This window comes from Diabrotica undecimpunctata, chromosome 5, assembly GCF_040954645.1.
Source record: "Diabrotica undecimpunctata isolate CICGRU chromosome 5, icDiaUnde3, whole genome shotgun sequence".
NCBI classification, from domain to species: Eukaryota; Metazoa; Arthropoda; class Insecta; order Coleoptera; family Chrysomelidae; genus Diabrotica; species Diabrotica undecimpunctata.
The window spans coordinates 22,745,385-22,860,927 of NC_092807.1; the positions used below are offsets into that span (position 1 = coordinate 22,745,385).

At 33.9% G+C, this 115,543-nt stretch overlaps 2 protein-coding genes across 2 annotated transcripts; both read left to right on the forward strand.

Annotated features, from left to right (window-relative positions):
* Positions 1-6,555: 6,555 nt before the first annotated feature.
* On the forward strand, positions 6,556-104,111 carry LOC140441174 (uncharacterized). Its single transcript, XM_072531655.1, has 12 exons — positions 6,556-6,797; positions 67,031-67,065; positions 79,460-79,512; positions 83,393-83,642; positions 86,016-86,252; positions 86,710-87,069; positions 88,832-89,092; positions 91,823-92,270; positions 92,467-92,756; positions 93,167-93,504; positions 97,537-97,838; positions 101,553-104,111. Exons 2-12 carry the CDS (start codon positions 67,035-67,037, stop codon positions 102,199-102,201), a joined length of 3,219 nt encoding a protein of 1,072 aa, XP_072387756.1. The 5' UTR covers positions 6,556-6,797; positions 67,031-67,034; the 3' UTR covers positions 102,202-104,111.
* Positions 104,112-105,054: 943 nt separating this feature from the next.
* On the forward strand, positions 105,055-106,401 carry LOC140442116 (uncharacterized). The gene has a single exon (XM_072533195.1). It carries the CDS (start codon positions 105,055-105,057, stop codon positions 106,399-106,401), a length of 1,347 nt encoding a protein of 448 aa, XP_072389296.1.
* Positions 106,402-115,543: the final 9,142 nt, after the last annotated feature.

A 115,543-nucleotide genomic window follows, 5' to 3' on the forward strand; every position in this document is an offset into this window, starting at 1 on the left:
CACTAAAATACAATAGCTTGCGAAAGAAAAAGTAAATACTTACAGAAATACTACCAATAATTATTTTATTTTTCCAATTTTTCAGGCTGCGACATTTACGATTGAATAAAGTGTATTAAAAATTAATTTTAAATAGCCATTAATAGCGAGAATAATTTTTACAATTCAATATCGCCTGGACTAGATAATCAACATGCTGAGTTCATTAAAGCTGTTGATGACAAAACGGTTTAGTATTTACTATACTTGTTTTAATAAGAATTGAAATAATACAACTAAGGGGGTTCTACCAAGAATATTCTTTTACAAAATTCGTAATATCAAATTTGTATCATTTTACCATTGTATTAATAACTTCCATTTGCACACGGAAGGTAGAGAAATAGCCAATACTCACAAAAATAACCGTAGACTAACGAATAGCATGGAAAGAATAATAGTCGATAAAATTCAGTAGTTCAAAACGGGGAAAGATTTTTAGAAGGAGCTGTTTTATGTTGACGAAAGACCAACGCAACAACCAAACCATCCAAACAAAATTGGCTGCTATTTTAAACTAAAATTGTGGACAACTCGCAATAAAAATAGTAAATTGTATTAAAATATCACCAGAAATAGCTTCAGAAATATATTGAGGTAATAAATGGTTAACAAAAATTTTAAATGTGTTTATCAGACAGGGGGAGTGTAACATAGACGTATATATTAACATAACAACTGAGCAGTCTGTAGAGCTAATCCTTAAAGCAATCTTATTTTGTTGTTGTTCTTTCTCACTCTTATCACCCTAGGTATATTCATAGATATTGAGAGAGCGTTCGATAAACAATATTCCCAACCATTACCCAACAGCTCAATGTTAGGAATGTCCCCCTGATCGTGAGCGAATAGATATTCAGTATGCTCAATAATAAGCATAATTGTAGAAGACGTTTCTGTTGGACGCATGGGTATAAGAGGTGGCCACAGGGAGGGGTGTTATCACCACTCCTCTGGAACATATTTCTAGTAACTCTGGTTGACCAACTTAGCAGCAACTGGTTCTACACAATAGCTTATGCAGACGACATTGCTGTCCTGCAAAATGGTAAGTTTGGGAACACACTATGTGAGAGATTATAAGTTGCTCTCAGACTAACACAAATATGGTGTAAGGAACACTCACTATCTATAAATCCTAAGAATATATAGTCCTCTTCACCAAAAAAAGAAGGAACACGAGCTTAATACCCCCAATGATCCTAAACTGTAGTTTAAACTTTTCTGAAGAGGTGAAATACCTTGGTATTACACTTGACAGGAAATTAGCATGGAACTCCCACTTAGATGGTAGAGCTAAAAGATCATATATTGCCCATGAACAATATCGAAGAACGTTCGAACGCATCTGGTGCCTTTCGGCCAAGGTGATCATCTAGATCTACACTGCTGTCATTAGGCCAATGCTAACTTACGGAGCTATTGTTTGGGTACCAAAAGTGCTACAGACAACAGCGATCAACAAACCAAACCATATTCAATGGATGGCCTAAATATGCCTAACAGGTGCCATGAAAACAACACCACCTGCTGCCAAGCTCATTGGCATTATACATTATACATACCTCTAGACATATATGTCAAAGAGGTGGCGCTGGTGACAATGATGCGATTGCGAACAGCAGGTGCAAAACTTAATGTAGAAATGGGATAATTAAGATGTCGTTACTTGCGGGATGATCTGGATACGCTACCTCTACTACAGGCAGCCATGCGTCTAGCAGAAACGACTTCTACATTTATGCTTATTGCTCTATTAGAGAGCAAACTGAATATCTATTCGCTCACGATCAGGGGGACATTCCTTACATTGAGCTGTTGGGTGATGGTTGGGAATGTTGTTTTATCAAACGCTCACTCAATATCTATGAATATACCTAGGGTCGATATTTTATTATCCAATTCTTCAATCTTCAACTGCAATTCTTCCCACTACTTCATGAAGTGCAGAATCGGTAGATCTTCTCGAAGTATATGCATGTTGATTTTGGTGAAGTGAGTTATGACGCAGAACTTAATTCCTTATGTACCTCTCACGTACCCTTTCCATCGTTTGTAGGTTGTAGCCCATCCTACCTGGTTTTGGTATGAAGACCACACGTACCTCTCCACACTTCCTAGAAATATATCTCAGAGTCAAGGAGGCTCTGAACATTCCCACAAGGTGCGACAGAAGAATATATAGTCCCCACCATAGTAGGCCTGGAAATATACCGTCAGGCTTTGGGGACTTGAAAGGGGTGAAGCACGATATGGCCCATCTTACCTTTGTGAAAGTGTGTTTTTATCAGGATATCAGCACTTTTGCAAAGGTTGGAAGTAGTGCTTCCATATTTCTTCGTTAGTACGCCGATAGGCCTATGCGGGTCTTTTAAACTTGCTTTTTGTAGGCTGGAAGCCTGCGAGAAATTTTTAATTTCCTCACATTAGGCTCTCCAAGCAGCTCTTTGTTTTTGTCTGCTGACTTTCTTAAACTCTCTGAGATTTGATTATTATAAATTACAATCCTCTTTGAGTTTGCGTTTTGCTTTATTAAAAGCTGTTCTTGCTGTCTTTCTGAGTTGTGCCAATTCAGTGAACCACCCAGGGTTGGTTTTACGACTTTTCTGAACCATCCTTATCGGACAGGATTTTTATAAGCATTGCTTATTTTGTTTTGAATAGATACCGTATATTTTCCAATTCTGTATAAGTTCCTGGAGTTAAAGCATTTTCATTCTGCAGAGCATCTTAATAGAGTCGGTTGTAGAGTTCTACATCCATCCTCTTAGGATCGCGAGATTTGATAAGGCTCTTTTCCAGACTAATATTATAGGTCAGCTAGCGGTGGCCAGACATAGAGATGTCCTCCGATACCTGCCAGTTCTGAATTCTTGATCTCATCAAATGATAATCTGATCCACAGGTGGCTCCTCTATATACTCTCGTTTCTTCGTCCTTGATAATTGATTCTTTTGATTGAGAACTAGTTTGTATATGTATTTTTATGTATCTACTCTCTACTCTCTCTACTTTTAAAAAAACCATTTTATATTTTTAACGAAAACTGGTCACTTAGGTCAATCAGTCTCGCTTCATTTTCATTTAAGACATTTTCTTCATATAGGCCTACTATTTTGCCACTTTTTGCTTCTTTCAGTTTTTGGATTAAGATCTCCCATCAATATAATTTCTTTCCACTGTTTAAGTTTTTTTAGTTTTTTTTTAGAATTTCTTCAAACTGATCTTTTTCTTCTCTTTTACTGTCGTTGGTGGAGGCATATACTCCTAATTATGATTATACCTCTTCCTTTTGTTTTCATGTCTACGTTGATTATTCTTTCATTTATGGCTGACCAATCGTTGACATATTTATTTTATTTTTTTCTTATTGCTACAAACACCCCCTTTGTACTCTTTGGTCTTTATTTATTCCGCTGTAGTTGATGAACATATTTAATGAACATAATTAATTAACATATTCTTCTATTGTGGCAAAATAACATATCTTAGTTCGTTTTTGTTTATTTTTGTCCAGTATCCAAGGTTTTTTATTGGGATTGTTAGCTTATATTTTTGTTTTCCGGGTGTTGGAGAGCTGACACGACGACTTAACCGCCTTAACCCTCCTTTCTCAACCGGGCTTGAGACCGGCTACGGTCCCATGCTAACGTACTTTTAAGCAATCATATTTTTAGGCTAAACAAAAATTCTATTGACTAAAAAGTACATATCGTCGGCTATATGCAATAGTGGCTTAACTCAAAAATTGACAACATGGACTTAACATCACCAGAGTGTTTGAAAAAGCCTTATTTATGACCTACAAAACTAGCACAATAATATCAAAAATGCCTGCTAGAAGTCACTAGTGTCGCTATGACATGTTGTCGGCTTAGATAAATTGTTTCTTGTAGTACCCGCCCTTTTTAGTTGTGTAATCGAAGTGGAACCGTGTCGATATCAAGTTTATATGCAGTACCGGCACTTTTGAGTTGTGCCACTATAGCAGACAATTTTAGATATTTTCAAACTGCATCAGTAAGAATTTTATAGTCGTGTCACATTAAATAAAAGGAATAAATTTATTATTTTAAAAATAAACCCATTTTAGTTCACACCAACCGGTTTGCAAAGAGAGGATCATCTATTTTAGGGCATTTTAGGTGATAACTCTAACAATAACAAGAGTAATTATAAAGGCTATTTTACAGGTATCAATGTAAGCATGCGGCAACAGGTTAAATATTTTAAAAAATGGCCAAAATTAATTTTAGCACATACGATATGCCCTACTTTAACGGTATATAAATATTCAAGTAAAAAATAAATATTTTTAATTACATATTTAATTATGTACCAGAAAAAACTAGCCTCCGCACTATAGCTTAAAGCAGAACTAACTAACCCCTACAAATCTGAGCATTCCTATTAAATCATTTACTTAAACTTTTTATAATAAGTACAATGAATTCGTTGTTTTGGGTTAAAAATGTCCCTTATTATGGTAGTTAATGGAAAGTAGAGCTCCTTCCCCATAATAAAAATGTCCCTAACAATGAGAATGGTGATGGTTAGTCCAATATGGAGAATGTTACTTCTGAATGCACGGATTGCATCGATGCAGAGGAGCAAATAGGTACGAAATTGCTCTTTTTACAATGCAAGAAATTTATTTGTTTTCTTCTTAGCTATTGGTCAATTTACTAAGTTCATGACAATCTGATTTCTTCTCAATATTTGTCTTTTTTGTTTGTTTTAGGTAGCAGTTCTAAATTAGTACGCACCTCTTCTGGAAGTTCGTTTAGCTCCCAATCTTCTAATGTTGATGATTCTGATGCGGACCCTCATTACGTGAATGATGATGATGTATCGTGTACATTTACCGAGGTCTCTGATGAAAATGGGGAGACTGAATTACCAGAAGACTTAACGATTAATAAACCTAAAAGTAGGAAAAGGAAGGCTTATCTGGACCAATGAAAAAGAAATGTCAGAAAGAAATGTTTATTAGACATTCAGGCCAAAAATACAGGACAGATAGACAACAAAACACAAGACGTTCAAAATGAAACTGATGACTGTAAAGTTGATTATATAGCCAACCTAGCCAATCACTTATCAGTAGAACAAACAATCGGAAACCAAGACATCATCGATTGGATGAGTCTAGATGAAGAAATGGAACTGACAGATGATGCAATTGCCAATCTAGTTCTAAACGTTACCCATGAAGAAGAATAAGAAGCTGCAGATGAGATACCTCAAAAGATTTCTCATTCCGATGGACTGAAGTCCCTTGAAGCAGCTCTCGCATATATCGAGCAACAAGAATAATCAACACCAATAGACGTCCTCCATTTTCAACGTTGGCGCAACATCGCCCCTCAAAAAGAGGAATGAAGTTGAAACAAAAATCAATCAAAGACTTTATTAAACAGTAACATTTATAAGGTATTTTTTTTTATTTTTTATACTACTTTTTAGTTATTAAAATAAACACATTAATCATTATTTACGTAGGTACACATTTTTCTATCAGTATAACCATCTCAGTGTTAACCAAGTTTTTTCGGTATCCGAGGTAGTTACGGTCCCAATCACCTCGGATAATCGCGAGTCTACTGTATATACTTTTTTTATTTCTTTCTTCTTATAATTGTTAATAAACACATTTTCCCATTCAAGTAATTTGTAGTATTCTTTATTGAACCTTTATTTCAGTGGATAGGAATAACAAAAAAAATGCCAATTTCGTCTTTGGCTTAATTAGTCTTGAAATACAAAATGTTGATGTGCACTAGTTGGACAACTCCAAATAAGGGTTGAATTTAAAAGTCTGTGTTAGAATTCATTAAAGGCTACCTAACGCTCTCCCAAATACTCCAACATTTATTTTTTCCAAAAATCCCAATGCATGTAGTAAAACAAATAAGACACAGTAGCGCACCTAGAATTTGCCTCTGGGGGGGGGGGGTTTGGTTGGTCACCAAATTTTTTTTTATGATGTTACCTCCATTTTGAGTCCTTAAAATGTGTAAGTAACAGTGTCGGAATAGGGTCCTGGGGGGGGGGGTTTAACCCCCAAAACCCCCCCTCGCTGCGCCACTGATAAGACATAATTATTGGCACACAAAATTTAAACCCCTGTTTTGAAAAATTACCAGTTTTTGTGTTATGCCACTACTGCATACAGCCGACGTATACTATCTCTTGAATCGAGAAGACTTAAATTCTTTGACATGTGGCCATATAGATATAGAAGAATTCTGAAGATCTCATGGATGGATCACGTTGCGAATGTTGATTGTCTCTAGAAATACTATTTAGTTTACCTTTACCTTATTTTATACCAACTTCTTAATATTTATATATTTAAATATATTTATATATCGTCCATTTTCCATAACAAGAGTTACAATATCAATATACATATCAACGATCGACGATATCACTTTGCTCCATTTTCAACGATCACCTGCAATAACTCTCTAGTGGGTCGCGTGCCTAAATCCGAATGGGAGGGATTTCGCCGGACCTACTATCTCTCTTCGAGAGCTTCTGTACAAACAGATTACAAGAAGTTGATGACAGTTTGAAGAAACAGTTCGACGCGCACCTTCTCATATTTCATTATTAACGCACTCATTGACGGATTCAGTCTCGTAAATTCTCGAGATAGTGTCGTTAAACGCTATGTGCTGTTGTTGCTAATAATTCGCAAGTTGTAGTTTCGTAAAGAGGATTTTTTTGGAGATTTAGTTTGTAAAATAATAAAGGTAAGTTTAAGTTTTATGCAAATCATGATCAATAATTAAGAAACAAACTAGAATTTTTAATTAATAATGTAAACAGTTAAATACGACGACTGAACTAAATCAGGACATTTGAATTTGTGTGTTTGCATGAAGTCTTAAGGATACAGCAGTAGCATTTTTGCTAAAACAATTCAAAAAGCAAAACGTAAATATATTTATTTACAGAAAATATAACTTTTGTGACAAAATATGCGAAACTGTAAAAAAATAATGAAAACAAATAAAAATCACAATTCGACATTAATAATTTTCTGCACTCTTAAGTTGTATATTAGGAGTGTGGATAACCTGATATCATGATCATACTAGCTTTACAATCCTGGGTCTATCAAGGAGCTTTTTTCTAGCTGGGTCATTTTGTTCTATCCGCATTACATGTTCTATCCTACGCACCTCAGACGTCAAATTTTAGTATATTTTACATAATTTTAACAAATTATCAAAGAAGATTAATTACACCTCCTTACAGTAAGTCCCCACATTTTTATGGAGTACCGAAAGTTCATAAAACGAATATACTACTTAGACATATTTGTAGTGCCATAAATTCTCCTTGTAGTAAACTGTCAAAATGTTTATTAAATATTATACAACCATTTGCAAATAAAAAAGACACATTTATAAAAAATACACAACATTTTTTAAATAAATTATCGAATATTGAATTTATTTCAAATAATATTTTAGTAAGTTTTGACATAAATAGTTTATTTACAAATGCGCCATTAGATAAGACTTTGAATTTAATCAAGACAAAATTAGAGAGTGATGATACATTGGCAACTATAAATAGAACAGAACTATATTCTTCTTCTGTCAGTACCCTGTCCGATTATCGAACGTTGGCGATCATATTGGCAATAATAACTTTGTTTACGGCGGCTCTAAATAAATTAGCGGTTGTCTCTTGATACCATTCTCGGAGATTTCGGAGCCAGGATGTTCTTCTTCGGCCTGAGCCTCTCCTTCCGGCGATCTTAGTCTGTATTATGAGGTGTAGAAGGTTATACCTCTCTGGATGTCTCATGACATGACCGAAATATTGTAACTTTCGAATTTTTATCGTTTTTGTTATTTTTGTGCTCTTTTTCATTCGATGTAAAACTATTTCATTTCTTATTCGATCTACCCAACTTATCCGCAATACTCAACATTAATGTCATCTCAACATTAATGTCTCTCTAAGGGTCCAGCTCTCCATACCATACAGCAAGGTGGAGAATATGTAACATCTGATTTTAAGGTTTAACGTAATATCTCTATTAATTAGAATTTTCTTTAATTGATAGAAGGTGGCTCTGGCTTTTTCAATGCGTATTCCTATTTCTTTGTTCTTCTTATTTCAAATAGGTAATATTGTGGACTCTTTCTAACTCTATTCCATACAGTCTGATGTTCGTTGGTTTTAACTCCGTTTTTCTGACAACCATAAGTTTTGTCTTAGAAGTATTAAGTTTTAGCCCATATTCATCACATGCTTCGGTTACCCTGTTTATAAGTCGTTGCAGGTCTTCTTCATTGGACGCAATAAGTACTGTGTCGTCTGCATATCTGAGGTTGTTGACATTCATTCCGTTGATTTTAATGCCTTTATCTTCAACTAAGGCTTCTTTGAAAATAAATTCGGAGTAGATATTAAAAAGTAAAGGCGATAGAATACATCCTTGCCTCACTCCACGTCGTATTTCCACTGCTTCCGTCGTATTGTGTCCAATTCGTATGTTTGCACATTGATGATAATACCAATTTTTGATAATACAAACGTCTCGGTCATTAATTCCCATATGTTGCAAGACACCTATAAGTTTGTCTTAGTTTACTCAGTCAAATACCTTTTCGAAGTCGATAAAACACATACACCGATTGTTCGATATCCCTACATCTTTGAACCATGACCTGCAAAGTGAAGAGTGCTTTAGGAATAATACGAGGAATAATTTAGGAAGAGGAATAATACGAGGAAAATAACAATACCATACATAACAGAATTGTCAGAAAAACTTAAAAAGATTGGAAATAAATTCAACAACATTCAAAACCACAAACACATTGAGATATATTTTATCTTAAACTAAACCTAACAATGAACAAGCAAGAACAAATAATTGTATTTATAAAATACCTTGTAAATGGTATTAGTTTTATTTAGGTGAAACATCATAGAATAGAATAGAAATATGCTTTATTGTCACTGAAAATTATACAATTTTATGGACAAAGCTTACAAAACGTAAACAAAAAATAACAATAACAATTAAAATTTACTAAAATTACATAAATTGTTAATATCACAAAATAAAAGATAATAAAATATTATAATCCATTGCAAAATTTAACAAAACTGCAAATTGCATAATAAAACCTTACGAACTAGTTTACGAATAAATTTAAGTTGCTGCATGTGATATAGCCCAGTCTGGTTCAAAATAAAGGTCGAAAAATTTTTCGCAGATATCTGAAGTTTTAAGACATAGGTGGGGGTTACTAGATGACGAATAGATGAAAAAGTACTCTTATTTTTACCTTGCGTTTTTTTAACAATAATTTATGGTCGCAATTTCATTTTTTGTCTATAAGTTTTTTCCCTTCTATTTTACATAAACAATATTTATATCATTTTTTTATATCAAGAATATCTTTGGTTTCCCGTTTTTTAAATTAAAATTAATAAATCATTTACGGAGATATTTGCAAAAAAGCAGTTTTTTGCGTTAATTTATAAATTTTATTAATTTTTTTATCAACAAAATAAAATGCTATTAATACATTTGAACATCGAGAAATTACCGTCTTTTAAATTTGTGCGAAATTTCCCCCCTATCGGTCAAATAGTTTAAAAGTTATTTAATTTGTTTATTCCTGAGGCTAAATATTTAAACTATTAAACTTGCTCTATTAATGATGCTAGACACATTTAGCAAATTTCATAGGATTCTTTAAGACTTAAACTATCTCAGAAGTTATATGCATATTGCGTTTTCATCGAAATTATTTACAAAATAAACGTCTGAAAAAGGGGTATGTTTTTTACTTATAAACAATTATAATAACTTCTATATTTTTTAAGCTACAGACTTATACGTACAACCATTGGATAGCTGGTAACAAAAATCCACATTTTATAAAAAACCTTCTATGACCAATAGGAACGAAGTTAGGGACTATTTTTTAAAAAATCATGTCTCCATTGTTTATAAACATTAAGAAGTAAAATTTGCAAATTATATTTAAGGTCCACAGATTGATTAGAACAGGATTGAAAAAGGCTAATAAATGAATGTTTACAAAAGAACATATACAGGGTGTTTCAAAAAAAGGTAACCACGTCTCTAGAGTAGGTAAAAAACTGAAATATAATTGGGGTTTGCTTAGTAAAAAATTTTTGTAACGCCATCCGTTTTCAAGATACAGGGCGTTAAAGAAAAAAAAATTTTCAAAAAAAAACGCATTTTTTTGCGATTTTGTCGAAACTACTGGCAACATTGTAATGAAATTTTATACGAATATGTTTTGGAAGCTGATACATCCCATGAATTTGTTTTTATATCTGATTCTCATAGAGGGCGCTAGTTAAACGGATCGTACTAAGTATTAGTCAATATAACTTTTTTAAGAGTATAATTATTAATCAAAATTTCAAGTAAACTTAAACATCATTCAATTTTACACGAAAAAGGTACTCTTGGTAAAACTCGATACTGTGTACCGTTTTCGGAATATTTTGATTTGAAAATTATGAAGTAATAAAGGTAAAAGAAATAATAAATTAGACTTACTCACATTTTTTTTTTACCTTTTGAAATGGACTCACACAAGCAACACATTCATGATATGAAGTAATAATTGATGCTCAGATAATAGTCAGATTGTAAACAGAAAGCTTTCTACGGTAATACAACTGAGATACATCTAAATGGGGAGTTTGAAGAACTTGTTGCATATCAAAAACTGCTGCAAAATAGGTGTCATCATTTTCACATCCCTTCTTTGATTTTTATAGGTCACACAAATCTTTTTTTGGATTGAAGAATCCAAGATTCAAATTTGTGTTGAATAAAGATCTATACATTAACAACTTCGCGAATTGTTGAATATTTTTATTCATAGTCTTCTTTATATAAATCATACATTATTGTAATATTTGGATTTGAATCTAAATATTGCCTCTGAGTATCTTTTTGGCAATAATGGCTTTCTACCCTTGTAAACATATTGACATGATCCATCACTGACTGTTTTATTTGTCAGATAATTTTGTAGCACAGACATTTTTTCCTCTTTGATCTTCTCCAGCTGTATTCAGTATTTTATCTCTTTTGGAAAATGCAGTTTTTATCATTTGATGTGAAAGACACAATGTATTCAGGAAAAACATTTTACAAACTCTTTCCTTCTTGCAGAAGTACAAAGATAATAGAAATAAGACATAGACCTGTTTGACTGTTTTCTACTACTACCTGTCGAGGTTACTTCTACATCCTTATCGTCAAAATTATTAGTGTTGTCATCAATTTTATAAATCCTTACTCTCCTTACTAATACTCGTTCTTACCTTGTTGTGACAGTGGCACCATATACTTCTCACGACTTAACATACTAATTTGAATTCTCAAACAGGAAAAATATTGTTTTTATAGTACAATTTTTAGTGTTGATTTTGAGATACAAATAACACAAACTAACCTATGTTTATAAAACTAAACTAGTGCTGCCACGATCTAGTGAGTGCAGAACTAGTCTATCTCCAGATAGGCTAGTTCTGCACGCAGTATATTTGATTTAAATCAACTCAGATGAGAAGAGAACTAATGAATGTTGACATACACTACTTCTGCACCAACAAAATTAAGATAATGGACATAGACTACTTCAGTATTATTTGAAATGCTTAAATAATTTCAAACCTGGACTTATAATATTTCTGCTGTAAGCACCCACTGTAACAAGGAAAGTTTTGGTCAAAAAAACAGCAAACAGCAAATTTTGGACATAGATTAGTTCTGTTCTAAGGCAGCGATATTATTTAGTAGTCATTCTGCTTGCGTACTGTTTTTGCTTCTTCTTCTTCTTCTTCTTCGGCTTTTCCCATTATGAGTTCGCCGTTTTCGTCCTCCACAGCACCCTATCCTCCCAGTCACCTTCTCTGAGGTCTCTATCTATCATAGCATTTCCGACGTATGTTTTCCATCTTGTAGCAGGTCTTCCTCTCCGTATTCTTCCCGGCGGGTCCCAGTTTAATATTCTTTTCGGCCACCTGTGCTCTGGCATTCTTTGTACATGCCCGTACCACTGCAGGGCTCTGTTTTCCAACTTTTTTGTAATTGAGCATTTTACTTCCATTCTGTTCCATATTTCCTCCGTTCTTATTCTATCCGCTCTTGTGATTTGTAGACATCTTCTCATAAAGTCCAGTTCAACTGTTCTTATTTTATTTCGTATTGTTGTTGTCATTGGCCATACTTCCGCTCCATATAGGGTAATATTCATCACTATGCTTTGAAAGATCCTCTTTTTCTTTATTTTGGTTAGAGTAGTCTCTTCTTCTAAACTTAAGTTCAAATCTGCAACCTCGGGTCCAATACATAAGTATTCGGTCTTGCACATATTTATCTTGAGTCCCCAAAGTTGTAATATATTCTCTTGTACTGGTATGCCCATTGTTCCGCATTTTCTATACCATCTTTTAAAAGCCTGATCTATATATATATGTTAAAAAGTGTAGGCGAGAGACCACATCCCTGTTTGAGGCCTTTTGTTGCGGTGATTGTTTTTGTTATTTCATTACCTAACGTTATTTGCACTTGTGTTTCTTTATACAGTCTTTGTGTTATATTCACCCATTTCTCTCTAACGCGCATTCTTCTCATTGCTTCCCGTAGTTGTTTCCTGGGCACGCTATCGTATGCTCTCTCTAAGTCGATAAAGGTCATATGTGTTTCAATGTTTTTTTCTTTGTTCTTTTCAATCACCTATCTCATAATGAATATATTATCTAAACATGATCTGGCTTTTCGGAATCCGGCTTGTTCTTCGCTATAATGGTCCATGTGTCGTTCTAGTTTTTCTTTTATAACTGATGAAAAGATTCTTGCTATTGAAGGCATTACACTGATCCCCCTGTAGTTATTTGGTGACCTTTTGTCACCTTTTTTGAAAATGGAGGACATGTATGATAAATTCCACTCATCAGGAATCTTCTCTTCTGCTTCGATTTTATTGAACAACATTCGTATAAAGGATACTATCCTTGCGCCTCCATATTTCAGCAGTTCCATTTTTATGTTCCCTGGTCCTGGTGCTTTATTGTTTTTGAATTTCTTTAGTGCTTTATTTATATCTTCCTCTGTGATTTCTGCTTCCTCAGTTATTATTGTCACAGGGTTGTATGAGATATACTCCGGCCTATTCTCCTGCAATAATTTTGTGTAATGCTTTGTCCACGCTTTTGATGTAATTATCTGTATAGTATTTTTACTTCATTTATTACTTCTGATGTTTTTTATTTTTTTTTTCCATACTTCCGTTGATCTGTTATACCCTATCGTGTTGTCTATGTCTCTGCACATTCTCTCCCAGTATTCGTTTTTCTCGAGCTTTATTCTTTGTTTAACTTGTTGTCTGAGGGTAACATATTCTCCCCGTGTTCCTGGGGTTCTGTTGTTTAGCCATTTATGAAATGCACTTTTTTTCTTTTAATCATCTCTTCTAAGTCGTCGCTGTATTTCGCCAAATATGTATTCTTATGTTGTTCAATACCCAGCACTTCGTTTGCCGCTTTGTTTATTTTTTCCTTTAGGTGTTGATACATTTCTGTTGGGGTCCATTCTTCGTTCATCTGTAGCATATTCTGTAGCCTATTCTGATATAGTGTTCGAGTACTAAATTGTTGTAGAAGTTCTACTTTATACCTCGTATTTGCGATTTTTTGCATCTCCTCATCTTTCTGGATATTGTCTTCTTATCGTCTTCTGTAGCCCGTGTATATGAATTTTCCTAGCACTAATCGGTGGTTACTTGCACATTCTGCTTGTCTGTATACTCTTACATCTTGTATTAATATTTTGCTGGCTTTTCTTACTATTATTAAATCAATAATTGATCTTTAGTTTCTACTAGGTTCTTCCCATGTGTATTTATGTATGTGTTTATGCTGGAATCTTGTGTTGGTTATGGCTAAATCGTATTCTCGACATATTTCGATTAACCGACTTTCATTGTCGTTTCTAATTTCGTCTTCTCCGAATGGTCCCACTATATCTTCATCATCCTTTTCTATGTGGCTGTTAAAATCTCCAATTAGTAGAATATCTTCTTTTTCCTTTGTCCTGTCTAATATATCTTTTAGTGCATATACTCCAACAATTATTATTGGTTGTCCAAATATGTTCATCCTAATTTCCATTATTCGTTCATTTACTTGCTGGTAATCTTGTATGTATTTTCTCTTTACTGTTTTTGCTTGCAGAAATATTAGTACAGTACACATTTTTAAATGGTAAATTTTATAAGCCATGAAAACAGTTTCTATGAAAACAGAAAGGAATATAATCGACCATAACCTTGTAACCAGTTGCATGAACCACTTTCTTGAAATCGTGTTAGCGCATCATGTATAGTACTTTTTATTAAATTTAACGTACATATTAGCATATCACATACGCTACGCCTATCGTGAAAAGCTATTACTTTTGCTACTTGTTCATGTCTCATCTTACATACGCAAAATACAGCACGCAATCACAAAAGTCACAGCTGTCAGTATTTATCTTTGTACATTCAAAAGTTAAAAACCGTTTTAGTAAATTTCTGTGGTGAAGGTATATAAAAATATTTAAGAATGAATATTAAGTTTATTTATTTATTTAATTATTTCAACGGTAGAACTATTTACAGTAAAATACAACAAATAGTAAAAAGTAAAGATAATGTAAAATAAACATTAAAACAATAACAAAGAAATAATTAGAAAACAGTAAAAATGTGTACATTAAAAAAGTATATCAAATCACAAAAGTTAAAAAAATATCACATATCTAGATTCATAATTAGATTAATTAAGTTGCCTTTTGAAAACATTAATGTTTGGGCAGAAAGGATCCAATAGGAGGTCATTGCAAGAGCTCAGCATTCTCGAGAAGGGAAAATGACGAGTTATGTAATGATTTTAAAATTTTATGATGATCTTATAGTTTTCTGTACATTAAAACCCCTCTTAAAGGTCTCATTTTTCTTCAAGACCATTTCACTAATAGTATAGTTTCCCTGTTATCTGCTTCAACAGGAATGAGATTAAGTAAGGACTAAACTCTGGGTCCTGAAGCAATTCTACTTTTATATGAAATTTATCAGTCTTTACTACATCTATCCTATTACTTATTGATACTCTCTCATATATCTCACAATTATTTTCATATACTCACCGAGGGACTCCTTTCTTATTGAACGCCCACCACAGAACCTCTCCAGAAACTTTATCACATACTTTCTTAAGAGTACAGCATACCATATGAGTTTATATCTTATCCTGTATTTTTTCGTCAGCTGCCTTATAATGAAAATTGCACCTGCTGTTGATCTGTCTTGCATAAATCCAAACTGTTTTTACATAGAATATATTGTACGTGACTGCATAGAATTGTTCTGAAAACGGCTGAAGACTGTTTACTCTTAAAGCCTTGGAAATAAGAAATTTGATAAGAATACTGATCAACTTCGCCAGAAGTATTGGCATTCTAGAGTTTAAATATATTAGGGTTATGTATAAAAGATCTTGTTAGGTACAGATGCAGAGGAAAATAGTCTATCTAAAATCTAGGGTGCCATCTTTTAAGAACTAGGTCATTTAGAAGTATATTTGAATAAAGTGATATTTTCGTCAAATCAACCTAAAAAGAAATTTTCATTACCACAGAGTTTCTATGATAATACGAATATTATTATAAGTTAACTTATATTAATTTATTACCATAAGTACAGTAAGTAGAATAAAATAGCCAGTACATTTGGGTCAAAGTAATCGATGATAATTAAAGTGATTTTTATAATGAACTAACCTTAGATATTATACTTATATTTAGTAATCATAATTATTAATTGAAGTAACTGCAAAATAACATTGTAATTTAAAAATATAATTTAATATAGAAAATGCTTGGAGAAAATAGTTTTGTCCAGCTTTGTTTTTCATTCTCTATTCAAAGTTTGTCAATATACTTTTAATTATGTACTAGTAAAACTCAAGCATTAGTTAAAAATTAGAGATGTATGGATTTCGTTATATTTGTCATAAAGGAGGCAGATTGTTGTTGTGAAGACAGGTAATATGGAGTATCTTTCAGATGGGGGTCAAATCACCAGAGGTATTTCGTTAAGTTGTGTTTTAGTTCCAACCCTCTTGCTAGTTTATATAAATGACCTTGTTTTTGCTGATACTTCAAATATATTAATAATATCTTTTTCTTTTGATCAATTTTGCTTGAAGCAATAGAATTACTGATATTGGAACTGAAGATACTGAGAATTATCTTTGGATCTTGAGACAAGGCAATAGGGAAATGTAAAAGAAGACATAATCATGAACTCAAGACAATATACGGAGATAAAAACAGTACGCTACGTTAAGGCAAACCGAATAAGATGGGCGAGATATGTACTAAGATTGAGTGATGAATGTTTAGAGGGTTAGTAGTTCTACTAATCTTGTCAGTGTCACCTTTAACAAAAGGTAGAAAGATTTTAGGTTGATAAGGCGGCAAGGTTTTTTTTTGGATGAAATGGGGTTTAGATGTTCCTATTGATTTGGGTTTTGTGATAGCCATTTTGTAAGAGTGTTTGCCTTATTGAATTGATTTCGGATGATCTGTGATTGTCGGCGCTGTCTTATGGAACGGGAAACAAGAGTGTTGATAACTAAATTGAGTTGGGCGGGATGATGATGTGACTGGACATTGAGATAACAGTTTGTATGGGTGGGTTTCTAATACACGGAATAGGAAAAACTGTGAGATGGGTGTTTCTGAATAAGAATATTAAGGAATGGCAAAGACGCTCCAGACTTAACTTTCACCGTGAATTGAATACTGAGATGTATTCCATTTAGGTAGAAGAGGAAGAGATCTAATGTGTCTCTACCATGGAGCCAAATGACAAAGGTGTCATCAACGTACCCTAACCAGTGGGTGGCTTTGAGATTTGATGAGTACATGGCTGTTGTTTCGAAATGTTCCATGTAGATATCAGCTATGACGGGAGGGAGGGGGATCCCATTGGGGCACCTTTGATTTGACGATAGAAATAATTTTGGAATGAACAGTGTGTATTAGGCATGCAGTGTTTTATAAGAGAAAATATGTCTTGTGGGATTTGATGTTAAGAGTCCAAGATGGAAAAGATTTTATCAATAGGAGTGTTGGTGAATAAAAAAACAATGTCAAGACTAACTAGTATATCTGAGGGTGAAATACAAATGTTTTTCAGAAGATCAATCAAATGGAAAGAATTTTTAACAAAGGACGAGTCGTTTTCGCCTAATGGTTGTAAGGATAAGGCGAGATGTTTTGCCAATTTCTGAGTGTGGCAGTTGTATGCACTGACGATGGGTCTTAGGGGGACTTTGGGCTTACGAATACTTCTCAGGCAGCATATTCTTGAAAATCGGGATGATTTATTTCTGTGTATAAGAGATTTTTTGATGTCTGGAGGTAGAGTGGACTTATTCATGAAGGATTTGGCCGTTTTTTCTAGATATGTGGTGGGATCGTTTAGGGCGCATTTGTATTCTGTAGAATTGAGAAGTTCGAACATTTTGTCGAAATAATTAAGAGTTGCGGATGTCGGTGGCATTACCTTTGTCGGCCGGAAGGATGACAATGACACGTCTTTCTGAAAGACTGATATTTGACGGTGGAGGTTTGAAAGTACGGAGAATTCTGGTGACAACTTGGCCTTGGTCAGAAGAAGGATGAGCAATAGCTTGTTTAGTTTGACAAATAATTTTTTCAGTTGCAATGAAAAGAGGAATGACAGAAAAATAAAGTCTTTTGACAGACCTTTGGTAGCTGAATCGGGTATATGAATATCTGAGAAATTGCGTACAACAGTAGAAAGTTGTTGATTCGAAAGGAGCTGTGGATTTTGCTGACAGATAAGTTGGACCAGTTTGCGTTTCAAAGTTTGGGTTTTGTTGTCAGAAAGACGAGAGCGTTTTTGGAGAACAAGATACTGGTACGTCACGAGTGAAAGCAGTAGGCAGATTGAGACCTCGAACTCGAACAAAACTCATTGATTTTCATATATATCGATATATATATATATATATATATATATATATATATATATATATATATATATATATAATTTATAATTAATATATATATATATATATAATTTTTCATTAATATTAGTTTGATAATGTTCACGTTAATTTCCTTCATTTTTATTAAATTTTCCTTAACCTTGATAAACTATAAATCCATCATACTTGTCACATATTGGTTTCATCCAATTGTAATGTCCGTCGGTCATTCTCTAAGTGCATCACAAGATTTTTTTTCAATTATTCAATTGTCACTAACGTTTCTTCGTTTAACAGTTTAGTTAATATTATACTTTCTTGAAATATATCAGTTTTTTCCTAAGTACTATATTTGAAACAAGAAAATGGTTATGTGCTTATAACAAATGAACATATTATATAAAAGACGCCCTCGTATTAGACGATTAAATAATAATTTTAAATGTAACACATACTGCAAGATCGCAAAGAAACTGTTATCTCGACTGCGATAGTTTAACAGAAGCAGTAAATCAGTTCTCTACTGCAACTTTCATATTTGGCCTTCTGCACGCATAACATAATTATGTATTTACTATATAATTGTTATAACAACTAAATGGGGTTGGTAAAAATTGTCGTTTATATATATATATATATATATATATAGATTTAAAAAATAAATCATTATTTTCTCTACGCATAATCCGACAAGCATGAATACCCACACGTTACATAGAATTTTTCTGCGGTGGGGGGGTTAGTTGGGCACGTTTTTTATGCTACCTCCATTTTGAGTCCTTAAAATTTTGGTTTTAGTTTAATTTAAAGTACTAAAGATAGCAGTGCCAAAGATTCAGGTATCTGTTATCCTGACTACCAACTAAAACCACCTTCTCCTGCTTGTGCGCAGTTGACTGTCACACGTACCGTACTCCAAAAGTAAGATAGCCTCTGTAAGGCTGACGACATTTTTGGAACACTCACTTCTCTAATCTAGATCTCCAGATATCTAGATAACTAGATCTCTATCGTTGGTCCGGTTGGTGTTTCTCTTTTTCTTCTTTCTTTTTAATTAATGTTCGGATGTAATTGTGAACACTATTTCATCCCTCCTTACTTCCAGTTATCTTCACGATCATCTCTCGCAGTCTCAGGGTTCATACCTATTTCTCTATTTCTCTTCACTGCACATCTATTAAACTCCAGCACTGAGTGAGTAACAGTGTCGGTATATTCGCAGTATCGGAGTAAGCCCAAAACTGAGGCAGTGCTTATTACTAGTTGGAAACAGATGGAAACCGTAACACTGAGCATTGGAGAACATGAAATCACATCGCAACTATTCCTTCCGTACTTGGAAGTACTGATTGATGCCAGACTTAGCTTCAAGCAGCAAGTAGAGCATGTCAGTGCTAAAGCGTCAGTAGTAAGAGCAGCCTTGTCACGGCTAATGCCGAATGTGGGTGGCCCAAAAAAACAAAACAGGAGGACGTTATTGTTATCAGTATTAACATACGGAATATCAATTTAGACTGACACCCTCGGAACCCAGGAATAACAGAGGAAGGTAGCATCAGTATATCGTCTGAGCGCTTTGGGAGTTGAACCAATGCAATATACGTTATAGCCGGGATGTTAACCACTCGACTGCTAGCTGAAGGAAGGAAGAACCTTTATCGGCAAAGATAGTCAACTACAAGAAGAAAACGACAAAACAGCATTGATCGATGGCAGTTACAGTGGGATTCCGAGCTAGTGGACGCATTGTCTTATACCACAGGTAAATGTTTGGCTGAACCCCAAACATGGCGAGGTCAACTATTATCTGACGCAGATACTCTTAGGACATGGCTGTTTTCGAGCATATCTTTATCGACTTAAACATGACGATTCTCCAAAGTGCCCATCCTGTCTCGGGGTCAGTGAAGATGCGGAGCACGTGTTTCTCGTGTGTCTTCGTTTAAATTTGCTGCGTAAGACTCTACGAGCAGGTATCAAACAAAAAATTTGTCCAGAGACCATAGTAGAAGAAACGCTTTCATTAAAGGCAACGTGGGATGCAATTAGCACATTCGCGATGGAAGTCCTCCAGGATCTTCGCCACATTGAAATGAGACGAGCTGAAAATAGAGACGGTTAGAAGGAGGCAACAATGACTTTAACAACAGGAAGGAAGAGCAATAGCCAAAATCCTCCTCCATAAAGTAATACCTTACGGTAGTACCGTGGGGGAAACAGAGGAAGAAGAAGGGGGCGGGTTTTGGTCAGTATTGTATTGTAATATACGAGTCCGACATACTAGGCAGTACATCTAGTCCTGATAATATGTTAAAAAAACAGACACACAAACACACACATACATGCACACACATTTAGTAAATTACAGATCCTACATAGTAACATGAGATTCCTCGCAGTAAGTAATTCTCCTGTCCGTAACTCAAAAGGGTCACGTCCCATTGGAGACGATACCCCCGAACCCCAAGCTATCGCACCAATCGCGTGACATAAGGTCGGGGAGGCTCGTCGTGTTTTTAACTTAAATACTGTCCGGAACCAATCGGTTTGTAAATAATCCTAGGTGGATATAAGCCAGGAATTGTCAGAGAAACTCTGACAGAAAATAAAGACGATTGTTAATTTAGAATATAAGTTAGAAAAAGTTTAGTATAAAAGCTATTTGGAAGCTATGAACGCAAGGTAGGTTAATACTGGTGTAGTATGTAGTATGATCAAAGATAGAAATAATTAAAGAATTAAAGAATAAATCTCTATTAAACTGTTTTATACTTAAAATTGTTCTGAAACTATTTTCTTGTGGCACTTTTTTACTATTTTTATTGTAAATTAACCACAATTTCAGTTTCAAATACATTTATTTTGACGGTTCGATTTCCACTTTTCCACACGAAGAAGAAGAAGAAGATTTCCACTTTGAAAGTTGTTTGTATTTTCACAATGATTTCCGAAGTAGAAATTGTAATGTCAACATAAATGTATTTTAAATTGTAATTATTGTTAATTCCCAATAAAAATAGTAAATAATGGTTTTAAACTGACACTAAAATTTTGTAATATTTGTTTTAACTTCTAAAAACAACGTAATATCTACAAATTTATAGTTTATTCCAATACCATCTCCATAAAGTTTAAATACCGTATAAAACAAAATTAAGGTAACCAGTCTGACAGACATTATAAGAATCAACGGTTATTGGAAGTCTGATTTCTTTTTGAGAATTTCTATTACCTTGTTTATGTAGAGAGTTTACCAATGATAGGAAAATGGAATCTGCAATAATGATTAGTCGGGTATTTCTATGGCGACCATTACCAATTTTCATTTAATAAAAGTTCAAGTTTTACATCATTTACTTAGGTGTTTTCATGTAATAAACAAACATAATTACTTTGTTGTTGACGAATAGATGACCATTTATTTCGCAGTCGTTGGATTACACTAGATGAAATTGAAAGCAGGTTAAAGACACGTATTGCTTACTGGAAACTGGAAGGCGCAGCTTGTAAGAGTAAGTGCATTAGATAGACGAAAATAGTGGTGGAATACTTAATCGGATTTTATGAAAATACCTCCAAATATATATCAATTGATATTTATTTATTTATTAAATAAAAAATCGCCATTATAAAATAAAAAGCTTACTATACGTAGATATTAGGGGCAGCAGTACACATTAGGCTTAAAGACTTAGTTGCTCAGTACGGATAGATCATGGGTGGAGTCGTTCTTAGAGGTGAGAAACTTAAGAAAGAATAGATACAAAATAGAATAAAACAAAAAAGAAATAGGGAAGACAACAACTATTCAGAAGAAAAAGGGCGCCACTGTTTTGTTTGAATGTTTGAATCCCAAAAAAGTAAATGGGATATTTATAATACAAAGATAAAAACAAATATCATTAAATAAAAGATTGTAATATTCACTAAATCAACACATATTCACAAATATTAAATATCACACATTCTACAGAATAATCAAATAACATAACCAGACAACACGATCAAATAAAATAGTCGAATACCATATCAAATATATCTAGAGTAGTTAAATATCATATCAATTATATCAAGTATCATAACTATACAAAAAAATCAGCAAGCAAACAATAGTTTAACCCCAGCTTGAGAGCGCCATAGAGGCTCCCTTATCAGCAAAGTGCTTGTCATGTGGGAGACCTGGGTACAAAGCCTTTTACACGAAATCATACCCCTAACAATGCAGGCCAGCATAAGGCGCTCTATTTTCGCTATCTACAGTGACTTATCATCATCGATCTGTATTGCTTGCTCGGGCTTCGAGTCCCTGCTCTCCCAACGTTAGTAAATACAGTGCCATGCCAAAGGTGAACACGTTTTCTTCTTTGGATAGAGCTACAATTAACTAGACTTTATTATATGTTTGCTGTTTGGAGCTTCTGTGTTTCCGTCTATGGTTTAATCATACCTTAGTATCTTTCGCAGGATCCGGTTTGGGTGGTCCCCTAACTCAGCGCATTTTATTTTTGCTTTTTCCCCCATCATATCCAGTACCCTTATTTGTTTTAGGTCTCTAAATATGAACCGTTCAGCGACGTATCTGGACACGTTTGTAGCTTGTCTAAAGCAGTTATTGTGTGCTGCTTGAATCTTCTTTTTGTTACTGTGGTAATTATTGGTAGTATGATGCTCTTTATCTATCTTAATTTTGTTTTCATAGCTAATTTTCTTTTCTTCCTATGAGTCCTCTTATTGCGGCTCTGGCTATTGCTATTTTCTGGACTGTCGCGTTAACATGTGGTGTGAATATTAGACCTTGGTCCATTGTGACTCCTAGTCATTTAGCTTCGTTTTACAATTCGATGGGTCTATCGTGCACTATTAACTGTCCTTCTGGGTTAGCTCTTCTGTTTTTGAAGATAACCGCTTGGTTTTGTTTTTGGATTTATTGCTATTCACCACTGGATACTCTATTCTTCTATCGTACTGCAGTGTCACCTACATAAAGGCTGATTAGTGTTCCGAGTGTTCTCAGAACGTCTGCTGTGTATATGCTATAAATGAGGGGTGATAAGACTGTCCCCTGTGGTACTACAGCTTCCGGGATTCCGTGTTCAGATAGAACTGGTCCTATCTGGAACCTCAATCCCCTGTTGCTTTAGTACGAGAAGATAAGTTTCGTCATAGCTCCGCTGTATCCATAATCTCTCATTTTGTATGTCAGTCCTTCATGCCAGACTCTGTCGAAGGCTTTGCTTACATCCAGGAAGGCTGCTCCTGTATATTGCTTGTCATCGAATTCAGCGGCTATGTATTCTGTAAGTCTGAATATTTGTTGTTCGCTGGAATGTTGAGCTCTGAATCTAAATTGTGCTTCTGGGATTAACCCTAGTCTGTCTGTCTCTGATTGGAGTCTGGTTTAGATGACTTGCTCTAGTATTTTACTGACTGCTGGAAGTAAGCTAATCGGCCTGTTATTTTACGGAAATATGTGATTCTTTTCTGGTTTTGGCATACTGGACAATCTCATGCCAATCAGACACCAGCATCTTTAATTCTAAGTCGCAGAACGAAATGAAGGAGAGCAATAACCAGAACAAAATGGATAACGACAGTAGAGGTGAGCAAAAATAAATTGGTTTATTGCTATGGGTAAAACTCGAGTATAGAAAGACAGCTCGCACTAATTTATTTAACATCAAGAAAATCGTGATCATACAGAAAAGTTGATTTCATTCCTTACATTTTTTTATCGGGAAAAAAATTTAAATAGAAATATTAATAAAGTCAATGAAAACGAATGTTCCCCAAAGGAAAGTGTTCTTTTTTTTTAAGAAAAGAAATTAAAGAAAGTGATATTTAGACAAACCAATGAACAGTAAAAGTAGATGCATGCCTCAACGTGGATTTATTCCTCAACAATATTCACCACACGTTACCGTAACTTAAAATTTAAACAGACAATTAGATTCTGTTTAGCATCCCAATTAGTTTTCGTTCGGTTTCTCTTGCTAGTACAATAATTATTGTTACATGTTATAGATCATTAACGACAGTATTGTAGTCAAATGAAACGTATGGTTAGGTATAAAGTGTAACAAATTAGGTAAAGCAATTAATTTAAAAACAATTAATTTTTCAATTACTGTTTCGATTTTCTGGAAGTAACACTAAAAGAATTATTATTCTTTCAATATTTATATCTTTCAATGTTTACGATGACAATTACGATCATGTCATTTGATTCACTCTATTTCATGTTTTTGGCTTCGAAAAATTATCCATGGAAAAAGACAATACCAGGGTTGAAAAATTGTAAAGCTTGACTACACTACTACAAACCTAGGCGCCTTCTGAAGAAAAAGCGGTATTTTTTATTGATTAGCAATTTAGTGAGAAAAATGAGATTTTTTCAAATTTTCGCTTACCATTAGGATGGTATCTATTTATCCTTACATACAGTGAACGGCTACATTATGGAATATTATCATTATTTCGAGAACCGCCGAGTTTTGAGGGAAATCCCGAAACAGGTCGATTTTTGTTATAAAATACCCATGTTATAACGTACATTGAGTAGGGATGATGTCACCGGTGTAGGTGTAGTGATGTAATCGTTAATTTTTTTAAATAGAAATCGGCATAATGCGACACCTCATTTAAACGAGAATTTAATTCTCGATTTAACGACATTACATTTTTAACTAAAATATTTTTTTAAGGGTACAAAAACAAATTTTTTTTAATTTAAATTCAACTAAATTACAACTGATTTAATTAATAACGTACTTTAAAGTAACCAAATTAAGCATAATAATTATTTTAAATTAAATGTTCGAAATGCCATCCATCGGTTTCTTGACAATATGCGAATCTACGGACACATTCATCAAATACATTGCGGATGACTTCTGGAGTAATTAGACTTATTCCATGCCTAATTCTATCTTTTAAGTCCTGTAAGCTTTGGGGTCTGACATAAACTTTTGATTTTATGTAATCCCACAAGAAAAAGTCTAGAGGTGTTAGATCTGGCGACCTTGCTGGCCACTCTATAAAACCTCGTCTTCCGATCCACCTCCTGGGAAAGCAATGATTTAAAAATTGACGTACTTCAAGTGCGTAATACGAAGGGGCTCCATCTTGTTGAAACCAGATATTTTCACTAGGTAAATTTGGATTATTGGCATTTGGATACATGTTAGCAAGGACAGGTATAAGTTGATTTCTCAAAAAAGTTAAATAACGTTCTCCTGTTAGATTTTGTTCAAAGAAAAAAGGGCCAATGATTCTGTCATTAATCATCCCTGCCCATACATTTACTTTCTGAGGATATTGCGTGTGTGACTCAGTCATCCAATGTGGGTTTTCTTGACTGCAATATCAGCAATTTTGATGATTCACGGTACCATGTATAAAAAATGTGGCTTCATCGGAAAAAAGGATTTGATTGATGAAATGTGGATTGCGGATACATAAATCCTGCATAATTTCAGAAAATTGAAGCCGGCGATCGGGATCGTCGTCGTTTAATTCCTGATGTAGTTGAATTTTGTAGGGATGGTATTTTTCTCTTTTTAAAATACGTAATACCGGTCGTTAGAAACTCGAGCATATTCACCCATTTGTGTTGAACTACTGTGAGGATTGTCATGTACATTTAATAAAATATCAAGTTTCACATTGTCTTCAATTTTAGGACGCCCAGCGTTTGGAATATGTTTAACGTGCCCAGTTTCTCCAAATTTTCGGACTATTTTACTTACTGTTGATTTGCTGATGGGTCTGTCTGGATATTTTGCGTTGAATAAATTGCATACCTCGTTCTGAGTTTTTTTTTATCTCCGCATCCGCTAATAATTAATATTTCTATGCGTTGTGTTTCATTTAGGCGAGCCATAATTTAGTATTCAAAAGTAAAAATTACAATTGACAACTGATGACAATTCACAAAATCAAAACATTTACGTCAATAAATATTACAGTAACTATGCCACTATCACCTGCTTGATTTAACATTTGACAAAAAGTTTCAGTGTTTATGAGATAACTTTCTGTGTCCATTATTATTTTTACTTATTTTTGCTGTTTTAAGTATTTACTTCAGAAAGTCATGGCAGGAACCGATGGATGGCATTTCGAACATTTAATTTAAAATAATTGTTATGCATAATTGGGTTACTTTAAAGTACATTATGAATTAAATCATTAGTTGTAATTTAGTTGAATTTAAATTAAAAAAATATTGTTTTTATACCCTTAAAAAAATATTTTAGTTAAAAATGTAATGTCGTTAAATAGAGAATTAAATTCTCCTTCAAATGAGATGTCGCATTATACCAATTTCTATTTAAAAAAATTAACGGTTATGTCACTACACCCACACCGGTGACGTCATCCCTACTCCATGTACGTTATAAGATGGGTATTTTATAACAAAAATCGATCTGTTTCAGGATTTCCCTCAAAACTCGATGGTTCTCGAAATAATGATAATATTCCATAATTTAGAACTTCACTGTATAAACATTTTATCTGGTAAGATATAGAAAAACCTTCAAAATGGAGTACTCCAAAATTTGTTACTCCAATTATTTATACTTTTTTAAAAATTAACTTAAACTTTTATAATTGCTCAAAGGAGGGTCTGGTACTACTTAAATTTCAGCTCGATTTTCGCAAACTTTGAAAGTTATTCAAATTGATTTTTCTAGAGGTAATTTTTTTTATAATAAGATATAAAATAAAGCATATACGGTAATTCTACGCATACTATATAAAAGGTTTACTTTTGGCATTCAGCAAAAAAAGTTAAAAAAATAGTTATTTACGTAACAAGTTCCGAAAGTGATATTTTACGGGTGAGTAGGAATCCTGCGAATCCTTTAAAATGACTTTTGGATCGTTCTACCTACAATATTTTTTTCTGCAGGCATTTATTATGTTAAAAAGAATCTGAATGGACTGATGAACTTTTCATTGTAAATTACATATAACATAAAAATTGCACTCGTGCATACATTACTTATGAATATTAATTAAACAATTATAACAATTACTTATTTATATAAAAAAGAGGTTTAATTCTTTGTAAGTAGGTATATTTAAAAAACCCTTAAAAGGGCTACATCAAAAAAACAAACGTTTTCGGAATAATAATTCCATCATCAGTTTAACATGCCTGAGCCACCAAAATATTAGGGTAAAACCCTTTACAGAAGTTAAAGTTGCCAAAAATGTACATATTGTTGTTAAAAATGAAGGATGTTTAAGATTTTATTAGATTTAACTTCAGGCAACATATAACCATGCCTCACGTGAGTACCAGCGTCCGGAGGGTAGACCTCTTAAAACGGACTTCAGCTGGCAAATTATTTATATATTCCTAATAATAAGTAATTAACAATTACTTATTATTAGGGATATTAACAAAAGCGGCAGCATTGAAATTACTATTATTAGGCCTACCAGTATTTGTACTAGTTTTCGAAATATTATTTACATAATTAATTAATTTAATTCATTCCTCTCTCTCGACTTTAGCGGCAATAATTCATAAGTAGCCGTTTTAGCAGCTTCACTAATCTCATGTAGAATCAATTCGGTGTCACTTTCACTACTGATTTCCATTGTCCAGAAAAACATACTTCGGCAAAAAAAGCGCAACTGAAAAATAAAATCGATGAGTCTGAGCTTTTTTTACACAATGGTTAAATCAAGCGTTTAACGAATTTATTCCAACCTTCACGTGCTCACTGTATATAATTTATAAGTACAAACAAAATTAAACTACAAATTCATAATTAATAATTTCTACTATTACCAACAGTCTCATAAAGTTCATAAAAATCTATGTGAAAGACTGTGTTAAGTAAAACAACAAACCAATGAAAAAACTTAACTTTCTAAAGTCAGATGGCTTCCAAGATGACCACTTCATACAAGCAATCACAGATAATAAAACTGTTAACGACCGTTATTATTACATACAATACCGGTAATCAATAAATAAAAATGAAAGTACCGGCAGGTAAATAATAATAAAGTTATACCAGGATATAAACCACGATCTTGCAGAATCGATGTTTGTATCCGGATGATACTATATAAAATAAAAATAAAATATATTTGTATTTACTGTATAGATAATCAAAATTATTAATCTTATATTCATGAATTAGTACTAGTATAATAGTCAAAAACCTTGATCCTTACAAATTTTCTTTATAGGTATAAAGTTCATGAAAAACTGATTGTTTAAAATTGTTTATCGAGAATTTACACTTTTAGGTTTTTTAATATCAATAAAAAGAAATTGATGGTTCAAAACTATTTGTCGAGAATCTATGATGTTTAAGGTTTTTAAGATAAAATGAGACTACGAGAGAAAAAGTTTTTGAAGCTACACTGTTATACAAAGACAAAAGATGTAAGATGTATATAATATATATATATATATATATATATATATATATATATATATATATATATATATATATATATATATATATATATATAAGAGTAATGTTATACTCTTACTCTTACGCAGAGATCACCTTGGTGCTACAGCCCTTAGAGGGCCCTGACCTTCTCAAGCTTTCTACGCCATTCTGTTGTGTCCCTTGCTTGCATTTTCCAGTTGCCGACTCCGATCTTCTCGGCATCTTGTGTTACCCCGTCCATCCATCTCAGCTTTGGTCTACTCCGTCTTCTCATTCCCATGGGTTGCGCTGTTAGAATCTTTTTTATCACGTTCGATTCAGGGGCCCTTGCTACATGTCCTGGGCGTTCTGTACAGCCTTATACGAGTGTTTTGAGACAGACGTTTGTTAGCTAAGTACTTTGATAGTCCATGATAACACCTGTTTGCAATTATTATTCGCCTTTTTATTTCCTCAGATGTGTTATTATTGGGGTTAACCGATGTTACTAGATATATAAACTCTTTGACTGCTTCGAAGTTTTGGTCATTGATGAATAAATCTGAGTCATTTCACATTTCCAGCTCTTGTCTTTGTGTTAGTCGCCATGAATTTGGTTTTATTTTGATTTATATGTAACCCCATTCGTTCTGTTGCTGCTACTAGCTCGGTTAGGATTTCCGCAGTTCTCGCTCTGGATTTTGTTATAATGTCCACGTCGTCTGCATATGCTAGAATTTGGACTGATCTATTAAATATTGATCACCTGCTATCTAAATTAGCGTCTCGTACAACTTTTTCTAAGGTGACATTAAAAAGGTGTCTCGCCAGGGCACCTCCCTGCCTTAACCCCCTATGTATTTCAAATGGGGTTGACGAGTCGTTTTGAATTTTTACTGCTGATAGCATCTTCGCCATTGCCACTTTTATCAAACATATGAGTTTTTTTTGGAATTCCTAACTCATTCATAGCGTTGTAAAGACTTGGTCTTAAGACACTGTCATATGACGCTTTAAAATCGACAAAAATATGATACATATCTATGTTAAACTATTGGTTTGTCGTAGTGTAAAGATCTGGTTATAGGTTGAACGTCCACGCGTTAATCCTGCCTGATATTCTCCTAGAAACGTTTCGGTATAAGGCTTTAATCTCTCGTGCAAAATGTTTGACAATGTTTAACATATCTATGTTAAACTATTGCACTTTTTCGAGGATTTGTCGTAGTGTAAAGATCTGGTTAATGGTTGAACGTCCACGCCTTAATCCTGCCTGATATTCTCCTAGAAACGTTTCGGTATAAGGCTTTAATCTCTCGTGCAAAATGTTTGACAATATCTTGTATGCTGTATTTAGGAGAGTTATTCCGCGGTAATTATTGCATTCCAGTTGGTTTCCCTTTTTATGTAACGGGCAAATTAAGCCTAAGCTCAATTTATCAGGCATTTGCTCCTCAGACCAAATTTTACAAACAATTTCTCGCATCACCTTGGTGAGCTGCTCTCCACCGTGCTTAAATAACTCTGCTGGGATGCCATCGCTGCCTGGGGATTTGTGGTTCCTTAATTTTTCTATAGATACTTAGGCAGAGATAACAGTTTGAATTTATCTAAAAAGAGTTTATTATCGTAAAAATTACAATAAAGACAAATATCCAACCCTAAAAAAATCAAGAACAATGCTGTTTCTTACACAGTATTACTTGTTTTACAATTGTGTCATATATAATTTCTAAATAATGTCAACGATACTTCACTCCAAACAATTATGCTACCTAAACCTATTAGTCCATTGAAATGTTATATTTTTTATGCATTAGCCTTCATTTCTTAGAGGATACAATTTAATTTTTTTGATGTGTTGCGGTGAAGTGGAGAGTGTTTCCAAAGAAGTCACCGACAACTGGTTGTCATGATCTACAATAAGACAAAATTACAGTGATAATGTTTTCAATGCCGACGAACTGAGACTTTTTTAAACTTAATCCAGAGAAGACTCTCAAATTCAAAAATGAACTTTGTATAGGTGGTAAGTTATCAAAAGAAAGGGTAACTGTACTCGCGTGTGCCAACATGTCCGGTTCCGAAAAAAGGAAGTTAGTCTTTATCAAAGACCACGATGTTTCAGAGGTGTGAATCAGCTTCCTGCAGTAGCGCACCTAGAATTTGCCTCTGGGGGGGGGGGTGTTTTGGTTGGTCACCGAAATTTTTTTTATGATGTTACCTCCATTTTTAGTAGTTAAAATGTGTGAGTAACAGTGTCGGAATAGGGTCCTGGGGGGGTTTTAACCCCCAAAACCGCCACTGGCTTCCTGTCACATATAAATTTAATAAAAAATCGTGGATGACAGCAGAGATTTTTAGTGGAGAACTTTTGAAGTGGGACAGAGAGTTGGGACATCGAAAGATTGTTTTAATTGTTAAAAATTGTACAGCCCATCCGAAAGTTAACGGTTTAAAAAACCTTCAACTTCTTTTTTACCCCCAAATTGCACGTCTGTCTACAACCGATGAATCAGGGCATCATAAGGTCCCTTAAAGTTCACTACAGAAAACTTTTAGTTAAGCGGATCCTGAATAACGTGGAAAACCGTAGTGAATCTCCTGTCACTTTATTAGATGCCATAAATTTCATCCCCAAAGCATGGACACTCGTAGATAAAAAACCATCAGAAAATATTTCGGTCATGCGGGGTGGACAGAGACTAGAGTAGAAAACGACGAAGATGAACATCCTGTAGCAGAGTGGTTGAGGTTACGAAGGTCAAGAGCTAACCCAGCTGAACAATGATGACGAGTTTGCTGAATTTATTGCCATTGACGATGACGTCATTGTTTGTGATCTTCCGACGGATAGTGAAATTATCGCGGAAGTAATAAATCCGCCGGAGGAGCGCGTTATCGTCATTGACGAAAGTGATGAAGATGGAAAAGACAATCGCGGTGAATCTACGCAAGAAGGTCCTAATGGACAAGATGTGGAAAGTGCTTTAGACGTTGTTAGAAACTTTATCCAAAGACAAAAGGCAAATGAAGAAGCATACAACTGTTCCACATCTTTAGAAAATATGATAGATAAAATGATACTGGATAATTTAAAGCAGTCAAAAATGACAAACTTCTTCCAATTGCAGAACCAATAGTTTATGTTATCCTTGAAAATACGCTTTATACATTATGTAGTTGGAAAAAAATGTAAGTACAGATTTTTTGTTTTAACGTATATCATTGACAATAAAAGTAAACAACTCTTGAAAAAGACAGAAGATTTATTTTCACGTTCAGAGCGACTGCAAAAGCCGTTATGATGAGGCCTATTAGGCCGAAATACGTATAAGCGGATGCACAGGCGCCCTGTACGTGAAATCAAATCTTAACTGACTTTTCCTTTTTAAACAACTCTTTTTTGTTTTAATGTATTTCATTGACAATAAAAGTAAACAACTTTTTTTCAATAACCCCATTTAAACAATATTTAGCATCTTATATTGCTCCGAATAGCTTCACTATAAGAAGGTAATGATTTAGAAAACTACATATTCATTGTATGCACAGTATTATTGCTTTCTGATATAACGAGATCGGCTTATAACGAGGTAATTAGTTTGCCATATCAGTTCTCGTTATAAAGGGAGTCTACGATATATATATATATATATATATATATATATATATATATATATATATATATACCTATATATATATATATATATATATATATATATATATATATATATATATATAGATAGATATATAATTTGAAATAATCAGTTTTTTACTTGTTTTGCATTTATATTATTAAAAAAACCTACACATTCATTATTTAATTAAACTCAACACCTTCTTTAGCTGAATTGTATAAAAAGTGACTATTTAAACAGTGAAAGTACAGTTTCTACATGTTTTTTACTAATCTGCTGTAAGATCATCACACCTGAGTTGTAACTTGATTTCCGGTCCGGTTCTGCGTAAAACCAGAGCATCAGGTTAATATTAAATTTCGTTCTGTTGGTGTTTCTTATGTAACTTTGTATCTCGTGCATAGCAATTAGCATTTTTTTTAATTATACTGTAAGTGGGGCATCAGTAGTCTCGGAGTATATTATACTCTAAGTATATTATTGCATAAAATTCTTACTAGTACAGTCTAGTAGAACTGATTAATTTATGCATAATACTATTTGACTAATACTACCACTACTACAACTATTACTACTACTACTACTAATACTAATTATATAGGTAGAGTGTGTCCCAGTGGCGGCTGGTGTGGTAAAATTTTGGGTAGGCCAAGCCAGCAAATTACATATAGCTATGTGTAATCAGTGGCGGATCCAGAGGGAGGAGTCACGGGGTGGGTCATGACCCCCACTTAAAAATATTTGAAAACCCACTTATCCTATTGGTGGTAAGACTAAAGGTGACCTTGCATCAGAGAAAAGTAATCACCCTCAAGATCCGTGACCTCCCCAAAAAAATTTCTGTAGACGCCATGTGTCTAATGCATATATTTTTTTTGTGAGAGTAGGAATCTTTTTTTTTTCAAATTTTACGAATTTTTTAAAATTTATTTGAGCAACCGTGCACTTGTTTGCAATTGTGTTGTTTGTTTACGATTACAGATTATGTTACCTATTTTTTTATCATAATTTAAAAGAAAATTTATATTATAATTCGATAATTACGTTGCAAGTGATAACGATGGTCGGGTTAGGCCCGATCGTCTGGTGCCTAAACAGCAAGCATAAACACGACAATATAAATCGTTGTCCGGCAAGCTGCTTAACTTCAAACGCTTTTTGTACGGGGATCTTATGTGAGCTGGATCGGCCAGTTCCGATCGGGCCCATTAGTGATATTTACAATGCCTGAATACGATTCGATGCTTTATGTGGTAATATAATAACATAGTTGTTTTAACGGACGCTAATGTATTGAGTGATTTAGTACATTTAAAAGTTATTTATATGCATTAACATAATTTTTGAATATATGGGCCTATCCTGCCTACTCCCAAAAGCCGCCACTGGTGTGTCCGTAAAATAAATGGAATAAATTCGATATTTTCTAAATTAAAAGCCTTTTTAAAAAAATCTAAAACACGTCGATCTACAACAAAATTTCATTATAAAAGATGAAACACATTAAGGTGATAACTCATCGGCTCTTTTTTTAAATGTAATACCCTATATTTTATGACAGTTTTAGATCCATAAAAATGAGCTGATTCCAAAAAAAGTATAATAATCGGAGTCTAATGGATATAATTTGAAAGATATGAGCTTAGAAAATAAATTATTTATTATCAATTGCAAAAAAGTAGCCTACTACTAGTTTTTAGTGAAATGTAATTATTTTTAGGAACGTTCAATAACAATTAAGTAGTACAATAATTGTATTAATTCGTGAATGTTCTGTATTATTGCTTAGAATTTGCTTAGAAAAAAAAACTGAAGTAGAAATGAATTTGAGTTTAAAGCACATAATTGAAATACTCATGATGATTAGGTATAGAGACAAATCGTGAACTCAGATGGAAGTGTGTAATTTATTTATTGATAAATATCCAGAAAGCCCCATAACGCAGTCAACAGTAAGTAAGATTGAAAAGAAATTTCGAGAAACTGGTACGGTTGAAAATACACGCAAATCAGGTCGTCCCTCGGTACATTATAACACAACATTAGATGTTCTACTTGCTTTTGAAGAAGATGCGCACACTTCTGTTCGTAAGGTTAGTCGTGATCTCGATGTTTACAAAACAGCGGCCCACAAAGTAATAAAACTTGGAAAATGGCATCCCTTTAGATGTACACTTGTACAGGAATTAAACGAGGATGATCCAGATAAAAGAATACAATTTTGCGAAACAATGATGGATAACTGCCACCGAAACCCTCTCTTGGTTCAAAATATTATTTTTTCTGATGAGGCTACAATCATATTAAATAGCGAGATCAACCGTCAGAATTGTAGATACTGGGCAAAAGAAAACCCCAAGTGGATGCGGGAACATCATACACAATACCCGCAAAAGTTAAACGTATGGGCTGGCATTGTAAGAAATATAATCATCAGACCCTACTTTTTCGAAGGTAATTTAAACGGGCCAGCATACCTTCAGTTTTTAAGGGCATATCTCGTACCTACTTTAATCGTTACTTTATTCCTCAGTAGAATTAATCTTGGAGGTTTTGATGAAAGTTTATGGTTTCAACAGGATGGTGCGCCTCCGCATTATGCTGTAGATGTTCGAAGGTAACTAAACGAAATTTTTCCGAATAGGTTGATTGAAAGACATATTGAATGGCCAGCGAGGTCGCCAGACTTCAATCCTTTGGATTATTTTATATAGGGCCGTTTGAAGAATGTTGTTTATGAAACAAAACCTGCAAATATTGTAGACTTAAAAACAAGGATTCGTAAAGAAACAAACAATATTTCCCACGAAAGCATAAACAAGGTTCTACAAGAATTTGTACAACGTTTGGGTTACTGTCAAATACAACAAGGGTTACAATTCGAACATTTAAGATAAAGTCGTGTATTAATTACTGGATAACTTTCAAGTTATTTATTATAATTTATTAATATTAAAAATCAATAAAAATTAATTTTGTAAGTGCATATCTTTTAAATTATATCACTTAGCAGTATTATACATTTTTGGAATTAGCTCATTTTTATGGATCTAAAAAAAGATAGGGTGTTACGTTTAAAAAAGAGCCGATGACGTCATCACCTTAACGTGCATCACCTTGTATAATGACATTTTATTGTAAAATGTAGAACATTTAACTTAAAAATAGACGTGTTTTAGATTTTTTTACAAAGGCTTTTCATTTAGGAAATATCGAATTTATTCCATACTTTACAGACACACTGTATATTTATATATAATGTGATCCGAAAAAACAAAGCTGATCTCTGGTTAACTTTCGCTACAATAACTAAAAAAATAATAAAACTGTCCATTTAAATAAACAAAAGTTTTTATGAATAAACTCTTATCTGATATAATTGCATTAATTTGTTATAAGTATATAAATTTTTACAAAGGTGAAAGTGTTTTATCAAAAAATTACAGTTTAATCCGTCAATTAATTATCAGTATTACGACCACAAATTTATTAAAATTATAGGTTTGTTATACCAAAACAGCCAACAGCACAACACCAGATTGTTTATGTTTATGAATATAAAAGGAATGAACTATATTTGTGTGTGTATATTTTAAAAGAAAAAGTGATGGAATATTTCAATTTCTGCACAAGGATCATTAAATTAAATATTGAAGTATAAGCATAATGTAAAACTAGTTTTTCTTTGATTTCTTCTTTTTTTTTATTTGCTAACCTGACACAGACGACTAACAAAAAATGGGCTCAACTGTTCAAACATTGTAAGATCCAAGACAGTCGAATTACTTACTACAACATATGTCCAAGTAGAGAGATGGAAAGAGCATTTTCAGGAGATGCTAGGCAAGCCCGGGGAAAACGCAGATGAAGTTGTCGAAAACCCGCAGATTGTAGACTTGCGTATATCTTGCGAGGCCTCTTCCAAAACGGAGATAATAATAGCTATCAAATCTCTGAGAAATAAGAAATCTCCGGAAATTGATAACATTGCTGCCGAAATACTTAAAACTGATCCGCATCTAGCTGCTGAACTTTTGCTCCCCATAATCCAAGAGGTGAGTGAAACAAACCGCATTCCAGCGGGCTGGAAAAGGGGTAACATTATTAAGCTTTCAAAAATGGTCAACTTTACACTGTGCAAAAATTGGAGAGGAATAAACCTTGCTTACCGCAATAAATAAAATCTTCACGACCATCATACTTAAAAGATTAACAAACAAGATTGAATTTCGAGCTGGTCAAGCAGGCTTTAGACCAGAATCCTCCTGCATAGACCACATTAATACTCTGAGGGTAATATTGGAACAATCGATTGAATGGAACACACCCCTATACATGGTTTTTGTTGACTTCGAGCGTGCCTTTGACAGCTTATCTCAAGCTGCTTTATGGAAAGTTTTAGAGCTAACAAACATCCCGCATAAAATAATTTTCATTATAAAGTAACTGTACACGAGGGTGAAATGCAGTGTGACACACAATGGAATCAACAGCGACGAATTTGACATACTTGCTGGAGTCAGACAGGGATGCGTGCTTTCTCCGTTTCTTTTTAACATAGCAGTAGACTATGTTCTCTCCAAACTAGACTTCGACACAAGAGAAATACAATGGACGTTAACCACACGCCTAAGCGATCTGGAATACTCTGACGATATCTGCCTGTTAGGACAAAAGTTCCAAGATGTGGCTGATCAATTGGAAACACTTTCCACTGAAGCCAATAAAGCAGGTTTAAAAATCAATATTAGTAAAACCAAATCCATGAGAGTGAATGCAAGAAACAACACGTTATTTACTATCAACAACATGCAGATTGAAAATGTGGAAAACTTTACGTATCTTGGAAGTATCATAACAGAAAGCGGAGGTACAGAGGACGATATTCGTATGAGGATACGAAAAGCTCAACAAGCATTCAGCATGCTCAACCCTGTTTGGAGATCTGGCGAGTATACTATAAGGAAAAAGATCCGCATATTCCAGTCAAATGTCATGTCTGTTCTACTCTACGGATGTGAAACTTGGAAAGTGACAAAAACCCTTACAGATAAACTGCAGGTCTTTATTAATAAATGTCTACGACGAATTGTTCGTATAACCGGCCTAACATCATCACAAACGAAGATCTACTACACCTGGCCGAACAAAAAAGGGTAGAACATCAAATAAAGTCCAGAAAGTGGGGTTGGATTGGTCACACACTCAGAAAAAATAATATTGCAAAGATTGTCGTAGAGTGGAATCCCTAAAGATGAAGACAAAGAGGTCGCCCAGTACAAACTTGGAGAAGATCCATCATGGACGAGATAGGAAAGTCTTGGAATAGGGTAAAGGCCTTAGCGCAAAATAGAACCCGATGGCGCGTTTTCACTGAAGCTCTATGCTCCACTTATGAGTTCAAGAACCTTATATAACCTGATACATGTATCATGTTATGATACACGTAAGTTGGTCTTATGTTCTCCCATTTCTGCGATTATTCTCTTAAAAATCAGTCTAGGCAATATTTATTTTTTCTATTTTATACGAATTTTATTATGGGTATTACTACAGCTTGACACCGGTGTAAAAACGTGAGCATTTGACATCATAGAAGGATAGGACTAAATTGTAAACGTTCTCACACGATGATTCTTTATTTTTGAGACTAAACAACAAAATAACAGAGTGCCGATTAATTTCTTTTGACTTTCTGATGGAGCATTATCATGTATTACCATCCATTTTATTGCAGCCCAATATTATTCTTTTACTGTTAATGTTACTGCTATTGATTTTAGAAAAGAATTAGATCTATTGTAAGTATAATAATTTTCAAATTTCAACCTTAATGTGTGAGTGGCCATCATTTTTATACTTTTAAATAAAAAATGTGCTTGTTGATTGGAGGATTGATACCTCTATGCAAGGTTAGCACTCCATCTTTTGAGCGGTCCTTCGATACTTCTACCGATTGGTGATTTAGATCTTGCTATTTTGACCACGCAAGTTTCCTCCTTCTAATTATTTAGTTATTCAATTCTTTTTTCTGTTTAGTGCCCATTCGTTGATACACTGTATGTTACATTTTCTTCTAATGTCTTCACTTCTCAGTACTCTCATCTCTGCCGTTTCCAGTAGCCTTGATGTTGTGGCTGTGTCGGGTAGTTTTATGCATATGTCAATATTGTTCCTACATGCATATGTTATTAAGGCATTGTGCCAGTCTATTTACTTTTTGGTTAGACAGTGTAATTTCATTAAATTATGTTAAATCTGCGAACTAGTTATTGAAGATTATCTTTATATTGGGCTATCAATATTCCGCCGTCTTTGTAACAAAGTATTTTTACTTCTTTGTTTCCCATTCTGTATCCTCTTTCTTTGTTAACACGTTTGATGATTTCATTTATGATTAAATTGAGGAGCATAGGGCTCCATGAGTCCCCCAGTCTTATTCCACTTCCTATATTTATATGTTCTGTAAGTTGTCCATCAATTCTGACTTATATTTTATTGTTTGTTTGAGATAGATTACATCTTTGAGTCTTACTCTGTCAAATACTTTCTTCAAGTCAATCAGACATAGAAATGCTGGTCTATTATACTCTCTTGATTTCTCAGTTTTTTGCTTTATGACGAATATTGCATTAGTACACGATCTTCCAGTACGAAAATCTTGTTGTTCATCTGCTAAACTTATCCTCTGATTTATTAGTACTTGTAAAATTTTAGTTGTAAGTTTAAGGGTAGCATTTAACAAGTTTATACCCCTATAGTTTTCTGGTTGTTTTTTATATCATCCCAAGCATCTTTTGGCTTGATAGATGCTTAGAATATTGTCAGGATTTCTGAGTGATTTTCTGAGTAAGGAATGATAATATTTCCTGTGGATTAAAAATGATTAATACAAGAACAAAAAACCAACACTCAAGAACACTCCAAAACTTCTTTAGCCAGAAGTTTCGAACATACTCTTGAACAGAGCTTTTACGACATAAATGAGTGGGACTTCAGTGTTTACAATTTTTGACAGCGCACCTATTTTCTGGGAAGAGTTTATTTTTGGTTGTGGTGATCTTTGAAGTGAGTTGTGCCATTTTTATGTATTTCATTTCATTGGACTATCGTGCTACTCGTTATGTTGCTGTGCATTATCAGGTTGAGATTTTTGTATGACAAGCTCAGGAATCTGCTCGTGTATTTCATTAGGGACTTGATCTACAACTGCCTCTTGATGATATCCCGCCTAGTCTCTGGGATAAAATTATTTCTAATAATTACCCGTATTGATCTGTTATTCGATGTTCAGTACTTGAATCTTTGGGTACTTCCTGCAAAACTCGGCATGCAGATGTTGTCGATAGCCGATCTTTTCTTGATCGAGACACAGAATAAGAAAGCAATTGTTATTAATTATTGTTATATGGCCGATGTTTGTCAACTTGTAATAGAAGCGCAAAATGTTTTTGTTTATGGATACAGTCCATTTCGCCAGCAGCACCAGCGCAGCACCTTCAGCGGTGTACCAGACGTGCCCTGGCGATCCCCATGCAGCGACTTTAAACATAAATTATTTTTCATCATTTTCATGGGTATGTATTTTAAATCTTTTAAATTTAAATAGGTAATAGTACTACCAGGTAGATCAGTTTCTGTTCTTCGGCAGGTATCCCGCTACCCTCTGGGTATTGGTGCCACCCTCTTATTACTATAAGAAGGTAGTGCCAGAATTCGGGCAACTACCTAACGTGGGTTGCTAGCATCGGTTATGAGAACTGTATTGCGCACACACTTGCCAGATTTCATATTATTTATGTAGATATAAAGAAATATACACAAAATAGTTCAATAGGTATTAAGATGTTTTAAAGATAAATACGTTTCTGCATAGTTAGCAAGATAGTGCAATGACTCTATGGCACTACGTCACGGCCACGGGCCGCCACTGATTGGTGCTAAGACTACCCAGAGAGCAACCTCCATTCACAGAAAGCCGTGCCTTAGAGAAGAGCTAACAAAACTCACAATTATTATAATTACTTATTAATATATTATTATTATTAATAATTTTGTTACTAGTGGCTCCAACGAAGGTGTCAAAATACTTGGTACTTTTTTTTTCACTAGTTCTCATTGCAAAAATCTAAAACTATCGTGACAAAAAATAAATTATACTTAAAAATAATTATACATCTTAGTACGCCGACAAGGAAATATGATATAAGATTTAAGACTAGACTAAATTAAATGGTGTTGCATAAGCTGTATTAATATTTCTTCTTGTTTGATCGTTATTATATTGGGTAATACGGGTATTACAAAACGTGGGAAATATCCAATGTTCTCTGATGTGCACTTACTTGATGGTGTTACTTTATAAGAAAACGGTTAATGTGAATGATTTTCTATTGCTACCCATTTTGTAACAAGGTATTTACTCTCTGTTCAGTCGTTACAAATCAGATAAGACTGAGAAATATTTTTGATGAACCAATAATGGATAAGAATTAAATTGTTTTGAACTACATTTTAAATTTCATCTGTAACAAGCTTTTCAAAAATCATTTATGATTGCATCGATTACAAGAGTTAGAGTCTATTTCTGGGACTTTCACTTAGTGCTTATCTCTTTTTCCTATAATTTACCCTACACAAAATCGTCTTTATAGAACTACACAATTTTATTGAGTAAACAGTTCTATTTAAATAAGAGAAAGACTGTCACATTAAAAGTCGCAATCATTCTCAGTTGCCCGTCCTACTGCCAGTAGGATTCGCGATTGCGGGCTTTTTTTATATATTTATTTTATTATTTGAATGTTATGCTGGAACAACGCTGTAACCGCTAATACTTTCATACATGAGTTTTCCATGAAACAACTTTCTATATGTGCAAAATAATGTACTGCTGACTGTGGGGAATATTATGAGACTTAACTTGCCTGTTTTGGTAGTTTGAAAATTAGTCAACCTTCAACTTTTGGTGTAACAATATTGTATGTGTTAAAGTGGGTCGTGTTTCGCGCCAAATTTGCTGCACGTGTTTTGTAAGTCAACATTTTCAATCGGGTAATTTGTCATTTCGAGCTAAAATGGATGTTAGTATAACCAAGTCACTGATTACCCAAATTAACAGAGGGAAAATACTAAAGCTTAACATTGATAAGTGGAAGCAGAATATTAGAAAACGTCGCGGTGATTTGTACGTTTCGTTTATAGAAGTACCCAAAGAAGCTCTTGGTTGTCCAGATGAAGTAAGTTAAAGTAATCTAAACTAGTTTCATGTTTTAAAACAATATTCATTTTAGGGGCGTATTTGTAAATGTAAGCAGTCTGCTACGGGTTGTTCTGCTGAGTTATTTGTGTGCAATCACGCAAAACTATTCAAAACGTTTAGACAACTGAGTTACAATGGCCAATCAAATTTTTTATCTCAGTCTCTTTCGCTGCAAGAGCCAAAAGAAGAAGGGTTGGGGAAGCAACATCTCGTCGTCGGTGTACAGTGAAATATACAGTAGAAAACATAAGTGTATGTAAAGCAACGGTATGTTATATATTTTCAATAACCGTTAGAAGACTCCAGTACCTTGTTGATAAAATGAAAGCAGGAGTAAATCTAAATGATCAACGTGGCAAACATACTAATCGTCCCAAAAAACTCATGATAACAGATGCAGAGAAAATACGGGAACGTATTAGGTAATTTCCGCAGTAAGAAAATCATTATAGCAGAAATGCTTCTTCTATTCATATTGTGACAAGCTCTTTACCAAACTTTCTTCTGCTAGCGATGAATGTGAAAGAAAGAAAATAGAAATTGAAAGTAAAATTCATCATATGCGAGCGGAAGCAGGTTACCTAACATTAAAGCAAGATACTGAAATTACAGAAGTAAATGCTAATATGTCGTTTTATGTACTGATTTGCAACAAGTTCTGTTTTGCCCTAATCTAAATCACTCATCAATCTTCTACCAGCGACAACTTTCTTCGTATAACTACGCTGTTCATAATATGGGGAGTAATACTGCTACAATGATGCTGTGGAACGAAGTAATGGCGCATCAATGCTCCACCGAGATAGCATCAGCATTGCTGCTTTATATAACTGAAAACTTCAATCGTCTTGATCCAGGCCAAAAAAGAAAAGTTATTATTTGGTCAGATAGATGTGTCGGTCAAAATAACAATTGTAAAGTCATAACATTACTTCGACTACTACTGTTAGAAAAATAGTTCACCCTAATTGAGCAACAGTTTCTAACTAGTGGGCACAGCTTTTTGCCCTTTGATAGAGACTTTGCCCTCATAGAACGCAACAAGAAACGGTTTATATACCGTTTCAGTGGAAAGGTGTAATTGCAAAAGCTAGACTTAAAAACCCATTTAAAGTTATCTACATGCATCAAACATTTATTAAAAAATTTATCAACGCAGAAAATGTAGTATAGAAAGATCCAAAGTGCAAAATAACTCAGTCAGTGTGGATACAAATTAGCTCAGATGATCCAAATACTATACGGTTAAGAAAATCCCACAACACTATTCAACCATGGTCAACTTATTCTTTAAAGTCAACTAAAGTGCTTCAGCTCGGTACAAGTTTTGAGTATTCCAAGTTCCCAATCTCAGTTCCATTTTTCGTTTGCAGAGTCGTAGTCGTAAGTTGACAGAAGGAACAACAGGAACAGGTTATTGGCTTCTAGCCCAACCTCTAACCTGAAGGGACAGTGTTCAGGAACCCGTGAACTCGAAAACTCACGGGAGATATTTTATTTCTCATCTAGCCTGTCTTAAGACCGGTTAGGGCATTCCCCTATACACCAACTGAAAACGCGACCGACGATAGACACAACATCCACACGGACGTCTTACTGCCTTCTTCTTCTTAACATGCCATACACCAAAGTGCGTAGGCGACTATCTCATTACTAGAATTCTGTGCTTGGCGGCGTGACACACCTCGCCTGTATTGTGTATTCCTGTCCATTCTTTAATATTCCTTAACCAGGAAATTGTTTGCAGCCGGCTCCTCTCCTACCTTCGATCTTCCCTTGTAGGATTAACTGTGGTATTTCATATTTTGCTCCTCTCAATATGTGCCCAAGGTAACCAATCTTGCGTTTTTTAATTAATTCAAAGAGTTCTCTTTCCACGCCGGCTCTCTTAAGGTCGTCATCGTTTCGAACTCTATCCACCCAAGGTATGCGCATCATTCTTCTCAATGACCACATTTCAAATGCTTCAAGTTTGTTGATAGATGTTTTTTCAAAGTCCACGTTTCCATGCCATAAAGCAAGATGGACCATATGTAGCACTTGACCATTCTGTAGCGTATTTCGAAATTTAGGTTTTGATTACATAGGAGAGGTCTGAATTTCACAAAAGCTTCTCTTGCCATTTGTATTCTGGTTTTTATCTCTGTGGATCCGATTGGTCATTGATTGTGGTGCCAAGGTATTTAAAAGTTTTCACGCGTTTTATGCGATCGTCACCTATGCATATTATCGGGTTTTCTGGAGGGTTTCTGCTAATGACCATATATTTCGTTTTCAAAATGTTGATTTTGAGGCCATATTTGTTACCTATGCTATTCACCCTATCAAGTAATAACTGCTGATATTCCAAATTATCAGTTATAATCACTGTGTCGTCCGCATAGCGTAGGTTGCTAATTGGTATGCCGTTCACCTTAATGCCTAATTCCGTGTCTTCTAATGCTTCCGCAAATATATTTTCAACATATAAATTCCTAAATAAAGCATCGGAGAGAGTATGCAGCCTTGGCAGACACCTTTCCGGATTTCAAATTCATCCGTATATTATCCGTATATTGGTCTTGATCAATCCTCACCTTTACCATTTGGTTCCAGTATAGATTCTGAATAATTCTGATCTCCTTCTGGTCAATGTTGGCCCTATGTAGTAGTTCCATCATGATATCATGTTTAACATTGTCAAATGCCTTCTCGTAGTCGATGAAGGTGAGGTAGACATCTTTTCGTTGATCTAAACAGTTTTGTAAAGGTGTTCAAACATAAAATTGCCTCTCTTGTTCCTAGTCCTCCCTTAAAACCGAATTGTGTTGACCCGCTAAGTTCTTCTAGTATCTTGTACATTCTTGAGTGTAATATCCTATGGAAGAGTTTCAGCAAGTGACTCATTAAACTGATTAAGCGGTGTTCATTGCATTTTGTGGCATTAGCTGTTTTTGGGATCATCACAAAGGATGACTGCTCTTACTGCCTATCCTTATGTTATATTACCCCTGTATTCGTTGTGCGTTTTTTATATTAAAACTTACTTTACTTTATCCTGTCCGGACATGTCATTCATAAAATTTCGGCCCAGTATCGGGCTACGTCGGTACCGTCTTTGTTGGCGAGCCACAAATCTTCGAGGGTACATCGATGAGGACAGTTTCTGCATGTAAGATGTTCCATATTCTGTGTTTCTCCACAGTCACAGTTCGCATCATTTATATATATTTTTCCCCATTTTGCCATGTTTGATTTTACTGGAGCGACCCCCGTTCTTATCCTATTCATAGTTTTCCATGTTTTATAGATTATAAAAAGAAAGATGCCTGAACATTTTTCGACATTGTGCTAATAATTTTATGAAATTTTTGAAAACAGTAATTCCAGTATTTTACTTAAAAAATAAACATTTCTGTATATGGTTCGAAATGATCAAATAAATGACGAATTACTACAAGATCGATTATCGCTTTACAAAAACTTCGAAAATCATCCAAATGTAACTTTCTTAAACAAAAGAAATTCGGTCAAATGGATCTTACTAGAGTCTGATATCGAGAATTTTATTAATTTCACGGAAATTTAATAACAGTGATTAAATTCGAGATGCTCCAATACTACGCATCGATTGCCAATAAGAATGTAATGCGGTTCTATTCGAATCAATTACAATTAGGCCAAACAGAAATTTTTCTTTTCTTTCCTTTCATAACTTTCATCAGATATAATCAAGTCTAGACCGTGTTTAGTCAACTTACTATAACAATAACAAGCTAATCCGTTTATATTTTAAAAATCATAAATATTCCTTTATTTTTTTTTTTCGTTTTCTTTTAGTAAAAAGAAGTATATGTTATTAAATCTTCTATTTTTAATAGCTTTAGATTTCTTTAGCTTTTTAGTTATGTAAAAAGTAAGAAGACTGCATACTTGGGACACATATTACGAGGAGAAAGATATACTTATCAGCAACTGATACTCGAAGGGAAGATAGAGGGTAGGAGAGGTCTGGGACGTAAAAAAATGTCATGGCTGCGCAATATTCGACAATGGACAGGAATCCATAGCTATGAAATGCTTCGCAATGCTGCTAAAAACAGAATTATTTAATCCTGACTATTTAACATCTCACCTGACAAGACGAGGTACGGTGGACGCCTACGCAAAAATGCACGGTACCTTAAGAAGAAGAAGATTTCTTGATCCATTCTGCCACGATAAATTAGTAACTTGTACTGTTTGGTACAATACGAAATATATAATTAAAAAATACATTAGAGGTGTACACATTAAATTAACAATTGAATATACTCTTTACTCAAGGCAATTACTATTTTCGTTGGGAATAAGCCAAAATATAAGTTTATAAAAAAAATAAAAAATAAATTAAGATCCCACAAGAAAATAGCTTCACAGTATTCGCTCACGGCCCTAATCAAAAAATTTTTGGTTACTCCGTCATCGCCAGGGGATTTGTTATTTTTAATTTCTAAAAGTGCCGTTTTGATTTCGTATGGAGTTATTTCTGGTATTAATTCTGATCTTTGGTTTGTAATTTTGGGCGGGGGCTGATCTTGCATTTCGTCGGTGCTTTCATACATTTCGCGATAAAGGGATTCGACAACCTCAAGCATTTTGCTTCTATCAGTAGTAATGTTTTCATGTCTGTTTTTTATTTTGTACATATTTTTGTTGTCTATGTTGTTCGTATTTCGCCTCAAAACTTTTAAACTTTTGTTTTCTTGAATTATTTTAGTTATTTCTCTTGTATTGTTTTCTCTTACATCTTTTCGGATTGACCGGTGGATATCTTTATTTAATTTCTTCATTGTTGTGTAGTTGGAGCCGTATTTTTCCATCAGCTGTCTTCTTTTATCTATTAGCTCTTTGGTATTTTGGCTTAGTTCTTCTTTATGGATCAGAACGGTTGGGCAGCACTCCCTTTCCGTTTCTTTTAGAGCATTCATTATGACATCATTTGCTTGATCTACATCTTATATTTCATCTTGCAAGTCTTGTATATATCTGGTTAGTGTATCTTCATACAGGTCGTTGTTATATGGAGGAATCCATTTCTTTTTTCTTGTTTTTAGGATCATCTTTCTTCTTTCCAATTTGAGATTTAATAGTAACTTAGCTCGGATTAATCTATGGTCGCTTTCTATTGAAAATTTGTTGAGTACTTCGATGTCTTTGATTATTTCTTTTCTGTTTGTAATATAATATACTAAGTGACATAGAAATCCGAACATCCAGTTTAAATGATTTTATTTTAATAAAATTTTGTATAAGTACTTAATGAAGCATAATAAGTAAATGATTAAAATTTCAAAATGATTGCATTGCTTTAAAGCCCTTTTATCTTATCTAATGATGTGTGGATGCACCCCGATGTGTTACGCATTCTCCAACGCGCCTAGGCATGCTTCTGATCAGGTGGTCAATGTCCTCTTGTGGTATCTCATTCCAGGCAACCACCAACTCCTCTCGAAGTGCTTGTAGAGTCTGAGGAGGACGTTGCAAATTGAGCAATCTCCTCCCATCATATCCCACACGTGCTCAATTGGGGATACGTCGGGATATCTTGGTAGCCACGCTAACAATGTGACATCATTATGTTGAAAGAAGTCTATTGTAACTCTTGCAACATGTGGTCAGGCATTATCTTGTTGGAAAGTTGGATTTGCCAGGGTGTCAAGATAGGGTAAAAGGTGGGGTTCTAGAACTTCTTGGATATAACGCTGCGCGTTCATGTTACCTCTGATGAAGATTAAGGGTGACCTGGAACCATAAGCTATAGCACCCCAAACCATAACTCCAACAGTGTGATGAACATGTCTTTCAACAAAAAACTGTGGATTCCCCCTTTCACCACGTCGCCTTCTAACTCTCGCTCGACCATCGTGCATGCCTAAACAAAATCGAGACTCGTCACTAAAGACAATACTGTTCCATTCCTGATTCCAGAGTGACCGTTCTCTGCACTACTGAAGGCGATTACGGCAGTGTTCTGTAGTTAAAGGGAGGACCCATTGTGGTCGGTATGAAAACACGCCAAAACTTCTCATTTGTCGGTAAACACTTCGCATGCCAATAGGTCTTCCGTGTTCTGCAAACCATTCATTTGCAATGGAGCTGGTAGTGGAGAAACGGTCTCTTAAGACCAATAATCTTAGGCGGCGATCTTCACGGTCTGTTGTTCTACGACGGCGTCCAGTGTCCCTTGCACTTTGCGTACGGCCTTCTTGAAGCAATACCTGACAACACCTAACCACGGTGTCTACACTTCTTTGCACTCTAACTGCAACTTCCCGAAAAGAAAGTCCAGCTTCCCGAAGTCCCATTATACGGCCCCTATCAAACTCACTAAGTTGACGAAATCGTAGAGGTCTCCGTACTCTAGGCATCGTAACCAATCGTAAAGAATGTCAAGAACCACAATCCGCCAAATTTGGATCTTTACTGCGGCTGAAATATTCATTTTTAGATTGTTAGTGAATTTAAAAACAAAAAGTATAAAAACCGGAATCTCCAACTGATAAGGCTAAAAACTTAATCACTTGTTTTTTTCAATAAGATAAATAAATTACACCAAATTTTATTGAAATAAAATCATTTAAACTGGGTGTTCGGATTTCTATGTCACTTAGTATATATAAAAATATTAACAATAAATTCAAAACAATTTTTCATGATAGTGATGTTAGTAAATCTTCAATTGAGGAATTAAAATATTCTGAACAAGATTTAAACATAGCAGAACTGAAACATGAATTTAAGACTTTTATAAGGTAAGAAAATATATTTCCCCTGTATCGATGTGGCCATAAACACAACTATGAGAATTTGAATGTTAAATTTAAAACAAAAACAACAAATATGTATTAATTAACAAAGTTAACATCATTTAAAGGGTTTTTACCCATATATTTAGTGGCGTCCAGTATGCATACCTGGTAACTACACTGATAATGGACTTATTTGATGGATAAAACGTTATGTGAATTTTAGAATATATATATCTAACTTTATAATCGACTGAAAACTTTGTTTTCAAAACTTCCACAAAATTTATTTTAAATTCTTATCACTACAGCTGTTTCGGCTGATTGCCTTTCTCAAGTGACGACGACGAATGTGGCGACTGCCCAAAAACTTACATTGGTCAAACTGGTAGAAATTTTAATAAACGAATAGCAGAACATAAAAGGGCTTTCAATAATAGAAAAACAGATTCCACATTCGCACTTCACCTTCTAGATCATAATCATTCTTTTAATGACGAACTTCAAACTCTTCACATTCAAAATAAAGGCCTTAAGCTATCCTTGTTAGAATCTATGGAAATTAACAAATTAAAAAACACAGATATAATTCTGAATGACCAACTTGAGACAAACAGTTCTCCCCTCCTCAACCTATTTCATTAAAGACTATAAAGTGTAAACACATGCCAAAAATAGATCACTTGAGAAAGGCAATCAGCCGAAACAGCTGTAGTGTTAAGATTTTATATTAAATCTTGTGGAAGTTTTGAAAACAAAGTTTTCAGTGTTTTATTGTTACATAAAATAAATTTCCATCAAGTAACGGTCTAATGTGAGAAGATTAATCTATCTGCTGGAGGAGCAGATAGATTAAACGCAGTTTGGCTTCAGAGGAGGCATGGGTACAAGAGAGGCATTATTTGCGTTGACGGTACTTCTGCAGAAATGTCGGGAATATAACAAGAGTGCATATGAATGCAGACTTTAGGAAGGCCTTTGACCGAGTAGAGCATATGAAGTTAATAGATGAATTAAAAAACATCAATTTAGACAAAAAAGACATTGAGTTTATTAAGGCTATATACTGGAACAAAAAACATCAATAGAAACAGACATACTAACATACATAGAACAAAAAAAACTAAAGTGGTATGGACATGTAAGAAGAACTAGTGACAGCAGATGGATAAAGAGAATAACCGAATGGAGTCCCATTGGAAGTAGGAAAAGAGGACGACCCCGAAAGTCCTGGAGGAACAAAGTAGACGACGCCATGAGTAAGAGAGGCCTAAACGATGGAGAATGGAACAACAGAGAGAGATGGAAACGGTTGAGCAATGGAAGGCAGTGAATACTGTAGAATCTCTGAATATATATAATACTGGAACCAGAAAGCATTAGTAAAGGTGAACGATATAGAAACAAATAATATACCGATTGCGAGGGGGGTCAGGCAAGGATGCGTCTTGTCTCCGACGCTTTTCAACGTATACTCACAGTTCACATTCAGAAAAGCCTTATGGGAAAGAAAAGAGGGAAAAAGAATTGGTGGAGAAATCGTAAACACCATAAAATTTGCAGATGACTCGGTAATTATGGTTGAGAGTATATAAGAACTACAAACTTTACTAGATGTAATAAATAGTGAATGCATTCAAATGGGACTCCACATCAAGACAGATAAGACCAAATTTATGGTTGAAACATGGACGTTAAGAGCGCAAATAGTTAAGAAGCTTGAAGGCTTTGAACTTTAGATATACCGGAGAATGTTGAGAATTCCATGGACTGCCAGGGTCACCAATGAGGAAGTGCTGAGAAGAGTGGGTCGAGACAAAAAATTGTTGAGAACAATAAAAGTACGCAAATCTGCATACCTTGGACACATACTAAGGAATGATAAAGATAGTCTTCTGCAGGTCATCATGCAGGGTAGAGTCGATGGCAAAAAGAGAATAGGTAGAAAGAGGAAGTCATGGCTGCGAAATATTCGAGACTGGACAAACATGACTGTAGACGAATTATTCCACGTTGCAAAAGACAGAGAAACTTTTAGAAATGTGGTCGCCAAGCTCCGTTAATGGGGACGGCATAGGAAGAAGAAGAACGGTCGAATCCATCAATTATTTTATAAAGGAATTTTAAATAAAAGTTTTTATGATTCATAGTATCTTCTTCTTAAATGGGTTTACAATTAGGGGTGAGTTTTCATCACATCCACTATAGCCCTTTATCTTCTACGATGTTGCGCTTCCATTTCTCATTGTTGTACCCCAATCCTAGATTAAGCAGCTTCAACTTCATCCTTCCATTTTTTTCTGGGACGTCCTACTGATCTTCTACCGTTTGGTCTCTCAAAAACCACTCTCTTTAGCACTCTGTCTTCCTCTGATCTTACCACATAATCTTACCACATGATCTACCTATCTTATCCGGTTAGCTTTTTCATGTCTGACGATGTTTTCAGTACCATAGAGAGTCACCAATTCAGCATTGCGGCGCCTTCTCCACTCTCCTGTCAATTCATCTCTTTAGGGTCCAAATATCATTCTAAGAACCTTAGCTTATTTATTTCCGGCTGATGTAGAGTCTATGTTTTACTTCCAGCTGTAACAACTGGGCGAATAATTGACTTGTACAGTCTTAATTTAGATTTTGTTTTTAGCAGCTTAGATCTTGATGATAGGGAGAATAATGCTCTATTTCCCGCAGATATCCTTGCTGAGACCTCTTTTTCTATGTGTTTGTCATCTGTGAGTACCGTCCCCAGATATTTAAACTCTTTTACTACTTCGAAGTTGTGGTCATCAATAGTTATGTTCTACGTAACTCTTGGTCTTGGATTTTTGGTTACTACCATGTATTTTCGTCTTCTCTTCATTTATTCGAAAACCCAGACTACCGAGTTTTCTCATCGAGTTGTGAAAACACCTATCTCACGTCTCTTGTAAAATAAGCGACTGCATCTAGATCATCAGCAAAGCCCAACAATAGTTTTGATCCTCGATTCGCATATCCCTCTTATTACCATGTTGTTATATTGTGAGTATGTATATATTGTCAGTTCTGTCGATATATCACTTATTGTATATTCTAAAGCTAAATTAAATAGCAACGGTGATAAGGGGCCTCCTTGTCTAAGTCCTGATGTTATACTAAATGGCATCGATCTTCTGTTTCCTATGTTTACCTGTGGTCTGTTTCTTGGTATTCTCATTTCTAGCATTGCTAGTCATAGCCATTATATATATATATATATATATATATATATATATATATATATATGTGTGTGTGTGTGTGTGTGTGTGTGTGTGTGTGTGTGTATGCGTTATGACTAAAGCTCGGATTTATAGGCAACAAAAATTGAAGAAAAAGGCGCCTATATAGGTAAAGATTTTTATTAAAAAAGGCAGGAATATTAACATTTAGGCAAAATATAGGCAATAAAGGAATATAACTTATTATTTATTGTACAAAGTGAATTAACGTAATATTAACTTAAGGCAGGTATATTTACACATCATAATCATAACATTAGTATAAATAAACTAGAAACTAAATAACTGTAAATTAATAATTAAACATTGTAACCACTTAAAATTTTATCATTAATAGAAACAACTAAATGTTTTTCAATATTTTCGGTCTTAAAACTATGTCTTCGATCACTTAAAATTAATTTGTACATTGAAAACGAACGTTCGACATCGACAGATGTAATTGGAGCATATTTCAGAGCGGATAATAAATCTGGCATAATTTGAAATTCCTCGAAAAATGTCCCATTCAAAACTTTAGCAACATTAGATAAAAACGAAAAACCTTCATTCTTGTCGAAAACATATTTCATTTTTTTTTTTAATTAATTCACCGTTACTTCCAGGTGCCGATTTAATTTTCGTCTTTAAATTATTTATTAATTTTACTGACTCACATAAATTTATCTCTTGTTTTTCTAATAAGGTAATTGTGGTTACTATTAATTTATAATTGTCATTGATATAAGCGAGTTCCTGTTTCAATTTTGGATTTTTTAATATTTTTTTTGCATCTCGAATGGCTTCGGAAATATAATCATCAAATTCTGACATAACTAATTCTATTTCATTGCAGTGTTCAAAGTAAAAAAAACTGCTTCGAGCCAGGTTCCCCACCTTGTAATTACTGGTTTAGGTGGCAAAGGGACACCGGGAAGTCTTTCTTTATATATTTGCACCCTCAACGGAGCCTTTACAAAAACTTTTTTTATAAAATTTATAAAAATATTTACCAACGGAAACAGATTTCTTATTTCTTCAGCAATTCTATTTACCCCGAGGGCTACACAAGTGCAATGAATTAAATTAGGATAAAAAATCTTTAAATTAACAGCAGCTTTTAACATATATGCCGCAGTATCTGAAAGCATTAAAACTATTTTATTCACTGGTATAGCGTAGGGTAAAAAGAGGTTTGTTAAACTATCTTGTATAAATCGACTTATTGTTAAATTGTTTGTTTTTTCCAATTCTTTAACGGCAACTAAATAAGGTTTTCTCGCAAAGTTTTCGTTCAAAATTTCAATCATTAAATTAGCTATATACCTGCCGCATACATCTGTCGTTTCATCCACGATAATATACAAAAAATTGCCCTCTAACTCCCGCTTAATTTTTGAAATACATTCCACATAACATTTTTCCACAGTATGTTTTCTCAATGTACTCTCGTCCGATAAGGATTTATTAAGATATTTTTCGAAAAAGCATTTAAAACTAAGGTTATATTAACTTTATATAGAGGAATGTTGGATGCAATCATCATCTGGCATAAATCAAATTTAAATGCGTCTTCCTCCTTTCTTTTTTGAACTGCTTAAATTATCCCGCAGAGATATTTGGGCTAACTTAGAGGAATTTAATTTTTCCAAATTACGTTTATGAAGTGGGGTTCCACAATGCTGGTCAATCAAGTACTTTTTTCTACTTGAAATCTGAGAATTTAAAAAAAATAATTAGAATTCTAAAACCGCTTTAGAATTTAGTTATGTTGTGGGACGAGAAAAAAAAGAGAAAAAATGAAACTTACCGATTTGCCGCATGGTTTACAAAATGCTCCATCTCCTTCTAGAGAAAGTTCCGAATAAGGTGCGATCCATAGCCTTAATTTAGATGTCATCTTTTCACACAAATGTCTAAAACGTTTTAAAACGTGTTCTTTGCTTTTCGGTATACGCAACAAAACTAAACTAGGATATAGCAATTTGTGACTAAACTCTGATACAGTAACCGACTGTACAACTGATAATAAACTAATAAAGCTTAGGGATTTCCAAATAGTTAACCCTCAAGTCTCGATCAGGTACATTTTCCTAGAAATCTGTTATATAAACAAACCATTGATATTTTATTATTGATTCAAAATTTTATTATAGAATGGTTTAGTAATAGAATAATATCATGGGTAGTACCATGAAATTTTAAAAAAGGCACAAATAGGCGGAATTTACGAAAAAAGGCAAAAAGTGCAAAAAACAATTATAATAGGCAAAAAAGGCATTTTGCTTATAATCCGAGCTTTAGTTATGACTGAAAAATAGTCCCGGAATTACAATGTTGCCTAGTGTCCGCTTCAGCCTTAGTCCGCCACTGATTATACATTTTGGCAGAATTTTTTAAAATAATCTTTTTTTGAAAACGATTTCCGAAGTGGAAGTCTAAACGTCAAATATTAGTTAAAAATGTAATTTTCATTACAATCAATTTGCGACTTACGCCCATATAAACGTAATATTTATTTAAAAGTTATTTTGTAATCTAATTTCTTTTGTTCAGGCTAACGATAAGTCATTTTATATTTACTAAAATTGCCCACTTTCCTTTTTTCATACTTTGTAACAATTTATCTTATTCGCATGATACAATAATTTAATCATAAATGAGGCTTGTGTGCAAACACTAATAACAATAGAAAAGAATTAATAAGCAATAAATGCCGTTTCAAAATCTCTATTTATATTAAAAGTACAATAATTCATGTTTATATCGGACTTATTTTAAATTGTGGATTATCTGCAATTACTAGCGTTACTGACCATGTTCGTGTAATAAACTATTTTTATTTCGGCATATTTAATTAGGAAAATAAAAATATTTTGCAACATATAAACGAACAACTGATATGCTTTCTTAGTTTCTATTCTATCTTAGAAATTGTTTAAATCGGTGCTCATCATTGACCGCGTAAACATAGAAAGTTAAATAATTTATATATTTAAATATAACAACAAACATGACAAGTATAGGCCAGAATCTTTTGTTAAAGACAGTATAAGATGAAATGATATAAAAACAAAAATGTCTTTGGGATCTTATTCGTTTGAAGTTCGTGTTGATGGTAAATATTACAGGTAGTTGTTGCAAAAACTACTATACCTACTTTCATTGAGCGATGCAGGGCGTATAAACAAAGATAAATTTAACAGATGATTGTTAAAGATGTTCCAAATGAGTCTACTCGTTCCGATAAGTAACAGTATAATTATGACACTGTATTAATTTTTTTATTTTCTCAACTATTAGTATTTATTGCATAATATATACATTATTTTTATCACTGAATACATAGTAAGTAAAAAAATAATCCGATTTATAAAATTATTGAATATTTTATGCATACATGCAAGTAACAGTTCTTCAAGAATATTTAAAAACTAACCGAAATGTGCATCTTTATTTCGTTACTGCCGACGTCGTCGGAACTCATACAGGTTCGGACACGATTTAAGTAGGTATTTTATTTTGGTATTGAAATTTTGTAATTTGAATCGATTTGTGAGTATATTTTTAGTCATCTTGGTGGTTAAAGGACAATAAATTATATTTATGCTGTTAATGTTGAATTAGCAATTATTTGTTGTGCGATTTAAAACTATTTAATACTAACAACTATACGTGATTGTGATTAGTGTAACAATAACCATGTATTTCAATAACTGATATTGAAACCAAAAATGTCATCCACTGATTCTGCTGATGAATTGGTTGAAAATACATGGAGTCCTCCTCGAAAACGAAGTAAAAGAAGCCCTCTTAGTGTTGAAGTTAAAGAAATCATTTTAAATGTTTTTAAATGTGAAAGACAAGAAAATCCCGGGTTAGTGGTTGAAGATATTGTGAAAAAAGTGGCTAATAAAGTTGGAGTTTGTGATAGAAGTGTGTTTACGGTGATAAAGGAATACAAAACGAATCATCAATTCGCTGGACCAAAAGTATGTCTGACCCGGAAAAAAAAGTTTGACAAAATTGATGATTTTGACAAAAATGCCATTAGAAGGCTGATTCATAATTTTTTTATGAGCAACGAAATACCCACCGTTGATAAGGTTTTAAAGCAGGTGAACGAGGACCCTGATTTGCCAAATTTTTCGAAAACCACATTTTACCGAATATTGAAAAAACTTCTGGACAACAGATTAATTGATAAAAACGGACTTTTTTACAAAATATATGACCAGAGATTGCATTCTTCAACTACTTCGATATTTACACTTCGTCGACAATGTAAATCCAGCAGAGCATGACAGACTCCTTTTTAGACATATCTCCTTTTTTAGATATATCCCCTCGAAAAGACACCGATTTGGAGTAAAAATGTTTGTGCTGTGTGATGGTGAAATTGGAATAGTATCAGATTTATTAACAGTTTATACAGTGCTACATCAGTGCGAGACAATTTATTAGGATTTGAGCACCAAAGACAATATTTTAGCAGTGAACTGGAAAAACAAACTTAATGTTTATATGCTGACACCAATTCACGATGGCAAGTGCTGGCATTGATTGATGGCAATTCATGATGGCATGGTTTGGCCGGTAGCTGTTGTAATAAATACATATGTTTTTATTTGGCAACAGCGCTTTCCTGCCAAACTTAACGGTAACGAAAAAACTAATATATGAGAAACAATTTGTTGAATTTGTTTGCCGTCATGTTTTACCGGTGAGTTATCATTAAACCTATGACTTGCATGCCTCATTGCTTGACTTTACGTTTAGTTCTGATGACATATTTATAGTACCTACATATGCATTCTCCAAAATTTTTAGACTTAGATAATTTAACAGTGACGAGTCATGACATATTAATAATTATATAATTGTATATATATATATATATATATATATATATATATATATATATATATATAATATTTATGAATTATTATGAAACTTTTTAGAACTGTAAAAACAACAACAAGTATTTACACGTGGTAATGTTTACATCTCCCTGCATCGCTTAATGAATTTTACTATAGTTTTAAATAGTTACTTAAGGTCGATACTTTGGAGAAATAACGAAGTAGTTATAAATACGTGTAACACTCCTTTTTCTTTAGGTCCCTTGATGTCGATGTAGATGCCTGATCTTTTGGAACTATTTTGCACAAGCCTATTCGATTTGCCCAAATTTCTGAATATTAGTTAGTTTTCGTCCCAAGCATCTAAATATTTAAAATAGGCCTAGGTATATCCGCATACACGCCAGCTCTCCTAACTTCGGTTGGCATCGGCTATAAACGCTTGTAGTCGTAAATCCGTACTCGCTATCCCAAGTTGCAAGTCACGTTTAGTGGCAAGGAGATAGGAAATGCCGTAAAAATTTAATATTATGAATGTTGTTCACCAGAGTTATAACGTCATGGCACCATGACAGCACAGCTTCGTTCAGATTACTTCAGATCCAAAGATTCTTAGATGACTAACTTCAGGTTTTTTGTTGGTCCAAATTTCTATCGGAGTGTTAGTCACACCAGTTACAATTTCAGTTACAGTTTTACGATTTCTTAAGTAGACAGCAGTGTTCACGGCTTAGGCCCAAAAAATCTTTCTAGATCAGAGTCAAACAAAAGACACCTAGCGTTATCCACTATTGATCTGTTTAATCTTTCTACAGCGCCATTTTGTTGTGGAGAATAAGGATTTGACTTTTGGTGAATGATTCCATTATTTGTTAGGAAATTTTACTTACTACAAAAATATTACTACAAAATTCACCACCTGCATCGGTCCTCAAAATCTTTATTTTAGTATCCTTCTGTTTTTCTACTAAAGATTTAAAATTCTGAAAATTTCGAAAAGTTTCATCTTTCCTTTTTTGGAAATAAACAAAAGATAACTTATTAAAATCATCCTGAATGATAAAGAAACGTCTAGAACCTCCTAAAGAAGTTATCTCCATCGGTCTACATAAGTCAGCATAGATAATCTCCAAGCCAGCATTAGCTTTATTACCTCTAGAACCTAAACAGAGTCTAGTTTGTTTTCCTTCTCAACATACTCTGCATACATCATTATTTGTTATATTCTTGTTGCAATTTATACCGTTTGCTAAACCATTTTTCATTAGAGTTAAATCTTTATAATTTATATGACCAAATCTTTTGTGACGTGTTTCACTATTAATGGTAGTTACCATAAAAACTTTCTGTTCAATGGGTACTTCAAAATTTAAGCGATGTATATTGTCTATCAAAGCAGCTGTTCCAGTTATTCCATTTTCACTGTATATTTTGCAACCTGCATTGTTAAATATAACATCGTTTCCATTTTTATCAGTTGAGAAACAGATAAAAGAATTGTTGTCAGATCAGGATATGATATATTATTTATGCTTGCCTCAATATCTTATTATCAACATCATATTTAAATTTTCCATTTTCCAACAAAAATGTTGCACTAAATGCATTATTATTAAAACTAGGACACTTATTTATAAAATGACCTTTCTGTTTACAACGAAACCAGGTTACATTTCTCTTGTTTTTCTTGTTGACGTTCTTGACATGCTTAGGCTGACTTCACTCGACTTTGTAGCAAAAGCTTTCTGCTTTCCAGTGCTAGCGCCGTCTATCTGCATATCTAGCAATTTAGATTTGATTTCGTCGGTGGGTATAGCGACTCCTGAATGCTCTATAGCTAGAATCATGAGCATATACCAAAGTAACGAACTACCCACGTATCATCAATCTGGAAACCAGTCCTATTCAACTTCTAAGCTGTTTCCATCACTTGATTAACGTATGATTCCATGACATCGCAGTTTTCCAAGCGTAGCGATATGAGCAAGCCTATTTTCCTCAAAAAACCTTAGTCTTCGAATAATTTTTTCAGCGTATCCCGTACATCTTTCGCCGTGTAAGCTTCTTTCATATCCATTCATTCATGCAAATATAAGGATGGATCTAAAGTCAATATAAACTTAGCTTTAACTTTGGCACTTCGATAACCCTTCTAGAACGAAGACATTCTCAACCGCGAACGACCAGTCCTGGTAATTGTCCCTACCGGTTAAACGCGGCACAATTGCGAGATAGTTTACAGCCATTTTCGACACAATTAATCGACTAACTTTTTAATGAATTGAACACGCTCTACTTGAACGAATAGAAAATCTCTCACTTAATCGTCTGGACACATAACCTGTTGATTTATTATAGAATTGTGAAACAAAAATGGAGATTTGATGAACAAATAAAACACGTGTTGACTATGTGGTTGTATTTTTGCTACTGCCTTAAAACAAAAAGCTAACACAACATAATAACTAGTAAATTTAAAATATTTAATTTATTTATCTATATCCAACACCACAGTTCCCGTTCTTCTAGCTATGTGCTAAGTAATTTAGGTATGCTTGGTTTACTTTTTTTAATAGTCTGTAGTCTGTCTTTTATATTAAGCTCTTCCAGAATTAACAGGTTGGTCCTGTGTTCTGTCCAGGACATAATTTTTCTGCCTCCTATAGTAATTCCTCTATCCTATTCATCTAAGTACTTCCCCCATTATATATTCAGAATATACATGTCTCTGCGTAAAGATGTTAGTATTTTATGGCATCACTTTGAGAAAGACATTAACAGTGAGAAGGCTGTATGCAAAGAAAAACTTAATTATAAATCAACTACAGCAAATTTGAAAAGCCGTTGAAAGTATTTCAGTATATTTTTCTTTGATTCAAGAAAGCATGTTTGTTTATGTACTCGCTTAAATATTTTAATTAGTTTTTCAACTTGTTACTTGTTTACGAAAAACAGTTCAGTTTCATTAACGATAAAAACGTCAACGACTCACCTCTACTGTTTTTCTCGTTACTACAGTCAGAGAACTACGAACACAGTTCGTAGTTCAGTGTCCTTAGTTTAAGAGCTCGATGTTGCCAAATAATTTTGTAAGAAGGTTTTTTATTGTGGTTTGATATTGCAGTTTATTATTTTTATTGCGAATAAGGCACAATATGACTTTAAAATAAGCTTATTTTGATGTTTAGATTTCCAATTCGGAAATCGTACTTAAAATACGAAACATTAATAAATTTTATTTACATAAAACGATTTCCGAAGTGGAAATCAAAATGTTAAATTAAATTTATTGTAAAGGAAAATTGTGGCAAATTTAAAACAAAAAACAACAACTAAAAAGACAACAGGTCAAATAAAACTCATAAGTTTTACAACGTTGAACTTCTCCTCTTTTCTTAGTTCCACTAATGCTATTTCGACGATATAATGGGCGGACCTAATATACCTCTGTCTTTTTAAATAGGTGTTTCTCACTCAATCTCACGTAAGGTACATACCGACCATAAACTTTTATTTGAAACATTTGAATATAATTTGTGTACTTTAACTATGTCTAAGTTTTTATAACACAGATTTCTTATTAGGTTAACTAGGTGGTTAGGCACTTCCATATTTTCCATTTTACTCCAGACGGGAGGGAACCTATTTTACTGAATCGAAAGCCTTTGTATAATCTACGAAATAGAATAGCATTGGTATATTGTGTTCTCTTGGTTTTTCTATTATCTGCCTGGTGTTCAATATCTGCTCACGCGTTCTGCTATCCCTAGAAGTAGAAAGTTCTTTAGTCATTCATTGATTATATGTGGCAGGATTTTGCTTACATGGGAAATAAGAGCAATGGTTCTGTAATTACTGGAATCTTTTTTTTTTGCTGCTAAAGGTGGTGATCTTTTTAAGGAATAATGAATAAAGGTTGATTAGCACCACTCATCAGACTATTCAGCTCTGATTCATATCATGTTGCACATATCCATTTTATATGAGATATATTAACCAATGTTTTTAAAGTGAGTAAATCAATCAATCTAAATCAGTTTAAACATTTCTATTTCCATATAGCAAACGTATCAGCAAATAACCAATAGGATCCAATTTTTTATCGATATTTATTTTCAGTACAAAACGTTAATTACTAAAAATTCGTTAAGATTTCTAGTGTTTTACTGGATGTTTAATTTTAATTGTCACACAATATTACAAAAAATATACTTAACCGTTTTTTTCTATTGATTTAAGTCTTGGTCTATTTATTGCTCACTTACTTACTTGAAAAACAATCGCATATCCATCATAGTTAAACGGTTAGACACGATATTTGTTTACGATCTATTTACCTTCACGGCCACATTGTTGTTTATGTTTGGCATCATTGAATTCTCTTCTTCGGTTATATAACAACAGTTGATGGGAGATTTCACTTTTTTACCACCTTGGCAATAAATTATTACGAAAAACTGAGTATTGATTAAAAATACAATTTTAACAAAAATGCTCGAAAACTAAAAACAAATGTTGGTTAGATAAGTTTTTCTTTAGTAATTGATTAACAAAATAATGATTTTAAACTCTTTCCGTTATATTTTCTAATGAATATTTATAACGCCGCTTATTTTGTCGCTGTTGTTGTTTCGCTGTGGCCCATTGTGACTGTTCTTATAATTTGGTAATTAAGTGAAATCCTGTAACCAAATTATCTCTCTCTCTCTCTCTTGTTGTTTCCCCATTACTGAGGATCGTGATTTCTTCCAATATTCCTAACACTTTTTCTCCATTGGTCTCTATCTTCAGCTGCTCCAAGAGCTTCGCAGAATGACTTTCCAGCTGACTTCTTAATTTGGTCAGAATATCTACTTGGTGATCTCCCTCTTCATCTTCTCCCCGAAACGTTTCCAAAATCAATTAACCTCTCCAAACTATCATCGCCTCTGCAAACCACGTGACCGAAAAATTACAGAATACATTGCAGACATATTGTAGACAGTCTTTTTTTTAAGCTCGAGTTGGTTTAGAATGAAAACGTTTGTCCTATGACTTGTTCAAGGCATTTTTTTCCAGCACCACATTTCAAAGGCATCAATTTTTTGGCGCTTGCGTCCGCGAAGAGTCCAAGTCTCTGCCCCGTATAGAAATATTGAGAATACAAGTGCATTCACCAGTTTCATCTCAATATTTTGAGAGATAGATCTGTCTTTCCAAACTTTAGTTAGGCGACTCATTGCATTTTTTGCCATACCAATACGCCTCCGTACTTCTGCGTCACAGTTACCATCGTTAGTTATACTGGACCCGAGATAGATAAAACTGTCCAATATCTGGTATTCCTTTAACATGTTAGTTAGTTGAATAGTGTGAAATCTGTCGACCACCATTATTTTTTTCTTAGCTTTATTGATTTTCAGACCAACTTTATTGCTTTCATGTACTCAACTCTTCGCAGAAGATTAAACATAGTGTCATCAGCAAAACTGAAATTGGAGATTTTCCTACCAGCCACTTTTAATACACCGGCCCGTCTATCTAAAGCCATCCTCATGACATGTTCACCATAAATGTTGAATAAGTCAGTTGACAACACGCTTCTTTGTCTAACACCTCTCTCGGTCTTGAATTGGTTGAGACCTTCTAATCTAGGCATACTGTTGCTTTATTGGACTGATACAGATTTTTAATACGTGTCACCAGGTGCATTGGTATGACCATTTCTATGTAAATGGATCACATATTTATCCAGCTTAGACAATCAAATGCCTTTTGGTAGTCAACGAAGTATATAATTATAGTTTCTTGAAATTCTCTAGACTTTTCAACGAGTTTTCTCAGGTTCAGGATTTGTTACCGTGTACCTTTACCTTTTACTACAAACTCCGCTTGTTCCTGAGGTATTTGGTAATATAGATAGGTTTTTAATCTGTTTTTGATAATATGCAACAAGATTTTACTAGCATGGGTTATTAGAGACAGTGTGCGGTAGTTTTCACATCTGGTAGTAGTTCCTTTTTTGTGTAGCAGGATATAAATTGAGGTACGCCAATCAGATGGCCATTTTCCTGAATTCCTTATGATACGTAATCCTTTGTAACGTAGTAACTGTAGTATTTTACCTGGTATTGAATCAATGCCTGGGGATTTGTTTCCCTTTAGCGATTTAATTGCATCTTTGACTTCAGCGAGTAAGACAGTAGGTTCTCTAGGGTAGTCAGAGGACCATTGATTTTCTGCTGGTACCTCGTTCTTTTTATATAGCTTGCCACAGTAGTTTCGCCATGTTTTCAATATTTCGTCAGTATCGGTCTTTGGATTACCATCTCGGCACCGACAAAATTTTCAATTTCTAATTTAACTGAGCTGCCACCGTGCTTCGGAGGACACGTAAAGCCGGCTACGAAAGTAGTCGTTAAGTCATGTTATCTGAAAAATCTAACACCAGACCTTAGCCAAAAGGTTACACGAACTTTACTTTTACTTTGGATTATTTTCCTTATCTTTTGCACACCACCTTTGAGATTTAAATTCTCTGGTAAGGAGTTTGATCTTTTGAAATAAATCCCTTGGTTTATTTCGACAGCCATGTTCCTATATCTCTTTGCATATTTGATAAATGTAATCAGCTTTGTCTTTTGTTTTCTGATTTCTTTCGATAACGCTCTGTATCGTTTGTTCCGTATCTAGTTTTATGTTCTTTTCCGCCTTGAATCACAGTCCACGTGTCATCGGATATCCACGGCTTACGGCCCGTGGAAACCGCTGCCTCACAGTTTTTGCAGCCTCGATTACCTTATCTTTGAGATAGATCCAAGTGCTCTCAGGGTCACTATCTACTTGGTCTAAAGAAAGAGCTTCTTCTAGGTTTTGTTGGAGGTCATTGATTTTTGATGGATTTAGAGACATGACTTTTCTTAGGGGTTTTCTGTTGGGGACTTTAAAACGAAGTCGACCGTTTAATACGATGAGTTGATGATCGCTTCCACAGTCTGCGCTAGGATATGTTTTACAGTTGATGGCCGACGACTTCCATGTTGATCTTATTAGAATGTAGTCTATTTAATTTCTTGTTCCTCCATCTGGGCTGCGCCATCTGTATAATCGCCGTGGATGATGTGATAGAACGTGTTTGTAATTGTAAGATGTTGTTCTTCACAGAACTCCACTAGACGGTCGCCATTCTCATTTCTCTGTCCCAGTCCATTTTTGCCCAGCACTCATTCAATATTTTCATTAGATGACCTTATTTGGCCTTTAAAGTCTCCTAAAATTATGATTAGTTCATTATTCAGAATAGCGCTAACACTTTCTTCTAGACGACCATAGAACTTGTTCATGTTTTCTTCTTGTACAGCTGTTGTAGGATCGTATATCTGGACAAGGTGTAGGTTATTGGTGAGTATTCTCATTAATGAATATTATCCTATCATCAACAGTATTATATCCAATTAAGCAGTCGTTCAGTTTAGAGGGTACAATTATTACGACTATTATTGGTACATGGAACGTCTCTGGACGTTCCATGTACCAATTCGCTGACATTTTCTTAAATTGAGTGAAAATTTGGATTTAGTCGCACAATTTCTACCAGGTACCTGGTCTCTCCACATCGGTGACTTTGGTTTTCTGTCTTATCCATGTTTCACCAAGTCACCGATGTGGTGCAAAAATCATTAAAGTTGAAATGGGAATACGCTGGACATGTAGCTAGGAGCTATCTAAACAAATGGCACAGATCAATTTTAACCTGGAGACCATACCAACACAAAAGACCCAGAGGCAGACCTCCTATGAGATGGACAGATGATCTGAAAAGGACTGCCGGGAAAAATTGGCTACAAGTAGCGTACAATAAAAAACAATGGAAAGGAAGACTTGAAGAGGCTTGTGTTCAGATGTGGACGTGAATGGCTAGACGAAGAAGAAGAAGAAGAAGACCTGGTCTCTCACACCTTAGTAGCCGGTAGCATATTTCACATCATCCGACCCGGAACCGAGATGGGGCCAAGCGTGAGTCGGGTTGCTACACATCCCATCTTCACTTACTGAAATTGTCATCGTAACGGGAAGAAATTCTCTTAGGAAATAGTGCAGTGATTTCCCATTGCCTTTTGCACAGCTGTATATGTGCCGTTTCTGTGGCTATCATTGTCGCCGCGTGATCAGTTTTGGAACAGCCACCTGCCACTGTCCAAGCTATCGCCATGTCTGGCTACACTCACTTTGTTTGTAGAAGAGTATGTAGTAGAAAGAAATATAGTGATCCGTCTGCCCTCGGAAACCTAATAGCCATTCGGGGTCGGAAGAAACAAGAGAGCCAAGAGAGGCTGATAGAAAAGATTAAAGACATTTTACTTAAGACTAGTTGAAAAAGAGTAAAATGTGAAGGCCCTTATGATGCGCCAGGTGTGTTTCATAAGCGTATGAGTATTGTTACACTTTGTATTCCCGCTCATACTTCGGGGTGTTGACTACAGGCTGTATGGCTCGTCCAGCATACTATAGCATGGAGGATAGGGTGCACGCGTGTACAATGTACACATTCCAGCTCCATGGCCTGACAAAGGAGCTACGACCAAATTAGAGAAACAAAATGATAATTTACCCAAGTTCTACGTGAGATAAATGAGCATGAAACATACATCAAGAACAGAGACTTCGACAATCCCAGATATGCAGACATGCCTGGGACAACAAGCAGAGAGTACAATGGAAAGATGCATCAATAATTATAAAAGAAATATACATGAACAAGAGAAAATCCAGAGAAGCAGCCCTCATCCTACGAGGAATAAAAATATGTAGTAAACTCATCAGCAAAATGTAGTAAGCTTTGGTTGAAAATACTAAAAGATAAGATATATAACAAGAATATACCAAGAATAACGGAGTAACAGGAAGTAGGACAAATATCATCTTCAATTTATACACAATATATATATATATATATATATATATATATATATATATATATATATATATATATATATATATATATATATGCAACACACAATACACAAAAATAAATCTATGTTACAAAACTTATGTTACGTAACCACAACTAATATACATTACACAAACATATAACACAGAAAAACACACAGAACAGTCAGAATTTGATATTCCTACAGTGAGAACACCACCCTCAGATTTTTTTCAGCCATAAGCATTCTGTTGTATGTCAACCTAAGCCCCCTTTCAGACGAGGATACTTTATCCGAGATACGCGTATCCGAGACGCAGATATTACATAGACTCAAATAAAGCTTTTCACACGGGACGCGCGAGAGATGCAGTATGCGAGATACCGAATTCAGTATCTCGGACCTTCCTGTCGCCGACGACTGAATGCGTATGCCAGATTGCCAGATACAGAAGAAACATTACATTAAATGAACGCTTTCAGACACGAATACTTTTGCACCACATTCCATAGACGCGCGATTTTCTGTCGAATAATTGTGAATGAGAAACGAAAGAAAGAAGGTGTTTTCTGAATATAGTTAAATAATGGAGCGTGCTGTATTTGATAATGACAAATTTATTTGTTTGGTACAATCAAATCCCTGTCTATGGGATACAGCATCGCCAGATTACTGCAATAGAAATAAAAAGCAGCAGTGCTGGGTCGAAATTTCTAAGCAAATGTGCGACAATTTTGAGGCCATGACTGCAGTACAGCAAAATGAATATGGTAAGAAATAAACATGTTTTTATTATAAATACATAGGTATTTTGTTTCATACGTATACAGTTTCGTTTTAAAAGTTTGCTAATTGAAATTTTGATTATTTAACGAATATAAAACTACATTATTGTGAAAGGAATACGGTCATTTTTTATTTAGGGTGAGGTAAACAATTTACAAATTGGAGATAAGTACACAGATTTATTTTAAATTTAAGTCATAGACTTTAACTTTAACTTAAAGTCACAGAAAGCCGTTCTTTTGACGAAATACTTTTACGCATAGTTGTGTCTTTTTTACTCAACTGAATTTCCAAAATTTTATGAAGTTCTTCAAACGACTTCACAGACATTCGAAAATAATTAAAAAACTTCGATGGATCTTGCAATAAATCTTAATTCTTAATTCTACAATAGGATGAACCCACAAATTACGTCGTCTTTTCAGTTTCTTTTTATTAAATATGTACCACAGCATAAAATACTCTTCTACATCCATAAACCAAAAATATAACCGCACTACACTGCTACTATTTTCATACTGACGAGCATGCCCGTGAATCCGATACAGTAGCCATCGCAAATTCTGTATCTCGCATACAGTATCTCGCATACAGAATCCTCGTCTGAAAACCCTCTAATTTTAAAAAGACATATCCTAATAACAACTTGTTTATACATTATCGCAGAATTTTTAAAATTATCTTTTTGAGGACCATTTCCGGAGTGGAAATGAAAACGTTAAACATTTATTAATGTAGTTTTAATAAACATAATATTTAAATTTAACTAAATTAAATATTACGTAAGAACAAAAGAAATGTTAGAAACATTGGAAGAAATAAGGAAATTCAAAAACAAGAACGATATGGAATACAGAAAAATTCATAACATCGTTAGAACTAAGATTAAAAAATTTCGTATGGGGATGATCTCATGAATTTAGTTGAATGTATGAACAATAAATCATTTTCTTTGCACTGAGAAGCAATGAAATATTTTTTTTATTTTGTCTTTGTGTATTTTTAATAGACTAATTTTTGTTTTTTTTTTTCTAGAAACATGCCTCCCGTTAGATGGAAAGCTATTTATGGTAAGTAATTATATGGCGTATTTAGGTTGTTTATTTACAATTTAAGGTTTCATAGGCGAGCGGTTTACCCCTCAAAAGACGCTTAGAAACAGAATATACCGACTAAAATTCTTTTTGCATTTCTAATGCACCAAACCTTTATGATTCGATTCTATATATTTTTCCAAGATGAAATGTATTTTTTTTAAATAATCACAAGTGGGCCGGCAATTGTTATTAACAAATAACTTATACAAAAAAGCAATTTCACCGAATTGCTTCGGAATCAATTTTTTTAGATGTATCTCATCAAAATAAACACTTTTTCTCTCTTGATAATTTTTCGAAAAATGCTTCCTTTTCGAGTTATTTGCATTTTTTTTGTTGAAAAAATGCCTTAATTAGTGATTTTTGGGATTTTTTTTCTAAAAAACTACTAAATGAATTGCAATTCTACAAATAGCTTTATAATCTTTAAACCGTCGAGTACAAGTTAGAATATTTTGACAAGGATAATTTTTTTCTATCTTGCTAAAAACGTGGACCCAAATATTTCGAATATGCCTTTCGGGCAGTCTACCGCTAAGTGTGTACAGCGGTTGCGGCGATACAGGCGTGCGGCGCGTAGAAATATTTGTTTAAATTTAAAAAATTCAATACAAATATTACGTACAATTTATTAAAAAAAAAAGATATTTCTAATTATTTTTATATAGACATATTATAATTAAAACAATTAAAATTAATTTTTTACAATGCTATAATAATGTAATTTTTCTTTTAATATACGTGGTGACTATATTATTGAATATTTTATTACAGTGAAATACATTAAGCAATATATAATTAATTTTCATTGAAAAATATAATAAAATTAAAATATAATATTAATTATACATCGTTTTCATTGTCAATAATTTGAAAATTTTCGTCAACAGCAACAGGATTTCCATCTAATAAGCTGATTTCATTGTCTTCAATAGAGTCGTCTTTAACATTTTTACAATTCTCTGGTGTACATGCACATACTGCGCAGCATTCTAAATTATAGGAAATACAATTACAATTTTTCGTAGAACATTTTCCGGTACATGAGCAGAAATACTTTTGTAACATATCTAAACTAGTTTCGCCTTCAAAATAATTAAAATCGAAACAATTATTTTCCATTGTCCAACCATGGGTTAACGGATCAAGAGATGAAATAATATTGTTTTTTGCTTGAATCCATTCATTTATTTGCCACTTTGCTCTTAAGTATTGTTGTAATAATGCTGGTTTCGAAGGTGGTAATTTTTCATTAGATGCATTTTTTTTAATGCAATATTATATCTTAATTCATTTATGGATTCATGATATTTTTTAAACTTATTTTGAGGGTCATACAGTTTAGATAAAAATAGAGTCAAAACTGTAAGTCCTTCATCTAAAGGTAAAGTAGGCAAATTTCTTAATTTTTCCAATTGACTATCAGTTAATTTCTGCAAAGCTTTATAACCCTTCTTTTTTCCCATATCATAAAATGAACTTGTGGTATCACAACCTGTTATAAAATGCATTATTAGGATACTGTTGCACATTATTTTTCCAATTTCTTTTGCAATTTGATGTACAGGTATATATCGAAAACGATCCACATTTTTTACAATATTTCCTGTGTGAAACCATAAAAGTGGTACACTTGTGAAATCATGATAATGAGATAAAAGTAAAATAAATATATCTGTGTCTGGAGATTTAACAATAATTTGAATTTTTATATCCAAATGCTGCTGTTGTAATTTAAAAGCGTGAAAAATAACCCTAGTATCTGCTTCTAAGTGATTACATTCTAAATTTGAATCATAATACTGATTATTTTCTATCACATATGCTTTACTTCGAGGTTCGAAAGCACCAGAAATAATCAACTTTTTATTGCTTTCTATTGGTAAATGAATATTTTTTTTAATATAATTTCCAATGAATTCAACTAAAATCGATTTACTAGTATTATTTCCAAGGAAACTTTTTAAATTTTGCGTTGATTGACCAACAGTAATTTTGTGTTCTTTATTTTGATTGTTATTGGCATACCTACGCATCCGCTCCAACTCTTTTGGATTAATTGATGTGCTATCATATTTGTCATAAATCAAATGTATTTCATCTACGAGTTCAAGTCTTCGCAATAATGTTTCCATAACTTTATAAGCTAAATCATTATATGTAGATATTGATTTTACATTTAAAGACTGTAATTCGGCCATGCCATCAATCATTAAAATCGTGTAGTTTTCAACCAAAGGCAATGTTATTTCAATATCATTTTCGTATTGTCTTTCTAATATATGCATCAAATCAGACTTTTTTGTCATTCTTTTAGAACCATCTTCTTTAAATAAAGAGCTAGGAATACAGGTTAAGGGTACACTCAGTATTACAGACAAATTAACTTCTCGATTAGAAGCAATCGAGAATGCTCTTTGATGTACAGTTTCTGGCTTAACACATTTTTTAACTTTTAGACCATTTACTGTTATAACAGAATTTTTATGCATATCCGAAAATGTTTTTACTTACCTACGTAGTATTAAATAAAATTAAAATTTCATTTAATCAATTATCAGATATTTTTTGTATATATATTACATTATTAAAAAAGTCGAAAAGATTCGAGCGCCTACAGCACCTCAACCGCTGTACACGCTTAGCGGGATACTCTCGAAAGGCATATTCGAAATATTTGGGTCCACGTTTTTAGCGAGATAGAAACCATTTATCCTTGTCAAAATATTCTAACTTGTACTCGACGGTTTAAAGATTATAAAGCTATTTGTAAAATTGCAATTCATTTAGTAGTTTTTTAGAAAAAAAAATCCCAAAAATCACTAATTAAGGCATTTTTTCAACAAAAAAATGCAAATAACTCGAAAAGGAAGCATTTTTCGAAAAATTATCAGAAGAGAAAAAGTGTTTATTTGATGAGATACACCTAAAAAAATTGATTCCGAAACAATGTGGTGAAATTGCTTTTTTGTATAAATGTTGTGTTAATAACAATTGCCGGCCCACTTGTAAAAATTAAAAAAAAAAATACATTTCATCTTGGAAAAATATATAGAATCGAATAAAAAAGGTTTGGTGCATTAGAAATGCAAAAAGAATTTTAGTCGGTTGATGCTCTGCTTATAGGGGTAAACCGCTCGCCTATCAGTTTGACACTATAATATGTATACGTACAACTTAATTGAAAACAAGATGGTTCTGAACTGTTTTCTTGCGGCATTTTTAACTTAGATATTATTTTATATGAGTTTAAAACACAATTAATTGTAATAACAATTGAATTATTTATTTTGCTTTTGACGTTTCAATTTTTTATATATAATTAGTTTCCAAAAATTCTAAAATAAATTAATAATTAGATAGGGTGGTAATACCAATTACACAGTTGACTTATTGGCCTCGATCTCATAGGCATTAGCTATGATTTGAGGTGAAACTCTGAGAGATGTCGTTTACCCTCAAATAATGATCAAATTCTGATCTTTCCGTGCTTCTTCTTCTTCAGAATTATCCGACCTTGGCGATAACCATTGCGAAGCCTCCTTTTATCTTCTGCCACATGGAATAATTTTCCTACATTTAATATCTGAGTCCATTCACGAATGTTTTTTAGCCAAGAAACCTGCTTTCTTTCTACACCTGTTCGACCTTCTATTTTCCCTTTAAGAATCGATCGCAGTGTTCCATTTAGATTTCTCCTCAATAGATGTCTCAGATACGACATTTTCCGATGTTTTAAACACAGTTTGTTTAAACAGTCTTTAGTAAATCTTTATCTTGGTCGAGTCTTCTTAGTACTTCTTCGTTAGATTTTCTTGCCGTCCAAGGTATCTTCAACTTCTTCTTCTTCTTCTTAGTCGTTAACCTGATGCAGGTATCGTGATATCATGAAGCTATTAGCTAAATTTCCCAATGTTCCTCCACGTTTTTCTATCTTCTGCCATTCTAGCACATTGTGACAATGGAGCGCCAATGGTAGCAACAATATGGTCCGTGTATCGTGTGGGAGATCTACCTCTATTTCTTTTGCCTTCTACTTTTCCCTGGATGGTAAGTTTTTCAAGACCATTTCTTCGAAGCACATGTCCAAAATAGCTTATTATTTGTTCTGATATTTGTGTTCTTTAGTTTAGCTGGTTTAGCTGGTCCAGTATGGATTCATTTGTTCTTCGGGCCATCCATGGTATTCTCAGCATTCGTCTCCAGCAGTACATCTCAAATACATCTATGTTCTTTTTGTCTTTCTTAGTAAGGGTCCAGCATTCCGATGCATAAGTAAAAACTGGAAAAACTAGACTTCTTACTAGTCTCATTTTTGTATCGGTAGTTATTTCATGGCTTTTCCAAATTTTTGTTAATTTTGCCATAGCGCTTTTTGCGATTGCTGACCGCCGCATTATTTCTTCAGTACAGCCTCCTTTGTTGGTTATTAATGAGCCCAGATGTATCTTCAACATCCGTGTATAAATCCACATTTCTAATGCTTCAATTCGGTTCATGCTTGATACTTTTAGGGTCCACACTTCTGCTCCATACAATAGTACAGACCAAACATAACACTTAATTATTCTTTGTCGACAGTTCCTAAATATGTAATTTTTTAAACTGTTTCACCTTGGACTTCATTTAATTGGAGCTCTGCATTTTGGATGTCGATTACGGCTAAAGCCTAAAAATTTGATTTTCCAAAAAAAAAACATATCTGGATATTTTATTCAAAAATTATGATTTTTCTGGCAAAGAAATATTTATAGAATTTAAGAATACATCAATTAGAATTTTAAATTTTAAATTAATATTCAAATTATCATTATATACAAAATTAATGTAATCCATAGAATTAAATCTTTAAAATGGCAGTGGGCGTGACATTTACCGAGAAGAACTGACAATAGAGGGCCCACTAGAATTACACTGTGATATCCAAGAGGCGTCAATTATATCATATTATTAATATTCTACTCAATTCCTATCTTCACCTCCAAGTTGGTACACGCCGGTAACCTGAGCAACCTCACTGGAGATTGGGTAACCAACCCCCAGTGGAAGGTGGGGTCAGGGCTGACGAAGAAGAGAGTCTTTGTCCTTCGACGAATAGGGGGTTGGGCTGAAGGTTTACTACCTTCTCCTAAAAAAACTATGAGTTATGAACGTTCAAGGAAGAAAAGCTGGACTGATCAAACGACGACGACTGTGCGAGAAAAAAGAACACGATTTGAGGGTTGCGACATGGAATATTCGAACCTTATATAGATTGGGAGCTCTCCAAAATCTCCTTAATGAACTAGACAGATACAAAATAGACATAACTGCCATATAAGAAATGAGGTGGGTTGGAAACAATGTAATGGAAAAAAGAAGCCATAGGATTTTCTACAGCTGCGATCCTAAAGATCAGGTCTTAGGCACAGGATTCATAGTAAACAAGCCAGTAAAGCATACTATAAGAATTTGAGAGCCATTAGTCCAAGAATGTTTATTTTAAGAGTTAAAGGTAGTTTCTTTAACTACAGTCTAATTAATGCGCATGCCCCGACAGAAGAAAAAGAAACGGAAATTCTAGAAGAGTTTTACGACGAATTGGAGTCCGCATATCAGTTATGCCCAAAAAATGATATAAAATTAATCTATGGAGACATTAACGCCAAAGTTGGATAATCTATGGAGACCTAAACGCCAAAGTTGGAAAATAACAGCAATTCCAACCCACAATAGGTAGGCACAGCCTCCATGAGCAATAAAATGACAAAGGCAATAGGTTAATAAACCTAGCAAGATCACTTAACATGGTGATTGCCAGCACGTATTTCGCTCGCAAAGATATACACAAAGGTACCTGGAAATCCCCAGATAGACTTACAGTAAATATGATAGATCATGTCATTGTAGACTCGAGACACCAATCGAATATAATAAACGTCCGCACCAGAAGAGGGGCAAATGCGGATTCTGATCACTACCTGGTCGAAAGTAGGGTAAGGGCTAGAATTTCAAACATCAAAAAGAAAAGAGGCTCTAAACATGATCGATACAAGGAAGAAGAACTTAAAGAAACAAACAAAAATAAAGAGCATAAAGACAAGATAAACAACAAACTAGAAAACAGAATAACACATGAAAACCTAAAAAAGGAGTGGGAAGAATGCAGAGACATCATAAAAGAGGCAGCTAAAGAAGTATTAGGCATAGAAGGTAGAGAAAGAAGAACAAGAACGAATGACTGGTTTGACGAAGAATGTCAGATTATAACAGACAAAAAAACAGAGCATATTTACTGATGCAACAGGAGCACAGAACCCAACAAGCAGAGGAAGAATATAAACAACTACGCAAAAAAGAAAAGAAAACTCACCGAAGAAAAAAGAGAATATATGAATAAAGAACTACAAGAACTAAGTAAATCCACAGAGACAAAAAGTTTTTATCAGAGACTGAACAAAAGCAGAAAAGACTTCAAACCGAGAAAAATGATGTGTAAAGATAAGGAAGGTAATACATTGACAGAACAGCAAGAGATACTAATAGATGGACAGAACATTTTACGGAAAAGATTGAAGGAGATCGGAGAGAGACGAACCCTGACATACCATTAGACCAATCAGACAACAGAGAAAAGACTACACCAACAATAGCCGAGATTAGATCAGCAGTAGACAAATCAAAGAACAATAAAGCACCGGGATCGCATCAAATAGCATCGGAGTTACTGAAGGAAGAAGGAGCACTACAAAAAACAATACATGAAATGATAACAAAGATATGGTCGAATAAACAGCTACCAGCGCAGTGGAATAGCGGTATTATTGTACCATTACATAAAAAAGGAAATCAGTTAGAATGTGGAAACTACCGTGGAATCACGCTGCTGAATGCAGCATACAAAATGATGTCCAACGTCATTTATGAAAGACTTAGACCACACGCTGAAAAAATAGTTGGCAAATACCAAAGTGGCTTCTGTAGACAGAAGTCAACAATAGACCAGATATTTGTTCTGCCACAGATCCTCGAAAAAACAAGTGAATATAACATCGACAACATCATCTCTTCATAGACTTTGAAAGCGCATATGAGAATATAAACGGAGAATTCTTAATAAAAGCAATGAAAGAATTTAATATAGCAACACAACTAATAGAACTGATAAAAGAATCTCTAAAAGTAGAAAGTAGAATCCGGATACAAAATGAATTAACGGAAAGAATAGATGTGAAAAAGGGACTACGCCATACCTACGCTTCTATGAGACTTGACTGTCCTGAAAAATCCAGAAACCACCTTATAGTACTTAATATACAGTATGTAGCTTATCAGGTACAAGCTCGTCTCATTACGACACAAATAATCAGGTTTAACATCAGTGAGCAGTACTTCAAAATCAAGAAAAGAGTCACACAATGAGGAAGGATTATAATGAATGATCTTTATAATTTTTAACTTTAAGAACACGTTTTAAGGGAGATCCAGTCACTTTGGCATCATCCTCTTCACAAAAAACTTTGATACTACTGCACCCTTTGGCCAAACGCCTTTGTTTCATATATTAAGATAGAGAAAATAATGAAAACTACAAAGTTCATTTTAAAGATCGGAATATAAATAAAACAGTGCCAATATTCTAAAATTTAAATTTAATAACTAGTTACATAATTCAATTAAAAGACGTGTTTCGTGTAGGTGTGTTTTGTATTTTTGTTGGTTTGTGTAAGGAAGTAGTTATAATAAATTGCTAAACTTTCCCTGTACAATCATTTTGCGTAAAATTAAAGACAATTAGAGCACAATTCCCCAACGTATTCAAATAACTATAACTATTAAAGACTTTTACTATATTATTTCCATTTAAATTAGAATGCAATGAGAAAAGCGATTAAATTATGCATGGGCAATTTAAAAACACTATTTTCTTATGCAAAAGATATTCTTTTGCGATAACTATTGTGCGAACAATGTAGTTTTACCAATTTTATTCGTATAATGTGCAGAACATGTAAACATAATCATTTTTTATTGTCGTTCTAATTATTAATATTGAACTAATTACTGAAGGAGCGACTGTATAATTATTTTATTTCACCATCAATTAATCAAGGAAACTTTTGACTTGCTAATGTCAATGACAAGTTGAAATTTATTGTAGACCGCCACTACAATACTCTAGCGCGTTAAAATCTAAAAAGCCGCATTCTGAATAGTAACTAGTGATCGGGCGTGAACGTAAGCTATGGAGTGTGAGCGTAACTCACGACAAGTCACAGTTGAACGCTCTCCCGCCCAGTATATCAGTTGCGGCGGTTTACGTTACGAGAATCTCTATAACCTCGTAACGTCACTAATCGAGCGTGGTCGCAGTATTACGCAAAGGTAACTGTGCTATTTGCATCATCTTAAAAAGAGATTTTTTAGAAAAATTCAAAGCGGACTCAGAGAAATAATTGAATAACCTTAAAAAATTTGAAAAAATAAAGAGAAAATAAATAAATTAAAACTTTTAAGCATTTTGACATGTTACATAGTGAACATCGATAAATCACCGTGACTCTAAGGCCCATTAACAATTACATTTAACGACAATTCACTTAATTTTTTATTATTTACACTAAACAAATCTATTTTTAAATAGTACCAAAACTTAACTAATTATTACTGTTTTTTGAAATATGATTATTAATAGTTATTAAAAATATTTCTCTCAAAACTCCAGAATATATAACCAATGTGTTCTACTTTTTAAGATCATGCAAGGCTCAAAGACTCTAACTCAAAATATTCTATGAATATTTAAAAATTGGCCTATCTGAGCGTTTTATAGCTCAGTTTTTCGGATATTAAAATGTTTTGTAAAATGAAATTTTGATAATGTATATCTTATACTTTAGTATGTGTATAAAGTAAAATGAACTGACTTGTTCAGAGTTCGATCTTCAACTGAGACTAAGGTTTACTAAGTGCTACGTGTGGTCAGTGCTGCTATATGGCGTAGAGGGCTGGACACTCAAAACGAGGGATATAAACAGATTAGAAGCTTTCGAAATGTGGCTCTATCGCCGTATCCTAAAAATACCATGGACAGCGAAAATCACAAATATAGATGTCCTTAAAAGAATAAACCAAGAACGCCAACTTTTCGAAACCATCAAGAAAAGGAAAACGGCGTATCTAGGTCACATCATGCGAAATGAAAAATACCAGTTCCTCCAACTTATAATCGAGGGTAAAATTGAAGGCAAGAGAGGAATGGGACGCAAGAAAATGTCCTGGCTCCGAAACATAAGGCAATGGACAGGGATTAACGACATACAATCTCTGATACATATTGCAAGAAATAGAGAATTAATGGAAAATGTGATCGCTAACATCCATTAGTGGATTTGCATCTGAAGAAGAAGAATAAAGTAAAATAGAAATTTAACTATTTATTATTGGTGATGTTTGGTTAGATAGATGCCATGTTTGGTTTAACAGATAATCAATTTATGGTATCTACTACAGATTTTAGTGTGACTCTCTTATAATAATTATCTTCTTCTTTATTTAAGCGATTTTAATTGTTCATTGAGTTGTTGCCTCTATGAAAGGTTGTCACTTCATCTCTTGCATGGTCGACCGGAGCTTCTTCTACCACCTGGTGATTTGTCCCTTACTATTTTAACGACTTTTGTGTTCGTCATTCTACTGATATGATTGTCCCATTCTTATTTCTATTTAGTTATCACTCGTTTATATCCTGTACATTACATTTTGTTCTAATCTCGTCACTCCTTATTCGGTATCTCAATGTGTTTCCTGTAATTCTTCCAGGTATTCTCATGTCGGGTCCTGATTCTGATACATACGTCATTATTGGTCTTATACTGGCTATTAGATTCTTGATTTGATCTTAGAGTTAATATGTCGGTTACGTCATATAGTGTAATTAAGACATCCTGCTAATCTATTTGCTCTTTGTACTTGATCTCTTACTTCTTTTAATACTTTTTCATGATCTCTCAGCGAACACTCTAATCCCTAGGTACTTTATTTGCAATACTTGTTCAATAGGTTTAATTGTTTATCACTTCCGTGATTAATTGTCACAAAGCAATAAAAACACATGCACAAATGACAAAATAGCCTCGAAAATTATTTTTTTTTAAATACTCTGTATCAAAATCAAACAAAGACCTAAATAAACAACAAGGGGAAAACGACGGGTATCTAATTAACATTATCCTTACAAACCGGTTACGACTCGTTACGTAGCCGTCGGCATCAGTAAAATATTGTTTTCGAATATACTGAACGGAAACGTTAAGTGTCTGAAACGCAATGTTCCGGACAGTGTGCGTTGTTCATATTTAAAACCATTTAAATTATATTTTTCGGAACCTTAAATGGAATCGATTTAACTCTGAAGGATAAAAGTATTAGTTTTCGTTTTTTCGTTTTTCTAAAGAAGAAGGCATCCGTTCTGGAGGCATTTGAAAAAAACTACTTGCAAGGCGCCACCTTCAAAGAGCTCTAGCTCCCTTAGGAAGCATTTTCGGACTAGGTGAATTGGGTAAAATTGTCTTAAAATTATCTGAGGAATCTCCAGTCTTCGTTTGTCAGGAGAGTATCTGGACACCTGGAGAGTATATATATATATATATATATATATATATATATATATATATATATATATATATATATATATATATATATATATATATATATATATATATATACACTCGGGTGCAAAAAAAATCGATCCATGGGTATTATTTGCTGAAAAAGAAAACGTTTGAAGATATTAGTTTTAAATCAGGTATATACGAGTATGTAGAAGTACTTTAATGTTAGATTAAAATAATTTTTACAGATTACCCAAAAAAATCATTTATTTATAGAGACATACGCCAAAACTCAAGAATACAAGAATATTCAAAACTTTCTGAAATTAAGAAAAACATTGATAATAAATCAATATCTAGTGTTTTCCCCTCGGGCCCTTATAACAGCCTGTACACGTCTCGGCATTGGGGTAATTAACCTCTGGATATCAAATTGATCCAATTGGTCCCATATTTCTTGAAGAGCCGCTGTAAGTTTAGCCAAGTTGTTTAGACGGGGTACTCGTGCTCGAAGACGTCTTCCCATCATATCCCATAGATGTTCTATGGGATTGAGATCGGGACTGCAAGCTGGCTAGTTCATACGGACAATTCCCACCTCCTCTATATATTGGTTGACGATTCTAGCACGGTGAGGACGCGCGTTGTCCATAAAAATAAAATTAGGTCCAATGAAAGGAGCAAAATGTACCACATGCTGATCTAAAATACTTGTTATGTATCTTGCAGCAGTCATAGAACCTCTATCTACAATAACTAAATCAGTATGGGTTTCTGAACTGATACCAGCCCAAACCATAACGGAGCCCCCCCCCGATAACTTATTCTTTCGGCAATATTACATTGAAAATATCGTTCTCCGTGTCTTCTCCAAACCCTTTCTCGGGCGTCTGGTGACCTTAGACAAAATCTGGACTCATCTGAGAATAATACATTGCTCCAATCTGCATCACTCCAGTTTTCATGTTCTCTTGCAAGATGTTCTATGGATAGTATTGAAGATAGGGCTGTCCTTCTGGATAATAAATTACCTTCTACAAGTCGTCGACGAACTGTCCATCTGCTTACATCCACATTTCTCACTTCGCTCAGACGATTTGCCAGTTCAACTGAAGTTAGATACCGATTTCTCAAACATGATGAGACCAGAAATCGATCATCTCTTTCGGATGTTACCCTTCTACGACCTGATCCTGGTCTTTTTGTGAAGTTCCCGGTGTCGCTAAAACGCCGAACTGCTCTTTGAAACGAAGATCGACTAACACCCAACATTTCAGCTGCATAATATTGGCTACGACCATCTTGAACTAAAGTCACCGCCCTTGCAGAATCTGTCGGAGTTAGAGACATTTTGGAAGGATAATTAAATAAAAATATAACACGTTTTGAAAATAAAATCACTACACTAGTATGATGGTTGTTGAATTAAAAACAACATTCAATAAATATCTACTTGCTTCAGATCATTTTTGACAAAAACCTGAAATACCAATTTGGTTTAAGATATATAAAAAGCAATATTAAAAATATTATTTTATTTCTCGTATACGAGGGTACACCTAAATTTACATACGTAATTTAATGTCTCTAAAATTATACAACTTCAAATAAATAAGAAATAAGGAATGGATCGATTTTTTTGCACCTGAGTGTATATATAATTTTAGTTATAAGTTTCAGGATAGTATTTAGTAATTTTTACCTTTGTAGTAGCAATTATATAAGAATAAATTAATGATTCGTTTAATAATTTTTAATTATAAAAATTGTTTCAGCTACAATCATCTGCTGTCAGTTTTTGGTACTAGTGTCTTCAAATAGTATGCAGGTTAGTACTAAAGCCCGCTTAATATGTGTATTTATTAATAACAAAAAAATGGAAAATTTGTAATAGAACCAGCTTAAAAAGAAAATTTTCTGTAATTTTTTACCAAATAAGATCTCTCTTAGTAGTGATACTTATTTATTGTTCTATTATAGCATAGCTCTGAAGATGACTTTGTGAGTCGAAAGCGCTCAGCTGGGAAATAATTGTTTACACATTTCAAAAATACGTTCCTTTTTCCATTCTTCGATTTGTCATAAATGTGTACAAAAACATATCAGTCTTATATAAAATTTCGGTTTTGAGTTTTGGCAATAAATGTAAGGCTTTAAAACGCAACTTTTACCGTCGAATTTTCAGACTACTTGAATCGTGCCTACCGTGGAAACCTCCAGGACTTTGCGGAATGTTCCCCAGAAGCAATTGAATGGCTATGTAAATTGGACATTAATATTTAGTGTCATTCATTCTATCTTTAGTGTTTAAATAATATATTTAATATATATGTATATATTATTGTATTTGTATATTTATCGTACTGTGAAAGTCCATACGCTAAATAAATAAAATAACCTTCGAGTTGATAAAAATTTTATTTAAAATTGATTACGCGAGCGTAACTGACATTCAAAATCGCCGGTAGCTTTAAGTATTGTTTCTGAAAGAACGGTCCATTCTGTACAAATTTGCTAATAAATATATTTTTTTCAAAATTATCAAAATTATCTCAGCTAAAATATTTTTTTCTTCGGCGTACAGATTCTTGGTAAATCGATTTGTTTAGTTTTCCACCCTACGAGGGGGCATTTTAGGGGGAAGAGTGGTAAACCTTTTTGGATCTTTTTGGGGTCTCACAATTGACATTCTCAGCAAAATTCAGCTTGCTCGTTTGCTATGATTAAGGTAAAATCTCTGACGACTAGACTATTAGGTAATCTTTAAATAAAGTACTTCCAGAAAAGCGCATCGACAATATTCTGGCAACGCTACAAAACTTTTATATTTTATATTCCACGTTATAAATATAATATACAGTGATGAGTGTCTTACCACCCGGCAAAATAGCGGAAAGGATAGAAGATAGATTAAGTTGTGAGATAGTACGAGATAAACTAGTTCTTAGACATGGCTATTTGACTTCAGTCATAATTATACGGATGACCTCGAAAATATTTTATTTTAATAATTTCTGATGTTAGAATAAATGATTGAATAAATTAAGATATATTATAGTAAAAAACATTAATTAGTAGCGATTTTAAATTATAAATCTTTAAGTTAGTTAATAATAAAAATAACTCAACTGAAATATTTGACTAAACTAAAGGTAGGTATGTTCGGTCCGAAAACAACTATTGTATGTGGAATTGGTGTAATAGTTAGAGACGTGGTCTATTGACAAGAAGGTTGGGGTTCAATTCACACCAAGGATAACATTTTTGTTTTATTCAATCAAAAAATAATAAAAAATATGATACATATTAGGTAACAAGTTTTCAAAAAACTCATTATTTACAATTTATTCTTTTTCCAATGTTATAAAATAGAAATACAAAATAATTCAAATTCAATTCCAATTTTACAGTCTTCAGTTGTGAATGCAAAATAATCCGGTAAAGACTGTTTAATGTCAAATCCATCACTAAATTCTCAGTGTTAATATCAATTCCTCTGTACAGGTAATGATTTTCAAAACAATTGACAACATTGGAATGGATGCGCGCGAACAGCTGCCTGCTTTACAGCTAACCAAATCATCAAGCCTTCAGCCATCAAATATCGAGAAGTGCTTTTGCACGGTAAACAGAAACTTTTTATTGAAAAAACAATTCGTAAAAATGGTTTTAACGGTCGAGGAAAAAGTGCAAATTGTTATCTGGCATGTGAATGGATTATCAGACAACATGATTAGACAACAATTTGTAAATATGTTTCCAAATAGGCCGGCTCCAGCACGATCCACAATTGAGTCTATTATACGTAATTTTTTTTACTTATGGATCAGTGTTCGCTCCAAGAGGAGTTAGTAGACGAAAGGAGGTAAATCCAGATTTGGAACTAAGGAACACTTTGATTTGTGCAAGTATTGAGCAAAATCCTACCCAATCAACATCTCGTCTCGGAGAACAATATGGAATTTCAAGATTTAGAGTAGGTAAAATTTTGAAAAGACATCGATACCGTCCCTATAAACTTCATAAATCCAACGAACAATTCCCTGGGGATTAATATAGACGTTTAGAATTTTGTCAAACTGCAATGGAAATGTCACATCAAGATGAACATTTTTTAGAGAACGTTTTGTTCACCGATGAATGTACGTTTTCATTGCATCGTCGTCACAATTCCATGAATGCTCGGTATTAGTCTCGAGGAAATCCTCGTCAGATTTATGTCGCTCTTACCCAGCGTCCTCGAAAAGTAAATGTTTGGGGAGGCATAATAGGGAATCATGTCATTGGTCCATTTTTTATAGACGTAATGTTAACTGGGCGGAAATACTTAGAACTTCTGCAAAATCAAATTGTCCCAGCCCTTCGTAATTTACCAATACCTTTCGATTCCATATGGTTTCAACACGATGGTTGTCCTGCACATCGACTTTTCCTAATCGATTGATTAGTGGTCACAAAGATATTTTTTGGCCTGCGAGATCACCTGATCTTGCACCTTGTGATTTTTTTATGTGGCGATATATCAAATCCAAACTATATGGAATTGAAGACGATAGGCCTAATTCTCTCCAAGAATTAAGAGAAAAGATCTTTGATTCAATGAGAGGTATTAGTCCAGAAACATTAACTAATGTTTAAACTTTTATAATAGATTGGGTTATTGTTCTGCCGCTAATGGAGGCTTATTCGAACATTTTTTGAAAGTACATTTCATTAGAATAAAATACGTTTATTTAGAATATTTTTATAGAATTTCTACCTATTTAAACATTTTTTGTAAGTACATTTATTTAGAACGTTCTTTTATGTTTGAAGAATTTTTACTTTATTTTGTTATACATACGACATTGTTTTTTTAATAAGATTTTCATGTTTTACTATAAACACTTCTAATAAAGACTGAAATAAATGTTTAGTGATTTAAAGCAAAACGATATATCTGCATGATTTCAAATTTTTAAAAAAGTAAAACCTCCATGTTGGATTCGAACCCTGAGCGCCTGGATGAGAACATCGTGCCTTGAACTCTGATCCATCAGACTTTTATAATTATTTAGTGACAGTTTGGGTTATTGTTCTGCTGCTGTTCAAATCATAGTAGAAATTATTCTTGGTTAATAATTTAAAACTTTAGATTAAATAACCACTATTAATTAAATTATTTTATTCACATTTTTGCTTTATTGTGGTCAATCAGTTTTTACTTTATGCGAAATTAAAAAATGGAAATACGTCACACATACGACGTTACACATAATAATTATGACCGAGGTGATTTAGCTCGAAGCTAACGTCTAAAGGTATGAGACTATCGATAGTGGTAATATAATGTAAATTATATGTTTCTATCGATTATTTCTCACCTTTACGAGTTTCATCTCTTTTTATTTTACAAGGTAACTGTGTTTTCTATCTCTTACGTTAAAAAGCCGGGTGGTAAGACACTCATCACTGTATATACGTTTTGCAAAGTAAGAGTGAGAGATAACTTAGGACAGAAACGTTTTCACTGCATGTTTCAATGTAGAAGCAGAAATGTTAAAAAATCATTCTTCATATTTAATACTCCTATGTTTAAGATACCACAACTGAATAGCTTTCCAATAATCATTGAAATATTTGTTATAAAGAACAAAGTATTACGTTTATATACATGTACATACGTATAACACATCAGCTGCTACTTTCAATTTTCTATTTGTCTTTAGGATCCAATTACGATGACATCTGATGGATGGAGGCCGATTGTGGGTAGCAGAAGACAACCACCTGGCTTCGAGACGGATATGCGGCTATCTCAATATAAAAGTCCTAGGCAAAATACAGAAACCGAAATTATTAAATCTGAAAGTCCGATTACGATTACAACGCCAGAATCTGAACAACACGAAGAAATTGAAAGTTCAACAAAAGCTTTAAGCAACTTGAATGCAGGACCGGCGCAGACACAGAATACTGGTAGTAATTTTAATAACTTATTTAAAATAAAGAAGATATAAATACTCTTATTCGTTTTATCTTTTGTATTTTAGTAGTTTTTTTGGTTTGTCTCAGCAGTATATTTATTCTGTGCAACAATAATAAATTACTAAGAAGCAGATACTTTTAGTTACCTGCATCTTTCATGTTTTATTAAGATTTAATATCTTTTAAACAGTTTCTCTATAATTGTCTTATAATATCCCTGTCAAAAACAAATTTGGTCAGATTGTCATAAAGAGTTGGAATAAGTGTCGTATTTAAACAGCTATTGGTACTATTTTAGTTATTGGTACTATTATCCGCGTGTCACATAGTTTGGAATTCTCTAGCGAAGTCTCGTTAGCAGTTTATTTCTAATGCTTATTGAACTCATTTGTTCTTTGATTTTTCACGTGCTTCATTTAATACCACAATATTTGACTAACACAATATCAGAGAAATACTTCGATTGTAGTACGACATCTTAATACAGTGTTGGGAACTGTACTTGTAGTAAAGCATATAGTGTTAAAAAGCACGAATTTGATAGCAAGCTTTTGGTGGATGATATTTTACAGCTGGTTATCTAATATGGCCCTAATATTACTTAAGTTAGTTAGATATATGACAATGCCAGATTCCCAAGCAATAATAGAGAGCGGAAGAGAAAGAACAGAAATAATAAAAATAAAAAATGGAGTAAGACAAGGAGATGTGCTCTCAACGGTACTATTTATTCTATCACTAGACACTCATAGAAAAATACGCTCATAATCTTCATTTATCAGCCCTGATTCGTCCACTGTTAAACATAAGCATCCTCTAAACATTTCCATCTATCTATGTGCTGCGCCTCTGCTAAATTGGTCGTAATGATTGTAAGGTCAGTTCATCATCGTGTTGAGGATCTTCCATAGCTTTGATCGTCTGCCCATAATCTTCATTCATTTGCATCTCATACGCAGAACAATCTCATTTGTATAACGGAGATTTCTATACATCCATATTAATATTTAAAGCATCTAATCGTTTAAATGCGCAATGTATGACTGTTACAAAATATTTTCCTGTCGTACTCATCTGCCAGTTTTTATCTTCTTAGTCATGCACTGAAATTTCTCAGTTGCTATTAGATTTTCATATATAGGTATTTTGAATAATATTCCCATCCTCCTCCTCATTCCTGGAGCCCTTGTCAGGACGAGGTGACACTTTAAATATTGTTAGCTTGCTGTCTTCATTGGCTGCGATCCTATGCCATATGGAGACGACCTTCATATAGAGATTTTTCCACCAAAGACTTCATTTGTTCTGCCCATCGTGTTGAAGATCTTCCTCTTGGTCTTCGGCCTTCTATCTTTCCTTATACTACAAATAGTTCCATAGTCGTTGTACTTCTAGCTATGCGGCCTAAGTAAATTAGATATGCTATGCCCTTTAATAGCCTGTCTTTTATATAAAGCCCTTCCAGAATTGATAGGTTGGTTCTATGTTCTGTCCAGGACACGCTCTCCGTTCTGCTCGCGGAGATAAGAATACGGCCGCGGTCAGAAGGCCCTGCCTGTCGTAAAAGACGACTAATGGGTAGGAATCGAGATGTAGAGAGCCGTCGCTTGAGGTGTCGGGTCTGTAGAAACGCACTCGAGGGGCTTAGGCGTCACGGTCACCGGTCTATACTCCTAATATCCGAGACGAGACTCTCGTGGGACTACTCTACTCTCAGTCCAAGAGAACCAGGCGAGGTTGAACGAGCTGGGCCCGTACACACCTCTTTTGGCCTTACACCACCAATAGGGGTGTCGGTATCTCGGCACGTACCTGCCTGGAGATTTAAGAGTGGTAGAGATCCTCTACGAGCTCTACGTGCGAGGTGGAAATTCCTCTGCCTGCGTCACCTGTCCGCCCGTGGGAGGGGATAACGGATAGGTGAGGTAATCACAACACAGATACTACGAGGGAGGTGGAGCCCCGCGATGCGTATGCAACGGGCCACCTTCATTTTGGTGTCGGACTCGTAGGGGCAGTGGAGTCGCTAACGGTCGTATGCCGAAAGGCCAGGTAGACCAAGGTCCTGCAAGTTTTCATAATTGGAGAGCACAAAGCAACGCCATGTCCAGGACACGCACGGAATTCTTCTGTAGACCCACATTTCGAAGGCTTCAGTCTTACTTCTATCGATTTTTTTAAGAGTCCATGGTTCAACTGCCTATGTAGCAATGGGAAAAATAAGGGGGTTGAAAAAAAGGGCGTTGAAAAAATAATTTTTGTCAATTTGATATAATAAAGTCTAATATGAAAAAAATTGAGTTACGAGTTTTACTAATTGCAATGAAGATATGGTAAATTAAGCTTGATTATTAATTTTTACAGGTAATAAGATTGCTCCACACAGCAAATTTAACTCGCCAAAATATCAAACCATTCCTCCTAACGCAGTGTCTTTAGGACGACCTTCACAATATGGTTTTAGGAAACATCCAATGCCTGCAAAACCAGTAAAGACGGTAACACACATTGTACCCGCTCCAAAAAGAAAAACTCCTCCTAGGGGGCCGATGGGGTCACACAGTACAAGAAACGAAGTGTACATACATCCTACAGGTTCATGTAAGTATTGCACAGTTTAGATAAGAAATTTCGTTATTTACGTTTTAACCATTTAACCAATTTAACCTAACCATTTTTAATTTTATTCATTTTTGTCATGCCATCGACTCAACACAGCATTCTCATATTTTCAACAAGCATCCGTCGATTTTCTTCCTTTTTATTTCCAACATTCATTGCTAGACATCCTTCACATTTTACGACGGTATTATAGAATTAACAAGTAGTTTTATTGGAATCTTTAAGTTTTAAATCATAAACACAAAACATACTTGCTTTATTCCATTTCACCCAATTTCTTCTAACTTGCTTTTTATTGTTCCATAGTACCCTTTTATCTAAATATAAAATAATGTTAAAGTGGACAAAGTTCTGTTAATATCACTGATGATATATAATAATGTTATACCATTTTATAATGCCAATATAAAATTTTATTGTAAAATTTATTTTTTAGTAAACTTTCCCTATATCAAACAAGGACCCAGCAACGTAAGAACACGAGAAACACAAGGTCTTGGTGTATTCGGAACACAAAATCATTTTACTGTTAATCAGCCAAACTCTCACGTGGAAATAAACCGTTTTCCGTCATTAAGCGATAACGTTTTCGAACAATATAAGAGCCCTGGTGTTTCTTTTATTATTCCAAAAGGGAAAAACGGGCAGGATGAATACAGCAGAAATTTGGTACCACCACCACCCTCTAGAAATTTGGCAGTAGAGAAGGAAAAGTTGAAGAATGCAAAGATTCCTAAGTTTAAGGATAGTACGGCAGCAGTATCCGAACCTGTATTGGAGTTTCACGAAAATTATGGTAAGTTTGCGTGATCTATCTCCAATGGAGTTACAATATAAATCAGGCCTTCTCCAGCATTCTCCTCCTAGCATACCTTTTTTTGGCTCATCTCCTTTAATTATCCACATTTAATATCTTTTCAGGATTGGTACACACTTCGTCTAACCACTTCTTCCTTGGTCTTATCACTAGCCGACGCTCCACCATAGTTCCACTAAAAGTTTTGCTAGGTATTCTCTTGTTATCCATTATTATAAGGTAACCAGCCCAGAGCAGTCTTTGAATTTTTGCATAATTTGTTGTAGTGGTTTCCTTGTAATATTTATATAACTCATGGTCTAACCTTATTTTCCACACGCAATTGTTGGTAATGGGCCCCAATATCTTTTTCTTAAACGTATTGATAGGTTAACAAATGATAGCTTTAAATATCTGAAATGGATCTATTACATGACTTTGGGCTAGTACTTGTCCTTTTGTGTGAGCTATGGTAGCTTAAGCTAATTTTACCAATTTCCTTGGTATACAAAATGATCACCATCATGAAATATAGTTTGTCTCTGTTAACATTGTCATAGGCTTGTCGAATATATGTGTATATATATATATATATATATATATATATATATATATATATATATATATATATATATTTATACAGTATCGGAAACAATTTAAGGTGGATATACACTTTGAATGGTAGGAAATCAGAGAAATATATTTTAAACGATATAGCGATACTAGTAGGCGAGGTCACCAAACCAATTCGTATTAAAGCTATATTTTTTAACGACGTAATTTAACAGTGCTAGCTTCGACAGTTATTCAATTCATTTTGATTATAATGGCCAAATACTACACTACATTTCATTTCAGTTTGAACTTCCACAAGTGTTTCTGATAAGGAGTTAAATAACTCGAAACACGTATAGAACAATGGTGGAATTCGAATTGAAATGAAATGCAATATTTTACTTTCATTACCGCTGTTTTCTGAAAAATGTCAAAAATTTACCCAGATACTGCTATTACTATATTTTGCAACACTGTGGAACTTATTAGAAACAAACGGTTGATGATATTAATCTTGCTTCATCTTTTCTCAACATTTTCGTAAAAAAATCATCACCTTTTTTAGTTTTTACTTTCTAAGTCCCATTTATATTGTTATGAATTTATTAATTGTTATGTCTTTATTTAATTTATAATTTATTCTATTTTATTTATTAATTCTTTACTAATTTATTATATTGTTCTTATTTTAATTTATTAAAAAGCGCGATAATTAATATCAATTTATTTAACTAATAATACATAATTTATCTAGACGAACGTAACAATTAAATCGCGACCGCGAATCTTCTTCAAAATTAACTGACCCTCTTCATAACAAAATTCCTCTATAAATATAAAATCCTGTTATTCGAGAACAACGGTGAAGCGGCGATCTCCCATCGAAGTAACCAGAAGCTTAGACCGGTCTTATTCGGCCTACCTGGAAACCTCGAGTCGGATGACTCATTATAATTTGGGTCTAGATGCTTCGCCGAAATTACTACAACAAAAACAGAATTAGTCATAATATATTTACAGTTTTGTAGGCCATGATATTTAATATCGTAACAATATCTAGGAAATATTCGCTAAAAATCCATCAAACTATTACTATAGACAGGGTTAAAAATGTTTCGGCTATAATGCTTAAGCTAATGAATTTTACGATTTATATGTAAACATAATAAATATTTAAATAGTAATTTTACGTAAAAAAATGTTTTAGCTGTGAAACCACAAATACAAGACAACTTAGTGCACGCACCAGTAGTAAACTACGACCAGACTTTTGGTTTACAAAAGCCATTTAAAATTAAACATCCTGCTGCAATCGATGTTGAAGTTACCAAAGAGAATTTGAAAGTGTATCATAATATTTTACCAAATAGATTCAAGACAGGTAGTGGTGACTATATAGACTACGATTACCATACAGTACCCACTCCAGCTGCTATTCCAAAGTTACAGACCTATGAAGTAACAGAAGGTAAAGTAATAAAATTTGTGTTATTATCATGAATCATCAATTCTATTGTTGCTCAAAGCATCGAGAATTGCCCATAGTTCTACAGTGTCAAATGCGTTTTCATAATCTACCAGTACAATCCAAAGTATTATTTCATATTCTTTCTCTTTCTGAACTCTGATAGTTACGAAGCTGATTATCACAGATATTATTTTATTTGCAGTGGTAACTCAATCTGAAATGAACAGTCCAAATACTCTGCTTTTGTCCTACTAAACTTTAAACCTCTTTCTTCAAGCACTTGTCTCCACTTGTGAAAAAATCTTTTCCATCATCAGCATTACTGAACGCCTCCAAATAACACCATTTGATATTTAGATTGTAAACTATAGCATATTTTAAGGTTCCACTTTTCCAAAATGTTACTTTTTCTTTTGTAATGACATTTTCTTCAAGAACTTAAGAAGCTAATTTGCCTTTTAACACATCAACTACATATTATTATTCTATGCTTCCATATGTGTGAACCTATAGACCCGTGGACTTACCTGTTAAGATAAGTACTACTATTGTCTTTACATACAAATTTTCAGCTATGTCTCTTTTGTTAGCGGTTATGTTGTTTATTTTTAAGTGAAAAACGAAAATTTTAACTTCATCATTTAATTTATTTTGTTTAACCTAAGTACTACATTTTATGTCATTTCTAAAATATAAAATAATTTATGATAGCAACCACCGTAGCTAAACAACTGAATATAGAGTCAAAATGTACTGTAACAATATATCAAGTAGTTGGGTTGCCCCATTCGTCAGTTAAGCCACGCTGATATTCATATTATCTATCATTTCCGCCTTTAACAACATATCAAGAAGTTGGGTTGCTACATTCGTCAGTTACGCCGTACTGATATTCATATTATCGTTGATTGAATAACGATATTATCTATCATTTCCGCCGTTCGAGTCAAGTTATTATTGACTGTAACAATAACCTCCGGCCAATGCTTTTTAAATGCATTCGTTTTTTTCGAATCCTGAGAAAACTATGAAAGTGTTTTTGAAAAATTTAAACGCAGAATGAAAGATAACATTAATACCGAGGGCCGAAAGTCCCTGAAAACTTCTATAATTTTTATTTTAGTAAGTTAGAGGTGAAAAAGAAAAGAAAATTAAGTGTGATATTTAATTTCAAATATCTCATTTAAAAGAAACTTTTTGTTTATTCTAAGGGACTTTCGGCCCTTGGTAATAATGTAATCTTCCATTCTGCGTTTAAATTTTTCAAAAATATTTTGTAGTTTTCCCAGGATTCGAAAAAAATTAATGCATTTAAAAAGCGTTGGCCCGAAATTTTGCGCCTACGCTCTTAACAAGGGGCCTTGACAGATTACTAAGAGTCGGAACCAACCGCAACCCAGATTTTTTAGCGAGGTGTTAGAGGCTGCTATTTATATTTCTGGCCTAGGCAGCAAATACTGTTAACTTCACTGACTAACTACTGACACTTCACTGGAAAGTTTGACGTTTTTAAGCATATTATGGGCACTTAGAACGTGTGATAATTTATCATAAGTTTCGACGTGGATTATCAAGACAAGAGTGCATCGAGGAACGTAAAAAATTGATACGATGAATTCAGTCGTGGTCGGCGCAAGGTCGCCCAAAATCGGCTGTTATACCAGAAACCATCGATGCTGTGCGTGAACTGATAGAGTAATATAGTCATGAGACATACCGTGAGATTGAGGCATCCTTGGATATTTGTATAACAAGCATCAATAAGATTTTGCATGATCATTTAGCTGTAAATAAGATTTGTTCCCGTTGGATCCCACATAATCTGACAAAAGGTCAAAAAGAGCCTCGTGTCAATTAGTGTAAGGAAATGTTGAAGAAATGGGATATATGCAGCCCGAAACTAAACAGCAATCGATGCTATGGGTGTTCCAAGACGAACCAAATCCAACAAAAGTTGTTCGTAGAAGAAGCACATCGAAACAAATGGTCGCTTGTGTCTTTGGTATAAACGGTCATGTAGATAGGTGCCATTACAAGAACGTAAGACAGTCAATCTAAATGGTATACAACCATTTGTTTGTAAGAAGTTTTTAGTGAAATTCGGAAAAAGAATAACAACAGACGAATCATTCTTCACCACGACAATGCAAGCTCACACACATCAGCACACCCAACGGTGTTTTTGTCTGGCCAAAACATCGAATTAACGAGTCATCCGCCGTACAGTCCTGATTTGGTATCGAATGGCTACTTTTTATTCCTGCACCTCAAAAATAATTTGCGTGGTCAACGATTTTCGACGTCCGAAGAAGCGGTTGAAGCGCTTCTTCGTTCTTTGGGCTTCGGTCCTCAGGGAAACCCATGTTTTGGAGTTACCTCAATCTAAATGGAAAAAGTGCTTCGAAAATAGGTTCAAACGCATGCAAAAGTGAATTGATTTTTATGGAGAATATTTTGAAAAGGAATAAAGCCATTTCCGACCATAAATACTTGTTTCTTCATTGTTAGGCTAGAAATATAAATAGAAATCTCTCGTAATCCATGATCCTCCTCTTTTATCCAGACATGGGACCGGCTACGTTGTTTGTAGAGCATTTCTATGCATCCGAAAGCCAACATAGGCAGAATTACAAAAATCTAACTTATTCGAGTCGAGGCACTGGAAAGGTAGCATTCTTGATACATGTTAGGAATATCACGGACAGAGTTACGATATATTTTTTGTTATAGGTAAATGGCAAGATAATCCTAATCCTTTCACATTTAGCTACCTTAAACCAGGCGATATCCCCCAAGGTGCTCACAGCCACAGACATCAACAGCCAATTGGACCTCAAATAACAAACGAACCGATCGTTGAACTTAATCTTCCTCCTTTCCTCCCTACTCCTTACAGACCCGATCCAGCTTATCCCACCTCTCCAACCCAAAGCGAAGCTTCCACGGTATTTTCGCAAGTCAGCAAGAAAATGAATAAATTTAAGAATGCAGCACTGAATAACAATCCATTATTTTTTGATATTAAAGAAGTCTCGACGCACTATCCAATTCTGGGAAGACCTGCATTTGTACAAGAACAAACTGAGAGTCCCATTAATGATAACGAAATAGGAAACGAGGTGACTACTCAACGAGAAGAAAGCACTACAAAGAAAAGAAGAAGGAGACCTCAACCAAGGTTTGTATTTATAATTTTTATATAGAGCTTAAAATATCATCAACCTCTTCTAATTCAGTGTAGAATTCATATCCTCTTCTTTATTTTTATGGATTAAGCACGTGCTTTTAGAGTAATGTTCATTATAGAGTTGGCATTTATAGAACTGAATAACTGCATTGTTACTTTGAATTAGCGTCGATGTTTAATCTTTTAGAAGACCAACACCATCCACTACTACTACAACTACGACAGAAGAACCGCCAGCGACCGAAGCGTACGTGCCAGTAAATGTAAACGAAGAACTGCCAGCGGAAACAGAAAAACCTCCTCCAAAACGTTTACGTACCAGACCTAATAGATATAGGGTCCCTACGGGAAGTGGTGCCATAAATCAAGACATTCAAGAGAATCCCATTCAGTATAGAACCACTACCCCTTCTAGTGAAAATGAAGAAAATAGTGGAGAAAAGAAAGTTAGAGGAAGAAATCGGTATAGGCAAAGAGGTTAGTTTATTCTGCCATTATCAGAGAATACTAAAATCTGACATTTTTGCTTAGTTGGGCTATTTAAGTAATTATAGTATTTTGCAGTTTATTAAAATTTTTTATTTATACAATAGTTTAAAAAATATATACTTTGTATACAGGGTATTTCATTAATAATTGGAAATTCACATTTAATTTGGGTCTACATTGCTGGATACTCCCGATATTTAAGGATCTAAAAGTTAAATTTCAAAAATTCCTTTAAGGGATGTAACTCAGTAAAGAGCTGTGTTTTTTTTTAAGTAATTTTGGTTAAACCTTAATATATTGAACCCGGAAGTCTACAGTTAAAATATTTACAATTATCAATTAAACACCCTGTATATACTATATTAATTAGAATAACAACTAATATATTATATTTTTAGGTAGCGGAATTAAAGACCCTAGTGACGTAAGAAATTCCGTATATCGTAAACGAACCAGACCAACAACAACAACAACCTCGAAACCAGCAAATCACAAAATGGTTAACTCAGAATACAACGAACCAGCAGAAAACAACGGATTCAAATCAAAGTACTTCTACCACTCTGATTTGGAAACAACACCTAAACCTCAAAGAATTGTTGACTACGAAGAAGCCATCATGAGCTACGAAGATAAAAGCGAAGTTAGCTATGAGAGTACTTCCAGCGGCAACTTAATTGAAGATATTGGATATAAGGGATTAAGAACTACTATAACTCCTGAAGAAACTACTGTGGTAAGTAATACATACAGATCTTTGAAAAATATTTTATGATATTCTCAGGATATTCATATAAGATTCGTTTAGTGCATATTTGTTATGGGTATTGAGGCCATCTTGATCTTGAATATTGTTGTGAATTTATTAAAAGGTTTAATATTTATAACACTTACGAATTTAATTTATTTTTTTATTTATATTAATTTGTCTTACAATAATTTATATATCCGAACGTAACAATTAAAATCGCGAGCGCGTCTTCAAAATCAACTGACCTCCATATAAAAATGTTTTATTTATATACATAAATTGCCGTTATCTCGAAAAGTCGAAAACCTTCTCGACTAGACTGAATGGCAGCAAAACGGTAAGGGCAAACTGGATTTCCCATCGACTCGCCTCGAACTTTGTTTTTATAACATCGTGTGTCAGGTATTCATGACCTAGAAAATACTCGAATAAATAAGGATATTAGTAATAAACATGTTTACAGGTTTTTAATATGACTCATATTTTTAGGTAACAATATCCCTATATTTGCCTTAAACCAAGTAAAAGTTTGCCTTCTTTAACCACGAAATCCTTCGTCTTTTCATCCACTTACCCCTTTAGAATTATTTCCAATAAATGTATTAACGAGTTATTCGAAGTGTGAATGTCAGTAAAACAAAATTGTTCAGGCAGGTAGCGGCGGTTTCTCCATTGGTAACACCAAAACCAAATAAAATTTCATTAAAATACAGTTTTCTTAAAATCTCATAAATATCATCTTCTTCTTCTTAGAGTGCCGTCTTCCTACGGAGGTTGACAACCATAATGGCTATTTTTATTTTAGAACTTGTTGCTCTAAACAAATAAATCGATCTGCATTGATACCAATCACGTAGATTCTTCAACCATGAGTTCTTCCTTCGGCAAACAGATCTTCTTCCTTGAATATTTCCCTGCATTATGAGTCTCAAAATTTCATATTTTGGTCCACTCATCACGTGGCCTAGGTATTCCAGTTTTCTGGAACCCTCTCCAGTACTTCTTTATTTGTAATTCTATCAGTCCATGATATTTTTAATACTCTGCGGTATAACCAGAGTTCGAAAGCCTCGATTCTTTTTAAATTGCATTTTTTAATGTCCAAGTCTCAGCTCCATACAATAATATTGAAAATATATATCAGCGAATGGTACGTAGTCTGATCTCCAAATTTAGATTTTTGCACGTTAGGAGTGGCTTCATTCGTATAAATGCTGATCTGGCAATCTCTATTCACCTGTTTATTTCCGCAGTATGATCATTGGTTTCATTGATCAAAGTTCCCAAGTACTGATATTTTTCTACTTGTTCTAGCACGTTACCATTGATTGTCAATAGGTGATGTATATTTTGTGGTCTTTTTGTAATTAGTATGTACTTCGTTTTTTAGCGTTTATACTAATTCCCATCTCAGCACTATTCATACTTAAGCTTTCGATAAGATGTAGATCTTCTATACTCGTTGCTACGATCACAGTGTCGTCTGTATATCGTAAGTTGTTAATTAATTTTCCGTTAACGGTCATTCCAGCTTTGATATTATTGAGGGTGTTTTGGAAAATTTCTTCAGAATATAAGCTAAACAAAAGTGGCGATTAAACACATCCCTGTCTAACTCCTCTACAGATCTTCATTTCTTCTGAGTGTTGCCCATCAATTTGAACTATGGCACTCTGGTTTCCAATATACTGTTTGCACTTTATTTATGATTTTACTGCCGATGCGCTTGTTCATAAGTATTGATATTAGTTTTTCATGTCTTACTTTATCGAAAGCTTTTGCGTAGTCAACAAAGCACAAGTGTAGATCAACGTTTACATCCCGACATCGCTGAATCAATATGTTGATGGCAAATAGTCCTTCTCGAGTACCCATTTAATTTCGGAACCCGAACTGCGTCTCGCTAATATCCTTCTCTAGTCTTTCGTATCCTTCTCTTATGTATTACTTTCAGCAGTACTTTTAAAGTATGTATGACTCATGAGGCTAAGTGTTCGATAATCAGAGCACTCTTTTGCTGTTTGTTTTTTAGGGATGGTTGTAAATGCTGACTTCAGCCACTCTTGTGGTATTATTCTCGTATCGTACATCGTGTTGAATAAATCTGCCAATACTTCCCAGTTGTCCTCTTCCACTAGTTTTAACAGTTCTACTGGTATTTCATCTAATCCAGCTGCTTATTGTCTTTAGAGTTTTTGATAGCATATTTGATTTCATCTATCGTGATCTTCTGTCTCTCTAAAGAATTTAATTTTTTTATTTTCTGCATTTCACCTCTTTCATCTTGGAAAAGTTCTCTAACGTACTCCTCCCATCGTCATAATTTCTCTGGTAAATCTATTAGTAGTACTCCTTTTTTGTCTTTTATATGTCCTTGCTGTCTATTTCGACCGATTCCAGTCACTTCTCTTATTTTTTTGTGCATATATCTCATATCATATTTTGTTTCTAGTTCTTCTATCTATTTACATTGTTTCATCAAATACAGTGGCGCACCCAGGAAGGGGGGTTTGAGGGTTAACCCCCCCCCCCCAGGACCCTATTCCGACAGTGTTACTTACACATTTTAAGGACTCAAAATGGAGGTATCATAAAAAAAATTTCGGTGATCAACCAAAACCCCCCAAGAGGCAAATTCTAGGTGCGCTACTGATCAAATAGATTTTCTTAACTGTTTTGATTTTTTCCTTAATTATCCGTTGTATTTATTTATACTTCTGTAGATCTTTTCCTTTATATTTCCTTCTTTCTTCCATCTGTAATAGTATTTCTTCTGTCATCCACTGTTTTTTAGCCTCTGACCTATGTTGTATCAAACTTTCTTGAGCTGGTTTAAGTAATGTGTTTTTTATATTATACCACTTTGTATTTACATCCATCATTTGTTTGTTGTCAGTTAGTGTTTTGTGCATATTAACATTTACATTATTTTTTAATTAGTTTTTTATTTCTTCGTTTTTTAAAATGCTTACATTAATTTTGGTTGTTGTTTTCTGAGTTCAATTCTTTTTAATTTTATTTTCACGTCAGCAACTAACGGATTGTAGTCTGAGTTAACATCTGCTCCAGGATAAGTTTTAACTGAAATTATAGAGTTTTTATATCTGCTATTTACGAGTATAAAGTCTATCTGGTTTCTGACAATGTGATTTTCTGTATGTGAAGGAGACGTCCATGTATATAGTCTTCTCTTAGGAAGCTGAAACCAAGTATTTGCAATTACCATATTCTTTTCTTGGCACAATTCTATGAGCCTTTCTCCTCTCTCGTTTCTAGTTCCTAATGCGAACTGTCCAACTATATTTTCAACTGCACCTATTCCATTTTTTGCATTAAAGACTCCTAAAATGTAAGTAATATCTCTAGATTTTGTTAACTTGATTGTATTGTGCAATTCTGAATAAAACTTTTCGATCTCATCTTCGGTCTTATCAGCCGTGGGAGCATAGACTTGGATCATATTAATATTACAGTTGCGTGCTTGAATTTTTAGCATTATTATTCTTTTTGAGATTTGAATCACACCTAGCACTGATTTTCTAATAGTGTTGCTTATGATGAAAGCTACTCCGTATCGATGATCAGTTTTGTCTCCTCCACCTCCAGTGTAATAAATATTGTGGTTATTTTTTGATATCTCTCCATTTCCACTATATCATAGTATCATTCATATCATGGTATCATTCAAATATAACTTTATTTATTAATCATATGTATTTGCACTACGCCGCTGTATGCACGTGCCAAGTATGGAATTTTCATGTAATAAGATACAATAAATACGTGTTCATTACGCTTATAATAGAGGATAATATCAAAGGTAGAGGTGAAACAGGTTGTCGACAATGTTCCTGACTTAATAGTATAGAGATTGGCAAAAACGACACTGAGGAGTGCCCAAAACAAGTTTTCGATATGAAAAAACACTCAAAAAAGAAGATATTAATTAATTTTTTGTCACTTTACTTTTTATTTACGTGTTTTTGTTAACACAACTCATTACAAATTATTTTTTAGTTAAATATTCGTAACCCTGAAAATGAAATCGATTCTGTTACGGTTCCTCCACAATATCAAACTGAGGAAGAACAAATAGTGGATACAACAGTAGTTACGACGATTCCTACAACTACCACAACGGAAGCACTAACTACTACAAAAGTAAGCAGGATTAAGACAAGGCCTACCAATTTCAAAACATCCAATAGGCCGAGGTTTAGTGTAAAGGATTACAGGCAGCGGTTAAATCAATTTACAACAAGTACACCATCTACTACGACTGATATTGTAAAAACTACATCGGAAGGTTCTAGAATTAGGTAAGCATGTTATTTTTCTTATAAAACATTTATTTTTGTTGGCGTTATTGATTTAGAAGGCTATATCCATTTGTCTTCTTATAAATTATTTAAATTCTAAATTTGAAATTCCATTGAAGATTAAGAATCCCGTGCATTTATTCAGCGGAGCTGTAAATTTTATGTTTTTAATGCTACATTTAAACTAGAATACGCTGAAGTAGATCGGCGTATGGTGGAGCAGTATGACAACAGTTAAGGACTTGCGGCTTAACGATATTCCTCCATAGATCCCTATGGAAGAAACTACATTTATTTCTTGAGTTCGATATTTCATTGATTATTAATTTTTTCAACTTCGTTAGAAATATGCCACAAAAAACTAACAATTAGATAGAAACATAACATTCACAATCTTATTACTTACGAAATGCAGTATTCTATTTTATGAAGCAAATTTTATTTTAGGAACGATATACATTATTCTACGAATGTACAAGGCGGCCCGGCTTTTGGTCTGTTTCTCACATGTGTTATTAGTGCCAAATTGTATTATCGAAGCAGATGTTTACATATTTTTAGTTTTTCAGATTTTTAAAATATTACACGTCGCTTAACTTGCAAGTGTCTGTCTTTTAATTAATTGACATTTTGTTTTTATTGATGTGGTACATTTTGAGAAATAATCTTTTTTATAGTTGTTTTCTATATCCAAGACCTTGACATTTGATAAATTAAATGCTACTGCACAAAAATTTTTCTCTGTTTAACAATCATTTTTGTGTTGCGTTATCCTTTGTTTTATGCGTTGCGATGTTTGACCTATATACTGGCTATCACATTGAAGACAAGACAGTTGGTACAGCTTGTCCAATTTAAGGTGATACTTGACAAATTTGTCCACTTGCGTAGAAAATTAAGTGAGAACGCATTCGGAGGAAAAGAGATACATAATGCGCTCGGACTCTTCGCCTCGTTGGTACACTCCATACTACAAGTTTACAGAGAGTGATCTTATTTATTAATGGAACTTCTATGATATATCTAGATTGTATGTTATTTTGACGACCCACAAGCTATCCTTCCACCCCTCCCCCTCGCAGCACATAACGAAAGAGGAGACTGTACTCATTTTTTACTTTGGAGACTCTGTTTAATAGAACATCTTCCGTATGTGGTTAAGCCACCTAATTTTAGGTGTAGCTAGAAGAGCTTTTCTCCCTTTGGATGACTAAAAACTGAATGACTACTTGGGACTCATGTCCCCTAAATGTGTTGTCCAGACAGTGGGCCATCGACCTGGGTCGATGTCTCGCTGTCCAAACTGTGTGTGTTCGGTCACTTCGAATTAGCAAAATGAATTTTGTTCTCCTCGGTGACTGGGTGCCCAAAAGGCCTGTCCATCCGCCCGCGTCTTTCGGTACGTGACCTCAATGCTCAGTTCATGCGTCCTTCAGAAAGGTGTTTCGGTGCCGCTGGCGCTTAAACTCACTGATTAGTCTGATGTCTAATACTACTTTTAGATACAAATTACTTGACTACACAAGACACTTGAGATAATTTAATTTATAACTCACCACAAAAGACACGATTAAAATTATAGTTCGTCTTCTGTCTCCGAACTACTATTTTCTAAAGAATCCACACTGTCACTATCTTCCTGCAAATGTATTATTAAATCGTCTACAATTAAGTGTAGAGCTGGTTCCTTTTGATATAATACCGATCATAAGAAATAGCATGCTCGCAATATTTTTTCCACTCATCTTGGAAAAATTTGCAGAAAAATCATCACAATATGTTTCAACATTTTTAAATTTAAAATCTACATTTTTATTTGCCACATATTGTTTTAGAGCAGCCCACACTAACTCAATTGGATTTAAGTCTGGTTGGTAGGGAGGTAGTCTTAAGACAGAGTGACCTGCATTGTTCATAATTTGATCTATTTCATAAGTTTTATTTCTGGGTTTGTGAATTTTTATTAGATTATATAATTCTGCTTTTATCATTTCGTCTGAAAAGGAAATGTTCTTTTGTCTTAACCATTCCTTCATTTCGTCTTTTCTACACCCCATAGTGGGACATTTTTGCACTTGGACATTGTGGTATGATGCATTGTCTATAACCAATACACTACGGGCTGGTATATTAGGAATAAGTTTTTCATGAATCCATTTTTTATAATTATTACAGTTCATTTCGCTATGATAATCTCCAGGCTTCGTACCAGATTTAAATGTCAAACATGCGTTTTTTATGAACCCCATTTGGCCGCCGGCGTGAAGAATAATCAGCCTTTGCCCTTTGGACACTGGCTTGTGCAAACCTTCGGTGGTATTGTCTCCCCAGTATCTGTCATGAGTATGAGAGGAATGAATATAAGTTTCATCCATGTAAATTATGGGCCGATCTTCTTCCCTATATTGTTTAATATTTCTGAGAAACTTCCTCCAGAGCACTTGTATATCGGGTTTTTCCATTAGGATTTTCCTGTTATTCTTCGCTTTCTTCCATCGAAATCCCATATCTCTCATCACTTTTCTTAAAGTTTAATTAAGTTTATTATCTTCATTAATTTTTTTTGTTATATGTCGCAATGTAGAAACTCGTTTTTCCGTGACATAATAATTTATTATTATACGCCGAAGTAAACCTTTGTCAAAATCGCCCAAGTTGGATTTTGGGGTAGATCTCTTTTCTTAGGCGTCGAAAATTATGTAGAAGCACCTTCTTCTATATTTTTCATTTCACGAGAGATCCGTTTTATAGTGGCTATACTTACTCCCGTTGCTAAGGAAGCACGCTCTTGAACTTTTTTAAAATCTTTAACATGCGGATTTTGGATCGCTTCTCTCTGCATAAAAATAATTACATTTGCTATTACCTCCCTCGTTTGTCCAGACAAGACTTTGCCTTCTAATTTTGAATGAAAATCCATGTTTATAATTTAAAATACTTAACAATAATTATTTAAAAAGTCAAATCTATTGTAATACCATATTTCTTCAACACACAGTAACTTTAAACATAAGTAAAATAAAAAAAAAACTTTGTCGCAGACTATACAAGTACCTTGCACTTCGAAGGGCCAAGAAATAATAAGGACGAATTGTGTTGTGGTCGAATGCGCATCGTGGGTGGAGCCTAATTTCAAATCGGCCGTTTAAATCACGTTGTATGAGAGAACTCTGAGTTAGAAGTCGAGTCTGATTTTTAAGCTTCGAGAGTAATCTGTAATTGGATATGGTATTACATTTAACTATTTTGATTTTAAGAATTCCACTCAGCAGCTCAATTATATTGTTAGTTAAGCCATTTACGTAGTCGTCGATAGATCCAATATACATTTCTAAATCGTATTCCTTGCCTTTTTCAATTAACTGCATTAATGTGCTGATATTTTCGATACAGGATCTGCGTTCCCTGAACCCTTTCTGTTTTTCCAGTAGCAACACGTCAGCGATTGTTTTTAATCTATTATTTATGATTTCTGTATATATTTTATATATACTGATACCTCTATAGTTACCACGCATTACTACTTTTGTTCTATCTTCTTTAGTTTTCGATATACCTTACAAAACATACCAATTTGGGACAACATTACATATTCGATAAGTCTGCGATTAATTTCATCTATGTCCATAATATATTAAAATATTACTATTTTTAAGATATATTTTTTAAATAATATCATACTTTTAGAATATTCATATTATATTTATATTTTAGATTTCCGGCAAGGCTAAGAACAAGGCCAACACATTCCTCTACAACAACTGCTCCTCCACCCGCAGAGGAAACCACAACGGAAGTAGTAATACGTAGAAGGTTTAAACCTAAAGATCCCAGACACTCAACAACGACAGAACTACCAAATATCATTCCCGAGACTAACATTAAGTCAGTAAATACAAGGTTAAGACCATTTGATCGATACAAAACAAGTACAGAAGCTAGTCCGAAGGCTAAAGTCTCAATTAAACCATCTATTTACTTAAACAGAAGAAAGCCATCTATAAACATGAGAAATAAGTTAAATAAGCCAGAAGAATTACCTGTAAAAGAAAAGGAACCCGAAGAAAAACAAGAAGAGGATAAAGAAGACTCTGAACTTACAACAGAATACCAGTCTGTTAAAATAAGTACTCCTAGCGATGCGCATCTAACAACACTTGATGTTAACGAAGATGACTATTCGCAGAGAGTATCTGATTTAACCTCTTCGTTCAAGAGTGAATACGATACTCCTGGGTTATTCAAAAACGTAGCTCCTGTCAGCAGGAGGGTACCCAACTATTTTACCATTTCGACAGAAGATCCTATTTTACCAATCGAAGCGTTCTTCCCGGGCATCAACGAGAAGGATAAAGATACTTGAATAGATTAAGAAATGTTTCTGTGTTAATACTTTTAAATATGCAGAGATGCATAGTTTTATAAATATCATACGTCACTGCCGATATGTTGCTAGAATTTCTACCTTTGGAACGATATATAAAGAAACTTAATTCTCATAGGTATTTAAGTTATCAGTAATAAAATATAGAAGACTATAAATTTCCTACGATTGTGGGTAACATAAATTCGCACTTCCATCTTTCAATAAAATATTGAACTTTAACACGAAAATGATCTAGTTAATGAGTTTCTGTATACCTATTAAAATGGTGGAATTTGGGTGGAATGCAATTTGTGTGCCTTATGACTATTTTAATTTATGATTATGTTTACATTTTTTATAGATTTAGAGTTTACATCGGTCAATGAACACACAATTTTGAAAAAAACCCAAAAAAGTAAATCAGGGATAAAAATTTGGGAATATATAGTTGAAAGTCTTTATTATTATTAAAAAAAAAAGTTTTCAATCCTAAAGTACCTCCATTTTGCACAAAATTTTCAAAAAAGTGGACTTTTCACATATGGGGCTGATGACGTTTCGTTCGCGTGTATCTAACTATTTGATTTATGTACAAGTTAGCGTGTACTCAGACACAGCGTTTAATAATAGACACTTTCATCTACCTATCCCCAAATTTTCATCCTTGATATATTTTTTTGGGTTATAATGTTATTTGATTGGGCTATTATATTTTTCCAGACCGATATGTACATAGTATTATAAGTCCAAACTTTTGCTACCTGAATGATCTTTTCAATGATTTTTTGAATTTTCACTCTCTTTTTGAATTGTTATAAATGTTCACTCATCTGTGAAAGTAAAACATTGATGCCCATTTTTGAAAACCGTTTGTGTTATTTTTACCTTGCACCTTTATACTATTATTTCCAGGTTTAGGTTGAAGACCGGATTTCCATGACTCAGCTCCTATTTTATTTTAAATTCACTCGTTTTTCGTTGTTTTTAACACATCCTGATTAATTGTATAAGGTTTTTTTGCTTCGGACTTTTTATCCATTCAACGTAATGCTTCTTCATTTGTGAATCGGTCAAACAAACTCATTCTTAATATTCGACAATAGCACGACATCTCGAAACTCCCACTGCTTTTTATACTGTTGTGTATGTGTCCATGTTTTCACGCCGTACAACAAGGTACTAAACACATATTTTCTTAACATTCTTAATCGTAGAGGGATACAGATATTACGATTATTAAACAGTTTCTTCATTTTTATGAAAATGGACCTAGCAGTTTCAATGCTTTTCTTGATCTCGATATTTTGATGACATGCCCCGTTTATCATAGCTCCTAGGTATTTGTAACTATTCTTCGTTTGAATCGTGCGTGATGGTATGCCAAGCTTTAACGATGTCCGTTTAGTGGAGAGGCGGTGGTTTTCAAAGAATTTTTACGCAACTGCCATGGTATTTTCATCTGTGTGCACTGAACATGGACGATCGCTACGCTTTGCATCCTCAACAGTACCGACGTTTAAACTTTTTGGGTAAATCAACTATGTAATTGCGATTTAGAGAACATACATCAGGCTATCTTTCTGTAAAATCCGGTTCAATTGCTTCGTAATAACGATCCAGATAGTAAAACCATTTTAATAAAAACACACGTTGTTCTAATGTAAACTTAACACAAACGGTCTCTGCCATTTCGCTTGAAACACAACGACGAAACGCACAAAAAAACGGTATTCGTTCGTCTTGAGGTCGACTAGCAAGCTGACTTATGCCCAGCCGGCCGTGTTGCTGAGTAATGCACAACGAACGCGGAAGACAGCGGTGCAATTCGTGCATGCGTCATTTATGACGACGCCAGCTGGCTTATGCACACCTTGTTATATGGAGTCTTCTTAAATTTTACAAAATTACTTAACCTATACAGTTTTATTAAGGGCGTAATCATATATTTTTTACTTAACTCAATGTAAAATTATAATAATGAATTGAAGAAAAGCTGAAAAATCCCAGAATTTTTTCAATTTATAACAATATAAATAATGTAGTATGTATTTAGGTAAGAAAGGCACACAAACATTTGCTTTAGCGTCTCAATTTAAATTTTCATAGACAAATGAAATTTATCTTGAATTACTTAAACCAAATGCAATTCTTCCTTTATACTCTTGTACTATACAATATAGATTAAATAAAGTACTGAATTTGTTAGTTTAAAAGTAACTCAACGTATAGGTATTGAGACAACTTATGGGTAAACCAACGATTATTGGTCTACTTAGCAGATCTAACCCAGATATTTGACAAAATTTACTCGACACTCGTTCGGCTGATAAAAATAGACAACATAATATAAATTGTTTGTTAAAGGTTTACAAAAATTGGTCAAACATTAGGGGAGAAGAGGGAGACTTGATCATATGGGAGACTTGATCACTCTTTAAAATTTCAGTAAATAAGTAGCCTAAAATTATAAAACCGGCAACAAAGCGTAGCTGTTAGTATGTCTGAAGATCCCATTTAATTTAGTTTGTATTAGAATCCACAACGAAGAGCACGTGTTTATTACAAGTTTTTTGTCCCTACCGAGAAGTGTTTTCAGAATTATTTCAAGTTGATTTTCTTTAATATTCGTTAAGGTGAGTTTTTCATATAATTTTTATTTAACACTATAATCATTCAGTTTACGTTTTGCACATTTTGCAATGAGTTCTAGTTTGTCGTCATATTTTTATAGACAAAAATATTCAAATGGCGTCTTGGGGGAGACTTGATTACATCTTATCTGGGAGATGTGATCCCGGGATCAAGTCTCCCAGAAACTCCTTATAGATGAGTGTTTTTTATTTTATAGATATGCCACGTCAATACAAAAGGAGGGAAGAAGCAAAGAAAAGAACACCAGTCGACAGCCAGAAGTTAAAAGAAGCTGTATTAGACGTTATTAATAACGGAACGTCTCTCAAGGGAACGGCAAGTCGTTATCAAATAAATGTTATGACATTAAAAAGATACGTTCGCCGACAACGATCTGAAAATGTTGAAATAACCTATTATCCTGATTACAAGAAGGCTCAAATTTTTACAAATGCAGAGGAAAATATGTTTAAAGATTATTTGGATGTTGCCAGCAAATTACACCATGGCCTTACAACCAAACAAGCAAAAGAACTAGCATACGAGTTTGCCGTAAGAAATAATAAAAAAATACCTGCTTCGTGGAATAAACATAAGCAAGCCAGTTACGACTGGCTATACGGATTTCTGAAGAGGATGAAGACCTTATCACTACGATCTCCGGAAGCAACCAGTCTTACTAGAGGAACTAGCTTCAACAGAAACAATGTATCAAAATTTTTCATAAATTTAAAGACAGTTCTTGAAAGCAAAGGTGCAAAACAGGTTGGTAAAATTACGTCAGGGGAACGTGGACCAACAGTAACTCTTTGTGGTGCAATCAAAGCAATTGGAAATCATATACCGCCTTTTTTGGTTTTTCCTCGAAAACTTTGGCAAGATCGCATGATTGATCATAGCCCACCAGGGACCACCGGCGTAGTTTATGAAAGTGGATGGATGACCGCTTCTAATTTCGTCAAATTTTTGGAACATTTTCAAAAACATGTAAAGGCGACTACCGACAATAAATCTTTAATCATAATGGACAATCACGATAGCCACGTTAGTCTGGAAGCCATAACGTATGCCAAAGCACACAGAATAGTTCTTCTTACCATACCACCACATACGTCGCATAAGCTCCAGGCGTTAGACACGAGTGTATTTGGCCCTCTCAAGAGTTTTTATAATACTGCCTGTGATGATTGGATGGTGGCGCACCCAGGAAGGACAATTACAATATATGAAGTCGGAGGATGCTTAGCTTACGCTTTCCCCCTAGCTTTTACTCCACGTAATATTGAGAGTGGATTCAGAGTTACGGGTACTATATGGCCTTTCAATTCCAATATTTTTACCGATGAAGATTTTATGTCGGCGTATGTTACTGATCGCGAAGATCCGGAAAACAAATCCACTTTATCTCAGTTTGATGTTGCACAACCAGCCATAGATAACAATAATCAACCCTCCACTTCTACTGGCACTTTCACCACCCCTGAAATTATTAGACCACATTCCTCAAGTGGATCCATTTCACATAATCAACAACTACGACGAACACTAATTGAGGACGAAAATTAGCCTTCTACTTCTACTGGTACTTTCACTACACCTCAAATAATTAGATCCCATTCTGTAAATGGAGATACTTCACAAAATGAACAGCTACAACAAACATCAAAAGAGCACAATAACCATTCTTTCCCTTCTGCCACGTTTACTAGCCCAGAAATGATTAGACCCCACCCTAAAGCCGGGCCCAGGACTTCAGCAAAGGGTAGAAAGCGAGCAACTACAAAAATTCTCACAGCAACACCAGAAAAACTTGCGCTTGAAGCTGAAGTTAAGGCTTAAGAAGAGAAAAAATTAGAAAAAGAGCAAAGGGCCAAAATAAGAGCCCTAAAAAGAATAACTAAACAAAAACTTAAGGATTTGAGGGAATCTTCAAGTTCGGGGGCAGTGACATTATACTACCATCGTCAGAGTCTGAATATGATCCTAATGATGAAATGCAAGTAGAGACAGATAGTGAATGTGAATCGGAAGCAGAAGGTGACGAGTTTGAGTTGAGTGTGCAAGATTGGGTAATTGTCAGCTTTGTCTCCGAAAGAAACTTAGTCCATCGATACGTAGGACAGATAATGGAAAAAAAGAACGAGGATTTTAAAATCAAATTTGCCCAAAAAAGGGATGAAAAAACCTTTAAGTGGCCAGAAAAAGAAGACATGGGTGAAGTCCCACGTGACCAAATTTTAAAAAAGTTACCACGCCCGACTTTTAGGAGCTACAGTAAGCGCATAGGATGTTTTGTCTTTCCCAAATCACTAAGGATGTTCAATATTCGAGAATAATTTTTTTTCTTTTATCATTTTTCAGTATAGTTTTTTGCCAGAAAGTGTTATATATTTTTAATAACATTATTTGTTATAAGTCATGACTGAGTAAAGTTAGTTTTCAGCATCCAATTTTTGGTTTTATTTTAATATCGTAAATCTGGAAAGGTATAATCAAGTCTCCCATACACAAGGATCAAGTCTCCCGGAGTACGGGGAGACATGATTAGTTTCTCCATGTTACGAAATTCTACAAAAACTCGTTTTTATTAGCAGTATATTTTTCGGGTGTACAATACCCAAAACTGTGATAAATTTGTAATGTTCCACTAAATTATCAAGGTTCTAGATTGGTTGTAAAAGGAGCTATCTGAAAAAATGTAACGGTGGGATCAAGTCTCCCTCTTCTCCCCTAATGTATCAAACGTTTTATGTTAAAAATTTGACAACAAACTCCAGATTAATTCTAAAAATTGGACAATAATTTTTAAATTAACAATGTGTCCTCTATAAGCTTCAATAACTGCTTAGCACATTTTCCACTATGGTATCAATCAAAAGTTTTCTAAATTCCATTCCCACTATAATTAATTCCAAACATGCTCAATGTATTTATGATCGGAGGACCCTTCTTAAAAGACGCTTTGATTTCAAATTAACTTCAGAAAGCGTAGAGCATACTGTAGCGGTCCTTGACAAACGTAATGCAATTCTTACACTTTTAGTTGTGCCCCATTTCATAACTTTTTCGGTTTCGTTGTAATAATTAACTAAACGAGAAACTACACTATGAGATACATTCAAATGTTCAAGGTCTTGTCTTTCTTCCCAAGCTCGGATACAAGCTTCAGAAAAACTTGGTAGGCCTGATTTTGTCGAACTTAATTTTTTTGTTAATTATAATTACTGAAATAAATGATTCAAGTAATGTAATTATAATACCTGTATAATAACGCCATTGTCAGGCGTAATCCAATTGAAACTTATTATTTTTAAGTCTAGCTACTATTTAAGAATACTTATCTGTGAACAAAATATGAAGACTAGATTTAAATATGTGTTGCATAACAGCAACGATTCTACCTGACTAGAGTATATTTTTATCCTGTCACGTATAGTAACTCTATACCGTTACGTTCCATTTTATTATCTATTTATTTATAAATATATATTATTTATTATTAAAGTTGTAAAAATCATGATATAAATAAACGACAAAGACATTTAGCTTTAGTCATTTTATTTTTACTACCTCATTCCAAGTTTAAGGAACTCTTCTGAAAAAATACGTAGAGTGGCATGATCATAAAATCAAAAGTCCAACGAAAGAGTTAAGCAGAAATATGCACGGAAAATTTGACATTAAACATTTAATGTAAAGCAATTAATAGGGAAAAGTCTAAAAACGTAAAAAGATAGAGAGAACTGTGGCTAAAAGCATAGACATGACATTTCTGACATTGAAACAGGAGGTGTAGTTTTAAATCTCGCTTTTGAGTCGATTGTTTTGCACTCAAGTGTGTTACTGAATATGAAATAATTTTTGAACAAGCTGGTGACAATATAGATTCAATGCCTAAAGTAGATTTTGAAGAAAAATACAACGAATTATTAAACAAGTAAGAAAAATTAAAAGCTGATCATTCCAATTAATGAGTCAGTTGAGGTACTATAAATAAAAAAAATGAAATAGCTGAAAATTTGTTAAATAAAGTGTTAACCACAAACCAAATTGCACTTCTCTCTGAAGAAGAGAGTGTTTGTTGGACTACAGAAGAAATATCTAGAGCTTTTACTTTGAGATACTACAGTAAGAAAAGTTACCAATATTTAAAAAATTCTTTGCATTATCCCCTACCTGCTCTATTATCTTTAAGAAAATTTGCTTCAAAGATTAGTGTTAGTGAAAGCCTCTTGAAGGACATATTTTTAATCAAAAAATTAAATGGAGTTTTACGACTCTAGAAAAGACAGTTGTGGTGCAATTTGATGAAGTAAAAATAAAATCTGTTGAAGAGTATGACATAACTAAAGATATATTTGGGTCCACACAAACAAATGCAGGTAGTTATGATTAGAGGTCTTTTTGCTTGGGAATAACCTATTTATATCAATTTTGACCAAAAAATGACAGCTGGAATATTAATAGAAATAATTAAGAAACTTATTACAACGTTGTTGCTTGTGTTAGTGACAAACATCCTGAAACTAATTAATGTATATATATATATATATATATATATATATATATATATATATATATATATATATATATATATATATATATATATATATATATACATATATATACCAAGAGATGAAGACCAAAAACACATTGAATGTGACAAATATCAGAGACAGAATGTTCTAATCGCTGCTCAGCTTTTGTCTAATACTGTTGCAACAGCTCTTAAGAGACATAAACCTGGGAATGAACAGTTAGCCGAAAATTTGAGTAATTTCATTGCTGACATAAATTTTTGGTTTGATATATTCAATAGTTGATCAACCGACGATAACCATCCAAGGAACAAAAGTGGAACATGTAGAAGAATACATATATCTGGGTCAGAATATCAAGGTAAACAAAGAAAACCAAACTACCGAAATAAGCAGACGAGTAAGAATGGGATGGGCCGCATTTGGAAAACTTTCATACATACTGAAAGACAAAAAGATACCCCAAAACCTTCGAACCAAAGTGTTCGATTCTTGTATCCTTCCCGTTCTCACTTACGGAGCAAACCTGGACATTCACAAAAAAGAACATGGACAAGATTCGAAAAACTCAGCGAGCCATGGAACGACAGATGCTTGGTATCTCACTAATAGATCGGCAAACGAACGAAGCAATCCGGAACAAAACAAAAATAAAGGACGCCGCGAAACAAGCAGCTAAATTAAAATGGAAATGGGCTGGACACAACGAACGTCTCGAAGATGGTAGATGGAACAAAGAAGTCGGAAACTGGCGACCGTACGATGCGAAGAGACCAAGAGGAAGACCTCAAATGCGCTGGAGCGACGATATCAAAAGAGTCGCAGGACCAATGTGGAAACGCCTAGCACACAACAGGGATGAATGGCGAGAAATGGGAGAAGCCTTTATTCCGACAATTCGGATAGAAAAAGGGCTAAAAAAAAAAAGAATTTAAATTCAATACTTATACACGACAATTAACGGTTCCTTCTAAAAGTGTTTATGGAATTCATTTCAACACGCAAAATAAACATCTTGGTCAACAATGAAGCTCTTGGTAGAAATATTTTGCAAATTTATCAAAAAGGAATGGTGTTATCTATGAAATCTTTACAAATCTTATTTGTTAAAATGAAACAAGCTTTTGATATTAAATATATATACACACATGGACTCGATCAAAATTCTTTAGAAAATTTCTTTTTCCAAGTTAGGCTTCGAAGTCATCCTGATATACATCCTAGTCCATTAGCAGCACTCCACAGAATACGAATGATAGTTCTAGGGAAAACCCTGGTATTTTTGATGCTACTGTGAACACAGTTGAACAAAGTGTGGATCAATATATCAGTCCAAAATTATTCGAAAATGCTAATAAAATTCCTCAAGAAAAAATAGAAGAACCTGATGAATCTAACAGTGATAGTTCTTTCTCTTCCCTAGAATCTTCTAGTAATTAGTCACAAAAAATAAAGATTACCTGATTTAGGTAATTTCACATACCTACAAAGTTGGTGAACATAGTTATACCATAGTCCATCATGAGTGCAGTAACTGTCTTATGGAGATCTTATCAAGCCTACAGATGAGTCGTTCATAACAATAAAATTATGGAATAAATATTATGAAAAATATATTGATTCCTATAGAAAAAATAATGCAGGTTGTTGGAAACATTTCAAAAAGGATTTTAAATAAAAAAAAAAAAAAGAAAAAGTGTTGCCATATGCGCTTATTAAAAACTTTTGTAAACTTAGAACAATAATTAAAATAAATTATAGAAACATAAAATCCAAAGAAGCTGAAAATTTGAAGCGAAAAAACTTATCGGTGTTGGATTCAACTAGGTCAAACATTATAAAATTAAGTAAAATTGTTCAATAGAAAATGTTTCTAACTTTAGCTATAGCATTTCCTAATGTTTCTTCCTATTTAGAAATCCCAGCTGAAACTAATTTCTTCCAATCTAATTTCAATATTCTTTATTCCCAAACCAAAGTTTATTTCCCTACTTTTGATGATAACAATGCCATTAAACTTCAGAAAAAACTTGCCAAATTTGATAAGCCATATAGGATTTTCAAAGTTGGGTCAAAAACCATTTTGGAAGTTGGTTGTGCGGTATATATACAAAACAATCAAGAACACATTACGTTTAAATTAAACCAACAATGTTCTATTTATTCCGCAGAACTGTTTGCAATATATCAAGCTCTGGAATGGACTATTGAGAAAAGAATGTCTGATCAACAAATAGTAATCATGTCGGATTCAAAATCTGCGTTGTCTGCTTTAGATAATTCGCATAAGCATATATACAAAAACAGTATTATCGTCAAAATTTTATAAAATCAACTAAAGCTACTTGAAAGAAATAATTCAGTCTATTTCATTTGAGTAAAAGGACATGCTGGTATCTCGGGTAACACCAAAGCAGATTATTTTGCTAAAGAAGCGGCTTCAAAGGTTTAGAAATTAGCTGGCTCAATAGAAGTGATTTAGTCTCGCTGCGTAAACAAGAATTAAAAGAAAACTGGGAAATTGAATGGAATGCTTTGTGTAACAGAAGTAACAACCTTTATACCAAAATTCACCCTGTGTTACCTACTGTGCTGCAAGAAGTCATCCCAGTAGAAGAGTATATTCAATGTTTGTTAGATGCCTTGTTAATCATGCTACTGTGAAAGCCTATCTTCATAGATTTAATTTAAGTGAAACCGAACTTTGTGATTGTAATGGTAACACTGACGATATCAACCATTGGATGTTCGGGTGCATATATAATGATGCTGCTATTAAGTATCTATTGGAAAATGTGATAAGAGAACAAATACCTCTTCCTCAGTGTCAATCTTCCATTTTATATATCTCTCGTCATAATATTAGATTTAACCAAATTTTTTGGGGATATATAAAAAGGACTAAAAGAAAAATTTAGGATGGAATGTGTAATGTGAATGTATAAATCTAGCTTTGTTCCCTGTCTATCCTTATGTTATATAGTTACCTCCTAACCGTTGCCTGTCTTGTGTTGTAATAAAGTCGCTATGAAAGGCACCTTAGCGTGAAAAGTATCCCTACATTATGTAATCCCTTGTTGGTTCTAAATATTCACTTTAAGTTAGTTAGGGCATTGAATGAAACGAATGAATGTATGGTTTTTTATCAATCTACTGATTCTTGTGATACTGACGTTTACATTATATTTTTAATCTACCTCTATGCGAAGTACTATTTTGTTAACAAATGCAATAGGTCAATACATCATTAACAAATTCAAGTAGTCAAATACATTATCGTGGCTGAATGGATCAAGTTATCCAAAGCCATAAATAAATAAAAAAATGTTTCTATCCATGTATGTATGTTTGTGAAATAAATAGTTCAGTGTTGAATAGTTTTATTTATTAAAGAGCTAGCCGATTGTTTTACCTTTTTATGCATATTAAATGTATCGTGTTTTTGTTGCAACAACTATCTCTTCAGACTGTATTTTTAACCAATTTTCTTTGACCTTTCGTATTTCGGTTCTTATTAGTCTCTGAATATTTTTGTACATTCTTTGATTTTCTTCTTTCTTCCATGAGTTGCAGTATATTATCATTCATCCAACTTTTCCTCTTCTCTTAATTTTCTATTAGATATTCTTCTCTGATCTTGTTAAAGGTTTCAAATATATTCTGGAGTGATTCTTCTGGATCATATGTTTGCTCCATGTTACTTAGCTTTTCTGAAAGTGCGACTGTCTCCTTTGTTTTCTTATCTTTTGGTCTTCTCATATCACATTTTTTTACTATTCTTTTTTTTTGTAACCTTTTTAAATCTAAACCTAAATTTACCAATAACAGGAATATGATCTGATGATACGTCATAACCGGGGTAACTTTAAACTGATAGGCATCCATTACGGAATCTCTTGTTCACCATTATGTAATCAGTTTGATTTCTTATTATGTTTCCTGGTTGATCTTGCGGAGAGACCCAAGTATACAAACGTCTCGGTGGTAGTTTGAAGAACGTATTTAACATTTCAAATTTTTCTTCCTCTACAAATAGTTTTAATCTTTCTCCCTGTAAAGTTTCGAACTTGGATTTGAGGTTCGAATCTGTTTGTAAATGCCCCTTTGTCCGCTTCTTGTCGATCGACGATAATAGGTTTAATAAAATTGAAGTTGTGGAGTAAAAGTGTTGATTTATTGACAGCTACTGGTAATTACACAATATGATGTTCGTTAGGTAACTACTTATGATTGACTGTACTCAAATGAACTCAAATCCCCAATTTATAATCTCACAAATATTTCATACCTAAGCATCGAGGTTAATGCTTCCTATCATACCATACCAACAAACTTTGCTTACACTACAATTTAATCTACGCCTTAATTGCGACACTTAGGAAGTTCAATTAGAAAATACATTATTCGGCAATTTATTTAGTTATAGGTAAATGAACTAATTATTAAAATATTATACGAAGTGGTTTTACGATGTCACTTATACACGGTGAAACTATAATAGATTAAGAAGTTAAGAATAATGTGAGATTACAAATTAAGGAGTTAATTTGTGATTGAACATATTGGCCACTATATAAAAAACAAACAGACGACCAATAGAAATATTTAAAACATATAAAATAATAATATAACAATAATCATAACACTAATTCACTCGGTTTTTGAATTATTATCTCACCCGAGCAGTGCTACCTATAATTTGATTATTTAGAATTTATATTTCAGCTAAACTATCTAATTCAAATCTAAGCTCATTAAGTGAAACTGATCTAGGAGGGGCTTACTTTAAAGTACTACTTAAATTTGGTTGTGATAAAGTATGTCTTCGAGGCGCTGGATGAGGTTGGATGTAGAACCTTGATGCCTTTGTTTTCTGGCTCTCTTGGAGTTTCGAAAATATCTGACTACCTTCCATGTAATGACAATCAACATAACAATGAATAAAGTGACTAGTCCCGTGGTTAAATGAGGAATCCACTGATGGTTAGCAATGGTTTTCCACGTGTGTTCGGATATATCTTGGTCAAACTGCTCTGCCTCAAGTACAATATTTGGCAACTCATCTCCCCGAATATCTATATTATGTTTGGGAATGTTGTTCTGCCTTATGATTGGCCTCTGCATAAGCTCTTCAATGGGACTGACGGGAGTCTTTAAATAGCTTCCAATTGCTGTTTCCAATCCGTTACTGGATGTGAGTAACGTTATGTTTCGAGTCTAAGCAACGCATTAGGGGGACAGTTTTATAAAACTCGTTTGATCGATTATATGTTCAGATCGAGAAACATCGCACATTATAGCTATATTTATCGCGTATGGTGGAATGACTAACCACAGGTTCGGTGTACTCATTTTCAACCAACTGGCTTCCTTTATCGTGTATTCTATTATATTGCAAGTGGTATTGGTAGTTCTATCATATAATTCATTTAAGATACAGTTTGGCTGAGTATCCATATTAATGATTCCCATTGGTGAACATGCCAACTCTCCTTTGTTTAATTCTATACACCTTCCTTTATCTTCATATGTCACTTCAAAATAATGTAAGTTATTGTAATCTACTGCAAGTAGATTCCTTGGGACCAACAACGATCGCACAACACCACCTCTCACCGACAACGGAAGAGCTGTGACTCTCAGTAGGTTGTATCTAGTGTTGTCAATTATTAGGAAATAGCCAATAATGACGACGTCTCCTTCTTCATTTTGTACGACCGTATCTATTATTGTCTGCCTTCTTATATCTACTCCTTGTGGAAGGAACCTTGTAGCATTCGAAATGATTGACTCTATTTGTCCAGGTTTTATAATATCTATGAAGTGTCCATGATTGTAATGAAGATTTAATATTTTTTCGTATGTGTTCGAATATTCTTTTGCATATTCCATTGCACGGTTATAAGTCGTTTCCACTTGAAGTCGTATGTACTCTTTCTCTAATGTGTCAGCTCTATATGAGACATCACTTAGCCCCTTAGACATTTCCTTAGTTCCGTTTATCAGTGCTTCTCGGAACCTATTTAGATGTCCGTTTATTCTTTCTTCTGTAGAGTTAATCGAGGCTATTGTTTGTAACATCAGCTTCGTCTGATGTTTTGAATTTTTTATTAGATCCTTCTGATTTTCGTCCAAAGAATCTATGTCCCTGTATACTTCATCATTTACCC

Bases quoted from the DNA above. Each gene is read 5' to 3' on its own strand.
- LOC140441174 (XM_072531655.1), top strand. From the start codon at position 67,035: ATGCCTCCCGTTAGATGGAAAGCTATTTATG. The intron at 92,757-93,166 runs GTTAGTTTATTC...TTATATTTTTAG, and splicing joins AAATCGGTATAGGCAAAGAG to GTAGCGGAATTAAAGACCCT. The intron at 93,505-97,536 runs GTAAGTAATACA...ATTATTTTTTAG, and splicing joins CTCCTGAAGAAACTACTGTG to TTAAATATTCGTAACCCTGA.
- LOC140442116 (XM_072533195.1), top strand. From the start codon at position 105,055: ATGCCACGTCAATACAAAAGGAGGGAAGAAGCAAAGAAAAGAACACCA.